General features: G+C 43.2%; 5 protein-coding genes across 5 annotated transcripts; 1 reads left to right on the plus strand and 4 right to left on the minus strand.

Moving 5' to 3' along the window:
- Window positions 1-22878: 22878 nt before the first annotated feature.
- Rragc (Ras related GTP binding C) lies at window positions 22879-47337 on the minus strand. Its single transcript, XM_048350944.1, has 7 exons — window positions 47027-47337; window positions 44361-44564; window positions 43104-43303; window positions 38720-38834; window positions 36681-36823; window positions 31124-31272; window positions 22879-24383 (listed from the first exon to the last, which is right to left on the minus strand). The coding sequence occupies exons 1-7, from the start codon at window positions 47261-47263 to the stop codon at window positions 24232-24234; spliced, it is 1200 nt and encodes a 399-aa protein (XP_048206901.1). The 5' UTR covers window positions 47264-47337; the 3' UTR covers window positions 22879-24231.
- Window positions 47338-52452: 5115 nt separating this feature from the next.
- LOC125354952 (MYC binding protein) lies at window positions 52453-60645 on the minus strand. The gene is made up of 5 exons (XM_048350945.1): window positions 60439-60645; window positions 60163-60235; window positions 54636-54684; window positions 54043-54172; window positions 52453-52673 (listed from the first exon to the last, which is right to left on the minus strand). Exons 1-5 carry the CDS (start codon window positions 60586-60588, stop codon window positions 52629-52631), a joined length of 447 nt encoding a protein of 148 aa, XP_048206902.1. The 5' UTR covers window positions 60589-60645; the 3' UTR covers window positions 52453-52628.
- Window positions 60646-60742: 97 nt separating this feature from the next.
- Window positions 60743-67741, plus strand: LOC125354955 (zinc finger protein 709-like). The gene is made up of 3 exons (XM_048350947.1): window positions 60743-60758; window positions 63482-63705; window positions 64836-67741. The coding sequence occupies exon 3, from the start codon at window positions 64933-64935 to the stop codon at window positions 66436-66438; it is 1506 nt and encodes a 501-aa protein (XP_048206904.1). The 5' UTR covers window positions 60743-60758; window positions 63482-63705; window positions 64836-64932; the 3' UTR covers window positions 66439-67741.
- On the minus strand, window positions 62146-63787 carry Gja9 (gap junction protein alpha 9). The gene has a single exon (XM_048350946.1). It carries the CDS (start codon window positions 63785-63787, stop codon window positions 62279-62281), a length of 1509 nt encoding a protein of 502 aa, XP_048206903.1. The 3' UTR covers window positions 62146-62278.
- A 5861-nt stretch (window positions 67742-73602) lies between the features above and the next one.
- Window positions 73603-118727, minus strand: Rhbdl2 (rhomboid like 2). Its single transcript, XM_048350948.1, has 8 exons — window positions 118471-118727; window positions 96492-96755; window positions 94806-94954; window positions 90791-90903; window positions 86017-86117; window positions 80828-80888; window positions 74965-75026; window positions 73603-74103 (listed from the first exon to the last, which is right to left on the minus strand). Exons 2-8 carry the CDS (start codon window positions 96732-96734, stop codon window positions 73924-73926), a joined length of 909 nt encoding a protein of 302 aa, XP_048206905.1. The 5' UTR covers window positions 96735-96755; window positions 118471-118727; the 3' UTR covers window positions 73603-73923.
- Window positions 118728-137984: the final 19257 nt, after the last annotated feature.

Raw genomic sequence — 137984 nt, forward strand, 5'->3', positions numbered from 1 at the left:
CAGATAGGGGGCCCTGCCTTCTCAGAGAGCAGGAGGGGCTCTCTGCACCCAAAGCTGCCTCTGAACAGTTCCCTGCTCTGCCCAGATCCCTCAACGCCCTCAATCTGCAGGGGAACCTGAAGGGTTGACCTTGGCTGTTCGGAGGGCCATGGGTGGACTCAATAATCCGATGGTGGGCCCAAGAAGTCCAGGTCCAAGTCCCCTTGGCCTTCTGCAGCCTCCCTGCAAAGCAAGGCCTCATTAATTCCTGGGATCCCACATTCCCCCCTCCCCCACCTTGCTCTGGGCCACGTGCTTTGAGCCATTGAGGCCTATGCTTTGAGCCATTGAGGCCTATGCTTTGAGCCATTGAGGCCTAAGCCGAGTTGACAGGCTCCATTAGAGAGCGGTTCTGTCATAGACATTGTGATCTTAACAGAGGGGCATGTGAGGGATAGCAATTCTGCATCCTTCCCTGGACTGGGTGGCAGAACAGACAGCTTTCCCTGAGGGCGACTGAGAAGATGGGGCCCATGGCCACCACACTCACTAGCTGCCCCCCACCCCCTCTGCCCTGACCTATGTGGCTCAAGGGGGGAGACATGACCTGGAGACCTTCCAGGGAGAACAGTGCCTGCTGGGTGCCCAACCCCACTTAAGGGCTTAACAGTTCATGTATGCACACGGGTGTAAGCACACATGAATACACACACACACATATTTAGGTGTTTCTCAAAATTACTCTGAAGCACAGAATCTTACAAGGACTTTGGGATCTAAAGTAGGAAACTTTTTTTTTTTTTTTGGTCAGTCATGGGTCTTGAACTCTCAGGGCCTAGGCACTGTCCCTGAACTCTTTCTTTTCAAGGCTAGCACTCTACCACTTTGAGCCACAATGCCACTTCCAACTTTCTGGTGGTTAATTGGAGATAAGAGCCTCACACACTCCCCTGCCCGGGTAGTCCTCAGATCTCAGCCTCCTGAGTAGCTAGGATTACAGGCATAAGCCACAAGCTCCAGGCAGGAAAGTCTTGCTCAGACCTGAAAGCATTCAGAACCCTGGGCAGGAAACCCAATACCTAGAGTTCCTTGGCAAAGAACTTTCCTCTCTAGGCCTGGACAGTGCCCAGTTTCTCAGAACCTGATGTGTAACTCCTCTCTGTCGCTGTCCAAGACAAAGTGTCAGATGTCCAGGTTCAGGCTGAGCCCTCATCCTTCTAGATAACAGAGTCCCCTCCTCAAAGGATCTGGGCTGGAGAAAGGAGGTAGAGGGATTTTGTGAACCTCTCCTGCCCAGAAGGCAGAGCTCAAGCACTGTAAGACCCTTTAAGTAGAGACCCTAAAATTTTTGAGCCTAAAAGAAAGAGACCAATGAAACAAAAGAGACAAGAGGACTGAGCCCAGTCCTTGAGTCCCCCTCTCTTCTCCTGTAGAAAAGTGGGTCTCATCTTCACCCCTACCTCTCTCTGGAGAGGTTAGGCCCAGGCCCTAGGGCACTCGCGCCTTGGAGATGTGCCCATCTCTGCTTGTGCCCCCAGGTGCTTCCGCTGGGCAGAGGCGGCTTCCCTGGCCGTGTGCGCCCTGCCTGGGTGTGAGGGGCATCTCCAAGGCACAGGGGAGGGCAGGGCCTCGCCCAGCTCCCATTCCGGGCCCCACAGAGAAGAGGGGAGGGCTGAACAGTTTTTATTGCCAAAGAAAATCCATCAGAATGCCGCCAGGCAGCGTCCGCCACCCCCCCCCTCCGCCCCCCATTCCACCCCACACCCGCACCCCGCACGGTCCAGGCCAGGCGGGGCTGGCGGGGAGGTCCCCACCCCCGCAGCACCCGGAGAGCCCCGCAGGAGACCGGGCTGCTCCCAGCCCCCCTCTTCTGGTGCCCCACCGGATCCACCGGGTCCGGGCTGGGGCGCCACGCGGCGCCCTCCCTCCCGCGGGGAGCCCGCCGCAGCTCGGGCCCGGCCGGCGGAGCGCAGCCGCCGCCCCGCGCCGCGGAGACCAAGGCTGCCATCTAGCGGGCGTGGCGGGCCGGCGGCGGGGAGCCGAGCTGGGCCGGCGGCGGGGAGCGAGCGGGGCCGGCGGCGGGGCAGCGGAGCCGGGAAGGGGGCTGCGGCTCCTCCGCTGGGGACGCGAAGCCAGGACGCCAGCTCCGAAGCCATCGCCGCCTCCACCTCGCCCGGCCTCTCTAGGAGTCACTACCCCCCTTTCGTGGGCAAAAGCCCCGAGGGCCGAGTAGCCGCCGGGTCGCAGGGAACCACGAGCCCCATGAAAGTCACCGGGAGCAACTCGCTGCGTCCGCCCCGCGCCCTCCCCGGGCTCCAGGCAGCCAGGAGCGAAGATGGCTCCGAACCGCCAGCGCCGGGCGCGGGCGCGGGTGCGGGCAGGAGGCGCCCGGGAAAGCCCTCCGCGAACAGCAGGATCCTTTTCTAGGAACTGTAAACCCAGAATTGTAAATAAAATGCTAATGATTTATTCCTGCTCAAACTCCGGGGGCTGCGTGGCAGCTTTGGAAGACAATTCCAAGTGTGGCTTTTCAGGAAGCGGGCCTCCCCGCCGCGCCCCTCCCGAGCGCCCGGGCTCTCCCGCCTGGCTGGGCTGGGCGCGCCGGCGGCTGGGGCTTTGGGCGGAGACCCCGGAACTGGGCCTTGGAGGCTGGGATGGGATCAGAAGAGGACCCCGGCCCTGGTCCTTCAATCCTCCCGTGCCACAGACACCATTGATTCACCCAGCAACCCTCTCCACCTCCCCAGGACCCTGGCTCCACAGAGGCAGACAAAACAGTCCTAAGAGTCACATCTGATAGGAAAGACCTGGAAGTCATTCTTATTTTTTTTCTTTTTTAGGTCCAAGACAGGAATTTGAACTCGGTACCTAGCACTTGGCTAGCGCTCTGCCCACTGAGCCACGCCTCCAAACCCTCTGAAGAAGCAACTCTACACACACATTCACACTTAAAAACCTCAGCCACGCGCTCACTTCAGCAGTAGTACTTCAGCCCCTGCACAAGGATGACACACAAATGTATGAAACAATCCATATTTAGAAAAAGAAAAGAGAGAGGAAGGAAGGAAGGAAGGAAGGAAGGAAGGAAGGAAGGAAGGAAGGAAGGAAGGAAACGATAGCCAGTGTCTTGAAGGAGAAAAATATATACAGGTCTGTAACTTCTGTAACAGTTCTAGGGACTCCAGGTGTGTGTGCCCCCCTCCCCGACCCCCCCCCCTTAACTTTCTCTGCAAGCTTTGATGGCCTAACTTCTGTTGAGGCATTTATCTGTGGTGAGCAGTAAATTGATTATTCATTATTTACTAATGACTTTGTTTGTTTTGCCACTCCTGGGGCTTGGGGCCTGAGCACTGTCCCTGGGTTCTTTTTTGCTCAAAGCTAGCACTCTACCACTTGAGCCACAGCACCACTTCCAGCTTTTTCTGTTTATGTGGTGCTGAGGAATGGAACCCAGGGCTTCATGCAAGCTAGGCAAGCACTCTACCACTAAGCCACATTCCCAGCCCTTATTAATGAATTTTTAAAAGGTAAAAATTACCAAGCAGCCTACAACCTGTCCCTGTGGCTGCAGTCACCAGACAGCTACCTAAGCAACCAGTTAAGGTAAACATCACCAAGAAAACAAGAGTCCAGCTGATTGCCTTCCAGCCTGCCCAGCTGACCAGGGCAGCAGAGATGGCCTCAATTCCTGCTTCCCCTCCCTCAGCACGAGGGGCTCAAGAGATGCTAGCACCTGGCTCAGAGCCATGTAGAGAGGCTCTAGCAGCTACCAGCCGTCCTCCGGAAGGCAAGCATTCCCTACCCAGCTCGCCACAACTCCCTGCAGAAGCAAGACTGCAGGCATTGCCTGTTTTAATAAGTTTCTCTTCTCCATACTCCATTGTTAAGATGTAGGGGAAATGGTGAGTATCCGTGACGACAGATCTTTCTAAGGTCCTTTTGAATATAAGAAAGTTCTGAGGATGATCAAGCTTGCTCTCCCCCTTCCCCCAAGCAAGATGAGTTTTGGCATTTGGAAATCCTCTATCTAACTACCAGGACAACTATACTATTGGAGAAATGAACTATACGACTGGAAATTACACAATTAACTACACGATTGCAAATACAAACTTGGGCATCTGACAGAGGCCTATGCTGAGTAACCTTATTTGGTTGGGTTTTTTGTTGTTTTGTTTTGTTGTCTGTCATGGGGCTTGAACTCTGGGCCTGGGTGCTGTCCCTGAACTCTTTAGCTCAAGGCTAGTGCTCTACCACTTGAGCCACAGGGCCACTTCCAGCTTTCTGATAGTTAATTGGAGATAAGAGTCTCATGGACTTTCCTGCCCGGACTGGCTTTGAACCCCAATCCTCAGATCTCAGCCTCTTGAGTGCCTAGAATTACAGGTGTGAGCCACCAGTGTCCAGGTATTTGTTTTTGTGCCAGTACTTGAATTTGGAGCCTCAAACTCTCATTCGGCTTTTAACTCTAAGCTACCTGAGCCACAGTTCTACTTCTACTTTGCTGGTGGCAGCGGTGGTGGTGATGGTTATTTGGGGATGAGTCTCTTGGATTTTTCTGCCGGGGCTAGCATCCAAGCTCAATTCTCAGATTTAACCTCCTGAATAGCTAGGATTATAGGCATGGGCCACCAGCACCCTGTCTGAATAACTTTTACTCCTTTGTCTATTGGACAAACTTAACTTACTGCCTATGAACTCCCTGGATACTGGGATTCTGGATTATCAGGCAGATGAAACAACACCTGCCACCAGGGAGCTCTTGGTCTAGCTCAGGCCTTCATTGCAAAAACAAAGAATTCTTATATTCCCTCTCCCTGTCCTCCAGCATGGGATACCAAAACCCAGCATAGTCCTGTGTCCCTGAAGTTGACATATTAAAAATAAATTTATGTAAGGGCTGGGGTGTAGCTCAGTGGCAAAGCGCTTGCCCAGCAAGTGCAACGTCCTAGGTTCAACCCCTAATACCAAAAAAAGAAAGGACAAAATAAACAATAATAAGTTTATGCACTAGGTACCAATAGCTTGTGCCTGTAATCTTAACTAATCAGGAGGCTAAGATGTGAGGATTGTGGTTCAAAGCCATCCCAGGGAGGAATGTCCATGAGACTCTTATCTCCAACTAACCACCAGAAAACTGAAAGGGCTGTTGTGGCTCAAAGTGGTAGAGTGCTAGCCTTGAGCAAAAAGAGCTTACAAACAGCGCCCAGGCCCTAAGTTCAAGCCCCATGACTGACCAAAAAAAAAAAACAAATTAGGAGAATTATACCTGCTACGACATGAATGGATCTCACAATGTTAGATCAAAGAAACAAAGACACACAATCAAGCATATACACATAATGTGATTCTATATATGTCAAGTTTTAAATTAAGCAACAATAAGCTATTTGGGTGTAAAATTCTGAAGACAACAAAGAGATCACCATGGCGGTGTGTGGCATAGTAACACAGCACTTGCCTTGAGTGCCAGGATTAGATTCCCTCCTTCCAGGAAGAAGGGAATTAAATAGGGAGAGAGAGACTTATCTCACATTGGAGGTTTTGTGAGGCTGTTCAATTTTTGAGCTAGGTGGTGATTACAAAGGTATGCTCCTACAAATTATTTGTCAGATTATATATGTGTTGTCACAAACATTTCTATAAAGGTGTCAGAAGCATGCTAAAGGAAAAGAAGAAAAAAAGAATATCCAACTTATTTTAAACTGGATTGTAATTTCTCCAGTTGAACTCTTCAGCTGGTGTCTGTCCTCTACCTGAATTCTCTGAAGTTGCTTGTGTCAACCTTTTGATGGCTACAAGCAGTTTCTGACCCTGACTCAGACTTACAAGTACAGGGAAGGGCAAGAACCACAGTTCTACAACACTGCTTATTTACTACATGATCTTTGGCTATAAAAAGCTAAACATCACCCTCGCTGGGCCTCCATGGCCCTTTACTGAACAGTCAGAGGGGATCAGGGAGATGATTTCCCAGGCCTCTAGTTCTGTGAGAGTTGCCTGGCATGTGGAGTGAGGTGTTTCCTGTCCTACACACCCACCCTGGAAACTAGAAATGTCTGCAGTGATATTCCAGCACAAGTGAACACCCCAAAGCAAGGCCCTCTGGTAACTCAGGGGATTCTCTGAAACTGCCACAAAAACTTCCTGGGGAGCAGCTACCCTGCCCCTCTTCTCTGCCTAGAACCTGCAGAAAGAGACTCACTCCCTCCATGCTCATACTCCTCTCATCTGTAGGGACAAGAGCTGACTTTGGGCCTCACGTCCCTTGGGGACATGAACACTGCTAAAACCCCATTGATTAATTGGGTCCCACCCTCAGATCAATGGCTGGCATTAGTCGAGCTTAGCGCAGTTTTATTAGTCTGGCTGCCCTCTTGCAGATGTTATAGATGAAGAAATAAAATGAGGAGGAGAGGGAAAAAGGACAAAATCATTAGTCTGAAAGGAGCAAAAGAGCATTTTCTCTGTTTTGTATTCAGATTAAGAGCTGTGCTGTCCAAGCCAGGAGCACACACAACAATCCATTTGTTTGCTCTTTCCAGAAGAGCCTCCTGATTTCCCATTTTGCCTGATATCTAAGATCCCTGGAGCATTTGGTCTGCAGCCACGGCCACCTTGGTCTCCGAAGCCATTTGACAAGCCTACGAAAACACCTGAGTCCCAGCCATTCGTTCACTCATTTCTCACAAGGGCAGGAGGCTTTTCGCCTGATGCCTGAAAGCAGGCCTACTCTCTGGTAGATTATCCATCTTGAAAGTGTCATGTCTGCTCTGAAGGGACAAGTCCCTTCCACACGACTGGAAGAAGAGCCTGCCATATGGTCCCCACCTTGCCCCAGCTTTGGTTCCAGCAGAGGCAACCCACAGGCTCTGCTCGCTGAAGCTCTCCAGAGAGGCGCTTTGAATTAAGACCAGAAATGCTTTTAAAAGACTTCAGTCCCTGGGCTTCTGACGGTGACCTCTTCCTTAATTTTGTGATGGCTTCATCTGCCTTTTTCCATCATCGAGGTAGCTATAAAAAGCTAAACACCTCCTACTAACCCCATTAGGATGAAAGTGGAGGATTTTATTATTCATTTTTAATAGGAAGAAGCTCAAACTCCCCCAGGAAGTGTAAAAGGTAGAGTTTTGATGTATCTGGTTATGAAGAGAGGTTGCCCCAAAGCAGACCCTCCAAGAGTGGGAATGTGGGGAACACCCAGGAAAAGCTGAGGTGACCAGTCTATGCGTGAAAGGAGAGTCCGTCACCTCAGGCAGTCTCCTTCCACCTCCAAGGTGTGGGCTGACTTCAAGAGCTGCCTGAGAATCCAGAAATAACCCAAGCTCCCTTAGAACACTGTCTCCTGATAATTGTCTATTAAACATTTGCAACACACACACACGCACACTGAGGTAACTAAACGGAATAGTTCCCCCTAGGACAGTGCTGTTCATAACAGTAATAAAGCCCCTGCTACCGACAGTGTCATTATCCAAACGCCATTAACATCAATATTCGTATCAAATACCATCTGGCAAAGGAACCTGCACACAGAAACGTCTCTTACTCCGGGACTTCCCAGGCCAGGGGGGCGGGACAACCCACAGGCTCCGCCCTCTTTCTTCTCCGCCTTCTGCCCTGAGCGCCCAGCGCCAGACCTGCTGGTGAACAACCCTCCTCCCAGCCAGGCCGACAGGTGCATCCTGGGAGAGGACCACGGGATGCAGGGAAAAGAAGAACAAGGAGGATGAAACACATCTAATTTATTCACTGTCATTGACTTCTCAAGTCTTAATTATGAAGACACAACCAACTGCTCCTTCACATTGTCATAATAGGAAACTGATTGAGTATTTATATAAACCTCAGAGGAGTCATTGTTTTGCAGAGAAACAGAACTTAACCTCCCCACAGTCCCCAGGCTGCCTGGCAGACAGCGTCACAGACGGAACCCTATACTTAAGTCGGAAGAGCTTTCTGCGGAGAGTAATTATGTGACCCCCCAGAGCACTAGTTCTTCCTAGAGAGGCAGGCTGGGTGTGAGGGGCACAGCTGAGCTCCTCCTCGAAACTGGATCCTGCTTCCCAGGCCACTGCATGAGTGCCATGCCTGAGAAGCAGAGGTTCCCCCGTTCAGCCTGAGGCCCAGCGTTCCTGAGCCTGAGCAGGAGTTCCAGGTTTGACAAAACACTGCTGGGCACAGGAAAGCAGTGATTCAGGACAGGCTTCAAGAAGATCCTACCAAATCCATACCCATCTCATCTTCCCCTCCCACCAATTCCAGCTGTTACAATTATAAGTATCTATCAAGGAGTGAATAGCACTTGCATCATAAGGTTCAAACGAATGAGTAGCAATGATAATAATAATCATAAATATAATAATAGCTACCATTTGAGCTTAATACATAGCAGGCATGAGGCTGAATGACTCGCACTTTATCTTCTTTGTCCTCAACCTAATCACATGAGGCTCACAAATACTGACCTTCATTTTCTACAAGAGAAGTAACTAATATGTGAAAGAGCTAGAGGTTGGGTCCAAATCTCCCTGCCTCAGAGTAAGACCTGAGCTCATAGCCAATTTCCTGTCCCATCACCAGACGCCTTTTGTTAGGTCTGACAGAATTATGAGTGCAAGACCTCGAATCCTGGTTCCTGCCACTTCCTGGAGATAAGTCACTTGGCCTCTCTGGGTCATGTGCTTCCCTGTCAGCCACCATGATGCTCTTATAAAATGAAGGCTGACATGGCAGCTCTTTCTTACGGGTCAAGACTGCACAAATGGAAGTAGCAACCACACTCAGTTTCCTAGGAACAAGAAGCAGCAGCAGCAGCAATTACAAGGAAGACTGCCTTTGGAGAAATGCCATTGAAGGAGGCTCTGCTTGAGCCAAAGCTCTAGGATAGGCAAAGGGCAGACTATCTATGCCAGCCTGTGGGCTCGATGGAGAACAAACAAGGGTTAGAGAGATGCTGGGACCACTGCAGCATTTTCCTACAGAGAGACCTAACTAGCTGATCCCAACCATGAGAACCACTCCAACGTGTCCTCTCTCAGTGGAAGGAAAATGTGTGCCAAGAAGTACAAGTGCTTGTCTACTCCTACTCTGATTCCTCCCTGGAAAGATACAGGGCTCAACACATTCAAAATTAAAGCCAAGCATCAGTGGCTCATGCGTGTAATCCTAGCTACATAGGAGGCTAAGATCTAAGGATCACAGTTCAAAGTCAGCCTAGGCAGCAAAAGTCCATGAGACCCTGATCTCTAAGAAACCACTTAAAAAGCCAGAAGTGAAACTGTGTGGCTCAAATGATAGACTGCTAGCCTTGAGTACTAAAGCTCAGGGACAGTATCCAGGCCCTGAGTTCAAGCCCCAGGACTAGCAATAATAACAAATAAAAAAACAAAAACAAACAAAAGAACTGAGCTTCCCCAGATGGGAAGCATTGTGTTCATGCAAAATTTTCCAGAGATATCCTAGAGAGGAATTCTCACCATGAGAAGGCTGACTTTGTATTCTCTAGGTTTTTGGTCTAGGACAGCCCTTTTTTGTTGTTTCCTTTATTGTCAAAGTGACATACAGAAGGGTTACAGTTTCATATGTAAGGTGAGTACATTTCTTGTTCAACTTGTTACCTCCTCCTTCATTTCCCCCCTCCCCCCTCCCCCTTACCCTCTTCCCCCAATGAGTTGTACAGTTGGTTTACACCAAATGATTTTGCTATTGGAATCATTTGTCTTTTTATCCTTTGTCTCTTGATTTTGATATTCCCTTTCCCTTCCTTAGTTCTAATACACGTATATACAGTATCCAGGGTACTCAGATGAGATACAGTGATAGCAGGGGTACGACCACAGGAAGGGAATACAAGAGAAATAAAAAAAAAAAAAGCTACTGTTTCACATGGCATGTTTGTCATCACCCAGTACAAAGTCTTTCAGAAGGAGAAAGGGACAGGCTTAGAGAAGGACACAGTACTTCCTGGGAAATTTAAGTCTTTGACTCTTATACTAGTCACACCATACCTGTCTTCTATGACAAAGTTTAACTATCCCTTACTTAACAGACTAGAACAGATAAATTTTTTCCCCCTCACACACCCTCTAACATATACATAGACACTAGGAAAGAGCTAGGGATGGTGCTCAGGGCCTGAGTCCCATGCCCCAGGACTGGTTAAAAAGAAAAGAAAAAAGAACACAGCTAGGAGCATGGAGTGAGGAGAAACAGCAAGGCAGGTCAGGATCTGAGGGGCAGCACAAGCATATCCAATGCTAACCAGCATTCAGAGCTCACCTTTCCAGCCAGGGAGGACATGACTCATGGTTGTTTCAGCGCTGTGCAAAAGAAGATCTGGGCGGGGTAAGTGCTTAGATGAATAAAGAGTAACAGCCCCGGCCATCAAGTGCATGCACCAACTCCTGCGCTTGACTGTCCACGGGACTCTCCGCAAGCCCTTGGCATGGCCTTCCATGACTCTGGCCTGCTAATAAGAAAAGGAACTTTCTCCTTTTCTACTTTTCCCTGACACATGCAGAAAGAAGGATCATTAATACTTCACAAGGAAGGAGAACATCAAAAGGGAAAGGCTTTCTTAACTATATTTTTTAAACATTTGGGTAAGAAAAGTCAGATGTCAAAAGAAAAAAATCTCCATTTACATCTTTTAAAACATGAGCAATTAATATTTCCACAGAGGGTTCATGCTCCTCTCTTCATTCAGTTTGCAGGGTATTGTTAAGGCTTGCTTTGTAATTTGTTGCATGCTTAAATATTCAGTCTGTATTTCATTGGGCTACACATTTAATTCAGCCAACATGTTCATTTTAAGATCAATACTGTCATAACTATGTTGAAAAATTAAATTATTGTAACTTTATTTACATTTCTTAAAAGTACTGTGAAAATTATTCTTAACCAGGATCTAATCAATGTTGGAGTCTAAAAATATGCCACTCTGCATGAAGCTATAAAAAGATTAATGTACATTTTTTTACAAGAAATTAGTAGCTTAATGAAGTGGATAAAAACGCTGTCACAATTTTTATTGGATCTAAATTGCATAGTAGTGGAGGTACAGTAAGTGCCTTCCACATAATGACATAATGAGTCATGACTACTGCTGGAAGGCTAATTTGCCCTTAACTGACACAAAATCAGAGAATTAACATCCCAGCCGCACTACGCCAATAGCAGATGCATTATTTCATTGCACAGCAGGGTTTTTAACTAAACTCTTAACTGTAGAAATATTGATCTATTCTTCTGTGAAATGATGAAATTGGAATTTTTTAAAAGGACGTCTTAAATTATGGCGGCGGCAGTGACATTTGCTTTCACATTCCCAGGCCTGCCTCCAGAGCAGATGTCGCCAGAGAAGTTTCAGCAGGCTCTTACCTGTATCTTAGGGACCTGATTCAGAGGAGAGAGGAAAGAAGACTTAACTGGGAGAGCAAAGGCTGGCATGAAACCAACCGTGTGGAAATGAGAACCTGTCTTCGTGGACCTAAGTTTTTTAAACATCCTTCCAGCCCACAGATCCATTTACTTTGCAGATGAGTTAGCATTCCCCAGTTGCTTTGAGCACAGCATTCCCCCAACCCGTGGTATTTTTAAGTTCCAAGTACGAAGTAAGCAGTGAGAGGTAGCATAGGAAGATGATGAAAGGCCCAGAGATCCTTACAAGAGACAAGTATAAAGTGAGAAATATAGTACAACTTGGTTTTTGTGTAATCACTTCATCTCGTCATTCATTCTATATTTATTTACTGGGTACCTGCAGAGTGGAATGAACCATACTGTGCTGTGGTGGCTAATTATTGCTCTGTCAAATAAGGTAATGTGGTATCTGATTTCTTTGTTTAACCATGCGAATCAAAATTCATCTTGCTCTGAAATTCTCCCAATACACCTGTGCTAACTGTAGATACTTTGATATGTCACAACCCAGGAATTAAGAAGAAAATGAAACAATGTAGTGACAGATACACAACAGACACCTCATGTGTATCTGTTTGACACTTTATGCTAACATTCTTGTGTGCTCATGCACACTCATGAATGTGCATGTGTGCACATGCACACACGCACACACACATACAGAGCAATAAAGTCAATTCTTTATGCCCGAGGAGGCCAAACCCACTTAACTCAATTCAACAAGCCTATATTCTGTCACCTGACCAAGGCCTGGTGTGGAAGGTAAGCAGATTCATTTTGATCAGCCCAGAGGCTAGTCGTTCTCAACCCTAACTGACAGACTGGTAGAGGGACACTTCTCCTTAACTGAATTGGGACAGTCTGTTTCTTTTTTTCTTTTTGTGTCAGTTCTACGGCTTGAACTCAGGACTTCCTAGTCTTGCTTGATTTTCACTCACAGCTGGCACTCTACCACTTAAGCCACACCTCCAGTTCTTGGTATCAGTATTTGTTTTTCTTTCTGTGTGTGTGTGTCTGTGTGTGTGTCTGTGTGTCTATGTGTGTACTAGGGCTTGAACTCAGGGCTTAGGCACTGTCCTTTAGCTTTTTCACTCAAGGCTAGTGTTCTACTACTTGAGCCACAGCTCCACATCCAGCTTTTTAGTAGTTAATTGGTGATAAGAGTCTCACAGACTTTCCTACCAGGGCTAGCCTTGAACTGCAATCCTCAGATCTCAGCCTTTTGAGCAGGTAGGATTACAGGAGTAAGACACTGGCTCCCAGCTTATTATCATTATATCTGGGGTTTTGTTTGCTTGTTTTGGTTGTGAGGCTTGAACCCAGGGCCGGGGTGCTATCCCTGAGCTCTTCAGTCAAGGCTAGCACTCTACCACTTTGAGCCATAGTGCCACTTTCATTTTCTGGTGGTTAATTAGAGATAAGAATCTCATAGACTTTCCTGCCCTGACTGGCTTTGAACCTCGATCCTCAGATCTCAGCCTCTGAGTAGCCAGGATGACAGGTGTGAGCCACCAGCACCCTGTTATCTTTCTGTGTGTGCGTGTGTGTGTGTGTGTGTGTGTGTGTTTTGTTTTTTTGCCAGTCCTGAGGCTTGGACTCAGGGCCTGAGCACTGTCCCTGGCTTCTTTTTGCTCAAGACTAGCACTCTGCCACTTGAGCCACAGAGCCACTTCTGGCTTTTTCCTTTTTATGTGGTGCTGAGGAATGGAACCCAGGGCTTCATGCATGCGAGGCGAGCACTCTACCACTAAGCCATATTCCCAGCCCCCTTTATTTCTTAAAGTCATTCCAAGTGACAAAGATTAAAGACCATTGCTGTGGACATGTACAACAAAGCAAGATTCACAGCCTAGGCTCTGAACTGGAGGCTCTGATGATGGCCTGCTGAAAGGAAGGCAGCACAGCAAGGAGGGGGTGGTCGGAGGGGGAGGGAGTCGTCACAAAAGGACAAGAAGTGGACACCTTGCAAAGTGCACACAACAAATTTCATCCTTGGCCCTAAGTGGAGAATCTTAATCCACCATATGTAAAGCCAATAAACATCTCATCTTCTCTTCAGTTTTTTATGGATTTTTTTAAAAAATGTATGTATATTGTTAATTATAAAAAGAATACATATTCATTTACTCAAGAAAAATTGGAAGACACTTAATATGGTTAAAAAATAAAAAGTAATGTGATTTTTCAAACTGATGTTATTTTAAAGGAATACAAGCATCAGTCTATTTCAGAACATCCTAAAATTGGTTGCTGAAGCATGTCTGAAGATCTTCTCTTCAACAGTAGAAAAAGAAGAGTTGAAAAAATCAGTTTAGTAAAGAGGAAGGGAAGCTTGTTATTTTAGTTTTCATTTCTGCTGTTACTAGTGAAGGTTTCTGGTGTGCCATGAGTTTGGCCTCTTCTACTTGGAATGTGTATACCACACACTAATATCTTTTCCTCATTTATTTTTGGAACGTATTTCTTACTGATTGGTAAAAGTGTATGAAAAATATTCACTTTGTCAATTACACAGAGCAAACATTTTTTTCCTCATTTCTGTTTTGTTTATAGTACATTTTGACAGAAAGAAGCTTCTCATTCTTATGTTTATCACACACACACAATTTTCAAATTGCCTCCCCTGTCAGTCTTCCCAATCCTTGAGGTAACTTACGGCTGGAGGTACCCCAAGTCAGATGACCCACACATACTCACAAGCTGTGGCATTTAGAGGAAAACCATTCCCGGTTTTTCCATCTATATTGCAACTTTGGTCAAGATTAAATTCAAACCACGCTATAATAGCAAGGACTTTGCTATCATACTCTCTGATGTGTCCCTAGACCCTACTACAGAGCTTGATATCCTCAGCAGGCAATAAATACCTGTTGAATGAGTGACTGAGCAGCTGGCCTGGACCTGTGCCTAAAGCAGAAAATCAGCATGTTGGCTGAACCTCACTCCCCTCCACAGCAAGCCCAGACTCGCAGTCCTCATGGGTCAGAAGTTCCACCTCCCAGACCTGTGGCTTACACTGCTCCCATCATTCCCCAAGTGTGTACTGAGTATGCTGAGAGAGCCCAGGCCTGTGTTCAACATTGTGATGAAGAAGAGAGCCAGTGCCCAGACCTTGCCCTTCAGCCTAGTAATGGCCTTTCATTAAACAGGCTTCATTACACATACAACACAATTAGAAAAAGAAATTAGCCAGGTGTTGTGGTACGTACTTGTAATGCTAGCAATTGGGAGGCAGAGGCTGGAGGATCACCCGTTCTAGGCCAGCCTGGATTATAAATTCCAAGCCAATCTGAGCTACTAAGTAAAAGATCCATCTCAAAAAAATAAAAATAAGCCGGGTGCCAGTGGCTCACACCTGTTATCCTAGCTACTCAGGAGGCTGAGATCTGAGGATTGCTATTCAAAGCCAGCTCAGGCAGAAAGACCATGAAACTCTTATCTCCAAGAAAATCGGAAGTGGAGCTGTGGCTCAAAGCAGAGCCCAAGACTTGAGCGTAAAAGCTCAGGGACAGCCCCCAGGCTCTGAGTTCAAGCCCCACAACCAACAATCAATCAGTCAATCAATCATCAATATGTCAGGGGCCAGTGGCTCACATCTATAATCCTAGCTACTCAGGAAGCTGAGATCTGAGGACTTGCCAAATCTCAGGTTGTCAGCCTGGGCAGACAGATACTCTTACCTCTAACTAACCAGCAAAATGCTAGACTAGAGAATGTCTCCAGTGGTAGAGAGCCAGCCTTGAACAAGAAAGCTGAAGGAGAGTGACAGGCCCTGAGTTCAAGCCCTGGTATCAGCACAAAACAAATGAGGGGCATCTTACTGAGAAGTGAGATCAGCAAGGGAAAAGTGTCAGAGGTCATAAAAGATTGACTCAAGCAATAGAATGCTGGAAACATGTCAGATACAAATAGGAGATTGGCAGGCCGCACAGGAAATGCATGCCGTATGTTTACTTTTCTCCTGCTAACAGTGGTTTCATATCTCACTTGACCACAAGGTAGTTATGTGGTATGATCATGGTTTCTTTCATCCAGACTATTTCACTTGCTCGTTCACTTGTGCCATATGCTAATGTATGGGTTTCAAGAAAAGCTCTCCTTTTATAGTTTTTACATACATAAGGGGCAGAATTGGAAACCCTGGGGAAAAGTGTGAGATCCAGCACACACAGCCAAGTCCAATTTTGAATTTCTGTTCTAAATAAGGCTCCTAAATGGCATGTGTTCAAATCCCCTGGTTCCTCACCTTTTTCAATGCAGAGAAAGTTCACATTCCCTCTGTCCAGCTGGCATGTATAATTTTGCTCACAAATTCAGGAGCTCTCAAAAACTCTGGACACCATCCATTGACTCATCAGCTTACTCAATGAGCTCCCTGCCTTAGAAGCTTGTTGCCCTGAAAAGCATCCAGAAAACCTCAAGACATCAAATTCAAGACTCGTCATCTCCTTGGCCTGAGAAACTGGTTTATGTGTTTGTGTTGTGTTTTACAACCTGTCACAAACACCATTATCATTCAGGCTCATTTCTCTGCAAAACTTTTTTTTTCCTTTCTCTCTCACTACCTGCCTGAGGTCCTAGTCAAGACTCATGACCCACAGTGTACAGAACATGGAGCAGTGGTGTGTGTGTGTGTGTGTGTGTGTGTGTGTGTGTGTGTGTGTGTGTGTTAGGCTAAGGCTCACTGTTTTAACAAATGGGGCCAATAAGTTCAAAGGCTCACCATCAGAGTCATCCCTGTACTGTAATTCATATCAGACCAAGGCAAGTGCTCCAGTCAGCAGATGAGATCTACAAAGTAATCCAAGAATCCAGGGACCTTCTATGTCAAGATCACTGATCTTTGCCAATACAACTGGCAATATGCTCTTCTAAGTTCCCTCTCCTTTGTACCTCGTTGTCTCACCTGTAAAATGAACAATAGAAGCTCCAACCTCACACCACTGAGTAGATGAGAAAGCATGAATAAAGCTCTTAGGGGAAAACTTGTGAGTTGTAAACATCAGTTCAAACATCAGTGCTACTTCATATAATAGTGTTGCCACCATCATAGGTTGGCTTCAGTTTGTGTGAGCACATGCATATGCATGCACACTCGTGTATGCACTGCTACTAAGTCTTGAACTCAGGACCTCATGCTCTAGCATGGCTTTTTTGATCAAGGATGTCTAATCGACCACTAAGCCAACACTTCTTCTTTTCTTCAGAACTAGAGATTGAACCCAGAAACTTTGACTTGCTAGGTGGGTGCTCTAACACGAGTTATTCCTCGCTCTTTTGTTTACATTTTGTTTTTGTGACAAGGTCTTGCTATGTTTCTCCCCTGGCTGGCCTCAAACTCCAGACCCTTCTGCCTCTATCTCTGGAGTAGCTGGGATTATAGGTGTGCACACCATGCCCAGATTGGATTTTTTGTTTAAAGAATCTAAGGTAAACAAGCATTAAGATTCCTACAAGAACTAAGAAAATGATAATGGCATAGACTGACGGGGGAAGTGAAAATAATACCAGTTAAACAAGCACTTATTCAACAATTATCTTAGTCTAAAAAAGAATCAAGAAGCTGGGTGCTGTAATCCTAGCTACTCAGGAGGCTGAGGATCATAGTTTGAAGTCAGTCCAAGCAGGAAAGTTCAGGAGACTCTTATCTCCAATAACCACCCCCCCCCCCCAGAACCAGAACTGGCACTATAGCTCGAATGGTAGAGTGCTACCATTGAGCTTCAAAAGAAGCTCAGGGACAGTGCCTAGACCCTGAGTTCAAGTACCAGGGGTGGCACAAAAGAAAAACAAATCAAGAATAATTCATTTGACTTAATGATACTATGAATGCAGAGAGTAAAGGTCCCACAGGTATGAAGTGGACCAGATCTTTAGTTTGAAGGTCCTTCAAGGTCATCAATATCCCTAGACAAAATTAAGGTCTATTATTCATTATCACATAGATGTCTGTACTGCATTTCAGAGGTAAGCATTTTATCCTATCTACATGGATTGCTTCTTCTCTGAGAAGATCATTCTAACCTCTCTGTCCTCCCTCCACTGCTTACCCACAGCCCTCCCTGAGCCTCACTTTTACCCTTCCAACTTCAAAGCTCAGTTTGCACAGTGTGTTTGCCTGGTCTCCAACTCAGCCTCCTTTCCTCCAACTAGCCTCGTCACTCCACTTGTCACAGGGCATTTTTGCTGAGATGAAGGGACCTGAGTTCCATTTTACAAAAAAGCCTGCCTTTTTCAATGATCACGTCCATGCTAAGGCTACCACAGAGAATGCAGTGTAGCAGAGAGAGCTACAAAAGCACAATGCAGTCACCATGCTTGGAAATGGCCAACCCCAGTTCCAAAGTCGAGACAAATGTCAGCGAGTATAGGCTTATTCCTCAATCCATCTTCCAAAACTGTAGTCAGTGCCTTTTCTGGAACCAAGCCTGAAAGCAAAGAATTTCAACACTGTTTTTTGAATAAGATAATCCAACAAATTAACATTCCCTTCTCAGCTGGCTCATAACCTGGAACACAAAGTTTGCATGGCAACTTGAATAGAGACAAGAAAGTAGATAGGAGAAGGACGAGATATGTGCAATTGACTTTGTGTGCCAGCAACTACTTGTTCTTGAAAGAAAAGCAAAAAGCATATTGTAGACTTAGAGCCAATTTTTGAAACCCTTCCTTCGTTTCTGCAGGTTAGGGTATAATAAACTAAGTTAATCATCCCCCGTGTGCCTTCTGATATGTGTTTCCTCTGGTTCAAAAGATGCTTTATAAAGTGTTAAGAATCTTTAGGCAGATATTGAGTGTACAGCTTGAGTGTAATGATGGGCACTTTGAAACGGGAAAAAGACCGGTTTCCCCCTATTCAATTCCTTGTACCAACAGCCGTTTGCCATTTCCCTAGTTATATTTTAAACAAGTCTGGAAATGCGTTGGTGTATCTATTTCCTTTGACATTAAAATTTGCCTTTACAGAGCAAAGGCAGCTAGGGATTTGGGAGTTATGATGTGGCTCTAGAAGAAAGGCCAAGGAAGGGACCAAGTGCCAAAGCCTTCTTCTGTGTAACCTACCTCTCAACCCAGAGTCAAATAATTGCACTTAACTGAATACAAAGGAAAGTGAAGAAAGCCACTATCCTCAATTAAATATGCAGTGTTTCCTTCCATAGCAGTCTTTAAGGCACACACACACACCTAAAAATAATGGCTTAGAGAAGAAGTTCTGCCTGCTATTGGGATATGGATGGAGCCTGTCTCCTTAAGGTCCCTTTGGAACACTATAAAGTAAACAGCGATGTGAACTTTGTCCTATAAATTCCTTGCTAAAAAGGGAAACCAACCAACTATTCCACTTCTATTTATTTAAATGTCTCAAATCACTCCTGAATACCATCCTACAGGAAGTAGCTTCAGAAATTCTCTGGATCTCTCAGGTGTGCACTTGATAGTACCTGCAATCCCAACTTTCAGAACTGAACAAATATGAAGCCACACCACCACAAATATTTACATAATACAACACTGCCACCTAGAGGCCAAAAGTTAAGAAACCGTTGTTTACATGAGCAAAGCTTTTCCTCAACCATGATACATTGAGGAAATAGATAAGCCTGTCCCATCACTACCTATAAGAACAAGTGCTAAGCAAACCAATCAAGAAGAGTTTGCCAAAGATTGTATTAGGATACTTAGAGTGGGACGGTGGTAGCTCATGCCTGTAATCCTAGCTATTCAAGAGACTGAGATCTGAGGATCTCGTTTGAAAGCCAGCCCAGGTAGAAAAGTCTATTAGGTTATCTCCACTAAACTACCAAAAAAAACTGGAAGTAGAGTTGTGGCTCAAGTAGTAGAGCCACTAGCCCTGAGCAAAAAAGCTCAGGGACAGATCCCTGACCCTGAGTTCAAGCCCAGAACCAGCACATACACACAAAAAAATTTGTATTTTAAATCATACTTCCAGGCTTTGAGTGCAACTCAATGGTAAAGTGTTCTAGCATGCATAAGTTTGATTCCCAGCACAAGAAAAAGTTACACTCCAATCCCACTGAAGAAGTTCCAACAAGACCTTCAGTATATTTGTTACACACAGCTTCGATAAGCATTTCCCAAAAGGTCAAATGAACTTAAAAGCATGAACTTTAAACCAAGATAAACAGGCTTCTTTACTGCAGGTCTTCTCAGACACTTCAATATATGACTATCTGTAGTAAAGCTCTGAAAGGAGGTGACAGAATTTTTTTGCTGTATTTTTTTGGTTGGATTTTGGATATTTTTTTGTTTTGCAGTACTGGAGTTTGAGTTCAGGGCCTCCCACTTACTAGATAGGTTCTCTACTGCTTGAGCAAACCCCAATGCCTTTTGTTCTTTAGCCATTCAGGGTCTTACATTTTTGCCCGGCCTTGAACTACAAACTTACACCTCTTAGGTAGCTAGATTACAGGCATGAGCCACCATACAGGCTTGTTAGGACAGGGTCTCACTTTTTACCTGGGTTAACCTTAACCTTCAATTGTGCCTCCCAAATAACTGATAATATAGACTACCATACCCTGCACTCACTACCAAAACAAAACTACATACTCACATGAGCAAACTCTTCCTCCTTACTAGGGGAGCAAGGTCAAGTGCTGGTTTAAGGCTACAGGCTCTGGAAATAAACTGCAAGGGTTCCAGTTTCATTTCCCAAATTGGTTTCTCAGTGCCTCCATTTCCCTTTATGTAATAATGTAATGTAGCACCTACTTCCAAGATACTGCAAAGATGAGAATACATGAGATGGATAAATGAAAATAATTCGATATATCACCTAAATTAACTGGTAGTAGTTGTAATCCACCTTTCTAGATGTTATTTATGTCCAGAGCATCCTAACTTTGACAAAGCAATTCAGTAAAATCACTACAAACAGAAATAAGCCTGCAGCTGTGCCCAACCACTGCCCACACTCCTTGGTCTGCTTTGCTCCTCTCTGGGCCTCTGAAGAATGAAACCTTTACTTATTTCAGTCTAGATGAACTCAATGATTACCTTTTTTGAATCACTGAAAAAAAAGCATCTAGCATTTGTAAAACAAGAAGACAAATAGAGCACCTTTCAAAATTCTCCCAAACCACACAGCCCCTTCCCTTTCCCCAAAAGTTTCTAAGTGTCATAATTTTATATTTTAAAGTATTTGTTTCTCTGTACAGGCATAGAGCTCAAATGTAGAGGATGAATTACTATCACTCACAAAGAGCTGCATCTTCTATACTGGGATACTGTGTATGTGTGGCCGTGCAAGCATGCGTGCAGACTGTTATGTGCACAACAAACATAGAAATAGTGACAAAGGGTTTTGCAGCTTTCAAGGAATCTTTCCAGCTCCCACTGCAGTAACTGGTCCAGATGAATGTCCAGAGGGACACAAAAGCATTCTGGGCAAACCCAGATTTTCTTATTTTTCCACTTCCTTTTTGCCTATTTAGCTCTGTTTCACCATTTCTTTTTTTTTGGGGGGGGGGGGGGCAGTCCTGGGGCTTGGACTCAGGGCCTGAGCACTATCCCTGGCTTTCTTTTTGCTCAAGGCTAGCACTCTGCCGCTTGAGCCACAGCGCCACTTCTGGCCATTTTCTGTATATGTGGTGCTGGGGAATTGAACCCAGGGCCTCATGTATACGAGGCAAGCGCTCTTGCCACTAGGCCATATCCCCAGCCCCTCACCATTTCTTTTCTCTTTGATCTCCTTAATCACTATAAATTTAGTTTTTAGTCATAATATGAGAGAGTAGCATTTATTGGGCCCTAGGTCCCAGGTGGGTTATTACTGATCTTTTTTGGAGAGATGAAGGGGCAGAGTAGGGGGATGTTGCCAAGGCTAGCCTTGAATTCTTGGGCTCTAGTGAGCATCTTGCCCTAGCCTCCCATGCAGCTGTGATTATAGGCTTGTAGCACAGTACCTATACTGTACATGACTGTAAGTAATATCTCCATTTAGCCAATGGAGGGCGGACGCAACATGTGAAGATAGGCAGCACAAAGATACCAGATCTGGAGCACAAAACTATTTTTTTAATTTTTTGTGCCAGTCTTAGGGCTTAGATTCAGGGTTTGAATGCTGTCCCTGGAAGTTCTTGCTCAAGGTTAGTGCTCTAGCACTTGAGCTCCACTTTTGGCTTTTTGGAAGGTAAGAGGAGATAGGAGTCTCACAGACTTAATTGCCCAGACTGGCTTCAAATCATGATCCTCAGATTTCAGCTTCTTGAGAAGCTAGGATTACAAGTGTGAGCCACCAGTGCTGGGCCAAATCCAATTTTGCCACTAGCCATACCCACAACTAGCTTGGCCACCCTTGGCTTACCTTGGATAGTGTCAGTTTTATTTGTTGTACAGGAGTAACAGCATCCCTTCCACTCTCTAGTATCCTGACTTGGAGTTCACATTGTATACCAGCCTATCTATAACCCTCAGAAAAGTTCTTTGTTCCTCTAGACTTGTTTCTATCACATTAAAAAGGATATAGGATCAAGAAGTTGAGATCTAATATTCACAGTTCAAATTCAGCCCAGGCAGGAAAAAATTCAAGACTTATCTCCAACTACCTAGCCCCATTGGGGGAAAAAAAAAAAAAAAGCTGCAAGTGGTATTAGAGCTGAAAAAGCTCAGGGGCAGTGCGCAGGCCCCAAGTTGAAGCTCCCGGAAAAGCACCAAAAAGAAAGGATTGTATTTTAAGAGATTTTTTTTCACATTGATTTTGTGATGTCCATTTCAAGAGTTTTAAAACTTAACTTTTAAAGCAGTCCCAAGGATGTAACTAAATTTCTTTCAACCTCTACCTCCTGGCTGATAAACTAGTAAACATATTTCACCTATCACCTTAGATGCCAACCACCTACTATTTCCATAAACATTTAAAGATTAATAATCACCTCAGAAACTGAAGGAACACACAAACTGGAATGAGTACTCTCTGCTTAGTCCTGTTCTGCTTATCTTTTTACTCCTTAGCTCAGACACAAGACATCAACCATGCCAGGCTCTGCACGCTCCCTACCAGGAATGAAGTTTTTTTGTTGTTTTGTTTTTTTTGGCCAGTCCTGGGCCTTGAACTCAGGGCCTGAGCACTGTGCCTGGCTTCCTTTTGCTCAAGGCTAGCACTCTGCCACTTGAGCCACAGCACCACGTCTGGCCATTTTCTATATATGTGGTGCTGGGGAATCGAACCCAGGGCTTCATGTATACGAGGCAAGCTCTCTTGCCACTAGGCCATATTCCCAGCCCCTGGAATGAAGATTCTTGATATCAAACACCCAAGCAAAACACACTTTCACCTGGGCAAGGGGGAGATGCCTGCACAGAAAACCATGGAATTCTCAGAACCTTAAAATCCTAAAACAGATTGTTACACAAATTGGCAAAGGAACAGGAGATGGGAGAGAAGGCAAAAGTGAGACAACCCAATATTCTATCATTTCACCCTCCCATACCATAGGCAAGGATGAAAACTGATTTTGGAGTAAATACATTTATTGATACCCATTTTATATATAGTTCAATGAAATAATCTATAAATATAAAAGCATTTTTCTTTTGGATATCACTATGGTCCATGTAAATACTCAACAGTCAGAGTCATCTGCAGGAAGCACTCCAAGTCACACTGTTAGGTTACTGACCTGGATATATAGATCTCATTCAACAGTGGCACTTATGTACTCAAGTGGTCCAGTGGCTTTGGAATATACATGACTGAGCAGGTGGCGTAAAAATAACGTGTTAAGTTGAAATCAATGGAGGGGGTATCAACCATCAACAAAAAGGAACAGTTATTGAATTCAAATTCTAGGCAAAGTACCACAGTTGACACGTGGTGTCAAAATACTGGAGACAAAGTGTAAAACAACACAAGTTGTGGCACCACACTCTCTCCAACCCCAGTGGATGGTCCACTAGTGCCGTGGGGCCATTCCTAGTCAACAAACAGCAGTTCTTAAAAGAATCTACATAGTTCACAAATGAAGGGATGCAGAAGTTGATATCAAGGTTAAAAGAAAAGTGGGCTGGATATTTCAGGGTCATGAGTTTCTCCCCTACAAGAGGACTGCAGGAGAACTACCTCATCTTAAATTCCCTTTGTTACATTGTGCATGGTCATTTATCAAGTGCAGAAGAACCCACACATCTGGTACCCAAAACGCAGGTGCAGAAATTTTGTTTAAAAAGTTTTTTCCTTAACATTCCCAGGGGAACCAATGCAGCCTGTACTGAGCCTTGCTCTCCACTCGACGCGGCACACAATCTCCTCTCATTCCTTCCTCACAAATACAGGAATGTCCTTTGCTTCAGTCAGACAACGCATCTTCTGAGTGAGCAAGTGAATGAATTTAAAAGGCCTTACGTATGCAATTTCCAAACTGAGATCTGAGAGGCAGTGTTAGAAGGTAAGCAAAGCAGGGTTTTTAGAAACCAATCAAATGAAAACTTAAGGGAAGCATATAAAACTCAGTTTCTGTATTATTTTCAGCTGGAATTGACAACAGTATTCCCTGGAAAGGCTAGGGAACTGATGTTACCTCCTGGTCCAAAATATCCAATTACTTGAAGTAGGACCAAAAAAGAGAAAAACATATTTGAGTTCTGAGGCCTCAAAGAACTAATTTTTTAAAAAGAAAGAAATAGTAGCTTTAGTTGAACACTGCCGGCTGAAAGGGTTTTCATCCAAATGAGACCCTCTATGCCTAGCCTCCAGTCAGACAGGCACCAGGCTCCCACAAGCAGCAGCTCCCATGTCCTGTAGCACGTGGCATCTGACCCTGGAGTGAGGAGTAAGCTGGCACCAAGCCTCAATTGCTGGGATTCAGACTAGATGGCATTCCGTGGCGTGCCATTGTGTGCCAATGCTTTCAGGCTGGGGACACTGCTCTGGTGAACACAGCTCCTGTGAGAAGTCACACCCACTTCAAAAACCTCATGAATAGCTTTTCGGAAGCAGTGGAAGTTGTAATCTATCAAACCTGCAAGAGAAAAAGAATAATCCCTCTTGAATGGAGACTGTGAACATATATACTAGGAAATAAATATTCAGTGACAGAAAAGACATACAACCACCTGAGGAATTCTCTATGCTGGGAAAATTATAAAGGACATAGGAAGTGTTAAAACTTGTTTCTTTGGGGCCTCAGGGTGTACATGGAGAGCAATTAATCTAACAAAGCTATTAAGAAGGTAAATGTGCTAAAAAGGTTTACAATAAACTCCAGAATCAAGGAAAAATACTTTTTGAATTATAAACTCTTCCTTTTACCACTCTTTGGGCAGCAGCCATTGAAGGGTTGAAGGAAACAGGCAATCAGCCTAGCAAACTGCTCAGCAGTGGGAAGTGGCAGAAAGGCCATCAGGCAGAGTTCCAAGTGGCCTGCAACGCCTCTTCAGGAAGGGCAGTTTCCTGGGCTTCCATGTAAGGTTTCAATGAACAAGTGCTAATTTGTGACAAAAATAGCTAGTTCTCTACTGACTCTAACCATATCTCCCTTCTTCCTTAGAAGCAGAACCCCAATTTTGAATAAACATACTGGTGGCTGAGCTAAAATATTGCCATTCCCAGCCTTCCCTGCAGTTAGATACAGTCAAATGGCCAATTATGGCCACTGCAGTAAGTAGAAATGTGTAGGTCATCTGTGAACTCTCTGTAAGAGAAAAAGGATGCATGCATTCTTTTCTCTACCTCTATTCTTACTTCTTAAAAGCCTAGAATACGGGTAATATGGCTGGAGCTCCTTTTTGTTTTGTTTTGTTTTTTTGCCAGTCCTGGGGCTTGAACTCAGGGCCTGAGCACTGTCCCTGGCTTCTTTTTGCTCTAGGTTAGCACTCTTACCACTTGAGCCACAGCGCCACTTCCGGCTTTTTTCCATATATGTGGTGCTGAGGAATCGAACCCAGGGCTTCTTGTATACAAGGCAAACACTTTACCACTAGGCCATATTCCCAGCCCTGGAGCTCCTTTCTGGAACAGGGTGACATTTCAATATGCTAAGAAGGGCAAGATAGGAAGAGAAGCACCTACTGGAGAATACCAAAAAGTTGCCTAGCTGCACTAGACTGTCAACCCTCAAGCTTCTTTAAATGTGGAAGCAACATAAACTTCCATCTTATTTAAGCCTCCATTACTTGGGCTTACAGCCAAGGCTAATAAAATCTTTTTTAAATTCTTAAACTCTGGAAGTAGAGCTGTGGCTCAAAGTGGTAGAGCACAAGCCTTGAGTGAAAAATCTCAGGGACAGTGCCCATGCCCTGAATTCAAGCCCCTCAACTGACAAAAAACAAACAAACAAAAATATAAATATTTTGCTGAGCAATGGTGGCTCACACCTGTAATTCTAGCTAGCTACTCGGGAGGCTGAGATCTAAGGATCAAGGTTTAAAGCCAGTCTGAAAAGAAAAGTCACCAGGAGAGTCTTACCTCCAGTTAAACCACTTAAAAATGAGAAGTGGTGCTGTGGCACAAGTGGTAGAGTGCTAGCCTTGAGCACAGAAAGGTTCAGGGACAGAGCCCAGGCCCTGAGTTCAAGCCCCACAACCGATCAAAAAAAAAGAAATTTTAAACTCCAACTAGACAACATCTGCAAGTATTAAGAGGTAGGTTGTCATATATAGCTGCCATCACAGCATCCTTCTGTGAGTACCACAATGTGCAATTTGACTGTCATCTTGACCAAACTAATTGCCTTGGCATCTAACTTCCAAATCACCCAATTCACATTCAGAATAAAATAAAATATAAAAATATATTGTGTGGGGGGCATGAGGGACAAGGCAACAAACAGTACAAGAAATGTATCCAATGCCCAACGTATGATACTGTAACCTCTCTGTACGTCAGTTTGATAATAAAAATTTGAGAAAAATAAATAAATAAATAAATAAATTAGAATACAAAAAAAATATATTGTGTGGTCTAAATACAATGTGAGCTTTCAAAAATTCACATTCAATTTGATGAACATCATTAAACACTGAACAGTATGACAGAGGGTACGATGTGTCAGAAGCAGCAAATACGGCCTAGCCTTCAAGGATATGCTAGTTGCAGCATAAGGCCAACCCACAAGAAACAAATCAAAACAATCTGGTGTCAATTAATCACAAATGTGAAAAACGTCCAACAAAGGGAAACAAGTACAGGGCAAAGTTGTCAATGAAAGCTTAACAGTTTCACAGATCCTAATTCTTAATTGGCACCAAAGATTCAAATCACTCAACTCACATTGAGAAAAACTAAAATATGAAAATACATTACGTGACAAAACTTTTAAGCATACCAGCAAGACTTAATTATGCAGGATAGGGAGAAAAACTACAAGAAAACCACAAGGAGCAGGCAATGAGAATACAGCACAGGTGGAAGATAAAAAAACAAAACCTAGGCTGGATAGAGGACACCACTGACCCTTGGTAGGAAGTGTTGGGAATCAGGACTGAATGAGTAGTTCAGTGGCAGAACACCTGGTTAGTATTTGCAAGGCCATGGATTTGATCCCAGCACCACCAAGAGGAGGGAGGAAAGTATAAAGACAAGTTTGAGCCTTTCAGCTACATTAAAGGTGACTTCTGTGAGCTCAGAATACTGATACACACCTGTTGGCCTGGCACGCAGGAAGCCAAGGCAGGATTCCTTGAGACCAGGAATTTAAAGCCAACTTGGCAATATAGTGAGACTCTGTCTCAAAATGGTATAGACCATATTGTCACCAATATGACAATTCCTCAAAAAACTCAAAATAGCCAGGCACCAGTGGCTCACTCCAATAATCTTAGCTCCTCCGGAGGCTGAGAGCTGAGATCACAGCTCAAAGCCAAGAGACAGGAAAGTCCATGAGACTCTTACCACCAGGAAACTGCAAGTGGCACTGTGGCTCAAAGTGGTAGAATGCTAGCCTTGAGTACAGATAGGGTCAGGGACAGAGCCCAGACCCTGAGTTCAAACCCCATGACAAGACAAAAAAAATCATCAAAATGAAACTACCATATGACCCTACTAAACCATGCTATCTGAAGGAATGTAAGCCAACATACAATAGATATAGCTACACTACCACTTATATATAGCAGCACTATTCATAATAGTTTGGCTATGGAATCAACCTAGATGCCCAATAACTGATGAATGGATAAAGAAAATGTAGTGCTATATACACTAGGGAGTATTATTCAGACATAAAGTTAAATGAAATTATATGCAAGAAAATGGTCATTACCATAACCAAAATAAGCTAAGGTCAGAACACCAAATATGGCATGTTTTTGCTCACATGTGTAATCTGTACCTCAAACTAAAGTAAAATTGGACATGTGTAGAAATCAAGAGGAACTATTTGGAGGTGGGAGCCAAAGGGAGGAAGAAGGGGACGAAACAGTGCTAGAAGGTAAACATGATCTAAGTACATTATATGTAAAAATGAAAATGAAACTCATTAGATATTGTTTAAAAGGGGGAAGAGTTAGGAGGGAGATAAACAGGGGGTGAGTCTGACTAAAGTACACTGTGTGTATGTATGGGCACTTGTATCAGTAATTAGTTAAAAATAAGAACTAAATGAAATGTCATTTCACACCTAACAGATTGACAATAATTAAGCAATCTGACCTTACCAAGCATCATCAAAGATGTAAAGTGTTAAGAACTCCCAAGTTGTACTGCCCGGGTGAAAAATGACAAACCACTTTGAGTGGTTTGGTATAGCCGATTAAAGTTGATCGACATATTGTATAAATTCCACTACTAAAAATATATCCTACAGAAACTCTCCATATATGAAAAAGCAAAATTATATATATAGATTTGTAATTTTGTAAATAATCTAAATAAATGCCCAGCAACAAAAACTGTTGCATATTCAATCTATAAATGATGGTGAAAATGAATGAACTAGAGCTATCAAACTAGATATATCTCAAAAACAACCTAGAATGAGGAGAAAAATGCAAGTTGCAGAAGCAACTTAAATACAGACATCACTTATACAAAGATAATACATATTACTCTCTAAATATAGGGATAGATAAGAAGTAAAAGAAATCATACATAGTAAAAAAACAAAACAGCACAAAGAATGGATGTCAACTAAGAGATATACACAAAAGACTTCAATTATAGTTGGGATAGTTCAGTCCTTAGATTCAAAAGCAAATACACTTTTTTTTTGTCAGATATGCAGCTGTAACTCAGGACCTGGGCACTATTGCTGAGTTCTTTTGCTCAAGACTACTGCTCTACCACTTTGAGTCACAACACCACTTCCAGTTGTCTGGTAGTTAATTGAAGATAAGAGTCTCATGGCCTTTCCTGCCTGAGCCAGCTTTGACCCAAAATCCTCAGATCCCAATCTCCTGAATAACTAGGATTACAGGTGTGAGCCACCAGTAGCACCAGCATAGCAAATACACTTTTGTTTTAAAAAAAAATTTTTTAAGATGAAGAATTGCATTTGTCTGAAATATTTTTGAAAGCTAGGCCTACCTCCTGTTTTTTCTTTACTTAGATTTTACACTTCTACCTTAGCTCTCAAAAAATATTTCAGACAAATGCAATTCTTCATATATAATCCTAGCTATTTAGGACATGGAAATCTGAGGATAGCAGTTCAAAGCCAGCCAGGGCAGGAAAGTCATGAGACTCTTATCTCCAATTCTCCACCAAAAAGACAGAAGTGGAGGTGTGGCTCAAGTGGTAGAGCACTAGACTTGAGTGAAAAAGCTAAGGGACAGTGCCCAGACCTTGCAGTTCAAGGCCCAGGATGAGAAGAGCAAGTACCCAACAGGGAAGGGGGGAGGGAAAAAAGAAGGAAAGAGAGGAGGGAGGGAGATGGGAGGGGAGGGAGGAAAAGAAAGAGAGAAATGGGGAGAGAGGGAAGTAAGAACTGACACAAGAAAAATGGCTTAACCTGTGACAGAAGTCAGATGGCCACAAGAGAGGCATGAAACAGGGGATATCATCTGTCCATGTTTGCCACAATGAACACCTCACCAAATATTTAAGTGAAGATGTTTTACTAATAGATCCAAACATGGGAATGGAACATGTGCTCAAGAGAGCTGTAGATATTTTTAGGAATAACCCAAGCCATGGGCTAGAAAGCTGACCTCAGAAAAAGTAACAATTGGGAAGATAACTGAAGAATGCAGAACTAAGAAAAATAAAGCAGCCAAAGAAAAAGGAAAGACAGTCAGAATTTCAAACACACAAAATAATCCAGACAGATTAGTTTTAAGGAAGCAAAGAGAAGAAAGCTTTGGAAAAGGAAGGACTGACAGGGCCACACTGTCAGAAGACTGACTGAATGCAGCAAAGAAAGGCACCACCTTTCAAGGAACAGCTTTAGTAGATTAGTTCAGATAGAAACACACTGCAGTCAATCAGCAGCTAATAAAAGGATTTGAAAAGCCAGGCACTGGTGGCTCATGCCTGTAATCCTACCTAGTCAGGAGGCTGTTATCTGAACCTGGAGGTTAAAAGCCAGCCTAGCATGAAAATCCTGGGACTCTTATCTCCAATAAACTACTCTGAAAAAGCCAGAAGTGGTGCTGTGGCTCAAGTGGTAAAGTGCTAGCCTTGACTACAAGAAGCTCAGAGATAGAGCCCAGGCCCACAGTTCAAGCTCCAGTACTAGTAAAAAAAAAAAAAAAGTTTTGGCTGGGAATGTAGCTTAGTGGTAGAGTGCTTGCCTAGCACACATGAAGGCCTGGGTTCCATTCCTCAGCATCACATAAACTCAAAAAGCCAAAGCAGTGCTGTGGCTCAAGTGGTAGCGTGGTAGCCTTGAGTAAAAAGAAACCAAGGACAGTGCTCTGGCCCTGAGTTCAAGCCCCAGGACTGGCAAAAAAAAAAAAAAAAAACTTTTGAAGAAAGAGGAGCTAGAATAAAAAACTTTTGTGGGTCAGATGGTGGGATGGGAGGGAAAAACTGGGAGAGGGCGAGGTAAGAGGTGACATTGTCCAAAAAGAAATGTACTCATTACCCTATTTATGTAACCGTAACCCCTCTGTACATCACCTTTATAATAGTAATAATTTTTAAAAACTTGGCTTAAAAATAAAATATCCAAGGAAGGAGAGTCTGGACTTCAGAGAAGGGAAGGGACAAAAGTATGAGCTAAGGCAAATACCAGTGGCCCATGCCTATAATCCCATATACTAAGGGACTGAGATCTGAGGGTGATGATTTGAAGCCAGCATGGGCAGAAAAACCAAAAAGACTCCTACCTCCAAGTAATCAGTAAAAGCTAGAAGTGGAGGTATGGCTCAAGTGGTAGAGTAGAAGATGTTAGCAGAAAAAGCTAAGCGAAAGTATAAAGTTCAAGACCTAGTACCGGCACACAAAAATCGATATGAGCTCGTTTATTTTTAAAGGTAACTATTTGTCAGCAGTGGAACATCTAGAATCACTTATACTCAGAGGGTTGAGATCTGAGGATCCCAATTTGAAGCCAGCCAGAGCAGACTCTTATATTCAATTAAGAATTCAGCAAAGAAAAAAAAAAAGAGAAGAAACTGGAGTGGTTCAGGTGCCAGCCACAAGCAGAAAAGGCTAAGCTAAGCAAGAGCTCAAGGTCCTGACTTTACACCCTAATATTGTCAAAAATAAATAAATAAATTCAATACTGCAACCTTGTAATATTGCTTTCTACTGTTTTCAAGGACCTGAGAAATAATGACAAAAACACTTAACATAAAAACAGCTTTTTGAAAATGCCATTACCTTTTCGTTCAAAGCTCTCTTCCCTAAGAATGCAGACCAGTGCCAAAAATTTAGTCACCTCCTTTAAATAAAGGACAGTTGTATTATTCAGCTTGATAATTGCCATGGATTCCTTGTCATAAGCACTTCCACTTCCATCTTCCTTTAGCCTATTTTAAAAAGAAAGTACTACTCATTAACGTTTCCCAACTTGTTATTGTGTCACATTTAATTTGCACTTGCAAATTTTTCCACCCAGGTTCCCAAATGTCTTTGAGAAATAATCATACTGGCTTAAATATATTAGAACCGAGCCGTCATTTCAATATAGGATTCCCAAGCAGAATCTTAGAATCACTAACTTTTGTTATAAACAGAAAAGTCTATACATATCCATTACTATTACTAAAATGAAACATTTGGAGAAAACAGTAAAACTGCATGCATGTAGATTTGACCAGAAAAATGACATTTCCAACACCAGCGAGATGGGGCTACTTACCTGCTCAGATCATAGTATACAGGTATAGTTTCAGCTGAGATACCATCTCTCCCTACTTCCCTCAGGCCACAGAGCCCCCTGGGCCTGCCACCATCTCAACAAGCTCCTTCAAGGCATACTCTACATGCCAAGCCAACCATGTCTTTTCTCAGAAATTTTTCCTCATTAAAAACAAGGAAATTCTTAGACTACACAGAAATACTCCTACCTAGAGACCTACAGGAATTACGCTAAAACCAACAACTTTTTTGCTTTGTTTTGTTCTGGTCAGTTATGGGGCCTGAACGAAGGGCCTAGGCGCTGTCCCTCAGCCTCTTTGTGTTCAAGGCTAGCACTCTACCACTTGAGCCACAGCTCCACTTCCAGTTTTTGAGTGATTAATTGGAGATAAGACTCTCCCCGGGGTCTTTTCTGCCCAGGCTGGCTTCAAACCTTGATCCTCTGATCTCAGCCTCCTTAGTAGCTAGGATTACAGGCATGAGGCACCAGCACCCAGGGCCAACAACTTTCTTCTGTATCTGCTCAGCAAAAGTCTAATGGTTGTCTAGTTTCCAACAGGAAGTAAGAGTTGTCAAAATTGCCTTTTTTTAAAGATGCACTGGCCACCACATTTTTTTTTTTTTAAAGTGTATGTGTAAGGGGAGAAGGTTAGTAACATGCACCTATAATTCCAGGATAAAGGAGGCTGAGGTAGAATGATGGGGAGTTCAAAGCCAGCTCTAGGCTACATAGCAAGACACTGTCTAAAAGAAGAGGGGAGAGTCACTTTTTACAGAAAAGGAAATATACTAAAAAGAAATGTTACCAGCAGTTGTCTTTGGTAGAACAATGCCTGTTGTTTTTTTCTCGTTTGCACTTGTCTCTATTTTGCACAAGCTAAATTTTACTGAACAGGGAAAGGGGCTAATTTTTAAAACTATACTGAAACTTAAGTTTATTTATTTTGGGGTGAGGAGGGAGGCAGTACTTAGATTTGAACACAGGGCCTTAGATTTGCTAAGCAAGCTTTCTACTACTTGGGTAATGCCTCAAACCCAGTTTACTTTTCGTAAGTTAGTTTATTTTAATTTACAATAACCTGAAGAACAGAATTACTACTACAGTTCTATTTAACCATTTTAAGTCCTTTCTGAAAAAATTCAAAATAAACCAAATTAAAACAAGAGGACTGTGCTCATTTTAAACCTGCAATAATGGAAGTTCATTAAAAGTGAAGTGACCTAGCAAAGTCAGAACTCAAACTTAATTTAAGTCAATCCCATAGTTTCTAATATCTTTCATAAAGTTGATTTGGGAGGGCAAAGTAAGGAAGGGAGTATCATCTGTTTTAACAATATAAAAGAAAACTTCCTTCTGACTAGGAAAGAGGAAGTTGTGTTACGTGTCCTTAGCTTAGAGTTAGATGCCAAGTAGATCCTTTTCTATGCCACATGGAAAATGTGAACAGGTACTCTGAATCAAACAGACACAAACACTCCTGGCAGAGAGTCCCTAAGCTACATGTATCCAGAGGAAGCAGCTTCAAGAAGCCGCAAAGCTTCTAAGGTTGAGCCAGAATATGATCCTGAATCACACTAACTTGCCTACCATGGGCCATGGGTCTGACTTGACGCCAAGCATACATGTGCAAGCATGTGCAGACACGCAGATACACACACAACACACACACACACAAACATACAATTAAAAAATTAAAAATTTTAGAGGATTTCTATTCAAAGTCTGAAGATTAATTTTATTTTATTTTAGTGATTAATGAAGTCAAACTTTTTTTTTTTTTTTTTTTTTTTTTTTGGCCAGTCCTGGGCCTTGGACTCAGGGCCTGAGCACTGTCCCTGGCTTCTTCCCGCTCAAGGCTAGCACTCTGCCACTTGAGCCACAGCGCCGCTTCTGGCCGTTTTCTGTATATGTGGTGCTGGGGAATCGAACCTAGGGCCTCGTGTATCCGAGGCAGGCACTCTTGCCACTAGGCTATATCCCCAGCCCGAAGTCAAACTTTTAAATATGCTAGTGACTTTTTTTTAAAGGCTTGCTCCATTGCTCCAAACTATTTTGGTACAGTCTTTTCTTCTTCCTTTTTTTTTTTTTTTAAACCTCATACCAGTCCTGGGGCTTGAATTCAAGGCCTGGTTACTATCTCTGAGCTTTTTTGCACAAGGCTAGCCCTCTACCACATAAGCCAAGATCCACTTCCAGATTTTTCTGGCAGTTAAAGAGCTGAAGAAAACAGTCTCACAGACTTTCCTGCCCAGAATGGCTTTGAACCATGATCCTCAGATCTCAAGCCTCCTGAATAGGATTACACCCATGAGCCACCAGCACCCAGCTCTTTCAGTATTTTATTTGTGCCTGTCCTGGGGCTTGAACTCAGGGCCTGTATACTATCTCTGAGCATTTTTTGCTCAAAGCTAGTGCTCTATCACCTGACCAAGAGCTCCATTTTGGCTTTTTCTGGCAGTTGAAAAGAGTTGGAGGGTTGGGAATATGGCCTAGTGGTAGAGTGCTCGCCTCTTATACATGAAGCTCTGGGTTCCATTCCTCAGCACCACGTATATAGAAAAAGCCAGAAGGGGCACTGTGGCTCAAGTGGTAGAGTGCTAGCCTTGAGCAAAAAGAAGCCAGGGACAGTGCTCAGGCCCTGACCCAGGACTGGCAAAAAAAGAGAAAGGAAGGGAGGAAGGGAAGGAGAGAGGGGAGGGGAGGGAGGGAAGGAGGGAAGGAGGGAGGGAGGGAGGGAGGGAGGGAGTGGAGGGAGGGAGGGAAGGAAAGTAAGGAAAGAGTTGAAGATAAGAGTTTCACAGACTTTCTTGCCTGGACTGGTCTGGAACCTCAATCCTCAGATCTCAGCTTCCTGAGTAGTTAAGATTACAGGCGTGAGCCACTGGCACCCAGCTGTTTTGGTAGTTTTTAAGACTTTCAAGCAGTATATTTATTTGAAACTTGTCTGAAAATATGTCCAGGCAGAAGCAGAAAAGATTTGGTCAAAGGGAAGCAGACTTTTAAGTAGGCTACATTACAGACAGCAAATGGAGAAGAAAGAACCTACTTAGTACTGAAACTATGAAGAGAAGAGCTTCTGGCAGACAGCATGGATAAAATGCCTATGAGTGTCAACAGACACTTCCTCTCTAGGAATACATTGTTCACTCATACTATCTTGCTTACATGGGCTGTATGGAATATAGCTGACTTCAAATCTTCCCTCAGATTAATCTGTACTGACAGTCTACAAATGAAAGATCTTAAATATGAAGATTGCTACTAGTAAAAAATATAAATATAAAAACTAGAAGAAATATAGCCTACTAAATATATTATAGAATCTTGATACAAAGTGCATTTTAGAAGCTAAAAACTAAAATAGTTAGAATTATATACAGTCTTCTCCAAAAAACATAAACCAATAGTCAAGTAAAAAGCAAATTATAAGAACCTTATCAAATTGCATATATAATGTTAGGAGTGGTGAAATAATGGTCTCATTTTTAAAGATACTCTACAATATATGTAATTTACCATCAATCTTATAGTAAAAAATAATTTTATAATTAAATTATTTTTAAATTATGAAAAAGGTTGCTTATGAAATTTTAATTGTTTTAAAGAAAACGCAAATGTTCTATTCACATATTTTTAGAAATGGGGAACATGAAACTTTCCTAAGTAACATAACAGTCTTGTCTCATTTTCATTATGGAAAAAAATAAGAGCATGTGATCATACAAGTTAAAAAGGAATAAACTGCAATGAGACAGGTCCAGAAATGGTTAAGACAAATGCATTCACCTTTTCAGAGGTAGCCAGAAAAAGACAATGATGAGTTGAGTATGGAGATCAAGCCAAGGGTAGGTCAGAGGTGAAGCAGAACAAAGACACAGGGGACTCGGGTATTAGAAAGCAAGAAAGGCTGAAAACACCTTGGGAGTTCTGACATTAACAACTAGATGAGTAAGGATTATCAGAGTACAAAGAATGTTATTGCCCAGTAAATTCTTCCAAATTTGTTTTGTTTTTTGGGTTTTGGGTTTTTTTGTGCTAGTCCCAGGGCTTGAATTCAGGGCCCAAGTACTGTCCTTGAGTTTTTTTTTGTTATTGCTGTTAGCTCAAGACTAGTGCTCTACCATTTGAGCCACAGCTTCACTTTCAGCTTTTTACAGGGAAGGGGGTAGTTTTATAGGCATGAGTCACTGGCCAGACCAAAAGTTGTTTTCTGTTTTGAGGTGTGTTTTCTTTTTCTTTTCTTTTCTTCTTTTTTTTTTTTTTTTTTTTTTTTTTTGCCAGTCCTGGGGCTTGAACTCTGGACCTGGGTGCTGTCCCTGGGCTCCTTTTTTGCTCAAGGCTAGCACTCTACCACTTGACCCACAGCTCCATTTATGGCCTTTTCTGATTAGTTTATTGGAGATAAAAGTCTCATCAACTTTCTTGCTCAGGCTGGCTTCCTCAGATCTCAGCCTCCTGAGTAGGAAGGATTACAGGCATGAGCTACCAGTGCCTGACCCAAAGTTTTATTTTCTACAAAATCACTTGTTTGCTTTCCTTTCTAAATTTCTATACAGAATACAGGAGACCTCACATTTTAGAGATTTATTCTAGAAAGTCAGATGTATGAGCTAAACATTTTCTGTATAAGTCTAACATCTAAAATTCTGATTACCTTGTTTTCTTGTACTCTGAAAGATTTAGAATCCCCATTCCACAAAGCCTGAGGTTAAATGAGGAACCAGCACTTACTTTCTTATTCAGACCATTTAAAATAAATTAACCTAGCCTTTTGATCTAGCTAAGTCACTTTGATGAGACTAACAGTACAAACTCTACAAATTGAGGCAAGAGAAACTTTCAATGATAAATAAATTCAATACCATTCACTTCCTAAGTGCTCTTTGCCGTCCTCTCTGAAATTAAGAACCAGCAATGTTTACAGAGAAATCAGACTCCAAGTTAAAACACTGTGGTCAAAATAATAGTACTTTATACAGTACTTACCAGGGGCTTCAGAAATTTAGTCCTCTGAAGAAATAATGCTGGTGGTTTTCTACTTGTCTGAGATCTTACAGAAATATGTATAGAACTTACCCGTATATACAAGACACATCAATTACAACATCAATCATGTCACAGCAAAGTTCATAAGACTGCATATCCACAGGAGAACTGTCGGTTGCGATGTAGATTTTGCTGACAACATCAAAGAGAAAGGCTTTTTCAATACCTGAATTCTTGGAAAAACAAAATTGGGGAAGCGTTCAGTTACTTTTTTCGGGGGAGGAGATTCAGTTACTTGTGTGTATGTGTTGTGTGCAAGTGCATGGCCACAAGTACTAGGGATTTAACTAAGGAGCTTCTACTTTCAGTTTTTTCTTTTTTGGTGGTTAACTGGGGATGAGAGTATCATGAACTTTCCTGCCCTGGCTGGCTTCAAAACACTATCCTCAGATCTCAACCTCCTGAGTTGCTAGGATTACAGGCATGAGTCATTTGCACCTAGCCTCTGTTGTTGTTTTTTGTCAGTCATGGGTCGGGGTCTGAGTACTGTCTCTAAGCTCTTTTCTCTAAGCTAGCTCAAAGCTAGCAGTCTACCACTTTGAGCCACAGCTCCACTTTCAGGTGGTTTTTTTTGTTTTGTTTTTTGGTTTTTGGTTTTTTTTGAGTAACTAATTGTAGAGAAGAATCTCACAGGGACACTTTAGCCAGGGCTGGCTTCAAACCTCAATCCTCACATCTTAGCCTCCTGAGTAGCTAGGAATACAGTGCCTGGCCCTAGTTACTTTTAAGAATCACAATTTGTAACTTATCAATGATATCGAATTATTGAAGGACATTTTTAATTGTACATTAAAGGTTATTTTTTATGACTTTTTTATGGTAATAAGGAGTAAACCAGGGACCTTTCACATACTAAGCAAATGCTGCTTTGCTACTGAGCTACCCCAGTTGTCACTTTTAATTATATAACCAATACCAAAAACTAAGTAATACTTGAGTATGAGACCTTTTTTTAAACAAAGCCTCATTACATAGTCCAGACTAGCCTCAAACTCTGATCCTCAATTTCCCAAGTGCTAAGATTATAATCATGTACCACCATGCTCAGAATGTAAGACAATTCCCTCTTAAAAAAGAAGTGGAATTATTTATCTGCTTCAATTTACTAACATACTGGCATCTTTTCCTTCTTTCTCTTATATGATTTTCTAAGACACCACCAAAATTTCAATAACAAAGAATTTCTCCAGCTGCCAGTACAGTTCTGTGATAGAGAGCTTGCCTAGCAGTGCCATACCCTCAACAAAACATAACCTCCTCAGACAGAACTATGCTATATTGTCAATAATCCTGTCAATCAATCTATTTTGAATAACTAACAAAGTCTTTATATAAGCAATTAGCCAAACATAAAATAATTAGTTTGATGCCAACATCTAGCATCACCAAAAAGCTAGAGTCACAGTGGGGATCACCACACACTGAGTCCTTTCAAAATAATGCTTAGAAAATAAGTGCTCAATTTATTAGTCTTTTTTTCTTAAGCTGAATGTTCAAAATAAGAATATAAAATATGATACTAAGATTATAATTATTAAGGAGAGAAAAGTATTGTTCTCAATGTCATCTCCAGTGAAGCAAAGATTAAAATTAAATTGAGTCACATTCCCAAGACCCAATCTTTTCTAGTCTTTACTCTTTCTTCAGAAACAGATATCATAAAGATGAAGGCTACAGTTTTGTTTTTCTTTTTGAGACAGTCTCACTCTACAGCCCAGGTTGGTCTGCAACTTGCTGTATAGCCCAGGTTGGCCTCAAATTTATGAGCCTCAACCTCCTGAGTGCTGGGGTAGCAGACGTGCACCAACATACCCAACAAAGAATTTTGTTGTTTTTGTGGTTCTGGGGATTGAGTGCAGGGTTTTGTGCATACTAGGCAAGTGCTCTATCACAAGGCAATATTTCCAGCTCCCAAACTCTATATTATAAAGATGTTTATAACTAAGAAAGCATGGGGGAAATTTTTAGTAGCTCATTTGAAAAAAACATTTCTGGAAAAACCTAAAAAGACAAAATATATTAAACAGAAACGAAACTGGCAATTAGACGGAGTTAAATAGCTCACTTACTGATATGAAGATATTTAATAGGTTTTCCAAGGTTGGCAGTTGTGGAATGAGCTTTTGCACCACCTTGCTGAAGGCTTCAAATATTGAGTGGTCATAGATACTAGTCAAATAAAAACTGAAAAACAGAATATAGGAAGATTAATTTGCAAATTACAACAGCAATAACTATCATAATACATAATATTTAATGTTTCTTAACATTTACTCCAAGTAATTAAAAATAAACTTTTTACCATCCCCATTATTCAAAACAAGATCATTTTTCCTACCTAGCTTATGGTAGGATCACTCACTCACTTTACTGCATTTACCAGAGAGCAACAAAAGGAACCCATACTGGAAAGCATTCTCAGATGCAGAAACTTAAACATTCTATGTCTTTACAACCTGATCCATAAAACTTGGTTTCTTAAGTACGTAACTAAGACAAAAACCAAGACCAAACTCGAAATCTAGATATATGATATTTACACTAAGTAACAATTCACATTTCTACTAAACTGCCACCTCCTGACCTACCTAAAACAGTAATCCTGAACCTGCTTTTTATCCCTTTGGCCTAACTGTTATCTTCACAGCATTGGTAAGTACTCAAAATTATACCATGCATTAATTTGTAAAGGCTTTTGAGCTGTAAGCTCTATGAACTGTAAGCTCATGAGGAGAGAGACTTCATCAGTCTTGCGCACTTAGTATTTGCTGAGTAAACAAGTCTACTGCCATTCCACCCTGGTCTCATCTGAATAAACACAAATATACAACTGGTATTTAGATTTAGATATACAGCATAAGGAAAATGGATATAGGGGCCCTGAAAACAAGAGTCTAAAGGCCTAATAAAAGGATGTATAATGAGGGGGAAAAAAAAGCAATAGATGTAAATATGAAACAATTTAAATACTGTGGGAAATTCTACATGATTTTTCACTTAAGAGTATACCTATCGTCACATGTTTCTATCGAAATATGAGCTACATGTACCACAAGGAACCTAATCCTATGAAAAAAGGGGCTTTGATTCTAGCTGTAAGAACACTAGGACATGTAATAACAAATGATCACATAAGCAGGAAGGAAAGGAAGATTTTCAGTCTTTCTTATAGGCACAGAGATTAGCAAAGTAAGGATCCTCCAGGATCTATAAGAGTTGGAGGTAACTGGAGACAGAGAAAACCTGCAAGCCAAAGTATATTCCTAAGTTGAGTCTCTAGAAACCAGAAATCAAATAGAGCCTTATCCACAGACCTCTCAATATTAAATATAAGCTCGATGCAAGCTAAGAGTATACTTCAGTGGTAGAGCTCTTGCTTAGCATGCACAATGTCCTGTTTGGTCCCTAGCACTACTAAACAAATAAAATTAAAAATAAAAGCTCACTGAAAATTCTACTGAAGTTAACAAGCCCTGCTTATTATAGCTCTACTGAATACAGGCAGAAGGGTAATGTATACCACTAGGATACAATGCCCTTGAAAGGGACACAATTAAGGAAAGAGAATCATATTTCCCAGAGCACTCACTACAAAACAGACAAACAAGCATAAAATCCAGGTAAAAATTAACAGTAGGTTCACAAAAATAAGAACAAGGGAACAGAGTATCACTGGCTTAAACCTAGAATACTAATGACACAGGAGGCTGAGATCTGAAGATCACAGTTCTGGGCCAGCCTGGGCAGGAAAGTCTGCAAGACTTTTATCTCCAATTAACCACCAGAAAACCCGCAAGTAGCACTGTGGCTCAAAGTGGTAGAGCACCAGATTTCATCAAGAGCTCAGAAACAGAGCCCAAGCCCTGAGTTCAAGCTCCAAGACCAACCAAAAACAAAACAAACAAAAACAAAGCCAGAACTAGAGGCCTGGCTCAAGTGATAAGAGTACCATCCTTGAGCAGAAAAAGCTAATCAAGTGCCCAAAATCCTGAGTTCAAGCACCAATACTGCAAAAGAAAGAAAAGACTGATTGATTCCAGGATCTTATGAAAAGGGACTTTTACTTTCTTTTATAAAAAGTGAATTTTACAAGCCAGGTGCCAGTGGCTCATGCCTGTAATCCTAGCTACTCAGGAGACTGAGATCTGAGGATCCTGGTTCAACGCCAGCACAGGCAGAAAAGTCCCCATGATAGCTCCAATAAACTACTCAAAAAAGCCCGAAGTGGTACTCTAGCTCAAGTGGTAGAGCGCTAGCCTTGAACACAAAGAGGCTCAGGGACAGCACCCAAGCCCTGAGTTCAAGCCCCAGGACCAGCAAAAAAAAAAAAATTTTACTTTTTGTTTTATTTTGTTTTTTGCCGGTCCTGGGGTTTGAACTCAGGGCCTGAGCACTCTACCACTTGAGCCACAGTGCCACTTCCAGCTTTTTCTATATATATGCTGCTGAGGAATGGAACCCAGGGCTTCATGTATACAAGGCAAGCACTTCACCACTAGGCCATATTCCCAGCCCCAGAATTTTACTTTTTAAGCAAGAATTTTAGCTGTGTTTTCAAATTTTAAGAGCTGAAGGAATGGCTCAAGTAGCAAAAAAATCTGCCTAGCAAGCACTAGACCATGAGTTCAAGCCCTAGTACCACCAAAAAAGAGAAAAGGAAAAAATTCACATAAACTAGAGGGTAAGACTTTTCTATAAAGTTTGCTAGAATAACTGAAAGATTTTGAAGCCTGAGGCCAGGTAGGGGTAGGAAGAGGTTTGGCTTAAGCCTATATGGAAGTCTTTATATTAGACCAAGGATAAGGAAATTACTGTACCTATGTCTCTCCTATGTTTTCCCCCTTTAGGCTGTTAATATCAAGAGAACATTTTCAACTGGATGCTAGTGGCTCATGCCACCTAGCTACTCAGGAGGCTCAGATGTGAGGATTGTGATTCAAATCCAGACTGAGTACAAAAATCAGTTGAGACTCTTATCTCTAATTAATCACCAAAAAGACAGAAGTGGAAGTGCAGCTCAAGTGGTAGAGCACTAACCTTGGGGGGAGGGAGGGAAGCTTGGATAGAGGGCAAGCCCTGAGTCAAAAGCTCCAGGATCAGCACAAAGCAAAGAAACATTTCACAGGTGTTTTTTAAAGTTATTTTTACCTTTATCACTAAAAACAGATGATGCACCAAAATATTCCTCATATACTTTCAAAATGCAAATGCACAATCCTATTTAAATGTTCGATTTATAGGATCAATTCACTTAACCCAAAGTGCAGAATTTTACAAAAGTACTGTTTTAAGTACTAGGATATACTCTGGGCACCAGTAGCTCACACCTGTAATCCTAGACACTCAGGAGGGTGAGATCTGAAGATAACAGTTCAATACCAACCCAAGCATGAAAGTCCATAAAGTTATTATCTCCAAATAACCACCAAAAAGCTACAAGTGAAACAGTGCCTCAAGTGGTAGAGCATCAGCCTTGAGTGAAAAAAAACTAAAGGATACGAGCCATGCCCCAACACTTGCAAAGAAAAGAACTTAAGATACATTAGAATCTATACTTAAAAATGTATTTCCTGGGGGCTGGAAATATGGCCTAATGGTAAAGTACTCGCCTTGTATACATGAAGCCCTGGGTTCGATTCCTCAGCACCACATATATAGAAAAAGCAGGAAGTGGCGCTGTGGCTCAAGTGGTAGAGTGCTAGCCTTAAGCAAAAAGAAGCCAGGGACAGTGCTAAGGCCCTGAGTTCAAGCCCTAGGATTGCAAAAAACAAACCAAAAAGAAAACAAAAATGTACTTCCTGGGCTGGGAATGTGGCTTAGTGTAGAGTATTTGCCTAGCCTACATGAAGCCATGGGTTCAATTCCTCAGTACCATGTAAACAAAAAAGGCCAGAAGTGGCACTGTGGCTCACGTGGTAGGGTGCTAACCTTGAATAAGAAAAGCTCAGAGATAGTATCCAAACCCTGAGTTTAAGCCACAGAACTGGCAAAAAAAAAAAAAGTACTTCCTATTGGGAAAGATGCTATCTGGATCCAAGTCCAATTCTGACAACAAATGTGAACAAGAGTTCTTAATTTTGGCAATGGAAGAAAAATGATGAAAACAAGGGGAAATGTCCTGAAGCAGATTTTTGCCATGAGGAAACAGCCTGACTCCATTCTCTTGAGATTCATTTGCAAAAGCACCAATGATTCACATGACTTTCAATCATCAGGAAAATTCAAAAATGGGGAAGAGCAACTTCTCAGTATTATCAGACTTCTAACACAGACTTCTAGAACTCAACAGTGATAAGATCTTAAAATCTTGCATAACTGGAAAAGGGAATACCAGCAACAGGAAGCTACAGAGTCTGTAATGATAGAGATGGGAATACATTTACAGGGCTCTCTTATCAAGCACACATACATTGTTTTTTTCATGGCTCTCATACCAAGCACACATAATGTTACCTAAGGTGAAGTTTTTCTAGCCCAGCATCAGCAAGGTCATCATTGGCCCTTTGATGAATGTCCCTCTGTGTTTCTATTTTGTGGTCATCAGACAGACCATCAACTTTGTGAATAAAAACCTCAAAATTCATATCTGGGTTAACTTTGTAGGCTTTTGAAACAGTAATGTGAAGTCTTGTTAAAGCTTCCATGTAGTCATCCTGTAAGTCAGAACAAAATATTTTTAAAGAAGAAATCATACAAAAAGCAAACCACCCCAATTACAGAAAATGTATTAACCTAATTACTAATAAATACTTAAATACAAATAAATAGCTCTGCAATTTTTTTTTTTTTTTTTTGCCAGTCCTGGGGCTTGGACTCAGGGCCTGAGCACTGTCCCTGGCTTCATTTGCTCAAGGCTAGCACTCTGTCACTTGAGCCACAGCGCCACTTCTGGCCGTTTTCTGTATATGTGGTACTGGGGAATTGAACTCAGGGCTTCATGTACACGAGGCAAGCGCTCTTGCCACTAGGCCATATCCCCAGCCCCAGCTCTGCAATTTCTTAAGATAGAAATTCAATAACCAAGCCTGTTATTTGAATATAGTACCATTATGGAAAAGGGAAACAAACATCTCTCCCATACAGAATTTTTAAAGTAATCCCAGCTCTGCCATTAATCAAACGTGTGGCTTTAAGCAAGTTGCTTAAATTCTGATTTCAGCTCACTCATCTGAAAAACTGCAATTATAAATACCTGCCTTCACAATATTGGGTAGATTGGCTCATGTACATGAAAGCACCTATCACTTTTAAAGCATTGCTATGGGACATATTTAAGCTCACATAAGTAAGCTCCTTAAGGACAGGGATTCATGTGACTATCGGACGCATGGTAGGCCCTTGGTAAGTGCTTGTTAAACTCAATTCAATTCAAACAAGTTAAGTAAATATATACTGACTCAGTTGTTATAGGATTCCTAATATTATAGGCACTGATGAAATCTTTTCAGTGAGTGATGTCACTATTGTAATAAAGTATAGAAATACCTACTATTACAATAAAAGTAGAAAACCAGTCATATAATTATTAGCTGGGACTCAAAGATATCAATCACTTCTCCTAACCACCTGATACTCTGAAACTGCACAAGGCCTGCTCCCCAAAAAGCACTCTGCAGCTATACCTCTTCTAATGTCAGGGAACCTAGCAACAAAGTAAATTGTTGTGAGTATATAACAAAGGGAGAAGTAAACATCATTATTCCTAACTACCTGTGCATCAATGACATATATTAATGCTCCTGTTCCCCTGAAGATCATTTCATAATCAAAAGTTGGGTCAAAAAAGTCCATTTGCCCAGGAAAATCCCAAATCTGGAAATTCACAAAGGAACTATTGGAAATGTCGTCTTTATAAATCTTGTTGGTACTTTCCAAGAAGAGAGTCTCATTGGGTGACATCTTATGAAACACCACCTATTAAAAGAGAAATAACAATTTTATGACTGTAAAAACTCAGAATTTAACCATCTACCCTAGATTAACATTAAAATTTTTAATCCTGTAGCAAAAGAAAGAGGGAGGGAGGAAGGGAAGGGGAGGGAGGGAGGAAATTAAGGTAAAAATTGGATGGTAAATCTATTGGTATTAATCTTTATCTTTGACAAAACAAAGTACATTAATTCCCAATCTATTTTGAAGTTGAAAGGTTTCTGCTATTTTAATGGCACCATATTAGTACTAGTAGTAGTCAGTTGCTTACATTGATTTCTTTTATGACATAGTCTCACTTTGTATGTCAAGTTGGCCTCAAGACATCTCCCCAGTACTGGGATTATAGGAGTGCAACACCACAAAAGACTCTTTTTTTGTAGTTTGGGGTTGATTTATGCTTGCTTTTGTTTTCGTGGGTTGTTTTTCTTTGTTTTGTCAGTCTTGGGGCCTGAACTCAGGGCCTGAAGCACTATCCTTGAGCTTCTTTTGCTCAAGGCTAGCACTCTACTGCTTGAGCCACAGTGCCACTTTCATTTTTTTCTATTTATGTGGTACTGGGGAATCAAACCCAGGGCCATATGTATGCTAGGCAAGCCCTCTACCACTAAGCCACATTCTCAGCCTTGTTTTTTGACCAAGATTTAAAGTTCTCAAAATCCATTTGGAAGATCATCCAAGTTTTGAGGGGTTTGTTGTTTTGTTTTGTCGTGGGTCTTGAACTCTGGACCTGGGCACTGTCTCGGAGCTCTTTTGCTGAAGGCTAGAGCTCTACCACATCACCATGTCTGGTTTTCTAGTACTTAATTGGAGAAAGTCTCAAGAGACTTTCCTGTCCCCACTGGCTTCAAACCTAATCCTCAAGTCTCAGCCTTCTGAGTAGCTAGGATTATAGGCATAAGCCACCAGCACCAGGCTTAGTTTAAGAAGTTTTGTTCATCCAAAAGTTACTCAATCTTAGTTATTCAGGAAGCTCAGATTAGAGGATCGAGGGGTTCAAAAGCCAGCCTGGGCAGACAAATCTCTAATTATCCAGCAAAAACGAAGTAAATGTGGCTCCACTGGTAGATGGCCACCTTTCAGAAAAAAGAAGAAGAGGAGGAGGAGGGAGGAGAGAGAGAGAGAGAGAGAGAGAGAGAGAGAGAGAGAGAGAGAGAGAGAGAGAGAGAGAGTTAAATGCCTAAATTCTGGAATATAAAAAAAAAAAACCATTGGATCTTGTCCTGGCTAAGTTCACAGTCTAAGTAGAAAGTGAAAATATCCAAAGGAGGAAGGCCTATGGGAGTAGGGAATAAGCAGTTCCCATAATACAAGAAATGGTAAAGTCAACTCATGACTAGGGATGTAACACTGGTAGAGGTTAGCCTACTAGTTCTGGGTTCCTTAAAAAAGAAAAACTGAGTCCTAAGTAATACTTTGGCTCTTTGTTACTTTGTAAAAGATAAAAAGTTACTTGCAAGGTTTTGTCAGTAACAAGTTGAATAAAAATCAGTTTGCTGAAAACATCAACAAAGGCAAGTCTTGCTGGAGATGAAAAACAAGATAAATAAAACACAGTAATCTAGAAAATTCGAAAGAAAGCTGCTTTATGAAAACAAACATCACGAGGTTTACTTTTAGATAGACCTCCCCAACAGAGTGGAAAACGGCAAAGCTAGGGACCTGTAATATGAATTATTAGAAGCCCACTGTGTGTCTAACTGGGATGGTAGGTGGAAGAAATAGAGGCAGAGTTCTGCTTCTATTTCCCCTTTTATTAAAGAATGTATGCCCCACCTTTCCTTCTTGACCCAAAGTTAAAATAAATGGAATGTAACATTCTTAGATGTCTCTGGCCTGGAGTAGTGGTGCAGAGCTGTAATCCCAGTACTCCCGAAGAGAAAGCAGCAGCAAGATTATGAGTTCAAGGGAGACCTGGGCTACACAGTGAGAGACTGTCTCAAAAGAAAAAGGCTAAGGTTTTTGTAACTACAGACCTACCAGGGAAGTATCACCTGTAACTACACTCAGATCACAGGTACTCAAATACGCACAGCAACAGCACCTACTCCAATGATGTCTCAGCGAAGTCCTGAAGACTTCAACACAAGTACTCAGATGGCTTACTACAGGGCAGGGAGTCCCAAGGCTCTCTCCACGTGAGACCGGTCGCGTCCAGGCGTCAGGGACCTGGTGCCAGGGGGCGGCGATCTGGGGCGGGGCCCGGGACACCTACCTCCCTCCAGTCAGTTTCGCCTCCCAAACTCTACTTAGCCTCGGCCGAATACGGGGTCCCCGCGCGGGTGGTGCCCGCGGCAGGCGAGGAGAAAGTGCCGCGCTGGAGCCCAGCGCCTGGCCGGCTCGGCCGCCGCCCTCCCTCCCTCCCCCGTCCCCCCCCCCCACCTGAGCCCTCGCCAGGAGAGAGCAGGGGAGGGAGCGGACGGAGGACCCCACGTCTCTCCACTCACCTTCTGGATGGAGGACTTGCCGCTGCGTCTCAGCCCCATGAGCAGAATTCTCGGCTTGGAGCTCTCAGCGCCCCCCGGGCCACAGCCACCGCCAGCCCCCGCCCCGCCGCCGCCGCCCGCCGCCGCCGCCTCCTCTTCCTCTTCTTCCACGCCGTAGCCGAAGTCCTTAGGGAACGAATCCGCCGCGCCGTAACTGCCGGCGAGGGGCGGCTCTTCTGCCCCGTACTGCAGGGACATGGTGCTGGACCGCCGCCGCCCGCGCCCTGACAGGCCAGGCCAGGCCAGGCCGCCGCCTCCCCAGCCGCTGCCGCTGCTGCCGCCGCCGCCCCCGGCCGCTTACCGCCGTCCGGCCCGCCCCCAAGCCTGGCTACGATAGGCTCCGAACTGGGACCCAGCCTCTCATTGGCTCCCTGAGATGCCACTCGGAAGCAGCAAGATAGGTGGTGTACATCACGTGCCCGGAATCACCTGACTCGCGGCCGCCGAGGGGAGGGGAGGAGTCACGAGGAGGGCGGCCCCGGCGTCTCTGGTCCAGCTTATAGGCTTCGGCCCTTCCCGGAGCGCTCGAGTTCCCCTCCTCGCCTTTGGGCACCGATAACACCACCAGAGACGTTCTGAAAATTTGAGGGAAGAGTCCGTGTTCCTCCTCCTCCATTTGTACTCAGTCAGCTAACTGATGTCTGCGATATCCTGGATGCCTAACGAGGGACTCGAAACTGAAACCGACTCGGGCCCTGCCTGTCCTCGAGTTGAAGACTAACCGAGACTGAACCTCTGTGTAAGTAGTCACGGTGCGAAATGTTAAGCAGGAAGGCTGCAGGAATTGCTCGGGAACTGGGTGAGAGACTAATAAGCACGTGTGCAGATGGAAGAATAGGTTGTGATAAGAAGTCAGCGAGCAAAACCTCAACCCAAGGTAGTTAGGGGTCAGTGTGATCACTTGTTCTAGCAGGTACCTGGGACAGACAGAAATGCAAATCCAACCAAGTTGGAACATCTTATTTTTCCAGTTGATCGCTGAGTGACCCGCTGCTACCACCTCAAACTCAGGATTCAGCTTCTTCTCCCTAAGACAGTCAAGCCTGCCCTTCTAGTAAGTGTTTCCATAGAATATAGTAACTTCCCTGCTCCCCTTCAGATTAGAGACAAAAGGAATGAATAACGTAAAACAAATGCATTACCAAATGTTTGAGAAAGCTAAAGGAAATTTCATGCTTCCATAGCTAGAGTTGGAATATTGAGGAAGACTCAAAGCATAGCCCTATACATTTAAAAAAGGCAGGTGGTGGACTTGGCCTCCCAAGGAGACTGTTGTAATACTGGAGAGGAAACGCTGGTCCTCTGTGCATTTTGAGCCAATGCTCTTCCACTGGATCCAACTCAGACTTACTTCTTGAAGGGGGAGTTTCCTCACCAGTTATGCATGAGCCCCAGAATTTAAAGGCAAGAAAAAACAGTAGACATCTATCCCAAACTTGCACCTAAAATCAACTCTAAAGTATCTTGACAGGCATGCAGAATGTACCTGGTCTCTTGGTATTTATGGGGGATTACACCTTGCAATTCCATTAACCAATTGAAGGATGCTCAAGTTCCTTATGTGGAGTGCTCTAGTATTTGCATACAACCCATACACATCTTCCTATATAATCTTTCCTTAAAAATAGCCTAATACGTCTGGGTACTGGTGGTTCACACCTGTAATCCTAGCTACTCAGGAGGTTAAATCTGAGGATCACTGTTCCCAGCCAGCCAGAGCAGGAAGTCTGAGTTATCTTCAATTAACCACAAGAAAACCCGAAGTGGTGCTCTGGCTCAAAGTTGTAGAGCATTAGCCTTGAGTGGAAAAGCTCACGGACAGCACCCAGGCCCTGTGTTCAAGCCCCACAACCAACCAAAAATTAATTAATAATACACTGTAAATTGTATGGAGTTACATTACTTGGCGATTAAAGAAAAAGGAGACTATTCTGTACAGAAATGTTTTTTCAAATATTCTCAACTCGAGACTTGTTGAATCCAGACACAAAATTCATGGATAGAGGACTATAGTTCAAATGATAGGGTTTTTTTTTAACCATCTAAGTTTTGTCTAAAAACTTAAGTGAATAGTCACACTTCCTAAGTTTAAGTGGAAGAATGAGAGGTCTCCATGTTTTTTATTAGCAGCTCCCCAAATACTAAGTTGTAATCATTTTTACCCCCAAGACAGTTGTCTCTGTCCTCCGTAAACATTCACAGCTCCTCCAAGCATTCCTTCTATGATGGTGTTTAATAAAACTTTCTGTGGTGACAGAAATATTTTATGTCTATTTTATTCAGTCTGCTGGCCACTAGCCACATGTGAAATGCCCACTAGAAATGTTGCTAGTATGAATTAGGAAATGAATTTTTATGCTTATTTGCTACATGTAGCAGGTAGTTACCATGTTGGAAAAACAGCCTTACATTTTCAAGTCTTCCAAATCAGGGGTGCGGAGCCTTTTTCCTGCCAAAGATATTTATAATGTCGCTCATGGGCCATACAAGGTTATGAATATAGGCTGCAGGCAGCTGACAATGTCCCATTTTGTAACAAATGATTCCTTGGGCCTTATTTGGCCTGACCAGTGGAGAACAAAATATATATTATATATTATGTACACATATATGTGTGTTATATATTATTTGTATAATATATTTGGTACAGTCTTCAGGATGACTACTTAGCACCTGGACAATATTTCTATTAATGTTTTTTTTTCAGTAATCATGGTATGCAAGTGGTTCACACTGGTAATCACTGAAACTAATACTTTTGTCAGTAACCCTACTGCCTAAACTTACATAACTGCATTTTAAATTTTAAATGTAAGACTTGATATCTTAACTTTTTCATTTAGGCCTGGCAGCTTGGGTATTCCAGATTACCATTTTAAAACTTGTTCCAATATAGTTTACCAGCAAGCCCTTCCAATTCATTGGCACTTACAATTAGATACTACCACCATCCGGTAGTAGTAGGCCTTCACAGTATGCAAGGCACTTTTGTATCCACTATATTTAGTTTGATCCTTACAACTTTATAAGGTAGGTAAGATGTGAGATTTATGTTTTATAGATAAGGTAGCTCAAGTGGAACTAATGTAATCCATTTTCACTGAACATCCTCTTGTAGACACTCTTCATTCAAATTCCTCACAGGAATGCTAAAAAGGATAGCCTGGCACCAGTGGCTCACATTTGTGATCCTAGCTACTCATGAGGCTGACATCTGAGGATCATGGTTCAAAACCAACCTTTGGCAGGAAAGTCCATGAGACTCTTATGTCCAGTTAAACACACACACACACACACACACGCGCACACACACGCGCACGGCCCAAAGACAGACAGAAGGACTATGGCTCAAGTGGCAGAGCTTCCCCCCTCCAAAAAAAAATCTCAGAGACACTGCCTAGGCCCTGAGTTCAAACCCCATGACTTGCACAGGAAAAGGATCTCTACACAAGGCTGACCCATACTACTGGCTGGTTTAGCAGTTTGAATATGGTAGTTCCACCTAAAACTCATTATCCATCCCATTCTGTACAAAAGGATGCTATAGAATGTCTTTAACTTACTGACATAAATAGCAATAGTAGCCCCATGAGAAAAGAGCAAACAATGCTTGTTGCTGGCTCACACCTATAATCCTAGCTACTCAAATCTGGAAAAGCTTCTTGTTTGAAGCCAGCTCCAGCTGAAAAGTCCTTGAGACTCCATCACCATTTAACCAGCACATTTACAAAAAAAAAAAAAAAAGTACTGGAAACATGGCTCAAGTGGTAGAATAGCAGCCATAAACAAGTAGGCCAAGCAAGCATGTGACTCAAGCCCCAGTATCAAAGAACCAAATGGAAAAAAAAAAATTTTAAACCCTCTTTCCACAAGGGAATGATCATAACAATTACTTGAAGAAGCCAAGACTTTTTTTCTCCTATCAAAACCATCAAAGGGTCATGTTTCTTAGCAAATCCTAAGCCATCTTTTATATCTCATAGCCAACTTATATTTACCACACCCAGCACTTAACCCACAACTGCTGTCCATGTAGGAACACTCACATTGGTAAAAGAAAAAGAAATCCAACCAAATGAATGTTCTTCCACTAGTATCTGGCATCATGCCCAAAACAAACTTGTAACAGGAGGAGACAATACACCATGGCCACATTTCTGCCAACTTGATTGATTACAATGCCCTTTAGTTTGCTCATTGTCCAGAAGGTGCCAGTGCCTTTGCTAATTAAACCAGCTTTCACTGGAAGTGTATTTTGACCAAAAACTAAAGGTGGGCTTCCTAATGGCAAGGATAGAATACATGAAACAGGAGTATTTCTTCAAAGTGTTAGTCTACCAGTGAAGAAAATAAGTGATTAACAAAATGTTTGATCCTTAAGTCTTCAAAAAGACAGGAAAAAAAGACTTAACAACAGGAATATAGTGCTTTACCATTTACAGATCTTGCACATACATTCTCATCCAACCCTCACAACAACCCTGTGAGGTAGGCAGCACAGATAGTCTTCTAACTTAACAGTTGAGGAAAGTGAATCTTCGAGTTGCTAACCAATGTGCCCAAGGTTAGAAACAAAATTGTATTAAATATCAGTCTTTGGCTTAAAATTCCAACACCCAACCTCCTTTCATTCTTGCCCTACCTACTTCACAGGGATAATGAAGATAAAATGAGTTGAAGGCTAGAAAAATATTTTGAGAGAGGAAAAAAGCACTACAGAATTAAACTCACAAACTATAATTTTCCACAATATATGGCTCATTCTTTTTCCCATCCCAGCTTGTGCCTGGACCCACAATTATATTAACTTGGTTTTGTGCTCAACTTAGCAGTTAAGTAAGGCAGCATATCAGGGTGATCCTATTTTAAAGTTATGTAAACTGCAGTCATGGTAACTGCATTATTAAGCAAACTGAACAAGGCTGGTGTAAAACTAGGACTCATTAAAGCACAGAGCAAAGGCAATATATGTGACAGGGCATGACTGCATAGAAGGGAAACGTGGTGTCAAAGTTCACGCTGACACACACAGTTCTCTAAGGCAAAGTGGTGGCCAAGAAGAGTTATTTGTTCTGCATTCTATAACAGCAGAAGACTCCTGGAAACTCATGAAAAAGCATCTTATGTCACACACCTCTCCAGCTGCCTAAAGGAATATAACCACTGTCATCGTCATTGTAAAGAATGATTGCACCTATGCTCATATCCTGAACCAAACCGAGAAATATAGCTCCATGCTAAAATTCCTGGGCTAAACCACAACCAGTGCCATCATTCTCAACCAGACTAAGAAACAGAATATCCTTTAAGGTAATTAATTGGTTGGCGGTTTAGGTTTCCTTGAGAATTTCCTTTGGATTCTCCTGCTTTTTAAGACCCAATGAATGTAATATTGACTTTTTATTAGTGATTCTAAATATATGTGTTTAATAACAAACTGTGATAAGTGAACTTAACATATTAAAAGAGTTTTATAGCATCTGTCCAGAAAAGATTATATACTATACAAACTATTCAAGTCATACAAAACCATTTTTCAGTGTCTTTTCAACTGAGAAGAATCCTATTCAGCACGCTTCTCCTCCTGAGGTGGTTCATACTGAGCAAGCTATGGGGCAAAGACAGAGGAATTTAAGTAAATTTTATTCTAAAGTAAAAAACTTAGTAACAAAACAATTTAAATAATTATATCCTAGTTATTGAATCATTAATCATGATCTACACCTACTCTAATGAAAGCCCTTTTCTGTAAACTTTTAATATTACTGGAAAACTGGAATTTAATTGCAGTTCATGACTGAACATTTGATACTTGCATATCAAATACTTTATATGCAATCAGCTACATCTTCCCAAAGATACTAGACCTCATAATAAGGATCTGTCTTCCTCGCTACCAAGTTTGCCAAAACTTCCCCTAGAGGAAAAGTGTTATTAATTTGGTCAGTCAATGAACAGTCGCTAAGGTCTTTGACTTAGAAGGTGTCAGTTAACTAGCTATTGCACTATGTAAAAACTTAAGGTAATTGAAGATACTGTGCTTTCTTTTATACTAAATTGTGGTGCCTTACAACAACACTAGGGTTCTTCCAACTAGATTTGAAAAGTTTATTATGCTTCACATGCCCCATATACCTATTTCACTACTTCATACTATGAGAAATACCTAGAGAAACATAAAATGCACTATATGATTTAGAATGTAGTAAAAACTCAAAGATTTTGAAGTGTATGAAAAGTTTCATGAGAGTGTGAACAAAGAAAACTTTAGAGCTAGGTAAAATTAAGGACAGTTCAGCTCTCTAAATTTGTTCATCCTGGGCCACTAGGCAGGATACTGCAAACTGTACTGCACAACTCTAGAAGGCACTGTTCACAAAGCAGTAGCCCTATTCTGACCTTAACTAAGAATCTTAGAATTATGCCTTTATGGGGCTGGGAATATGGCCTAGTGGCAAGAGTGCTTGCCTCCTACACATGAAGTTCTCGGTTCGATTCCCCAGCACCACATAGATGGAAAACGGCCAGAAGGGGCGCTGTGGCTCAGGTGGCAGTGCTAGCCTTGAGCGGGAAGAAGCCAGGGACAGTGCTTAGGCCCTGAGTCCAAGGCCCAGGACTGGCCAAAAATAAATAAATAAATAAGAATTATGCCTTTATTTAGACAGTGTTAGCCAGTATTCCCATCTTTTCGTTGAGCACGCTCCCAAGAACCTCTTCTTGACCACTTTGCTTGTCCAATTTAGTTTGTCTTGCGTGAAGCCAAAGTTTTCCTTGCATTGGATTCAGATTGATTTTCACCCTCCTCCTTCCCTAGCTGCCTCTTTTATTGGTTTTTGGAGTATTGAGGGTTGAACCCACCCCCTTGCTCATGCTAGGCCAACTCCCACTGAGCTACATCCCTAGCCCTAGTGAAGTTTTCATCAGATAAGCGAAATAAGTGAAAATAATTTCAACATAAATTCCTTTTAAAATTTTACCTTTGCTTTCAGCTTTTTATTTTCTTCTACAGTAGCTTCGTATTTTTCTTTCATTTCTGCCAATTCTAGGCGAAGCAGCTCTATTTCTGCATTTTCTGGAGTGGCAGCTCCTAAGTGATGCTTTAAAAAACTAACATCAATGTTAAAGAAATTACTTCTTAGTGTTGAATCAAACTAATTAAATGTTCAGAGTAGCATAAATGTCTCTGACCAGAAGTACCCACCAGACCACCAATATTTACCCAGAAACCATCATCTAAAAACTCAAATGTTTTCAAAAAGCAAAAAGATTATTTGAGGGCTGGGAATATGGCCTAGTGGTAGAGTGCTCGCCTCATATACATGAAGCCCTGGGCTCAATTCCTCAGCACCACATATATAGAAAAAGCCAGAAGTGGCGCTGTGGCTCAAGTGGTAGAGTGTTATTAGCCTTGAGCAAAAAGAAACCAGGGACAGTGCTCAGGCTCTGAGTTCAAGCCCCAGGACCGATAAAAAAAAAAAAAAAAGATTATTTGAAAAGTGTTTATCTAATGTGAAAAATAAGAATTTAAAAATAAGGCCTTTTTTCAAATCCAGAAAAATGAAAAGGATACTCCAAAGCACTATTAGGTTTCTCTGGTTCTTCATATAAGGCTACCAACACTGCAAATCAGAAAGCAAGAAAAAAAAAAAACAATTAAAGTCTTAAATATGAACAGCTGAAATGCTTTATAATTCATTAAGTATAAGAACAATTACATAGCCAAGACTGTCCACACAGTTGTGGACACATCAAACAAGGTCACTGCTCCCAAACTTAGAATCCAATGCAAAAGATAAGCAAGGAACCGAACAGAATATCAAGCAGCTGTACTAGACTGATTTACAAAGCACAAGGCTTCAGAAAGGGAGGAAAAGACAGACTGGGCAAGGAGTGTTTCAGATAAAGTAAGGGCCAGGAGATAAAAGAACATGCTGAAGAACTGACAATTCAAGTGTAGCTGGCTAGAGTTGCAGGTTATGCGAATGGCAAGATCTGGGTCCAAACTAAGGAGGGTCATACAAGTTTGGTTGGACTTTGAACCTAAGAACAACAAGCATATAATCAAACCTTTTTGAGCAAAGTAGTGACAGGGTCACTCCTGACTGCTTAGTGGCAGGCGCTGTCTTAAGTGCAAGGATAATGGCTGTAAGATCAACTAAGAAGCTAATGTAGCAACCCAGTTTAAAAGACAGTGATAGAGATGATAATGCTGTTTGACTTTAATGGTAGCAATTTCTGTATGCAGTAGGTCCAAAGATTTTGGTAAGCTGCTTAATTTTTACAATTTTTAAGTTGTATAATTTGTTTTCTTGCAAAATAAAAACGTAATATAAACACTTTCACCTAAAACAAAAATAGAAGTATGAGAGAAAAGAAAGTGGAGAAACAGGGCTGGGGATATGGCCTAGGCAAGAGTGCTTGTCTCATATACATGAGGCCCTGGGTTCAATTCCCCAGCACCACATATACAGAAAATGGCCAGAAGGGGCGCTGTGGCTCAAGGGGCAGAGTGCTAGCCTTGAGCAAAAAGAAGCCAGGGACAGTGCTCAGGCCCTGAGTCCAAGCCCCAGGACTGGCCCCCCCCCCCCAAAAAAAAAAAAAAAGAAAGTGGAGAAACATTTTATGAGAGAAGAAACAGGGCAGTGTTTCAATTCAAAATGTCCAAAGACTGAAGGAGATTTTTTTTTTCTTTTTTGTATCAGCAGTGGGGCTTGAACTCAAGGCCTGGGTGCTATCCCTGAGCTTTCCTTAAAAACTGAAAGCTAGTAATCTACCACTTGAGCCATAGCTCTACTTTTGGCCTTTTTGGTATTAATTGGAGATAAGAATCTCAGGGGCTTTCCTGCCTGGGCTGGCTTTGAACCTTGATCTTCACATCTCAGCCTCATGAAGAGTAAAGATTACAGGCAAGAGCCACAGGCACTAGGCTAAGATTGAAGTTTTGATACAGCATATTAACTAATCACCAACCAAAGATCAATTGATCAGTTTTAAAATACATACTACAGTGTTTCAAACCTAATAGCTCTTAGGAGCACAACCTTGTTTATCTATTGATAAGCAAATTCCTCCAGGAATTTAGTATTCAGATAAAGATTTGTCTAACACCATAGATAACCATTTAGTGCATGAAACTCTGAAGTCTGACAAAAAGCAAAAAAAAAAAAAATACATCTACAAAAAAGGCACATGTACAGCTCAAGAAGTCCTGTGCTAAACCGATTTATGAATGCCTTATATATTTTAACAATTTTAAATAATACAGTATGAAAAACTGAATTGGCAACTACTTTTACCTTTAGCTTCTAAGTCTGTCAGTGGAATTTAGAAGGTTGTTAATTGCAGAATGTAAATATTAAGATTCCTGTGCTGTCTAAGGATGAATATATCTCTTTTAATCAGATAAAGAAAGCTTCGTGGGCTGGGAACATGGCCCAGTGGTAAAGTGCTTGCTTCGTATACATAAAGCCCTGGATTCGATTCCTCAGCACCACATATATAGAAAAAGCCAGAAGTAGACCTGTGGCCCAAGTAGTAGAGTGCTAGCCTTGAGCAAAAAGAAGCCAGGGACAGTGTTCAGGCTATGAGTTCAAGCCCCAAGACTGGCAAAAAAAGAAAAAGCAAGCTTCATACCAAGTCACGTTCCCTTTTTTTGCCTTAGAAGCCACAATTCTTAGAAGTTGGCACTGTCCCTGGAAGACACTTGCTATTCACAATGTTCAAAGAATGAAGTTTTATATATACATGCTAAATAAGCACCAACTAAAAATTGCTAGTAGTATGCTCAGATCAGCACTAAAGTATATACTATCGTCGTTTCATATCTAATAACTCACATGAGCACTACTTCGTACATCCACTGAATAAACTCCTGAAAATTTTAGTACCCATATAAAAATAACGGTCTCTTCCAAATGATTTGTGTGTGCCAGTCCAGGGGCTTGAACTCAGGGCCTGGGGGCTATCTCTGAGCTTTTGTGCTCCAGTCTACTGCTCTACTACTTGAGAGACAGCTCTGCTTCTGGCCTTTTGGGCCATTAATTGGAGATCAGAGTCTCAAGGGCTTTCCTGCTCTAGCTGGCTTTGAGCCACAATCCTCACGTCTCAGCCTCCAGAATAGCTAGGATTACAGGTGTGAGTCGCTGACACCTGGTTGCCTCATCATTCTCCTACAGTGTTCTAATGTTATAAACAATTTCAAATCTTTTAAAAACAGCTGGTAAAAAAATAATATAAATAATATAAATATAATATAAATATAAATAATATAAATTATTATGTTTAGAGTTTAAAAACCAAATAAATCATACCAATAGATTCTGTTGTCTGGTGTTACTCAGCAGACTGCAAATCTAAGAGATTGAGGGCTTAGATTCTTGAGTACAAGTGTGCAAAGGAAAAGAAAACTCCAGGGGTTTCCGTCACTAATGAAGGAAATCCTTGAATAGCCACAGCCTGTGTACATTCTGTGCAGTTTTATCCTGCAACTGTCAGTTTTCTGCCTTTTACTAGTCTGTTTTTAATTAACTCCATCTACCACCTTGGCCTTCTTATCCTGGCTCAGTATCCCTTATCCAAAATGCTTGGAACCAGAAACATTTCCAACTTTTTTCAGATTTTGATATGCTTGCACATATATAAAATGAGATATCTTGGGGATAGAATCAAAGACTAGACATGAGATCCTTTTGTTTCAAATATACTTTATACACAGAGCCTGAATGTAATTTTTTTGTTTGTTTGTTTTTTGGCTTTGTTTTTTTGCCAGTCCTGTTCTTGAACTCAGAGCCTAGACACTGTCCTTGAGCTTCTTTTGCTCAAGGCTAGCACTCTACCACTTGAGCCACAGTGCCACTTTTGGCTTTTTCTGTTTGTGAAGACTGGAACCCAGGGCTTCATGCATGCAAGGCAAGCACTCTACCACTAAGCCACATTCCCATCCCCTGAATGTAATTTTATACAATACTTTTAGGCTATTGTATCTCGACTGACATGTCATATACAGTTAGGTCATGTAAACAGTGGCTCACACCTGTAATCCTAGCTATTCCAGAGGCTGAGATCTGAAGGTTGCCATTTGAAACCAGTCCAAGCAAACAAAGCAAAGACTCTTTACTCTAATTCACTAGCAAAAGTGGAGCTGTGGCCCAAGAGGGAGAATACCATCTTAAAGCAAAAAAGGCAAGCAAGAGTATGAGGCTGTACTACACACATTTAAAAAAAAATCGGAGGGACATTTTGTATTTCAGATTAGTTTAGGGATGCCTGACCTGTATTTCCAAGAGTTCTTGACATCATACATTGTTTCATTTAAATCTCTGCTCAGAAGTTATCTCATAAGCAAGGCCTTCCTCAGTACTCTGTGACTTTATTCCCTTAACTTTGTACTAAGACTTTAATCTGAACATTTACTACTAGCTGACACTCTACATTTCTTTGGTGTCTGTCTCCGCAGCTCCCATACAAACTCATGAGAACTAAGGCCTTATTTTACGACTGTATCTTTGCAAGAAAAAAATGGTTGATTTCAAGAGAATGTCATTTCAAGTACCTGTGACACTACCAGACAACACAACCCAATGCTTTTATGAAGTAGTTTCTTAGTATTTGCTGGTTTATTTGCAAAGACAGAGAAACCTACGTGAACCAAAGTTGGTGGCTACTCACAATTGCTAACCCATCCAGGCATGAGAACTAAAAGCCTTGCTTCCTACTAAAATTTGTCCATTCTCCCAATTTTCCCCTAACCTTTGTTTCCCCCAAAAGATAACCAAATTGTTTTACATTCTATTTTCCCTATTCTCATATGGATCATGGTCCTCATCCACCAAGCAATTCTCTCAACCCTTGAAAAATCCTACCCAGTGCACTGAAATGTTACAGTCCATCCAATAACTTACTGCTGAGCTGAGCTCATAAAGCTACCTTGGAATCCTCAGGTTTCAAGCACCTTACCTACTCAGGACAGACGAGATACAGGATAACAGAACACTTCTATTCAAAAAAAAAAAAAGGTGAGCTGGGAGTGTGGCTTAGTGGTAGTGCTTGCCTAGCATGCATGAAGCCCTGGTTCGATTCCTCAATAACACATACACAGAAAAAGCCAGAAGTGGAGCTATGGCTCAAGAGGTAGAGTGCTAGCCTTGAGCAAAAGAAGCTCAGGGGCAGTGCCCAGGCCCTGAGTTCAAGTCCCAGGACTGGTACCAAAAAAAAAAAAAAAGGAGTCAGCAATAGCCAGGCACCAGTGGCTCATGCCTGTAATCATAGCTACTCAGGAGGTTAAGATCTGTAGAGTGACTTTAGAAGCCAACCAGGGCAGGAAAGTCCATCAGATTCTTACTTTAATTAACTACCAAAAAAAAAAAAAAGCTGGAAGTGGAGCTCAAGTGGTAGAGTGCTAGCCTGGAAAAAGAAAAGGAAAAAAAAAAAAAAAACGGGTAACAGCACCCAGGCCCTGAGTTCAAGCTCCAGGATCTGGGCACTCGAGCGCGCGTGCAAACACACAATATAACACAGAATAGTATACCATCTTAAGAGTGCTCTCAAGTTCCTTAAACTATAATCCTATTTTAGTAATGAAATCTACACGGAAGAATTGCTGTAGACGTCTTAAGGAATGAAGGTTGAAAAGCCATAGCTAAGTTGTCTACGAGTTGCCCGTTTGGAGAATTTTAAGCTCCCTAAGTTACTTCATAGCCCACTTTCAAATCGTTTTTCCAGGAGCCCTTGGTTCGAGGGAAAATGTTAAGCTTCTGAAGACTCCGCCAAGTGTGCGAGGGCGGGAGGGATTGGGGTTTCAAGGCCTTCAGCAAACAGGTCCACAGTAGCTGCTAGAGGCAAAGCAACGGAAGTTGGAGAGACTTTGCAACAGCTGCAAGAGTTTCACTCCTCGCTCCGGAGCGGTGGCAGGAGCGAGGCTGCCGGCCAGGCGGCGTCCGACGGCGGGCGCCGGGCTCGTTGGGCCGCCGCGCCCCCAGGACCACCTCGCAGGACCCCAGGCCGCACGGGTCCCACCTGTTCCCCTCCGGTCCCCACGCCCAGCCCCGCAGGGAACCGCGCCGCGGAGCACCCGGAGCCCTCTCCTAGCCCACGCTCACCCTTGGTCAGTGTGTCCAGCACCCCTGACTTCTCCAAGTATCTCCGGAACTGCTCACGCTTCGAGTCGGCGGCCTGAGGAGACACCGCGGGGTAGTGACCCGAGCCCGGGGGCCGGAGCAGGAAGAAGGCGCTGGGAGTCCGGCCACCCCGCCTCGCCTCACCTCGCGACCTCAAGCCCCTAAAACCTGCACGCGCGCCCCAACTCCCACCCGGAGCCGACCAGCGGCTGGCAACCGCCCGCACGCACGCCCCCAGCCACGCCGCGCCCCCCTCACTTTGTAATGGGCCATAGTGACAGCGGCGTCGCTGGCGCCGAGACACGGGCTGGCGGGCTCGGAGGAGCACTGCTCATGCGCGGAGGGGGCTGTGCGCCTGCGCACTAGCCAGGCACGGGCCCGAGTGGCCGAGGCGGGGCCTGTTTTCATGGCGACCGGGACGCCGTGCCTCTGCCATGGCAATCCGAGTCCAGGGAGGCTGCGTACTCCCGCCTCTGCGAATGCTCTTTCCTTCCCCCAAGCCTTCCTCTTCCGGTCCCCCTGCGCGGCGGTGGCTGAGCGGAGAGGCCTGGGCTCGGGAACTCGGCGCAAGTGTCCAGGTGGGGCCCCAGGTGGGCGTGGTACCGGGGGCGGGGCCGGAGCGCGGGACCGCGGCCTGGGGAAGGTTGGCCCTTGGGGGGCGGGGGGGAGGGGGACACTGGGGCCTTGCGAGTCGTGGCGGCCTGTGTGTGCCGGGCTTCTTGGCTTTCGTCAGAGAAAGAGAATTAAATACATACATGCATACATACATACAATAAATGAAGGACGCGCCGGGGACCCGGGTTTTCCCTGACTTAAGCAGAGTGTTGCGTTAGAATCGAGTTGCAAGTCCAGCTTTTCCCCTTGAAAAGCCGTTTTTGTGGCCTCTGGAAGTAAGTCGTGTGCTAGCTAATACAAGCTGCGCTTTTGAGCTAGTATTGTGTGTTGGTCCCGTGTTCTAAAGGTAGTTTTCGTTTTAATCCTCTCACCACCCCTGTGGGGTAAGGTCAGTAAAGGGCGAGGGTACAGGACCCCAGAGGAGCGGAGCCCAAACTGTCTCCAATCCCGGAAGTGAGTCCCATGCTCCACAGCAAGGAACCCTGAAGCCAGCTTGGGCCCTTTTGAAGATGTTTATTTGCTAGAGAGCATTGTGATTATAAGTGACACCCGTCAGTTTGCAAGTCTCTAAGTTATCTAATACACGAGCAAATAAAATCAATTTAGTGCCCAAAGAAAAAAATATTAGTAACTAAAAAGAAAAACTGTACAGATCAAGAAAACTTAACAAGGCCATGTGAAAACTTGGTCCCAAACTAGCCTACTCTTCCAGTACATGTGATTTTATTTTTTCCTAAATAAGTTTTTCACATATTTTGAAGGGAAAAGAAAGATATCTTGATTTAGTTATCCTATGTTTCTTAACTTGGAATTATCAAAATTCAAAATCAAAATTAAAGCTGTTTCAGTTTCTGAAGGAAAATTGCAGTTGTCTGTCTTAATGGATGTCTACTTCCTTCTCTTCCTCCTCCCAGTAGGCAACTTCTATGGTGGGAATAATATGTAGAATTGTAATACGGAGGTCAGATCTGGCCAGCACCATCATCGGGCACATGACAAGTTGCACTATCTGGCATCTTGATGGGTGTCCCTGAATTCCTAGAGGAAGGGAAGTCCCATTCCCAGGTAATGGATGTTCTTGAATCCCTGGAAACAGGGGTGGGCATTGGGCCTATAGGTTACTGAACCTGTCAGTCAAGTGCTTGGGACTGAGAGCTTCCCGTGACCCTATCCCCTGACCTTTAGGGTCAGGCCAGCTCAGGCGCCATTATGCCATGCCACATGTCTCTGTCTTCACGCATCCCTCTTCAGCTCTCCATTGGAGCTGAATTGGTTTGTTGGTGTTGTTTTTGTTCTATCTTTCCTCTCTGGCCTGTTTCCTGACAGTGTTAAGGGTATTTGTGGGCTGCAGGCCTTTGTAACAACTGTTAAAACTGTTGCAGACTATTAATGCTCTAATAAAAACTCCCAAGATTCCATCCATCAAAATGTGGCTTCTGGGATAATTTACCATATAACAGAATGTCCAAAAGCCAGCAACTGTTCAGATCTGAAGATCTGTGGAAACCCGCCTACCAATGAAGTTGTTCCTCAGGGATACTAAATTACTGGGAGGACAAACAGTGGAATTGTTGGAGGTTCTAACAGACTTTGGCTCAAAGAACAACTGTCTTAAAGAATCAGGAGTGTCAACTGGTTGGGAATCTCCCCCTGAAGGGAAGAGAGTTCTGCTTCTCACCTCTCTGAATTGGCTCTTGAAGTTATCTTTAGGAGGTGCCCTTTGATTTTTACCTTCTGTAGAGGGACACCATGTAGCACCAAGCCCAGGGGGTTTCCAAATACAGGTAGCTGGCAGGGTGAAATCTGTGTGAGGTGGTGACTTACCCATATGGGTGTCTATATCCAGAACAGTACCTGCAACAGAGCAATATCTTCTAGGCCAGTACTGCTTTTTGATGTCTTTACCCTCCGTTCCTCTCTGTTTCCTTACATTCTGACCAGTAACTTCTTTTCCAAATATTTTATGAGTGCCTTTGTTGTTATTTAAGCTGGTAGGATAAAGGAAACTGCAGCTAGAGCACATCCCATTATGTTCCTCTTTACCCAAAATGTGACTGTTAGGAGCTGCCTGAAACTCAAATAATGAATTTAAACTCTGACATACTGCTGCGTGTGCTGGCTTTTCCTCAAACAGGTTGTAATAAGATACAGAAGGGAATCTCTTTGGTGAATTTGCAGGTGTGCCTTGATATTTGTCTTGGTTTAGTTTTGATTTCTTTGTGTGGTATTCATTATGTTTGTCCTTTGATTTATGTTGTCCCCAAAGCCCTCTTTTAATCTTTTTTAAACCAAGGTGGAAAATTTCTAGAATGTTTAAGAAAAGTGAAACGGTGGCTATGCACTGCATAAATAATAGGAATATTGTCTTTTCTGTTGGTCTTGAGATAAAACAATCAATTATATTTGGACATGGATGGCCATGGCATTTAAATAGAGGATCTAAGTGAAATCCGTATAGGAGGTACTGTCCAGTAATGAACCCAACTTCAACCACAGAGCGAGTGAAAATGTGTATCACATAGGTGCAAAGTAAGCTTCCTCTGAGTGGAGCTTTATCTGGTTTACTTTTCCCCTCTAGCTGGGAAAGCTCTTGCTCCAGTCTTCTCTGATCCATGGGCATTTCAAACTCTACTCCATCCAGTTCTCTTCTCAATTGAGCTTTTAACCTCTGCCTCTCTTTCTCTAGAACTCTGAGTCGGTACAAAGCATGGCCCATGTAGACCAGAGATGGTGAAGACACAAATATTACTTGCAGAACCCAGTATCTAATGAGGGAGATAGGAAAAGCCTGGTCATAGCACACATTTCTGCAACCTGGTTGTTCTGTATTGCAGATGAAACCAGACTGCTCATCATTCCAGACATCTTCAGCTGCTATGCCCAGAACAAGCATGCGAAATATGAACAAGATGGTGAGCCAGATCTTTCCAATCATGGTGGAGTGAATGTGGACTTCCTCCAGAACACCTCCAAGAAGGTTCCAGTCCCCCATGTGTTTGTTTAGTCAGCCATCGTAGCTCTGAACCGTATCACGGGAGGCAGATAAAATCTTCCATTATGAAGAAAGCAGTGTTTCTTAAAGCAAACCTATAGCCAAAATATGAATGAGGCATCATTTTTTTCATGTGTCAGTTGCTTCACATATACCATAGATAGTAGGAGTAATCTATAACAGAACATATTTCAGATTTTAGAGGTTTAAAATCACTTATGAGTGCAAAAAAATGTGATACATAGAAAAAAATGTGTATTTTCTCTATTGAGAATAGAATTGTTCATTGGGTACAGGTGACTCATGCCTATACTCCTAGCTATTCAGGAAGCTGAGATCTGAAAATCATGGTTTAAAGCCAATCCAAACAGGAAAGTGTGAGATTCTTATCTCTAATTAACCACCAAAAAAACAGAAGTGGAGCTGTGGCTAAAGTGGTAGAGCATTACCCTTGAGCAAAACATCTCAGGGATAGTGCCCAGGCCCTGAGTTCAAGACCGAGGAGCAATATAAAACAATAAGAATAGAATTGTTGTGCTGGGGTATAGTTCGTTGGTGGAATATATGTGTAGTCTGCATGAAGCACTGGGTTCAGTCCTCAGCAGTAAAAAAAAAAAATGAAAGTTACAGGATTCCCTATCAGAAGTAATTTTATTTAGCTGATGATTATGGTTGATTTATTTAAACTACAAACAGGTTCCTAAAATTACTGATTTGATCTTACAAACAAACCTAGTAAGCTTGTTTCCTAGAAAAGTTTTCACTGCTCCATAACTTTTTCTTTCTTTCTTTTTGTTTGCCAGTACTGGAGCTTGGACTCAGGGCCTGAGCACTGTCCCTGGCTCCTTTTTGCTCAAGGCTAGCACTCTACCACTTGAGCCACAGTGCTACTTCGGGCTTTTTTCTATATGTGTGGTACTGAGGAATCGAGCCCAGGGCTTCATGTGTACAAGGCGAGCACTCTACTACTAGGCCATATTCCCAGCCCTCCATACTTTTTGAGTCTTCCTTTCTGGCACTGCCCTATACACTGTCCTCTTTGGACTACTGAGAGGAGTCTCCAGTAGCCTATCCTCCATTGCTCTTGTAAACGCCCCTGACCTCTGGGTCCAAGAGGAAGATACTGGGTACCCCAGAAGCCAGAAATGGAGTCTGTGAGCTTTGAGGATGTTGCTGTGAACTTCACCTCTGAGGAGTGGGCTTTACTGGATCCTTCCCAGAAAAGACTCTACAGAGATGTGATGTGGGAAATCTTCAGGAACCTAACTGCTTTAGGAAAAATACAGGAAGACCAGAACATTGACTATGACTACAGAAATTCCAGGAGAAATATAAGAAGTCAGGTGCTCAGGAGACTCTGTGAACATAGCGAGGAAGGTGAAGAAGTCTTTAGCCAGATTCCAGATCCTGTTGTGAATGAGACTCCTCCTGGAGTAAAACTGTGTGGAAGCCATGTGTGTGGTGATGTCCTTATTGGTCATTCAACCCTAAGTGTGCCTATCACTGTTCAGACTGGACTTGAGTCTTATGAATATCAGGACTATGACAAGAATCTGTATAAACGTAGGGAATATGGGAAAGCTGTTAGTTATCCTAAATGCTTTGTGAAGCATGAACCAGCTCATTCTGAAGAGAGATCACCCAAACATATAGAATATGAGAAAGCCCTAAGGAGCCACAATTATAGTCAAATACATGAAAAAAATGACCATAAAGAGAAAACAAATGTGTGTAACCAGAGTGGTGGAGTCTTGTCTCGTCCCAGTGTCCCTCAGTACCAGGAAGGAATTCACGCTGGAGAGAAGCCCTATGTGTGTAAACAGTGTGGGAAAGCCTTTTCTTTTTTGAGTAGCATTCGAAGACACGAACGCGCGCACACGGGGGAGAAACCCTATGTGTGTAAGCAATGTGGGAAAGCCTTCAGTCACTTGACTAATTTTCAGCAACATGAACGTACTCACACAGGAGAGAAACCTTATGTGTGTAAGCAATGTGGGAAAGCTTTCACCTATTACAATTCCTTTCAAACACATAAAAGGAACCACACTGGAGAGAAACCCTATTTATGTAAGCTGTGTGATAAAGCCTTTACTAGTCGCACTTCCCTTCGATATCATGAGAGCATTCACAGTGGAGAGAAACCCTATGTGTGTGAGCAATGTGGGAAAGCCTTCCCTTGTACCAGTTCCATTCGAAGACATGAAAGGACTCACACGGGAGAGAAACCCTTTCTGTGTAAACAATGTGGCAAAGGTTTCAGCTCTTCCAGTTCCTTTCGAATACACGAACGAACTCACACTGGAGAAAAACCCTATAAATGCAAGGAATGCGGTAAGGCCTTCACAGGTCACAGTTCCCTTCGTTGCCATGAAAAAATCCACAGTGGAGAGAAACCTTATGAATGTAAGCAATGTGGAAAAGCTTTTTCTTCCTTGAGTAATTTTAGAAGACATGAACAAATACACACTGGTGAGAAACCCTATGTGTGTAAGCAGTGTGGGAAAGCCTTCACTTGTTCTGGTTCCCTTCAGAAACATGAAAGGACTCACAGAGTAGAGAGTTCTAAAATAGAATGTGAGAATGCCTCATTGTCACATGATCTTTCTAGCAAACATAGCAGTACAGAAGAAAGAGAATTACAATCGGTGTAAAGTGTTGAGCATGCCTCTGATCATCTTACAGAATTCACAAACTAAAAAGGGCCTACTGTGGTAAGAGGAGATGTGCAGAAGTCTTTGGTCAGGCCATACCTAAGAGTTCATCCAGGTTAAAAACCTTGTGACCATTAAAAACAACGTTCTGGAAAATTCCTCCTTTGATGGAATCCTACTGATAAGTTTTATGAAGAGCTTGATGCAAAATAATTTCTGTAGACTACTCTAGAAATTGTTCAAACTGAAAAATATGTTCTAAAAGTTAGAAGTATATTGTGTTTACTAGTGAGTCATTCTTAAAATAGACTCCTGAACTATAGATTGTTTTGTTTCATTGGGATTTGAATTTAGACTATATTTCTAATTTTCACCCTTTAAAAGAAGTGTTAAAGTAACCTTTAAGGCTTAAGTAATAGGACAAGAGGTAGCATCCTTTTTAGTCATTGGGTAGCAACTTTGTTCTTTTATTTTTAGCCATTTTGGCTCCATGCATAAATCAAAATGTATTTCTAATAAGCCAGGAGACTTAACTTTTTTAATATCTTTAAAATAATTGTGGTTAATGTGCCACTAAAAATTAATTTTTGTTGATTGGTAGGATTTTCCTATTAGGCATATGTGGCAGATTCCAATGTATTTATATAATTTCTTTGTTACCATTCTTTTTTCATCACTGTGACTGATTACATGAGAGAAACAACTTGGGAAAAAATTGTTTTGCTCATGGTTTCAGAGGTATCTATTCATCATGGTAGAACAAGCAGTTCATATGACAAATAGGAGCAAAGGAGTGCCTGTATAGGAAGCAGCCAAGGCAAGATAAAGCCCCAAAGGACATCCCTTTAGTGACCTACTCCCTCAACCGAGGTCCCCACCTCCTAGTAATGACACCATATCATAAACTCATTGAGGCGTGAGTTCATTCATTGGATCCAGAGCCCTAATTGGATCCAGATCTAATCATCTCTGGAAATGTTAATGCAAACACCAAGAAGTGTGCTTTACCAATCTTAGGTATCTTTAAATCCAGTCAAGTTTACAATGAAAATCATCACAGTCTTTTTTCAGATCCACTGATGTTTATTATGTAGATTTTGTATCTTTTACTGTTCGTGGTATATTTTCTTGAAGATTTTTGTACATGTTTTTAGGAAGTTTTTGAACTGTTTTAACCAATGTTGTCTTTTTCATTAACTGAGAAAGTATCTGCAAATACTCTCCCCCATGTTTATAAATTAGATCAAGTTTGCCAAATTTTTCCTTTCAGGCTAAGAGTGATTATTATACTGTGTGCTAACAAGTAACAATGTTTTCTTTATGCAAATATTACTTTATGCTTATATTGTTATAGCCTTCATTTTGATAACAGTTTGTGGTTCATCATAAGAAAAGTCATGCTGTTATTAGTATCCTCTTGCTAGAGACCATAAAACCCATAAATTTGTCAAGTAGTATGTAATAATTTCTACTAACAAATCTGTCCACAAACCATTAAAAAAAAGTATAACTCAAATCAATGTTTTTGTTGTTGTTGTTGTTCCAGTGGTGGGGTGTGAGCTTCACTTCTTGTGCTCTCAATTGGCTTTTTTACTCGCATTTAGCACTCTTCCACTTGAGTCACTCACTACTAGTCTGGTATTTTGCTGGTTTTCTGGAGATAAAAGTTTTTTAACTTTTCTGCCAGGGCTTTAAACTTTGATCGTCTCAGCCTCCTTTCACCAACAAGAGGGAGATACAAGGTGGCTCATGACTATAATCCTAACTACTCAGGAAACAAAGATCTGGAATGGCTGGAGTTTGAGCCCATTCTTGGCTAAAACTTCACATGACCCTATTACAACCAACAAAAGCTGAGCAAGGTGGTACACATTCTTCATCTCACACATCAAGTATAAATAGGAAGATTATGGTCCAATCCAACCTGATCATATATGCAAGACCCTTTGAAAGCAAAAAGGGCTAGAGCATAGCCCAAGTAGTAGTGTGTCTGACTACCACACATAACCCTAGTTCAAACCCTAGGGGCTGGGAATGTGGCTTAGTAGTAGAGTGCTTGCCTGGCATGCATGAAGCCCTGGGTTTGAGTCCTCAGCACCACATATACAGAAAAGGCCAGAGTGGTGCTGTGGCTTAAGTAGTAGAGTGCTAGCCTTGAGCAAAAAGAGCTCGGGGACAGGACCCAGCCCCTGAGTTCAAGTCCCACAACTAAAAAAAAAAAAAGTCTCATGGACTTTCCTGCCCAGGCTGGCTTTGAACCATGATCCTCAGCCTCCTGAGTAGCTAGGATTACAGGTATGAGCCACCAGCACCTGGCTTGGTTTGAAAATATGCATTCCATATTAAGCATCTAAACTCTGGTTTCTTTCTGGCAGTTGTTAATTTTTATCCTCTTAAAAGGAACTCCAGGGGCTGGGGATATGGCCTAGTGGCAAGAGTGCTTGCCTCGTATACATGAGGCCCTGGGTTCAATTCCCCAGCACCACATATACAGAAAATGGCCAGAAGTGGCGCTGTGACTCAAGTGGCAGAGTGCTAGCCTTGAGCAAAAAGAAGCCAGGGACAGTGCTCAGGCCCTGAGTCCAAGCCCCAGGACTGGCCCCCCACCCCCACCCCCAAAAAAAAGGAACTCCAGCTGGATGCCAGTGGCTTACACCTGTAATCCTAGCTACTCAGAAGGTTGATTTCTAGATATCAGCCAGGAAAATATATGAGACTCTTATCTCCAATTAGCCACTAGGAAACTGAAAGTGGTACTGTGGATCAAAATGGTAGAGATTGATATTAAGCCTTCAGCTCCCAGGCCCTGAGTTCAAGCCCCATGAACAAAACTTCCAGAAATTCTTAATTTTATGGGACTAGAATGTCAATTGATACAATTTGAAACAAATGGGTTCATTGATGTGGTAGTAGGATTTCAGAAATTTTCCTTATAGCAATGTTTGACCTATTTAAGATACTCAGTCTGCTTTGTAACATGGGACACTGGGCAAATTATAATTTCTCTGCTTAGGTCATGACCGAGGAAATTTCATATTAAGTTTAGTAAGTGGGGCTGGGAATGTGGCCTTGTGGTAGAGCGCTTGCCTCGTATACATGAAGCCCTGGGTTCAATTCCTCAGCACCACGTATACAGAAAAAGCCAAAAGGGGCACTATGGCTCAGGAGGTAGAGTGCTAGCCTTAAGCAAAAAGAAGACAGGGACAATGCTCAGGCCCTGACTCCAACCCCAGGACTGGCAAAAAAAAAAAAAAAAAAAAAAAAAAAAGTTTAGTAATTCCATTGACAGTGTCTCGTGCCTACAATCCTATCTACTCAGGAATCAGATCTGAGGTTTAAAGCCAGACCAGACAGAAAGCCCCAGAAGACTCCAATTAACAAAAAAAAAAAAAAACTGGACTAGAGGTATGGCTCAAGTGGTAGAGCACTAGAAAGAGGGAGTTGCCCAGAGTTCAAGCCCTGTACCAGCACCACCACACACACACACACAGTTGACACCCTAGGCTTAAATAATGCTTTCATTCATTTTCATTTAAAATGTATATCCTCTATCATTTACTTACAGGAAATGTTACACAAGGGAAAGAAATGCTGGCACACTAATTACAGGATATCTTCATTGGTTGTTCACCCAATTCACTGACGCTGAAACAGAGGCACAACTTATGGACCCACAGTCACACTTGAGTTGGAGCTGGTGTACAGACCCACTACTGTGGTCCAGAGTCAGCTCTGAACTGTATTAACTATACCCTTTTTTCCCCTCAAAACAAATGAAATTTTCATGAAAAATATCAAGAAGTCATTTATTTTCTCTTAAAAGTTTATTTAAATTTAGGAATGGCAGGACACCAATGGCTCATGCCTGTAATCCTAACTACTCAGGAGGCTCAGATCTGAGGATCACAGTTCCAACCCAGCCCAGGCAGGAAACTGTGGGGCTCTTTATCTCCAATAAACTCAAAAAAGCTGGAAGGGGCGCTGTGGCTAAAGTGGTAGATTACTGTGTTGAGCAAAAGAAGCTTGGGGACAGCGACCTGGCCCAGAGTTCAAGCCCCAGGACCAGCAAAAAAAAAAGTAGGAATCACCAATAGTGATGGTTTTGGCCTTTTAGAGTCTTTGGTTGTTCAAAGTTCTTGGATTTTTTTTTTTCACTTGTGGGGCTTGAACTCAGGGCCTGAGCACTGTCCCTGCACTTTTTCACTCAGGGCTATTGCTCTAATACTTGGAGCCACAGTTCCACTTCCAGTTTTCAGGTGGTTAATTGGAAATAACAGTCTCCTAGGTGATCCTCAGATCTGTCTCTGAGTAGCTAGGATTACAGGGGTAAGCCACCAGTGCCAGTGCTTAAGTTACTGGATTTTTGTTTTGTTTTATACAGTTAATGAGACTTCCAAAGTATCCTTCATCTAAGATTTAGTTGTATTCCTAGTCGAAAAAAATCTACTGGCTTTGACCCAAGAAACCAGGCACTTCAAAATGTAAGCAAGGATGTTACTCATGTTGTGATTTATAATAGTCATAAATTGAAAGCACCCATAATAATTGGCAACATGAAAAAGACTGGCTAAATAATTCTATATCCTCCACAGTGCAATTCTGTGCACCGGTTTCTATTAGTTATATGTTAAACATATACTAATATATAATGACAAGCAATGTCAATTAGGTTGCAAAACAGCAGAGTCTCATTGTAAATTTATTTGTAAAATGTATGCAAAAAATTCTGGAAGGATATTCATCAAAATTCAATCTCCTCTGGGTGGTAGCATTATAATTAACCTAATTTTTTATAATTATCTGGGTTTTATTTTTCCATCATCACTCATAACCACAAAAAGAAATAAAGGATTTTCTCCTACAAGACAAGAACATTAAAGTATTTCCTAAAAGAAGAAGCAATATATATTCATCACAAATTAAATCCTATCTAGCAAATGGCATAAAAAAACAGATTTTTTTTAAAGCAAAAGATACATGGATACAAAAGCAAAAGATAAAAATGATTTCTAATAATGCTTTCTTTAAAAAATAATGCTTTCTTAACTACATACCTGTTTAATTTAGGTGAACCTGAGAGGCAATTCATGCTTAGAAATTTCACCATAAGCCATCTTCAACTTCTCTGGATTTCTTCCTTTGAGATCTAGAGTAGGTCCAGTGTAGTTCAGCACAATGGACAGTTAGCCATCAACTAAATGTCATGTCTCTTCTGCTCATTTTCTTCTATAGCACTGTCCAATGGAACTGCTTCTGAAGCACCGGAAAGAGTCTCTGCTTGGTCCAATAAGGTAGTGAGCTAGCAACATGGGGCAATTGAACATTTGCAGTCTAGCTTGTGTGGGAGAGCATCTGAATCATTTAATTTTAACAGGCATCTAAAAAGCTTCTTGTGCTTGTGGCTACTTTATTGGACAGCACACAGAAAGATGCTTCCAGTACTCTTAAGAACACATTCACTCTAGAAGAATAAAGCAATGAGCCCCAAATAACACTAGTAAATGACCCCTCTAAGTCAGAGATGTCAATCAAGTTTAAGACAACAGAAGATATTTATGTGCTTTTTATTATAATTTTTGCCAGTAAACTATTACTGTGTGGGCTGGGAATGTGGCTTAGTGGTAGGTGCTTGCCTAGCATGCATGACGACGCACTGGGTTCGATTCCTCAGTACCACATAAATAGAGCTGACAGTGGAACTGTGGCTCACGTGGTAGAGCTCTAGTCTTGAGCAAAAAGGAGCCAGGGACAGTGCTCAGGCCTTGAGTTCAAGCCCAAGGACTCGAGAGATATATATATATTAGTTTTAGAGGACCCATGTTTCTTTTTTCTTGTTTCTTTTTATTTTTCTTTTTTCTGGTCCTGGGGCTTTAACTCAGGGCCTGGGCACTGTCTCTGAGCTTCTTTTTGTTGTTTGTGTTTTTGTTTTGTTTTGTTTTGTTTCCAGTCCTGGGGCTCAAACTCAGGGCCTGAGCACTGTCCCTGGCTTCTTTTTGCTCCAGGCTAGCACTCTGCCACTTGAGCCACAGCGCCACTTCTGGCTTTTTTTCTATATATGTGGTGCTGAGGAATTGAACACAGGGCTTCATTTATATGAAGCTAGCACTTTACCACTAGACCATATTCCTAGCCTCTGGGTTTCTTTTGCTCAAGACAAGCCCTCTACCATTTAAGCCACAGCACCCTGGCTTTTTTTAGAAGTTTATTTGTGATAAGAGCTCACAGAGTTTCCTGCTCAGGATGGCTTCAAACAGTGATCCTCAGACCTCAGTTTCCTGAGTAGCTATAGGATTACAGGCATGAGCCACCAGCAACCAGCCCATGTTTCTTTTTTTCATTTTTAAAAATAATTTTGGTTTGAGGCTCAGGCTAGACTTCAATCTCATCATCTTGCTTAAATTCCTAAACACTAGGATTACAGGTGTATACTACCATTTAAAATATTTTATATTAAATAACTTTGTACTCATCAGCCTTTCAAATCAATAGGTCATGCCCAATTTCACAGTTAAACTCTTTTCTCAATGAGTTTTCTATTTTTAACAACTACATTGTACTTCAGGCCATTAGCACTCTCTTCATGACTGGTGATCTGGTGGTCTGGCTATGTCAGATAAATATTTCTTTCTGAGTCTTTTCTAATTCATAGCCACTTTTAAACACAAAAATCTCACTAGAGAAAAATATGTGTACATATTCATGTTCATATATTATGTAGATTGCACATTGTGTATAATATAGTAATAGCTAATAAATTTGAAAAATGCCCTTAGTTGTTAGAAATATACATTTAAATAAGTTATATTTCAACTGTCAAAATGCAGAAGTTTCAAAATTTGTAATATCTTCTTTTGGCAAAGTAGGAAAAGTTGATCTTGTATACTGTAATAAATAATATGTAAAGAACCTATATGCTGGGCACTGGTGGCTCACACCTGTAATCCTAGCTACTCAGGAGGCTGAGATCTGAGGATCGTGGTTCAAAGCCAGCTAGGCAGGAAAGTCTGTGAGTCTATTATCTCCAATTAGCCACCAGAAAACCGGAAGTGGAGCTGTGGCTCAAGCACTAAAGTACTAGCCTTGAGCTGAAGAGCTCAGGGACAGTGCCCAGGCCCAGAGTTCAAGCCCCACGACCAACAAACAAAAGAAAACAAGAGTCTGACACAGATATTAAAAGGGTTTTATTATCAGCATAGTACAGTATCCATGGAATTCTATCAAGTAACCTCCAATATATACCCTCCAAGGAGAACAAGTCTTTGATAGGATACAAGCACACATACTATATGCCAGGAATGACCTTCCCTCACATTCAGAAGCCCCTTTCTCAATTCCCAAGGTCTTTCTGTAAACAGCCCTTAGGCTGATGAGTACTGTATTGTTATATTTATAAAACCTTAGTGTTTGCTGGGACATCTCTGTTTCATCACAGAGTTTCTCATTTTCCTCCCCAAATCCCCCCATCTGATTCATACTAGAGTCAGATCAATTTGCTGGAGATAGGAAAATATTGAAAAGCACAGCAAATAAGACACAAACTAAATAAGCAGCAATTGCTATCCAAAATCTGGGATCTTTCAGCAGTGCCTGATCAAAGCAACTAAACACAGTATAACCTATGGACATTCCAGCCAATCCTCCTGCAAAGTGAGCTGCAAAGGACACCTGTGCAGAAAAGGGAGGAAGATAGAAATAGGTCAACCAAGCACTAATTTCATATTCCATTTGCATCCCTCATACACAAACACAAATAACCATCACACTCAAGAGTCCCTAAAGTCTGAAGAAGTAGAGGCTAAAATGAGACACAAACTCCATCTGCAGAGAGGTTCCAAAAACATGCAAAGCTAAAAATGCCATTTACACATACTCTGAAACGATTGTTTCTCATTCTCCTCCATCACCCTTGCAATGAGAATGGATCTCAACCATCTCAACTGAGGATGAATGTCAACCAAGAGAACAGGAATTCAGTGATCATGGGGGACCCCTACTAGGGCAAACCTGATAGAAAAGGACTGAGAATTAAGACACAAATCATAACACTCAGCTGGGCACCAGTGGCTCACACCTGTAATCCTAGCTACTCAGGAGGCTGAGATCTGAGGACTGCAGTTCAAAGCCAGCCCAGGAAGAAAAGTCTGTGAGACTCTTATCTCCAATAAACCACCAGAAAACCAGAAGTGGCACTGTGGCTGAAGTGGTAGAATGCCAGCCTTGACAGTGCCAGGCACAGAGTTCAAGCTCCACAACCAACAACAAAAAAGGCTGAGCACAGGTGGCTTGCACCTGTAATCTTAGCTAGTCAAGGGGAGACTCTTATCTCCAATTAACCAGAAAAAAAGCTGGAAGTGGAGCTTTGGCTCAAATGGTAGAGCACCAGCCTTGAGCAAAAAAGCTAAGAGACCAGCACCCAGGCCCGAGTTCAAGCCACAGTGCATATGCGCGCGTGCGCACTCACACACACACACACACACACACACACACACACACACACACGCACGCACACACAGAAAGTCAACTCACCGGAGACCCATTTGCAGGGACAAAGAATCTTCTGTAGAGAGCAAATCCCACATCCGACACAACTAGAAGGGAAAACACCTTGATGAGGCCCCAGAATGTCTACACTAGTATACCAAATGCTTTTGAGTCCCCTCTAGGAAGAATCATATCAAGTCTTACTGGGTACCTGGTGCTATTCTTAGAGCTCTTCATACATTAACGTGTGATCCAACTGTATGAGGTAGATAGTATCAGCATCCCATTTTATGATTTATCCAACAGTTGCTTATTGATGGGCAGACACTATTAGAATAGTTGATATACACCTATCAGCAGACCACATCATCCCCACCTCCTGTGCTGATGATGTAGTGGTTAGCAAGGAGCAAACAAGTAAAACCCAGTATGTCAAATAGTGCTAAGTACTATGGAGGAAGTGCAGAGAAATGCTGAAAGTAGTGTGTGTTTTTAATAGGAGGCTCAGGGAAGATCTGTCTTTGAGAATTTGACGGTAGATGGAAATGAAGAACAAGGTATGATGATAATGTGATTTTGTGTCTTCCAGACAGATGGAGAATCAAGCAAAGCCCCTTAGGCAGGAGTAGGGCTGGAGTGTTTGAAAAGTACCCATCAGTTGATGTGGCTGGCTCAGTGATTTTCCAAGTGTGGTTCTCCCCAACACCAGAAACAGCAACATCGGGCTGGGAATATGGCCCAGTGGCAAGAGTGCTTGCCTCATATACATAAAGGCCTGGGTTCGATCCCTCAGCACCACATATATAGAAAAGGCCAGAGGTGGCACTGTGGCTCAAGTGGCAGAGTGCTAGCCTTGAGCAAAAAGAAGCCAGGGACAGTGCTCAGGCCTTGAGTTCAAACTCCCGGACTGGCAAAAAAAAAAAAAGAAAAGAAAAGAAACAGCAACATCACCGGGTACTTCTCACGACCCAGAACTAGGAACCAGAAGCTAGAGATGAGGCTCAACATTCTGTAGTTTAACAAGATCTCCAGGTGGTTCTAGACTAGAATTAACAATAAAGTTGTAGGCAATAAGATCAGACAGGTAGCAGGGGATGGATTACATGATGGGCTTCTGAGCCACCATAAGGAATAATAATAATTCAATGTTACAGAAAGCCTTTGGAAACCTTAGAGCACAAAACTGACCTCATCTGGTTTGTGCTTGCTTGCTTGGCTGGTTTCTGTGTGGCTGGGGGTGATATACATTTTTAAAAGGTCATTCTGGCAGCCAGGTGCTGGTGGTTCACACCTGTAACCCTAGCAACTCAGGAGGCTGAGATCTGAGGATCACAGTTCAAAGTCAACTTGGGCAGGAAAGTCCTTAAGACTTTTATTTCCAATTAATCACTAGAAAACCAGAATTAATGCTTTGGTTCAACATAGTATAGCACTAGCATGGAGCAAAAGAGCTCAGGGACAGTGCCGAAGCCTTGAGTTCAAGCCCCACGACAAAAAAAAAAAAAAAGTCATTCTGTCAACTCTATAGGAAATAGACTATCAGGTAACAAGAATAAAAGCAGGGAAGCCAACTCATGTCTGGCTTGGAGCAACTGAAGTGAGGGATGCTGGTGGCATTATATACATTAGGAAGCCAAGACATCAAGGCTTGCTCTCATCCACCTCACTAATTGCCTCTGTCTACCATCAGGCACACTGGAAACAGGCCATGAAATGAAACAAATCCACATTCTGCAATACAATGTGAGCCAGAATTTAGGGAAGTTAGGCTTGTTCCAGATGTGTGCTGCCAAAGGAACTTCAGGCTAGTTGGCCTCAAGGAAACCCTTCCCAGGATTCAGTATTCATTATACATCTGTGAAAATGAAAGTAGGTAAATTGAGGGGTTGGGAGAGATGAGGAGGAATGATCAAAAGGAGTGACATTGATCAAGATGCACTGTACTCATAAACTTGACATATTGACTTGAAACCCCTATGTGCAAGTTTAAAAATACAAAATTTTAAAAATAAGGAAACCTATTACAATAGCTTCTCAACTTCTTTAAAAGAACTCTGTCCATTGGGCTGGGACATTCCAGATTTTAGGTTCATTTTCCAGTGGCTGGGAAACTTGGAAACACATCTCCCAACAGTCAGGCTCCCTACCTATCCCCCAATTCCCTGCATTCTGTTTAGTGAGCCACTGTGTCCTAGAAGATGAGAAGACATAGTCCTTGCCTTTGGGAAAATAGCATCAGGACCGTGTATTCTGGCTAGTTTCCCATTCAATACTGTATTGATGCTGAAGTCACCAGACAGAAAATTGAGCTTGAAGTAGTAGCCAATGGGAATTTAAATGCCAATGACTGTTCCACAAAGTGCTATTAAATAGGACAGCTTCAGACTTTCATTCATCATTGCATTTCCTGATCCTGTGTAAACAACACAGATAGGAGTGTGAAAGAATTACAGAAACAGGGGTCAGAGAGCAAGGCAGCAGCTAGAAGATTTAAGTAGGCCAGTCTTCATGTAGGAGGCCTTCTTTCAGAAAGTCTTGTAATCAATAGCATTTGACTTCTCCATCCCATTTACCATTTTTCTTACCCCCTCCCCACATCTGTCTGTCCTTTCTGCTTCCCAGAGGAGTTTTCTTCTGAGTTGCTGTAGCCTTTAAGACATATCTTCCCGCCTGAAAGACAGTCCCTTATATCAATAAACGAAATCCTTGTACTCATGAAAATCTGTACCTGCAGTTGAAGAGAGTTGCATTTATGTGGATTATCTAAAAGGATGTACAAGTGAGATTTTCCCAAGTTTTCCCAAAAGGAAGCTCAGTTGCTTAGTTAGAAAACACATCCCACAAATAATGTTGGATGAAGAAAGGTCCTTAAGACCCAATTATCCTTCACAATTAAGAATAATGTGTAGCACTTTAAAAATCTGAGCAAAAAAAAAAAATCTAGAGGGTAAGGTTCTAGCCTAGGTTACATAGCAGGGCCCTGTCTAAATGAATATGTAAGGTAAGTAGTGCATACATATGGAAATGTATTTATATTAATTAGTATTTTATTAATTTGCTGTGAGGGAGTTGGGGGACCTGGGGGACACTAGAGTTTGAACTCAGGGTTTCATGATTGTTTGGCAGGAAGGGATTCGGCCACTTGGGCCATTCCCCCACCCCTGGTGTGTGTTTTAACTGTTCTTCTCAGGTCAAGGAATATTTGGAAATGACATTGCCAGGAATTGAAAAAGGTTAGCATTAGCATATGCTATGAATTCCCTGAGGTTTCTGTAGGGCATAATAAAAAAAAAAGCATCATTCAGTGATTTTAGTACTTGTCTCAATGACATCATAATATACAAACTGTTTTTGCCAATACTTTGTGCATGAGGCAAGGATTTTTACTCCAATCATATTCCCACTAAAGATGCAATGCTTGCTGGGTGCTAGTGGCTCACACCCAATCCTGGCTACTCAGTGTAAGTTTGTAGAATGTCCTCCAGCTCAGACATAAGATCTGCCTTTGGCAATGTGACTCCACCCTTGATGATGGTACCTGAGGGACAGGTGGGGCACCTCCCCCTCTAGCCCCGTGAGGGTATAAAGGTCCCCCTGGGAGACAGTCCAGCTCCATTTTCCTTACTCCTTTATGGGAACTTGGTCTTGTCAGCTCTGCCTTCAATAAACTCTTTTCCTCTACTGACTTTGTCTGCATGGTCTTCTGGGATAATTTCCTTTCACTCAGGAGGCTGAGATCTGAGGATCAGGGTTAGATACCAGCCTGGGGAGGAAAGTCCATGAGACTGTTATCTACAATTAACTACCAGAAAACCAGAAATGGGGCTATGACTCAAGTGGTAGAACACTAACCTGGAGCACAAAAGCTCAGGGACAGTGCCCAGGCCCTGAGTTCAAGACCCATGGCCTACTCAGGTAACTTATAAGACCATATTTTTTTGTGGTCTGGTTGTGGTTCCTACTTTGGTTTTGGGGGTCGCAGTGCTGAGGATCTTCACCCGGGCCTGAGCAATGACTGACCACATCCCCAGCCCTTTGTGACTCTCATGAACTCATGCTTTCCCTTCTCTGCTGACAATTTTCCCTTGCCATCTTGATTTCTTTGGGGGAAGGGATGTGAATGATCCACAGTATGGCACAAACTATAAATGAGTGAGTTGTTTTCTCTCAGATTAAACTTAGTGCCTTTACTGTTAATTGGCTCTTCCCACTTGGTTCTGTTTCAGTAATGTTGGATCATTAAACTCTAATACCAAGGATCTTAGGCTTTACCACATGTGATGGCTGCCTTGGCTCTCAAGTCTGACCCCAGGGTCTGTCTTCCTCTCCCAACTTCCCAGGCAACATAGTTACATTCTAAAACCCCAGATTGCGCACACCCAGGACCAACCATTGACCTGTGGCCTTAGATCCTATGAAGCATACTCCCAAAATCAAGGTTAAACCAGGAAGGGCCAGCCACAGCGGAGACATCAAACCATTTAGGGAGACCTCAGCTTGGCACCATCTAGTAACCTCACCCTACTGAATAAAATTCCCAACCCTGGCAGCTTCCACGCAGTCATGTAGCTGACCATCTTATCCAAATTTGGTGTCCAGGAACCAAAGAACATCTGGAACCCCAGGAACAGGTACAGCTCCACATGAAGCTGGCCCCTAGCCCCAAGTTACCACCCAAGTCTCTGCCCTTGTTTTCTTCCACATTGTATGGCCTGCTATTGCTCTGTCTCCTTTCAGACCTGGCAACAATTCTAGCTCCTCTCCAGATAGAACATTCTTACTGAACACCCCAAGCAGATAATTCTTGAATTCTTAGAGATCTTAAAAGCCATGTTAAGACCAGGTACTGGTGGCTCATAACTGGAATTTTGGCTACTCGGGAGCATGAGATCTAAGAATAATGGCTCAAAGCCAGCCCAGTCAAAAAAGCCCATGAGACTCTTTTTTGGTGTGTGTGGTCTGAGACTGGGACTTGAATTCAGTATCTGATGCTTTCAACTATTGGCTGGTGCTCTACCACCTGAGCCATACCTCCAACCTACCATAAGACTCTTTGTCTCCAACTAACCAGCAAAAAGCCAGAAGTAGAGGTGTAGCTCATGTGGTGGAATGCCAGTGTTGACCAAAAAGCTAAGCAAGAGCATAAGATATTTGAGTTCAAGCACAGCACTGGCAATCTCTCCCTCTCCCTCCCTCCCTCCCCCCCATGCACACGCGCGTGCATACACACATCACATTAGCCACCCTCTTTTGGGGGGGCCTTTGTGTTCTTTGACTTCTCCCCTTCAATCTGCAGCTACCACTCAATTCTTTTCATTTAAAATTCTTTTTCATTTAAAAATTCAGAAATGGAGAGATTATCTCAGCAGTTCCTAAGCTTTCCCTTTGCAGGTAAAATCATATACAGTTTCTAAAATCTGAAAGAGCAAGTCTAGTACATAAAACGTAAGTGAAGCTAAGGTTCAAGTGGAGAGCTCTGCTGTCCTGGCCTTCTCCATTCTAGAAACAAAAGGGACAAGAAACCATAGAAATGCAAGAATCATGGGGCTGGGAATATGGCCTAGTGGTAAAGTGCTCACCTTGTATACAAGAAGCCCTGGGTTGGATTCCTCAGCAACGCATATATGGAAAAAAGCCTGAAGCGGCGCTGTGGCTCAAGAGGTCGAGTACTAGCCTTGAGCAAAAAGAAGCCAGGGATGGTGCTCAGGCCCTGAGTCCACGCCCCAAAGCCCCAGGACTGGCAACAAAAACAAAACATTTTAAAAAAAAATTAAAAATGCAAGAACCACACCTGAGGGTCCATGAAACCCTTCCACCCAGTGGTTTCTGCCTAAGAGAAGCTGCCGTGGTAATGTTTTGGTTGAATGGATAAAATTGAAGATGTAAAGGATTCACAAAACTCACTTACTTATAAGGATGATGATGATAAGTCTGACAATCCCAAAGGCAGGAATCATTTCTCGAAAATTCTTGCAAAGAGATAAATGAGAATATAAACTATTAGTTAGCAAATGAGACCTCTACTTCTTCCTCATCTGTTTTGTTTTTTTTTTTAATTTAGCACAATGTTTGCAATGTCGACTGTTTGCAAAACAGTTGGGTTTAAACAGCTTCAAAGGTAGGTGGGAAGTACTGTGAACTGCATTTGGACAACAAAGTAAAACCTGATGTTTAGGTCTATAATAGGAATGACCCACTGCCGAGCACACTGACTCACACCTATAATCCTAGCTACTCAGAAAACAGAGGCCTGAGAATCACAGTTCAAAACCAGCACAGGCAGGAAAGTTCCTGAGACTCCTATCTCCAATTAACTTCCAAAACTTGTGGAGCTGTGACTCAAAGTGATACAGTGCTTGTCTTGAGCAAAAAATCTCAGGGACAGTGCCCAGGTCCTGAGTTCATGCCCCACAACCAACAGACAAAAGAACAACAACAACAACAAAAAAAACACATCATTTGGGGCTCCTGGATTTAAGTCCCAATACAACAAAAGCAAACAAAGAAACAAAACAAAAAAAAAAGTTTGGTTTTAGCTTTGAAAACTCTCGATCCAAACTAGCCTACTTATCATCAGGAAAAGGCTGAGTCAGAAATCTCCACTTTCATTTATTGATTTACCTCTCCCTCCCCTGTAAAGTTATTAACCTTCTTCCCAGAGACTAAAAATGCTGAATTGATTTACTCTGAATCAATTATTTTATCATGTATATGTGTGTATGTGTGCGCACATAACACACACCAATCCTAGGGCTTGAACTCAGGATTTGATCTGGATGCTTCTTTTGTTGTTGTTGTTGTTGTTCAAAGCTAGTATTCTACCAGTTGAGCCACAGCTCCACCCATACCTTTTTGTTGGTGAGTTGGAGATAAACGTCTAATAGACTTTATTGCCCAGGCTGGCTTTGAACCTTAATCCTCAGATCTTAGTCTCCTGAGTAGCTATGATTACAAGCATGAGACATTGTTACCCAGCGAACATCAATTATTTTAAAGCTGTTGCCAATATAATTTACAGTAAGAAATAATTTACAGGCCCTGGTAGCACACCTGTAATCCCAGCTACCTAGGAAGATAAGGTAGGAACATCAAAGTTTTAGGCCAACCACAGGCAAAAAGCCCAAGATCCTGTCTGAAAAATAACTAAAGCAAAAAAGAATTACAGTCATGACTTAAGGAGTGGAACACCTGCTAGACCCTGAGTTCAAACTCTGGTACTGTCAAATAAATAAGTAGATAATTTTACTTAACAACACAGTACATGTACAAATCAAACAGCACTTGCCTTTATTGCTTGTGATCAATTGATATTTTTTCTTTTTTCATTTGCTTTTATTTATAGCACATGCATATAAACCAGTTATAAAATATTATGCACATTGTAAAACACACACCCATAACTGACATTACAAAATGAATCATTCAATCTGTTAAACATTTTTAAACTATAATTGCTAATTGCTTATATTATTAAAGTAATATTTTCTTTTTCTTTTTCTTTTTTTTTTTTTTTTTTGGCCAGTCCTGGGTCTTGGACTCAGGGCCTGAGCACTGTCCCTGGCTTCTTTTTGCTCAAGACTAGCACTCTACCACTGAGCCACAGCGCCACTTCTGGCCATTTTCTGTATATGTAGTGCTTGGGAATTGAACCAAGGGCTTCATGTGTATGAGTTGAGCACTCTTGCCACTAGGCCATATCCCCAGCCCCTTCTTTTTTAATTTTTGGTCATAATGGGGCCAGGAGTTTGGCCTAGTGGTAGAGTGCTTGCCTAGTATGCACGAAGCCCTGAGTTCAATTCCTCCATACCACATATACAGAAAAGCCAGAAAATGGCACTCTGGCCCAAGTGACAGCGTGCTAGCCTTGAGCAAAAAGAGCTCAGGGACAGTGCCCAGGCCTTGAGTTCAAGCCCCAGGACTGGCAAAAAATAAAAAATTGGTCATAAGATCTTAAACTAAATCTACAACCACTAGTGGGTTTTAATCCAAAATTCAAGAGTCATTTTTCTAACCAACTTCTATATTTAGAAACACATATTTAGTTAGTTAACTTTTGTTTGTTTGTTTTAAGCAAGGTCTCACTATGTAGTCCAGGCTGGCCTCAACTCATTCTATAATCCAAGCTAGCCTTAAATTTATAATCCTCCTCTCTTAGCCTCCCTAGTGTTAAGATTACAAGTATGGGGCTGGGATGTAGCTCAGTGGCAAAGCACTTGCCTAGCAAGTGTAATGTCCTAGGTTCAATCCCCAGTACCAAAAAAGAAAAGACAAAAAAAAAATGTACAAGTATGCACCACCATGCCCATCTCTAGAACCGCCTTATACCTGCTTGAAATCTGTCCTCCAAATGTTTTATGTTTTTATTTTGCCAGTCGCAGAGTTCAAACTCTTATTTGGCTTGCTTCCTTGCACTCTACCAGTCCCTATTTTGTTTTTATCAAGCTCTTTGATTATTACTGTTACTGGTTAGGGGGGGGTTGAACTCAGGGCCTCCCATTTGGCAGGCATGTGTTCATTATTTTTTTAATAGGGGCTCTTTCTTTCCAGGGATAACCAGGACTGCTGTCTTCCCATTTATGCTTCCTACATAGCTGGCAGGACAGGCACATGCTACCATGACCAGCTTCACAAACTTTTTGCTCAAGCTAGTTTCAAACTGCAATTGTCCATATCTCCTCCTCCCAAGAAATTAGGATTACAGTCATGCATCACCTCATCAGGCTGAGTATTCTTAAACTATACCTAAGTATACTGAAGTGAGGATTGTGGCCTACTAAAAAGTGTGGTTGGCACTTCTACTATCATAGGAATATAAAAGGAGAATGCAAACTTAGGAGAACAATTTGTTAGATGCACAGTAAAATGTAAGGCCTTCACCCAGTAAATTCATCTGGGAATTTATCTTATTTTAAAAAAATTAAAATTGTGGGGAGAAGTAAATGGGGAGGTAGGAGACGGGTAAAAGGAGGGAGGAGGTAACAAGTTGGGTAAGAAATGTACTCACTGCCTTACATATGAAACTGTAACCCCTCTATACTTCACTTTGACAATAAAGAAAAAAAAATTTTTAATTTAAAAATTAGCCAGGTACCAATGACTCGTGCCTGTAATCCTAGCTACTCAGAAAGCAGAGATCCGAGAATGAAGGTTCAAAGCCAGCAGACTCTTATCTTCAATTAACCACCAGAAAACTGGGAATGGCGCTGTGGCTCAAAGTGAGAGAGCACCAGACTTGAGTGAAAAAGCTCAGGGACACTGCTTAGGCCCTGAGTTTAAGCCACACAATTGACAAAAATAAACAAAAAGTTAACAACCAATAAATAAATATACCTGTAGGAACATCTTATAGCATTGTTTATAAATATGAAAGGCTAGAATCACTCTAAACCTTTTTCAGTGAAAGATTCCTTAAATAAATCCAGATGTGGTCTGGGAATGTGGCTTAATGGTAGAGTGCTTGCCTAGCATGCATGAAGCACTGGGTTCAATTCTTCAACACCACATAAACAGAAAAAGCAGGAGGTGGCGTGTAGCTCAAAGGATAGAGAGCTAGCCTTGAGCACTGAGAGGCTCAGGGACAGTGCCTAGGCCCTGAGTTCAAGACCCAGGACCAGCAAAAATAAATAAATAAATCCAGATTAAGCTCTAGAGAGGTTGCTGCGAGGGACCTGCAAACAATGAGGGGGTCTCTGTGCCCCGGCAGGAGGGAAAGGCCAGGATGCTCTACGATAATGTACAGAACAACAGAAGGGAGAAACCCATTTTGTAATATCAATATTTTAGAGGCTGGGGTTGTTATTCTATGGTAGACTGCTTGCCTAGCATGCATAAGGCTCTAGCTCTGATCCCCAACATCCCTCCCCACAAAATTTGTTAGGAGTTTTGAATACTTACACAAAAATATAAAAAGGGGTATATATCATCAAACTTTTAACATACTGTACTGGACACCTTGAATTTTTCTTTTGTAATTTTAAGTTTTATTGATTGATTGTGTGTGTGTTTGTGTGTGTGTGTGTGTGTGTGTGTGTGTGTGTGTGTGTGTAGTACTTGGAACTCAGGGCCTTGAGCTTGCTAGTAGACAAGCATTCTACCGCTTAAGACACCATGCCAGCCCTTTTTCCATGGATCAATTTACAAAGAGTCTTACTTTATGGTCCAGACTCAGCCTGCACTGAGAGTTTCTTATTTGTGCTTCCCCACCTAGTTGCGATAACAGGCTCATTCCACATCTTCTACCCACTGGCTAAGAGGAAGTCCCATGAGTTCTTTTTTTCCTCTTCCAGGCTGGTCTTAAATCAAAATCCTCCCAATCGTCCCCTCCCAAGTAGCTAGGATTACAGGTATGAGCCACTAGACCAGACTTAGTTGTAGGACTTGAACTCAGGGCCTGGGCACCATCCCTGAGCTCTTTTGCTTAAGGCTTGAGCTCTACCACTTGGAACCACACCTCTACTTCTGCGTCTGAGTGGTTAATTGGAGATAAGAGTTTCATGGGGACTTTTCCCCTCAGGCACCCTCCTGAGTAGCTAGCTAGTATTACAGGCATAATGGGCTAGGAATATGGCCTAGTGGTGGAGTGTTTGCCTTGTATATAGACATAAGCCACTGGCACCCAACTAGTCTTTATTACTTTTGAGATTTTTTTTTAAAAAGATAAAATATGAATGGTGAGCTCTGGCTATACATTTCTCAGAAAGATGATGAATGGTGCCAGGTGCTGGTGACACACACCTGTAATCCTAGCTGCTCAGGAAGCTGAGAGCTGAGGTTTGAAGTCAGCCGGCAGACAACTTCAAAAGACTCATCTCCAATTAACCACCAAAAAGCTGGAAGTGGAACAAATAGCAAAGCACAAGTCTTGTGGAAAAAATGAAAAAAAAAAAAAAAAACAAACTAAGAAAGAATGTGAAGTCCAGAATTCAAGAACCAATACAAAAGAGAGAGGGAAAGAGGGAAGGAGGAAGGGAGGGAAAAGGGAGGAAAAAAGAAAAGAAGGAAGGATGGCCAATAAATATTGATAGGTTAAGAGTCACTGAATGAAATAGTAGTTACTGGTTGATAGAAGTTCACAGGATCCATTCCCAAAGTTCTTACCACTAGAACATTCATGAAATAGCCCCCCATCAGGGCATAGACTCCTCCTGAAGCACCCACAAGAGATTTAAGGGGATCAAAAATGGAGCTGGCAAGGGAACCTAAAGAAATAAAACACAAAGGGTCAGACAGGACTATATGAATCATGAGCAAGAAATATTTCCAATGTAGGGTACAAATTTGGGAAGTTCAGATCACTTTCATTGTGACAACAAATCCATTCTGTTCTTTGTGTACTATAGGGAAAAAATGTTTTGTTTTTTTTCTCTGTAACATAAGATGTTCCTTAAGAACGCAACACCACAGCCCGGTGGCTCACTGGTGGCTCACAAATGTAATCCTAGCTACTCAAGAGGCTGAGATTTGAGGCTCTTGGTTCAAAGCCAGCCCAGGCAGGAAAGACCTTGAGACTCATCTCCAGAAGTGGCACTGTGGCTCAAAGTGGTAGAGCGCTAGCCTTGATCTGAAGAGCTCAGGGACAGCACCCAGGCCCAGAGTTCAAGCTTCACAACCGATAAAAAAAAAGAAAGCAACGCCACAGAGACAAAAGCATAGACTCTGCATGTGACTTAAGGATGTTACTGACCTATCTGTGCCTTGGTTTTCCTGTCTACAGTGGGAGATATTAATAAAACTGTCATACATATATACATACAGCATTCCAAAACACTGACATGTGTATTACATCCTAGCCAGCTGTTATTTTAAAATATCCTGCACATTTAGAAAAACTATCCAAATGCCTAAGACACTCTGACAACTCATGCTTTGGCCCCTTTCTTGTGACACTGGGGATGTGGATTTCAAACACTTCCCACATACCACTGTTAGGTTCCCTCAGCAAGGGGAGACCTGCCCCTATATTGGGCTAGCCAACGCTAAAACAGCCTCTTTGTACTGTAAGTCCTGATACTTCGGTATCTTCTTTTCAAGGTCCTCTTTTATTCCTTGGGATATAATATAATTCCTATTTTGTTTCAGGAAACCTGAGCCAGCCACTGGTGGCTCACATCTATAAGCCTAGCTTACTCAGAAGTCTGAGACCTAAGGCTCCCAGTTCAAAGCCAGCCTGAGCAGAAAAGTCTGTGAGAGTCTTATCTCTATTTAACCAGCAAAAAGCCAGAAGTGGAATTGTGGCTCAAGAGGTAGAGGGCCAGCCCTGAACAAAAAGAAAAAAAAAGCTAAGAAACAGAATCCAAGCCCTGAGTACAAGCCTCAGTACCAACACAAATAAAATAGATGGAGGCTGTGGCAAGTGATTCCCATTCTCCTTGGGCCATTTGTTCTGTAACTGGGGTTCAGATCAAGCTGTGGGCAAAACGGGGCTGTGGATGGTGGGGCCAGGCAAGGCCTGACCACTGCAAAGGGCTTTTAAGGAAAAAGACAGGTGCATGCAGAATCAGAAGAGGAAGGCAGAAAAACAGGAGCCAGAAAGGGAGGAGGGAAGCAGGCTGGAGAGGGCCTCCGTTCCACTTCAGTCCTCTGGCTCACCATTGCTCCCTGCTGACCACCTATGAACTCTGCAAGATCCCAGGCCCTCAGCTCAACACAGCTCTGGAAGCTGGCACACTTTGCATTAGTGAAAAACATTATGAACCCTACGTGGGCTGAATGGTATTTCCCAAAAATATGTTGAAGTCCCAGTCTCTGCCACTTTATTAGGAAATAGGTGATCTTACTTGAAAATTTGGTTGGATACAGGTGATTGGCTACATGGGTCTCATTGAAATAGATGGATCCTTCAACCAATATAACTGCCATACTTTTTTTCTTGTTTTTTTTTTTTTTTTTTTTTTTTGGCCAGTCCTGGGGCTTGAACTCAGGGCCTGAGCACTGTCCCTGGCTCCATTTTGCTCAAGGCTAACATTCTACCACTTGAGCCAGAGTGCCATTTTCCGTTTTTTTCTATGTATGCGGTGCTGAGGAATCAAACCCAGGGCTTCGTGCATGCTAGGCAAGCACTCTACCACTAAGCCACATTCCCAGCCTGCTTTTTTATTTTCTTTCTTTAGTCCCAGTACCTGGGTTTGAATTTAGGGCCTCAAACTCAGCCTATTTGCTCAAAGCTGGTACTCTACCACTTGAGCCACATCTTTACTTCTAGCTTTTTGCTCATTAATTTGGAGATAAGAGTCTCCAGATTTGTCTGCCTGGGATGCCTTTGAACCAAAATCCTCAGATCTCAATCTCCCAAATTGCTGGGATTACAGATATGAGCCATCAACACCCAGCAAAACCAGTTTGGTGCTCTCAAAAGAAGAGGAACTGGGGCGAAGGGAGTGTGGTGAACATGTAGCATGCCCAGGGCCTTGGGTCCTATCCCCAGCACTCGCCACACAAAGGGAAATAGAAGATACACCACGGGAGGAAAAGATCCACACCCTGCAGCTGCCAGCCAAGGGGTACCATGGGTAGATAACTACCAAAAAAGGGGGTGGGTGTGGAAAGATCTTCCTCTACAGGCTTCAGAGGGGGCACAGCCCTTCTGACACCTTCATTTCACACTTGCAGTCTCCAGAACTGTAAGATAAAGCATTTCACATTTCTCTTGTTGTAAGCACCCAGTGCTTACAACAGGTAGGAAATTAATACACTGCTCAATGAAGTACAGGCCTACATATTTATAAATTATGCAACACTAAGGTTTTGTAAAACATAAGAAATGGAATTTTAAAAGAGAAGAACTGGGTGTTGGTGGCTCACAGGTGTAATCCCAGCTACTAAAAATGATTAAATCTGAGGGTAGGCATTCAGAGCCAGCCTAGGCAGGAAAGTCCATGAAACTCTTATCTCCTGTTAGTCACCAGAGAACCAGAAGTAGAGCTATGGCTCAATGTGTTAGAGTAATAGCCTTGAGACAAACAGCTCAGGGACAGTGCCCAGGCCCTGAGTTCAAGCCCCATGACTGAAAAAAAAAAGCTGAGAAATGTATTTATTTATTTTTGCCAGTCCTGGGCATATGTGGCATAGTGGTAGAGTGCTTGCCTAGCATGCATAAAGCCTTGGGTTTGATTCCTCAGCACCCATAAACAGAAAAAGCCGGAAGTGGTGCTATGGCTCAAGTAGTGATAGACTGCTAGCCAGCCTTGAGCAGGAAGAAGCTCAGGAACAGTGCTCATACCCTGAGTTCAAGCCCCAAGATTGGCAGAAAGAAAAACAAAACTGGGGAGTAAGAAACTGGAGGTATGGTATGGTTCAAGTGGTAAAGCACCAACCATAAGCAATCAAACTTACTCATATATATATATATATATATACATATATATATATGAAATAGTATCTTACTATATACCATAGATTGCCCAAGAACTTGTGATCTTTCCTACTGCTGGATTACAAGAATACCAACACACTTGGCTGTAATTACACTTTTACATCATTAATGGTATCCAAAATCTTTCAGTGAGCAGTGTTAAAATAAACTTCATTTTTTCTGAAAATCTTGGTTAAAAATCATGACTCATGGGCTGGGAATATGGCTTAGTGGTAGAGTGCTTGCCTAGCACGCTTGAAGCCCTAGGTTTGTTTCCTCAGCACCACATAAACAGAAAAGGCCAGAAGTGGCGCTGTGGCGCAAGTGGTAGAGTGCTACTCTTGAGCAAAAAAAAGCCAGGGACAACGCCTAGGCCCTGAGTTGAAGCCCCAGGACTGGTAAAAATAGAAAAAAAATCATGACCCAGAAGCTGGCACTGGTGGTTCACACCTATAATCCTAGCTACTTGGAAGGCTGGAATAGGGAAGACCACAGTTCCAGGCCAGCCCAGACTAAAATTCATAAGACTCTGCCTCCATGGAAGGGAAGCTGGACTTGGGGGCCCATGTCTGTGATCCCAGCAAGGAATAGAAACCTAACGTAGGTGGATCATGGCTCAAGTGCATGCCTGGGCAGGAAATGAGATGTTATCCTAAAAATAACCAGTGAAAAACAGGGATAGAGACAAAACTCAGCTGTACCATACCAACCTAACAAGCATGAGGCCCTGAGTTTAAACCCCATTACCACCTTTAAAAAAATTCAGCATCTAGAAATGCCAGAAGTATAAGCCTAACTTTACTTTTTGTCTATAGAAATTGTTGTCATTGGGCTGGGAATGTAGCTTAGTGGTAGAGTGCTTGCTTAGCATGCATGAAGCCCTGGGTTCAATTCCTCAGTGCCACATAAACAGAAAAGGCCAGAACTGGCACTGTGGCTCAAGTGGTAGAGTGCTAGCCTTGAGCAAAAGAAGCTCAAGGAAGAGGGAGGAGAAGAAGGAGAAGGAGGAGGAGAGGAAGACAGGAAGGAAAGAAGGAAGGAAGGGAGGGAGGGAGGAAGGGAGGGAGGGAGGAAGGGAGGGAGGGAGGAAGGAAGGAAGGAAGGAAGGAAGGAAGGAAGGAAGGGAGTTGTCATTGACAGGGCACTGTGGGTCATGCCTATAATCCTAGCCACTCAGGAGGCTATCTAAGGATGGAGGTTCAAAGCCAACACAGGCTCTTATCTCCAATTAACCACCAAAAAACAGAAAGTGAAGCTATGACTCATGGTAAAACACTATAACCTTGAGTTGAAGAAAAAAAAGTTCAGGGACAATACTCAGCCCCTGAGTTCAAGCCCCAGGACACAGACACAGATATTCACACACACACACACACACACACACACACACACACACACACATACTCATATGCACACCAAAGTGCAAAAAATGTTGACTTGAATAAAAAGTCCACAAAAAAAGCACCTATTCCCTTTGCTCTTAATTCTAAGAGCCCACAAGTGTACCTCCAGAACACTGACCTGCAAGCACTCCAGCCAGGTACACCAGCCCCACCCGGAGACCTTTGTGGACCATTTCCAAGGGGATCCCCAACACGAGCTGCATGAAAAGATTCCCCACGATGTGCTGCACTCTGCAGAGACAAACACAGTTACCAAATCTCTGAATTGTTTCATGGGAAATTCTGCTGTTTGTTTCTATGGAAGAACTTTCTACAATGCCTTTTTTTTTTTTGGCTGGGGGTGGAAAGTGGGGGCTGGTCTTGGGGCTTGAACTCAGGGCTTGGGCACTGTCCTTGAGCCTCTTTGTGCTCAAGGCTAGCCCTCTACCACTTGAGCCACAGCGCCACTTCCAGTTTTCTGATGGCTAATTGGAGATTAATTGGACTTTCCTGCCTGGGCTGACTTTGAACCATGATCCTCAGATCTCAGTAGCTAGGACTACAGGCGTAAGCCACCAGCACCAGGCTCTCCATGAGACTCTTATCTCCAATTAAACAGCAAAAAACCAGAAGTGCTGGAGCTGAGAATATGGCCTAGTGGTAGAGTGCTCGCCTTGTATACATGAAGCCCTGAGTTCAATTCCTCAGTACCACACATATAGAAAAAAGCACGAAGTAGCACTGTAGCTCAAGTGGTAGAGTGCTAACCTTGAGCAAAAAGAAGCCAGGGACAGTACTCAGGCCCTGAGTCCAAGCCCCAGGACTGGTGCAAAAAAACAAACAAAAAAAAAACAGAAGTGCAACCTGGGCAAAACAACTCAGGAACAGTGCTTAGGCCCTGAGTTCAAACCCCAAACCAGCCCAAAATACATAAATAAATAAAAATGAAAAATAAAAATGTAAGTAGAATGCTTGTCTATCATGCAGAAGGCCATGGATTTGATTCCCAGCAACACAAAAACCAAAACTAAAATATTACTTTTTACACTAGCTGGAGTTAGGATCTCTTCTCCTCTCACATATTGTAATTTAGCATATAATGTATTTGAATGTGTGGGGATATTTAATTACAATTTTTATGTAGGTAAATAAATATATATGAATGAGTGTGCACATATATGTGTGTGTGTGTTTGTGTGTACGTGTGTCTGTGGTGCTGGGGATGGAACCTAGACCATAAGCATGCTTGGCAAATGTTTTACCACTGAGCTACATCTCCAATCCAGAAAAACAAATAAATAAATAAATGAATAAAATGGTTTGCAGCTACAGGGCCTTGACATAGTACTATTTGGCTTTTGTACTCAAAGCTGGCACTTTAGCACTTGAGCTGCACCTCCAGTTCTTTTTCTTTTTTTTTCTGGTTAATTAGAGATAAGATTCTCTTAGATTTATCCAGGATAGCTTCAAAGCATAATTATCAGCTTCCCAGATAGCTAGGATAACAGGAATGAGCCACCAGCACCAAGATTCCAATAAAAACGTTATATAATAAAATTCCTTTTTTTTTTTTAATTTCTTCTTTTTGGTGCCTGTCCTGGGGCTTGAACTCAGGGCCTGGCTTTTATGCTCAAGGATAGAGCTCTATCACTTGAGCCACAGATCCACTGCCAGCTTTTGCCTGGTTAATGGGTGACAAGAGTATCACAGATTTACCTGCCCAGGCTGGCTTCAACCTGTAATCCTCAGATCTCACCCTCCTGAGAAGACAGAATTACAGGGGTAAGCTACCAGCACCTGCCTTAAATGAAGTGTTTATCATTTTGCTTATCAAACCCCATAAGACTCTTTGGAGAATCTCAGCATAATTTGAAATTTTTCCACATTATAGAATATTTCTTAATCTCCTTGCTATGTAGCATGATGGCGGCGGCAGCGGTGGTGTTTAAAGAATAAATAGCTCAAAGTCAAAATAGGTGTCAGAGGTTCTTCCACAGCAGCTTTCACCTCAGCTTTAGAGTTTGATTTTGCACCTCCATTTACTTAATAAGTATCGAGCAGGTGACTGCAGAGTTCTCAAGGCACATCCTGCGGGGTGGGTCACTCACCCCCTGTGCCCTTATCATGATATCAGCGTCCAAGACACCTAAGACAAGGCAGAGTAGAACTCACAACTGTAATCCTAGCAACTTGGGAGGCTGAGAATGGTAGGATCATTATTTGAGGCCAGGCATGACAGAAAAAATTTTTTTTCCAGTCCTGGGCCTTGAACTCAGGGCCTGAGCACTGTCCCTGACTTTTGTTTTTCTCAAGGCTAGCACTCTACCACTTGAGCCACAGTGCCACTTCTGGTTTTTTCTATAGACGTGGTGCTGAGGAATAGAACCCAGGGCTTCATGTATGTGAGGCAAGTACTCTACCACTAGGCCATATTCCCAGCCCCAGAGAAGTTCTTATGACTATTTCAACTAATAGTTGGGCAGCATGGTCTGTACCTATCATACTAAGTTATATGGGAGGCTGAGATTAGGAGGATATTGACACCTGGACAGTCTAGGTAGAAGAGTCTAACAGACTCTTCTCAACAAAAAAGATGCTGGGTGAAGTTGCATGTACCTCTTGTTACTATGATGGGAAGTCTAAAACAGATGAATTGAGGTGTAGGTGCAAGCCCAGCAGAAGGTCCTATCTCAAAAATGACCCACATACTGGCCTAGAAAGCATGAGTTCCTGAGTTCAATCCACAGTACAAAAAAAAAGGAAAAACAAAAAATAAATCATAGGCTGGGAATGTGGCTTAGCAGTAGAGTGCTTGCCTTGAATGCATGAAGCCCTGGGTTCAATTCCTCAGTACCACATAAACAGAAAAGGCCGGAAGTGGCACTATGGCTCAAGTGGTAGAGTGCTAGCCTTGAGCAAAAGAAGCCAGGGACAGTGCCCAGGCCCTGAGTTCAAGCACCAAGACTGGCAAGAACAAATAAACAAATCAATAAGTCAATAAATCATAATGCCAAACACAAAAAGGGCTAGAAGCATGACTCAGCAGTAGAACAACTGCCTAGCAAGTAGAAGGCCTTGAGTTCAAATCCCAATACCACACACAAAAAAAGACATCCCAGAAATAACACATAATTATGCAATTCAGTCTATCATGGAAAGATATACTAGTTTGTTGGAGGCCTAAAACATAAAGATTAGAAAAATCTCCTAGGGGCTGGGGATATAGCCTAGTGGTAAGAGTGCTTGCCTCATATACATGAAGCCCTGGGTTTGATTCCCCAGTGCCACATATACAGAAAACGGCCAGAAGGGGCGCTGTGGCTCAAGTGGTAGAGTCCTAGCCTTGAGCAAAAATAAGCCAGGAACAGTGCTCAGGCAGAGTCCAAGGCCCAGGACTGGCAAAAAAATAAAAATTTAAAAAAAGAAAAAGAAAGATCTCCTAGTATAGCACAAATGTCAAGCCTATAACCCTAGCTACTCAGGAGATACAATCTTGAAGACTCTGGCTCCAGGCCAGCATGGGCCCCAGCACTGCCACTAAATAAATGAAAGTGCTAGAACATGCTAGGGTGACAATGATTTAGAATCACCTGTTGTAGGAGACAGCTGGCTGCTAGCCAGTAGTCCCACCTCCTTTCGGGTTCTACCAGAAGAGATGCCAAACCAGTCCCGCCTCTCGTCTATGAGCACATGTGCTACCATGGCGCTGGCTGAGCCAGGAGGCCGAGCCAGGAGGCTGAGCCAAAAGGCCGGGCCTCTGTGGGAAGTTCCGTGACATCACCGTGATGGACTGTTCATTAGCCAATCGTTAATACCCAGTTAGTCCCTCCTCTTCTTGCCGCCATTACTGTTATATAAACCCCTCCCTTGAATAAAACCCTTTGGAAGCCGGTAGACCATCGGATGGCTCCCCCGAATTCTCCGTGTCCAGTGTCTGCTCTTAAACATAAGAGGGGCTGGGGACGCAGGGGGTCTCGGCAGCCCTATCCCAGCTCAGCTTAGCCCAACCGGCTCATGCTCTGCCCTCCCGCTGGCGGGAGCAGTGCACAGAGCCGAGTGTCCCCCGCAATTAGAGGCTTGGCGTCTCCCCAGGGGAGACGTGGAAATTAATCCCGACAACCTGTGACATCAGTAACTTAACTGCCCCTCCTTACCCAGCATGTACCAACATGTAGGAGATAAACCTCCAGGCTTCCTCCCTCTTCTCAGGCCGGTAGGTAAAGGGACTTTCCAGGATGCCAGTGTCCAAGGTGATCCACTGTTTCTGAGGCTTCCACACTGCATAGTAAATAAACACTGCCAGCTGCGAGGAAGGAGCAGACATGAACGTTAACCACACCTTCCCCATTAAAGCACACAGCAGTGGGGTGTTGGAGTGATTAGCCACAGCACAGACTGGGCTCACAAGATGAACACAATTAGACTGTCTTCACCCACTGTGACCACAGCCTCCTTTCTCCCCTGATTCTTGCCTTACCCTCTCTCCATGCCTGGCTGTAACCCATTTGGCTGGCAGCAGATCAAGGTTTGAACAGACATCTCCACCTTCCTCCTTCCATCTCTCCAGCTGTGACTCATTTTTCATGTTATCATTGTCCCACCATTGTTCCCTCCCTTCCTCCAGCAGTAACCCATTTCACAAGTTTCTTTGTCCCACCATTAGTTACTTTTGTACCAAGACCTACCAGAGCACTCCGGTAGTCCAAGATCCCACTACAAAATGCCATAGCCAGTACACAGGCATGAGGCTCTAGTTCCAGCTGGTCACACCCCTCCACAGATTCTTCTCCTGAAGAAACTTGTGCTGGGTATTGAACCATCTCATTATCTAGTCTCTGTGCCTTTTGAATCTAACATTACCCAAAGAAGACATCCTTGGAGAATCCCACTTCTTCCCTCTGAAATTCAAGACAGCCTGTGACTGTTCTAAACGTACACTCACACAGACCTTACCAGTCAATCTAAGTTAGTTCATAAGATAAACCAATTTGAAACTCCAAGATTCTTTGATTTCCTTCCTTCTTTCCTCCTTCTCTTTCTTTCTTTCTTTCTTTTTTCCTTCTTTCCTTCCTTCCCTTCCAATTCCTTCCTGTGTGTGTTCTGGGGTTTGAATTCAGGGCTTGGGTGCTGTCCCTGAGCATTTTTACTCAAGGCTAGTGGTCTCCCAATGCTCCACTTCTGGCTTCCTTTGGTGATTAATTGAATATTAAAGTCTCATGGACTTTACTGCCCAAGCTGGATTCCCACCATGACTCTCAGATCTCTGAGTGGCTAGGATTACAGGCATAGGCCACAGGCACCCATGGGTTCTTTGGTGTCTAAGGATCCTATCAGCTGAAATGAATCAAGGCTGCTGAAAGTATCATTACTACTGAGCAGGAGATTTATGTGAAGAATGAAGCCTAAGGCTTGGTAGAGCCAAGGAATCTGGGAAAGGATGCCCTGGCAGGGGTGGGGACGAGGGTAGGTGTGTTTTGAACTTATTCCTGCAGAGCCTTGTTTGTGAGCTATACTAGAGCTTTATTTAACATGGGGTCTTGAGTTTTTACTTGATTTTTTCTGCTCAAGGCTGGTGATCTACCTCCCACCTGAGCCACAGCTCCACTTCTGGCTTTTTGCTGATTAATTGGAAATAAGAGCCTCGGGGACTTTTCTGCTGGCTTCAAACTGGGATGCTCACATCTCAGCCTCTGGAGTAACTAGGATGACAGGCATGAGCCACCAGTGCCTGGGGGGAGGAGCTCTCACAGATAGTCTCTTCTCAACCTTGGCCCCTCTCGTCCTTCTGGGCCCATTGCTTCCTGTTGGAATGTAGGCTAATGCCCACTGCAAGTGTTTACCTCGGCCAGGCTGATGGAGATGATGAACAGTGGGGGTGGGAGGCAGTTGGCCCTCTCCAGGTATGTTCTTCGGGCATGCTCAGGAAGCATCCACTTGGAAACAATCCTGTGGACCTTTCTGCTCTTGGGGAGATCTTTACTTCTCAGACCCTCTCTCATTTTCTCTTCCTCCAGCTCTTCTTTCCTTTCTCTGTCCATATTCAGAGTCACACTCTCCATCTCCAAATCAGGAGTAGCAGCCATAGTGCTGGGTTCTCCCTCCACCTGAAAGGATGTAAGGGTGGCACTTTGGTCAGCAGGTAATGACTCTTATCCAGCTCTCTAGCACCAAGAGGCCACTGCTGGGGTCCCAATCTTTCCTGTGGGTGGACAGGAGGCAGATGAAGATGAGCAAAATCATATAAACCTCCTAATTGGACTCAAATAGAGTTTTCCCTGTACTGTTTTATGTTTGTGGGGGGTTTTTTCTTTGTTTTTTTTTTTTTTTTTTTTGCCAGTCCTGGGCCTTGGACTCAGGGCCTGAGCACTGTCCCTGGCTTCTCTTTGCTCAAGGCTAGCACTCTGCCACTTGAGCCACAGAGCCACTTCTGGCCATTTTCTGTATATGTGGTGCTGGGGAATCGAACCCAGGGCTTCAAGTATACGAGGCAAGCGCTCTTGCCACTAGGCCATATCCCCAGCCCCTGTTTGTGGGTTTTTTTTTTTTTAGCAGAGTCTGGAATTTTTTTTCCCCCAATCATGGGGCATGAACTCAGAGCCAGAGCACTGTCCCTGAGCTTTTTTGCTCAAGGCTAGTAACCTACCACTTTGAGGTACAGTACCACTCCCAGTTTTCTGGTGATTAATTGGAGATAAGAGTCTCATAGACTTTCTGGCACTGGCTGGCTTTGAACCTCAATCCTCAGATCTCAGCCTCCTGAATAGCTAGGATTACAGGCATGAGCCACCAGCATCTGACTCCGACCACTTCAATATTTAAAAATATTTTTTATTGGGCTGGGGATATGGCCTAGTGGCAAGAGTGCTTGCCTCGTATACATGAAGCCCTGGGTTCGATTCCCCAGCACCACATATACAGAAAATGGCCAGAAGTGGCACTGTGGCTCAAGTGGCAGAGTGTTAGCCTTGAGCAAAAGGAAGCCAGGGACAGTGCTCAGGCCCTGAGTCCAAGGCCCAGGACTGGCAAAAAAAAAAAAAAAAATTATTGGGCTGGAAATATGGCCTAGTGGCAAGAGTGCTTCACCCTCCATTCCATTCCCCCCCACCACATATATAGAAATGGCCAGAAGGGGCGCTGTAGCTCAAGTGGCAGAGTGCTAGCCTTAAGCAAAAAAGAAGGCAAGACAGTACTCACTCAGGCCCTGAGTTTAAGGCCCAGGACTGGCCAAAATATATATATATATTTTTAATTGACACAGATAAAGGGATTTCATCGTGACATTTCTGAACATGTATGCGATGTATCATCCTCATTCCCCCAGTCTCTTTTATCCTCCTCCTTCCTAACACAACAGGTCTCATTGTTCTATTTTTATACATGCATATAAATACTTCAATCATAGCCTTCATCACTCTTTCCCATCACTTGTAATTGTACTCCTATGCCTTAGGCATGGAATAAATTTTGTGTGTTCTTTTCCCTAAGAAATAAAGAAAAAAGGAAGAGTTAGGTATGGTAGTATACACCTATAATCCTAGAACTTGGGAGGAGAAGCAGGTGAATTGAGAGTTTAAGGCTAGCCTGACTCAAGTAAACAAAAATAAGTAATATTTTTAATTTAAAACTAAAAAGTGGAGCTGGGAATATGGCCTAGAGGTAAGTACTCGTCTCGTATACATGAAGCCCTGGGTTCGATTCCTCAGCACCACATATATAGAAAAAGCCGGAAGTGGCGCTGTGGTTCAAATGGCAAAGTGCTAGCCTTGAGCAAAAAGAAGCCAGGGACAGTGCTCAGGCCCTGAGTTCAAGCCCCACGACTGGCAAAAAAAAAAAATTCTAACGTAAAAAGTGTGCAGTAGGAAGCCAGGTAACTAGAATAAAAACACAGTACTAGCCAGGCATAAAGGTCCCACCTGTAGTTCTAGCACTTGAGAGGCTGAGGTGGGAAGCATTTGAGAACCTTCCCATTTCAAAGCAACAATAAAAAAAAATTTTAATCTGTCTGAGCCTCAAATTACCCCCTTCATATTAAGCATTAAACTCAGGGCTTCGCACTTGCTAGGCTTTTTGCTATTCTACCACATGAGCCATGCCTCCAGCCCCCTTTTCCCAGGCTTTAACCCTCCTAATCTCTTCCCCAAGTGGCTGGAGATGGCAGGTACACATATCATAGTGCACAACTATTGCTGGAAATGGATTCTCTCCAACTTTTATTCATGGCTGGCCTCAAATCTCAGTCCCCCAATCTCTAACTTCCAAGCTAGGATTACAGCTTTGAGCCATCGTGCTCAGTTTCAGATTACTTTTCCTTGAAAATTATGGTAAGAGCCAGGTGCTGGTGACACACGCCTGTGCAAATCCTAACTACTCAGGAGGCTGACCTGAAGATTGAGGCTAACCAAAATGCCAGAAGTGGGGCTACTGCTCAAGTGGTAGAGCACTAGTCTTGACAAAAAAAAAAAATGCTCAGAGACAGACAGCACTCAGGCCCTGAGTTCAAGCCCAGTACACATCCGCGTACACAGACACAGACACACATTATAGTAAAATACAAAGAACACGAAAGTTGCCATTTAAACAGATAAATTCAGTGGCACTGTGTATGTTTACTATGTTGTGCAACCACAATCTAGTTCCAGACCTTTATCATCACCCTCCACAAAACCCAGACCTATAAAACAGTCATCCCCCAAACCCTCCTCACCTTGCTTTAGCTGTCTCTGTGGATTTATCTGTTCTGGATATTCCATCTGAATGGAATTATACAATATGTGGCTTTTGTGTCTGATATCTCTCAGTTAATATAATGTATGCATGCACTGATAGCTCATGCCTATGATTCTAACTATGCCAGAGGTAGAAATCAGGAGATCACAGGTGGAGGCCAGCCTGGGCAGAAAAGTCCAGATCCTCTTCTCAGTCTGCAGCTAGGCATAGGCGCAAACACCTACAGATCCCTAGCAACATGAAAAGCTGAGACTGGAGGGATCACAGTACCAGACCAGCCCAAGCAGAAAAGTCCACAAGTCTCTGTGGGAGGAAAGCTGAACACAGTAATATTTGTCTCTAATCCCAGCAATAACAGAAAACCTAAAGGAGGAGAATCATAGCTCAGGCACATACCCAGAGAGGACGCAAGACCCTGTTTCAAAAGTAGCCAGTGGCCAGGCACCAGTGGCTCACACCTGTAATCCTAGCTACTCAGGAGGCTGAGATCTGAGGATCCTGGTTCGAGTCCAGCCCAGGCAGAAAAGTCCCCGTGAGACTCTTCAATAAACTACTCAAAAAGGCCAGAACTGGCACTGTGGCTCAAGTGATAGAGCACTAGCCTTGAGGACAAAAAGGCTTGGGGACAGCACCCAGGCCCTAGGATTGAGAAAATTTAAAAAGTAGCCAGTGATGGAGCAGGGGCACTCACTAGACAGTATATGGAAAATGAATTATACAATTTGTGGGTGAGGACGAAAGGAAAAACTGGAAGAGAGCAAGGGAAAGGTTGACATTGTCTAAAAAGAAATGTACTCATTACCTGACTTGTGAAACAGTAACCTCTCTCTGTATATCACCTTTATAATAACAATTTAAGTTTTTTTAAGTAGCTAGTGATGTAAGGCTGGAGATATGCCTAGACTAATGCAAGTAAGGCTCTGAGTTCAAACCCTGGTGCCACAAAAAAAAAAAAAAGAAAAAAACCATAATGTTTTCCAGGTTTATCTATGTGGTGGCATAAATCAGAATTTCCTTCCTGTTATAGATGAGTACTGTCCTATATCAACACACCACATATTTTGTTTATCCAGGAATATTAGGTTGTTTCCACCTTTGGCTAATGTAAATAAGCAGCTATGAACATCACCATACACGTTTTTCTTGTTTTTCTTTTTACTTTTTGTTTTTTGTCCACTGTGGGGCTTGAACTCAGGGCCTGGGCACCGTTCCTGGGCTTTTTTGCTTAAGGCTATCATTTTACCACTTTGAGCTACAGCACCACTTCCACTTCTCTGGTGGCTAATTGGAGATGATTGGAGATGAGTCTCACAGATTTTTTCCTGCCTGAGCTGGCTTTGAACCACAAACCTCAGATCTCAGCCCTCCTGAGTAGCTAGGATTACAGGTGTGAACCACCAGCACCTGGCTGCCATGCAAGTTTGTCTGAATGGCCGTTTTAAATCTGCATGGCACATCCCCCTTAAGTGGCATTGGCGTGTCACATGGCAATCCTGGGCTGATTGGGAAACCCTCGATTCCATTTGAAAGAGAAAATGATAGTACTCACTGCATGGCCTTGACAAGAAGGTTGTTTGAGATACTGTACAGAAGGAAAGTACTTGGAAGAGTATCTGGCTCACAGTAAACACAGTCATCATTGGCAATGAACAGATGGGTGGGTGTGATGATGAAAGGATAGAGCTGAGCCTGTAGCTCATTTTTACAGGCAAGTTATTGGGAGTTGGATCAAATCCAATTATATTCCAATTAAAATTCATTAGGCAAAGTTCCACATTATCATGTTATATTCAATGAATTCAGGAAGGAAGAGAATCCATTTATTTTTCTTGTTTGCAGAAAAATTTCCAAAAATAAACTCTTTTTCTCCACCCTTCCACTCACCCAAGCTTCACACTCAGACATTAAACAAGTTCACATACAAGCTATTTTATTAATTCTTTGAACATTAACAATTATTTCTCTCATTTTTTGCCACTTTTTTTTTGGGGGGGGGGCAGTGTCATGCAAGTGTTGCAAGTTGGCCAGGCTGGCCTTGAATTCACAATCCCTTTGCTTACAATTCCTTTTCTTACAACTAACAAAACGACAGTGTATATTTAACTACATATATTAAAGCATTTAATATGTTCAGACAGGGCTGGCGATATAGCCTAGTGGCAAGAGTGCCTGCCTCGGATACACGAGGCCCTAGGTTCGATTCCCCAGCACCACATATACAGAAAACGGCCAGAAGCGGCGCTGTGGCTCAAGTGGCAGAGTGCTAGCCTTGAGCGGGAAGAAGCCAGGGACAGTGCTCAGGCCCTGAGTCCAAGGCCCAGGACTGGCCAAAAAAAAAAAAATATATGTTCAGACAGTAGCTCAGGCCTATAATCCTAAAGACTAGGGAGGCTGAGATCTGAGGACTGCAATTCAGAGCTAGCCCTAGCAGAAAAATCTGAGAGACTCTTATCTCCAATGAATCACAAAAAGCCAGAAGTAGAGATGTGCTTCAAGTAGTAGTTTCCTTGAGCAGAAAAAGCCACATGAGAGGGGCTGGGGATATGGCCTAGTGGCAAGAGTGCTTGCCTCGTATACATGAGGCCCTGGGTTCAATTCCCCAGGACCACATATACAGAAAATGGCCAGAAGTGGTGCTGTGGCTCAAGTGGTAGAGCACTAGCCTTGAGCAAAAAGAAGCCAGGGACAGTGCTCAGGCCCTGAGTCCAAGCCCCAGGACTGGCAAAAAAAAAAAAAAAAAAAAAAAGCCACATGAGAGTATGAGGGAGAGTGTGAGGTCCTGAGTTCAAGCCCCAGTACTGGTGCAATACATACATACATATGAAGTTCAGGTTGGGAATGTAGCTCAGTACTAGAGTACTAGCACATGAGAGGCTGTCAATTCAATATCCAGCATTGTCCAAAAAAAAATTTAATTTAATTTAAAATAATTCAGCCAGGTGCCAGTGGCTCACACCTGTAATCCTAGCTACTCAGGAGGCTGAGATCTGAGATCCCCACGAGATTTTTTTTTTTTTAGCCAGTCCTGGGGCTTGAACTCACGGCCAGAGAACTGTCTCTGGCTTCTTTTGCTCAAGGCTAGCACTCTGCCACTTGAGCCACAGCGCCACTTCCGGCTTTTTCTTTTTTTTTTTTTTTTTTGCCAGTCCTGGGCCTTGGACTCAGAGCCTGAGCACCAACCCTGGCTTCTTCCCGCTCAAGGCTAGCACTCTGCCACCTGAGCCACAGCTCCCCTTCTGGCCATTTTCTATATATGTGGTGCTGGGGAATCGAACCAAGAGCTTCATGTGTAGGAGGCAAGCGCTCTTGCCACTAGGCCATATTCCCAGCCCGGCTTTTTCTATATATGTGGTACTGGGGAATCAACCCACGGCTTCATGTATGCGAGGTAAGCACTCTGCCACTAGACCATATCCCCAGTTCCCCCACCCTCCCTAAGATTCTTATGGCTAAAAAGCTACTCATAAAAAAACAAAACCCTAGAAACTGGCACTGTGTCTCAAGTGGTAGAGAGCTAGTTTTGAACATAAAGAGCCTCAGAGACAGTGCCCTGAGTTCAAGCCCCAGGACCAGGAAAAAAAAAGTTAAATCAGGAATGATTAACAGGGGCTGGGAATATGGCCTACTGGTAGAGTGCTTGCCTTGTATACATGAAGCCCTGGGTTCAATTCCTCAGCACCACATATGTAGAAAAGGCCAGAAGTGGCTCAAGTTGGCAAAGTGCTAGCCTTGAGCAAAAAAGAAGCCAGGGACAGTGCTCAGGCCTTGAGTTCAAGCCCCAGCACTGGCAAAAAAAAAAAAAAAAGGAATGACTAACACTATATGAATGAGCCTCACTGTAAATGTAGACACCATACATGATCATCTTAGGAAGAAATATAATTCCATATTGTTAGCAACATAAGCTTCTATTTATAACAGGAGCCAAACATAAATAAATAAGAATTAAATGTGCCTCAAGATTTTCTCTTCTTTCAGACTTCAAATTTCCCAGAATTCTTACAGTTTTAAGTTCAGCATTTTAGATAAGTGCCTAAACATATTCTTGTGCTGAAAAGATGTCTGCCTGGTTCCATATAGCCACAACACACTGTTGCCTACTTCACCTTCATATGGCTATAAAGAAGTCTTCTATGTAGTTATAGCTACACACCACACCTGGGTGTGGCAACAGGTAGGCTCATTGCTAGTGATTTCCTGCATTCCCTTTTCTTTTTTGTTCCAGTCCTGGGAACTCAGAGCCTGAGCACTGTCCCTTAAGCTTCCTCTTTAAGGTTAGTGCTCTACCACTTGAGCTGCAGTTCCACTTCTGGCTTTTTGGTGGTTAATTGGAGATAAAAGTCTCACAGACTTTAATGCCTAAGCTGGCTTCCATCCTTGATCCTCAGATCTCAGCCTCCTGAGTAGCTAGGATTACAAGCATGAGCCACTGGCCCCTGGCAATTTCCTGCATTTTGATTTTCTCTTTGGTAACTACACTCCAGCTTCCACACCTGTTCCCTGAGCACAAAGGCCTCTTTTTTAACACATCAACAGCTGGCCCAGGAGGGTGTTCCTTCCAATCTCCCACATTCCCCACCCCTCCCACTCCTGTTTATCTTGTGTCCCACACCTGAATTTCTGAGCTCAATTAACTTATCTTGGGAATTTAGCAATCAGATTGGAAATAGTGGGAGAGATTGATAATCTTCCCTATTTATTAGGTTGTGTAGAAATAGGGTACAGAATATGAGGTGCTTACTGATGCAGCCTTTTGGAAGGCAAATGGGTGGGGTTGGAATGTAGCTCAATAGTAAAGTGCCTGCCTCAGGAGTGCCAGCCCTTGGGTTCAATCCTAGTGGCAAGAGTGCTTGCCTTGTATACATGAAGCCCTGGGTTTGATTCCTCAGCACTACATACACAGAAAAAGCTAGAAGTGGCACTGTGACTCAACTGGCAGAGTGCTAGCCTTGAGCAAAAAGAAGCCAGGGACAGTGCTCAGGCCCTGAGTCCAAGCCCCAGGACTGGCAAAAAAAAAAAAAAAAAAAAAGACAGAAACACACACACAGTGAGAGAGAGAGAGAGAGAGAGAGAGAGAGAGAGAGAGAGAGAGAGAGAGAGAGAGAGAGAGAGAGGCATATGCCATTCAGGAGAATATCCTGCTTCTAAAATTCTACCTAGCAAATGTGTTTGAGCAATTACACAAAGCTATGTTCCAACCAGGTATGGTGGTGCATGTCTGTAATCCCAGCACTCAGAAGTGAGAGGTAGGGCTGGGAATGTGGCTTAGTGGTAGAGTGCTTGCCTAGCACGCATGAAGCCCTGGGTTCCATTTCTCATGACCACATAAACAGAAAAGGCCGAAAGTGGCGCTGTCGCTCAAGTGGTAGAGTGCTAGCCTTGAGCATAGAGAGGCTCAGGGACAGTGCCCAGGCCCTGCGTTCAAGCTCCAGGACTGGCAAAAAAACCAAAAAAGCAAAAACAGAAGTCAGTGTCTCAAGTTCCAGGCTATACAGTGAGACTGTGTCTCAAAAAAAAAAATGAAGGGCTGGGGATATGGCCTAGTGGCAAGAGTGCCTGCCTTGGATACACGAGGCCCTAGGTTCGATTCCCCAGCACCACATATACAGAAAACCGCCAGAAGCGGTGCTGTGGCTCAAGCCGCAGAGTGCTAGCCTTGAGCGGGAAGAAGCCAGGGACAGTGCTCAGGCCCTGAGTCCAAGGCCCAGGACTGGCAAAAAAAAAAAAAAAAAAATGAAAATAGCTGGGCACCAATAGCTAATGCCTATAATTCTAGCTACTCAGCCTTTTGTTTTGTTTTGTTTTTTGCCAGTCCTGGGGCTTGAACTCAGGGCCTGAGAACTGTGCCTGGCTTCTTTTTGCTCAAGGCTAGCACCCTACCACCTGAGCCATAGCACCACTTCCAGCTTTTTCTATATTTGTGGTACTGAGGAATTGAACCCAGGGCTTCATGCATGCTAGGCAAGCACTCTACCACTAAGCCATATTCCCAGCCTAATTCTAGCTATTCAGGAGGCTAAGATCTGAGGACTGCAGTTCAAAGCCAGCCCCAGCAGGGAAAGTTTGTGAGCTTTTTTTTTTCTCATTTTTTCTTTCTTTTTGTTGGTTGTAGGGCTTAAACTCTGGGCCTGGGCGCTGTACCTGAGCTCTTCGGCTCAACTCTAGTGCTCCACCACGTTGAGCCACGGCGCCACTTCCTGTGAGCTTCTAATCTCCAATTAACTACCAAATAACCAGTAATGGAGCTGTGGCCCAAGGTGGTAGAAAGCTAGCCTTGAGTAAAAGAACTCAGGGATAGCACCCAGGCCCTGAGTTCAAGCCCCATGACTGACAAAAACAAACAAATAAATAAATAAAAATAAACTGGGCTCCAGAAGCTCACACCAGCAATTCTAGGTACCCAGGAGGATGAGATTTGAGGATCCTGATTTGAAGTCAACCCAGACAGCTCAAGTGGTATAGCACTAACCACCCAAAAAAACAACAACAAAAACAAAACAAAACAAAAAAAACCACAGAACTAGCCAGGTGCTAGTAGCATACCTATAATACTAGATACTCAGAAGGCTGAGATCTGATGATCACAGTTTGAAGCCTAAGCAAGAAAGTCTGTGAGACTCTTATTAACAACCACACAAAAAAGGCCAGATGTGGAGCTGTAGCTTAAGTAGTAGAGTGCTAGCCTCGAGCACAAAAGCTCAGGGACAAAGCCCAGGACAGAGTTCAAGCCTTAGGACTGGGGGGAAAAAAAAAAAGGGTTGGGGATATGGCCTAGTGGCAAGAGCGCTTGCCTCGCATACATGAAGCCCTGGGTTCGATTCCCCAGTACCACATATACAGAAAATGGCCAGAAGTGGCGCTGTGACTCAAGTGGCAGAGTACTAGCCTTGAGCAAAAAGAAGCCAGGGACAGTGCTCAGGCCCTGAGTCCAAGGCCCAGGACTGGCAAAAAAAAAAAAAAAAAAAAAAAGCCAGAAGTAGAACTGGGGCTCCAAGTAGAAGAGCCAAAAAAAGCTAACCAGGAATAACCAGTTCAAGGTTCTGTACCAGCACAGAAAGGAAGACAAGGCCAGGGAAGGCAACGGAAAGGAAAGGAAGGGAGAAAAGGGATGGGGGGGGGGGGGGGCGGGCGGGTGAGAGAAGAAAATGCTGTATTCAATGGTGTAAACGCAGACCTTATTAGTGAAAAAATATAAATAGCCTAAATATACTTTGGTGAAGCTGCTGTATTTTCTGATCGTTCTCATTCTTAGGCAGATCCTCCTTATACTATAGTGAAATTTTCTCACCAATGTGCCCGCTCCTGGGTCCAAAGTGTGTTGTCCCCTAGGGCCTCACAAAGCAAGTCATTCATTTTGCCCTTGCTCGGGTGTGGCCTGCAAATAAACTGTAGGTCAAGGTTGGGATACTGTTTCTGGAAACATGTTATAGATTACATATATAGATTTTCAGAAGCCCAGCTGAACAAAGCCTAGTTGTCCAGACAAGACTAGTGGCTGTGATTCCAGCACAGGAGAGTCTCATGAGATACAAACGCACCCACACTCTTCTCAGTCACGAGGTCACTTGCTGGGTGGCTATTCACATCCCTGATTGTGCTTTCTTATTCATTAAAGCAAAGATGAGGCAGGTTCCTCAAGCTGCCTGCAACACTGGCTGGCCTAATGTCTTGGCTTACTGAGCTTTGAGCCAGCAAGTTGCTGCTGCCGACTCTTGTTTGAAAAGCCACACACATGCAGATCAAAGCTGGGTGGCACTGCTCTCAATGTTCTTGCCCTACTGGTAGAAACAGCTGAGATAAGTTGTTAGCCTTCGGGTTAAAAATGGAGCCGTTTCAGCTGGCACTGATGGCTTATGTCTGCAATCCTAGCTATTCAGGAGGCTGAGATCTAAGGATCACAGTTCAAAGCCAGCTCAGGCAGGAAAGTCTATGAAACTCTTATCTCCAATTAATCTACCAGAAAACGAAGTGGAACTGTAGCTCAAAGTGGAAGAATGCTAGCGCTGAGAAAAAGAAAATAAAAAAAGCCCAGGCCCCCATTTCAAGCCATATGACCAATAACAACAAAAATGGAGCTGTTTCTCAGCACACCAAGAAACCACACTGGGTGGACCCACTGATTCCAGAAAACCTAGGCATCACTCAACTATCAAGTGACCTGTTTCTAAATCTTTCCAACTCTCCAAACAAGAAACATGTTTATCATTGCTATTGCATAAAATGCATACTACAGAGAATCATAAAGTGAGGAAACATTCAGGTAGAGTAAGCGCTGGTTCAGGAAAAGCCAGTTGTTCAACTCATTCATTCCCAACCCCCCCCCCCCACACACACACACAAATACACAAGGCAGCCAGGAAAATATTAAAACAGAGAGAGCAAAGGAAGGGGTGACATGGTTCAAAAAAGAAATGTACTGGGGCTGGGAATATGGCCTAGTTACCGGTAGAGTGCTTGCCTCATATACATGAAGCCCTGGGTTCGATTCCTCAGCACCACATATATAGAAAAAGGCAGAAGGGGTGCTATGGTTCAAGTGGTAGAGTGCTAGCCTTGAGCAAAAAGAAGCCAGGGACAGGGGCTGGGGATATAGCCTAGTGGCAATAGTGCCTGCCTCGGATACACGAGGCCCTAGGTTCGATTCCCCAGCACCACATATACAGAAAACGGCCAGAAGGGGCGCTGTGGCTCAAGTGGCAGAGTGCTATCCTTGAGCATAAAGAAGCCAGGGACAGTGCTCAGGCCCTGAGTTCCAGCCTGAGGACTGGCAAAAAAAGAAAAAAAAAAAAAAAAACGAGTAGTTTGTCACGACTGCCCTGGCACAAGCACCATTGTCCACTACCCGTAGGCCACAATCTTCAATGAGTAACATATTCCTTAGTTCTGCCGTGTTCTTCGTCACGCATTTATGGAGCTTCTAAAGGACAGTGGAGATAGGTCACTGCCCAGCACAGTACCACCTCTATGGGAACTGCAAGGAATTCATTACCGCCCCACCTATAAGAGTGGGTTCACCTGAACACAGATAGGTTGAACTGCAGTTTAACTGCAGTTTGACACAGCATCTTCCAAGGGTTCTGAGCTGGACGGGTTAAAACTCTAGTGCATTTGCTTTCTATGGCCTTACTTAGTATGACTGGATGAAGAGCCATTCCTTCTTGTGAGAAGGTTCATTTCCTTTCCTGTTATTCCTAACCGCTTACCCAAAGCACTGGGTGTTTCAAGTGCAGGGTATTGAAGCAGACCTGAGTTTCTTAGCATCGTTTCTGTATTCAATTACTTCAAGTGTATAACTAAATTAATATGGCACAGATGAACCACTCTGCTCCCATGGAAGTCACATACAAGAACACAAGATTCTTTCTCACACATAATCCAACGCATGATACCTTAAAAAAAAAAAAAAAAAAAACCTATAGGGAGAAAGAATTTGGTAAGAGAATCTGAGCCAGGCCCTAGTGGCTCAGGCCTGTAATCCCACCAAGGATTGAAGTTCATAGCCAACCCAGGCAGATAAATCCAAGACTCTTTTTTTTTTGGCCAGTCCTGGGCCTTGGACTCAGGGCCTGAGCACTGTCCCTGGCTTCCTTTTGCTCAAGGCTAGCACTCTGCCACTTGAGCCACAGCGCCACTTCTGGCCATTTTCTGTATATGTGGTGCTGGGGAATCGAACCCAGGGCCTCATGTATATGAGAGGCAAGCTCTCTTGCCACTAGGCCATATCCCCAGCCCCAAGTCCAAGACTCTTATCTCAATCAACTAGCAAAACTGGAAGTAGAAGTGTGGCTCAAGTGGTAGAGTAACAACCTTGAACAAAAAGTCTTGAGTTCAAGCCTCAGTACTGGCTCAAAAAAGCAAAAGAGAGGGAGGAAAGTATAAAAGAGAGATTCCCATGGACTTTTCTACTCAGGCTGGCTTTGAACTACTATCCTCAAATCTGTCTCCTGAATAGGTAGGATTACAGGTGTGAGCCACTGGTGCCTGGCTGATGACTGTTTTAAATCTTGTAAAAATGCAGTTTCGCAAAGCACCTGGTTGTTGTCCTTGCTGTACATTGTGTTGTAGGCCTTGGGAGAGTCCCCATGCTGGTCGCTCCTGTGGTCATTAACCATTCACAAGACAAAAGCAACAAGGAACTTTAACAGCAAGCAACTTTTGTATCCCGAGAAGTGACATTCTAAAATTCAGCTGCACTACTAAGGTTCCAACGGATATAGAAATAAGTGTTGTAACCAATACAACTTGGGTGACCTGCTATTGGTTTGTAAGTAGAACTTGAGGCAAGGGGTGCTGGAAGAGGAGCCTGGCCAATCTGACTCCAAAGCCCCTGTGCTTCTGCTGCCCTGCTGGTTTCTCAGAACAAGTATTATACAAATATATGCCTTCAATCTAATCATTTTTATCCCATCCCTTTCCTTTACCCTTACCTACCCTTTATCTATCATCTATCTATTATACTATTTCTGGGGCTTACACTCAAGGCCTCTCCTTACTTGGCATTTTCATTCAAGGCTAGCACTCTACTATTTGGCTTTTTGCTAGTTTAGTGGATTTATCTGCCTGAGATGGCTTTGAACTGAAATCCTCAGATCTCGGCTTCCTGAGTAGCTAGGATTACAGACATGCACCATGAGTACTCAGCTCTTCTCTCTTCTTCCTCTGACTGCCCAAACAGATCCAGACCGAACGAACCCTGGGAACCCCCAGATAGAAGTGACAGAAGAAGTGGCAGATCCCTACCCCTGGGGTGAGGCTGGGAATCTCTAGACCTACCAGGTGGAATACAGATGGACAAAGGCCCAGAAGAGAAAAAGATTGCCTCTCTGAGAACCCAAAAGCCTAAATCAGACTCACCTTCCCTTCTTCACCCGGCCCAGAAGGTAAGTGACAAGACTAACACCCTCAGGACAACTCTTTGGTGGCCAAACACTTTTGGTCATTTGCTTGTGCTATTTCTGTTACAGGGTCTGAGGGAGGGGAATCCCTGTCCCTACAAGAGTCCACCACTCATAGACAGTCTCAAGCAAAAAGATGGGCTTCTTGGAGAAGCAAAAAGTGAACTGACCGGCCACGGACACAGCACAGACTTGGGAGCTGAAACTACGCCATTGAAAAGCGGGCTGACCAGCCAGGGACACAGTGCAGACTCTGGAGCTGCCACCATGACCCAAGCAGTCCTCAAATTGGGGTTTATAAAGGTAAAATTGTAGCACAGATGTAGGAGGTTGATGCAGGGGGTGGAGCAAGCAACAAACAAGTTAAAAAAGCCATTTACAGAAGCAGAATTTTAGGACCAGGTTGACCTAATAATCAAGATGGAGTCAGCTGTACTCCCTACAACAATTTCCTAGTTGCCCTTGAGCAAGCAGGTTTTAAATATCTACACTGTTCTCTGTGTGTGTGTGCGTGTGTGTGTGCGCGCGCGTGTGTGCTTTGTTCTGTTTTTTAAACAGCTGGCCCACCCACTCCTTGGTACCAGACAGGCCCTGCCAGAATTAAATCCAACCTTGATGTGGCCAGGGGCTCAGGAGAGGGGGGCTGCAGGCTGGGCTGGGTGTACCCCATTGCAGTCCAGCTAAGCCTGGCTGGAGGCTTTTGGGTGGTGTTGCTAGGCAACTTGGGTAATTGGCAAGGCAACAGATTAGGCTTCTGGGCCTCCTCATCACACTGCAGACTGTCATTATGCCTTGGTTCAGAGCCCACAGCAATCTCTCTGTGGTCATAGCCTGAAAGGATGCTTTTTTAGCTACAGAAATTTAAGAACTAGCTTTTCAATATTACAGGCTTGTGGTTTTGGTTGTTTTTCTTTTTGCTCCATTTCCGAAGACACGTTTGGAATAAATGGGCAGGATTTTTTTTTTTTAATGCCGTCACAAACCCCAGTTCCCAAAAGTTTTCCTTTCTTCTAAAGCAAAACTAAAGGCAACTGAGGTAGAAACACACTCCTTCCCTAGTGTTTTCTAGGCTCACTAGGAGTTAAAAGCTCCTTTCTAGCCAGGCACCAGTGGCTGACACCTGTATCCTGGTTACTCAAAAAGCTGAGATCCAAAGATCAAAGCCAGCCTGAGCAGAAAAGTCCATGAGACTCTTAGCTCCAATTAACCAACAAAAAGCCAGAAGTAGAGCTAGGGCTCAAGCCTTAAGAGCCAAAGCTAAGGGACAACCCCCAGGCTCTGAGGTCAAGCACAAGAAGATAAATGAAAGCTTCTTCCCTGAATTCCCACTGTTTTGCCATAGTTCCAAGTGGGAGAACCCAAGCTTCAGGTGTTGTGCAGAATAGTTTCTTTCGGGGCTGGGAATGTGGCTTAGTGGTACAGTGCTTGCCTAGCATACATGAAGAAAAAATCAGAAGTGGCGATGTGGTTCAAGTGGTAGAGCACTAGCCTTGAGCAAAAGAAGCTTAAGGACAGTGATCAGGTCCTGAGTTTAAGCCCCAGGACTGGCAAAAAAGAATAAAATAAATAAGAAGAATAGTTTCTTTCATGTATCTCCCATTCAAAGACCATCATAATTCCCACCTCCCAGTACAGAACCTCTTTTATGTATGGTATTAGTGTTATTCCCCATTTTCCAGATGAACAACTAAGACAAAAAGACACTATGGTTGCAAAGGTAGGGATAGGGGCTAGGAATGTGGCTTAGTGGTAGAGTGCTTGCCTAGCATGCATGGAGCCCTGGGTTTGATTCCTTACTACCACATAAACAGAAAAAGCCATAAGTGGCACTGTGGCTCAAGTGGCAGAGTGCTAGCCTTGAGCAAAAGAAGCTCAGGGACCATGCCCAGGCCCTGAATTCAAGCTCTAGAACCAGGAGGGAAAAACCAGCTAGGAACAACAAAGCAGGAACACAAGTCCAGTTATGTGAGACTAGATTCTAGGGCTAGAGATGTGGCTCTGTGGTAGAACATGTGCCTAACAAGTGCAAGGCTCTGAGTTCAAATCCCAATACTGCTAGAAGTGTGGCTCAAGTGGGAGAGCATGAGCTGTGAGCAAGCAACAAGCTGAGGCTCTAAGTTTGAGATCTGGTACCAGTACAAAAAATAAATAAAGGTATTTTTAAAAATCAGTCATGGGGCTTAAACTCAGAGCCTGGGCACTGTCCCTGAGCTTTTGTGCTCAACCACTTCTGGTTTTCTGGTGGTTAATTGAAGATGAGAGATTCACAGATTTTCCTGCCCGTACTTGCTTTGAACTGCAATGCTCAGACTAAAGCCTCCTGAGTAGATAGGATTACAGGTGGGAGCCACCAGCACCTGGCAAAGGCTATATTTTAAGCATGAAAAAAAAAAAAGAAATATATTCTAGAAGAATCACCCAAAAGCAGACTGTTTAAGAGTGCTAACTAATCTAACACAATAGAGAACAGAGCTAAGAAAAACGCAGAAGTGTTTTTCCTCCATGATTCAAGGAATTACCTCTGATTATATCATAATCCCTAATCCTACTTCTGTCCCGAAGTAGGGATATAAAATCATTGTTTGCATTGGAAACTTTTCTTTTTTTTTTCCAAAAAGGCTTTCATTGCCTCATCTACAACACTTCCAAAATAGGAGTCCTTCACTAATAACCCATGTACCGAGTTTGCCTAAATCTAGAAGTTTGTTAGGATATGTAATTTCCACTGCCCAGTACCATCCTGGAAAAATGAAAAATGCTTGGAAAATGCTTGAAAAATGCCTGGAAAAATGCTTGGTTACTCTGTCCTGGACCATCTGAGATGAAGGTGGATGTGTTTACCCCTACAGCCCCGTGGGGTAGATCTCTCAGTCATCTGATGATCTTGTTAGTCTTGGATCACCCCATATCACTGGTAAGGGCCTGAACACTGGGACTTTTTGTTGTTTTGGTTTGGTTTTTTGCCAGTCCTGGGGCTTGAACTCAGGGCCTGAGCACTGTCTCTGACTTCTTTTTTGCTCAAGCCTAGCACTCTACCACTTGAGCCACAGTGCCACTTCCAGCTTTTTCCATATATGTGGTGCTGAGGAATCGAACCCAGGGCTTCATGTATATGAGGGGAACACTATACCACTAGGCCATATTCCCAGCCACACTGGGACTTTTTTTTTTTTTTTTTTTTGCCAGTCCTGGGCCTTGGACTCAGGGCCTGAGCACTGTCCCTGGCTTCTTTTTTTTTTTTTGGCCAGTCCTGGGCCTTGGACTCAGGGCCTGAGCACTGTCCCTGGCTTCCTTTTGCTCAAGGCTAGCACTCTGCCACTTGAGCCACAGCGCCACTCCTGGCCGTTTTCTGTATATGTGGTGCTGGGGAATCAAACCCAGGGCCTCATGTATACAAGGCAAGCTCTCTTGCCACTAGGCCATATCCCCAGCCCTGTCCCTGGCTTCTTCCAGCTCAAGGTTAGCACTCTGCCACCTGAGCCACAGCGCCCCTTCTGGCTGTTGTCCATATATGTGGTGCTGGGGAATCGAACCCAGGGCTTCATGTATATGAGGCAAGCGCTCTCGCCACTAGGCTATATCCCCAGCCCCTGCACTGGGACTTTTTAATAGACAGCAAAGACCAAATATTTTTGCCCTAGAGATTCCTAGGATTTGGGCTTCCAGCCTGCCTAGAAATCAGCTCACATTTTTAAGAACTCTCCCCCAGGGAACTCTTATATGCAGCATGTTTTGATCAACCACCAAATGCTTATGTGATATGCACATCCATTGAGTAGGCATTCCTGAATGGTCGGTTTTGGTGGGGTTGTTTTTTTTTTTTGTTGGTTTGTTTGGTTTTTTGCCAGTCCTGGGGCTTGAACTCAGGGCCTGGGCACTATCCCTGAGCTGCTAGCACTCTACCACTTGAGCCACAGAGCCTCTTCTGGCTTTTTCTGTTTACATGGTACTGAGGAATTGAACCCAGGGCTTCATGCATGCTAGGCAAGCACTTTACCGCTAAGCCATGTTCCCAGCCTCCCTGAATGTTTTGTGTGTGTTAAAAAGAGATGGATTGGTGGAGGGGGAGGATGTACACAATTCTATTCTAGGAGGAATAGGATTCCTCAGTGAGGAATAATGACCTATAAGTTGTTCCAACATAGCACACTATGATCTAGAGTAAAAAGTGGGTTAGCAGCATCACAGTGGTCACGGCTCTTCAGTTTCCAGAAGCCATGTGGTAGGCTACAGATGGAGTATATTATTTTCTATTCCTCCCACTAAGACATGGGGTTGGTTTCTTCTCTCCTTAAATTACAGCACTAGCCCTGTGACTGGTGCTAACCAACAGGATTTGGCAGTCGTGCTGAGTACCTTCCAGGGCTAGGTTCTTTAGAAATACTCCCACTTTGAAGCCTGACATCAGACAAAAAGTTTGACTACCTGGGACCACTATAATGTGGGGAAACCCAACCTACCCACAGGGAGACAGAGGCTATGCAAAAGAGCACAAAACACCTGACAAATGAATGAAACCTTGGACCTCTCAACCAAGAGCATAGACAAGTGGTTGACCCCGGCTGAGAGCAAATGGAGCAGAAGAATTCAGCTGAACCCTACCCAAATTCTTCACACACTGGGTCATGACAAAATTACATGGTGGATGTTTTAGGTCACTAGATTTTGGAGTGATTTGTTATATAACAATAGCTACCAATATACCTCATCAGGACCACAGGACAGAATGTCATCTCATACCCTGCCTTGAGATTATCCTTGGTCATCCTTGGGAACCTTTATGGAATAGACTGCTAAGTCTCACCTGAAGCAGCCTCCCCAATTAGTCTCTACCTCCACTTGAAAGCCTCTAAGGCTTACATCTGTCATCCTAACTACTAAGGGGCCTGAGATCTGAGGACCACCGTTCAAAGAAAGCTCAAGTAGATAAATCCATGAGACTTATCTCCAAGTAACCAGCAAAAAGCCAGAAGTGGATCTATGGCTCAAGTAGTAGAGCACCAGCTTTGAGTGGCAAAAACTAAGGGACAGAGCCCAAGCATGGAATTCAAGTGGGAGTACCAAAAAAATAAAAAACAAAACAAAACCCCACAATTCTAAAGGAATTCAAAGTAGGGCTAGGAAGGTGGCTCAGTGGTAGTGTTCACCTAGCATGCATGAAGCCCTGGGTTTGATTCCTCAGTACCACACAAATAGAAAAAAAGCCAGAAGTGGCACTGTGGCTCAAGTGGTAGAGTGCTAGCCTTGAGCAAAAGAAGCTCAGGGACAGTGCTCAGGCCCTGAGTTCAAACCCCAGGACTGGCCCAAAAAAAGAAAAGGGGTGGGGGGAAGGAATTCAAAGAATCTGCATTAAACTCATTTGGTACCATAGAATGCTCATCTGTAAAACCAGGAGACAGTAAGAATCTACCTTGTGAATTTGTTTTTTGTGTGAATGTGGGGGGGGGGGGGGGTGTGCACGCACCAGTCCTGGGCCTTGAACTCAGGGCCTGAGCACCAACTGTCCCTGAGCTTTTTCACTCAAGGCTAGCACTCTACCACTTGAGCCATAGTGCCACTTCTGGCTTTTTCTGCCTATGTGTTACTGAGGAATTGAACCCAGGGCTTCATGCATGCTAGGCAAGCACTCTACCACTAAGCCACGTTCCCAGCCCTACTTTGTGAATTTGGTACTGGAACTGAGTTAATTTATTTTTCAGTAAAACCCTTAGAACAGTGTCTAGAACATAATTAGTATCAAATTTATTTATTTATTAATTTATTTTTCCAGTCTTGGGGCTTGAACTCAGGGCCTGCACACTGTCTCTGAGCTTTTTTGCTCAAGACTAGTGTTCTACCACTTGAGCCATAGCTCCACTTCCAGCTTTTTGTGGATAATTGAAGATAAGAGTCTCATGGCTTTTCCTGCCTGAGATGACTTTGAAGTGATCCTCAGATGTCAGCCTTCTGAGTAGCTAGGATTATAGAAGTAGGTCACTGGCACCTGGCGATAGATAGATAGATAGATAGATAGATAGATAGATAGATAGATAGATAGATAGATGGTAGAGCTATAGATATATTGATATTGGCAGTCCTAGGGCTTGGACTCAGGGCCTGAGCATTGTCTCTGGCTTCCTTTTGCTCAAGGCTAGCACTCTACCACTTGAGCCAAAGCAATACCACTTCTGGCTTTTTCTGTATATGTGGTGCTGAGGAATCGAACCCAGGGTTTCATGCACGCTAGGCAAGCACTCTACCACTAAGCCACATTCCCAGTCCCAAATAAATAGGAAAACTACCTAGAAATAGGTTTGTTCAAAGCTTCAGTTCCAGGACCACAGGCCTAACACACAAACCCTGCCTGGGCATCTACAAAAGTGGCTAGCTGTGATCACTGGCAGCCCATCCACAACTCCAGCTCTATCTCTCTTACAAAGTACATGGGACTACAAGTTAGCAAGCAGAACACAAATGTGAATTATTCCTTTCACTCACAGTTCTCTGGCCTCAGCCTCCCAAATGCTGGGATTATACCTCGCCAGGGCTGGGATTACAGGTGTGCATCACCATACCTGGCCCAAAATAATGTGTTTCTAAGCCTTTCATAGTTCCCAGTACTTGCTTGGTTTGAATGTGAGAAACACAACAGAAGTCTTAAGACCCGTGCTGGTCCAGTGCTTTTCCCTTTCATCTTATCACCACCTCCTGCCATCTCCCATAGTTTAGTCCTATGTTTATAAATCCATCTGGGTAGACTGAAAAGGATGCCTGAAAAAGCCCAAGTTTCTGGGTAATGGTGCCCATACCTGCTAGCTACTCAGGAGGCTGAGATCTGAGGATTGCAGTTCAAATTTCGAAGCCAGACATAGCAGGAAAATCTATGAGATTCTTATCTCCAATTAATCACCAAAAGAGAGGGATATTGAACTGTGGTTCAAGTGTAAAGTGCCAGCCTTAAGCCAAAAAGCTCAAGGACAACACCTAGGCCCTGAGTTCACACAAACCCACATGCGCGCACACGCGCGCGCGCACACACACACACACACACAGAGTTTTAAGGCAAGGCAAGGGCCAATTTAAAAAGGGCTTGGCAGTAAGATGTTTAGCATCTGTGCCTGGCACCAACTTGGTGCTTTGCATATTTTGTTTCCCATAATCTTCATAAAAGTATCATTTATTAGATGAAGAATCCAAGCCCCAGTAAGTACACAGGAGATGTTTATTTAAGAATCTGACTCTGTGGCTCCAAGATAATTTCCACCATGCCATGCTTGTTGCCCACCAACTTATAGATGATCACTAAATGTTTGTGGATAAATTTCAGATTTCTTATTTCTAAAGAGATTAGAAATGGTGGGATTCATCTTCCCACCCCAGCTTACTGAGCATATGTTCAAATAAGGAGAAAAAAAATTAAGCTGGGTGCCAGTGGCTTACACATGTAATCTTAGCTGTTCAAGAGGCTGAGATTTGAGGCTAGCGGTTCAAAGCCAGGCAAGGCAGGAAAGTCCACTAGACTCTTATCTCCAACTAACCACCAGAAAACCGGAAGTGGCACTGTGGCTCAAGTGGTAGAGTGCTAGCCTTGAGCTGAAGAGTTCAGGGACAGTGCATAGGCCCAGAGGTCAAGCCCCAGGAAATAATTAATTAATTAATTAATTAATTAATGGCCTGGACTGTCTGCACCAGGAAGAAGGAAGCAAAGAAGTAAGACTGGAAGAAAGCATTCTGTCTCAGAGCAGTGCCCAGGGCAGGGGACAGAGGTTGGCAGAGCACAGGTCTAAAAACTGACACAATGGGATGAAGAAAAAAGTGGGACCAGAGCTGGGGATGTACTCCCACCACTCATCTAACAGGATGAAGCCCTAAATTCTACCCCTAGCATTCCCTGCCTCTCAAAAAGTGGGAGTTAAAAGGATCCAGAATGTGACTGAGAGACAGAAAACGAATGAAGGGAAATGGAATTACCCAGTCATTCCCCCCAACCCCATTCCCCGAGTCTCTGGGGGAGACAGTCCCCAGACTCCAGGCACAGTACACCGGCAACTTTTAAAATGAAAGTTGCAGAAGACAAAGCAGCCGCCTCCAGGTTGCTCCGGAAGGGAGGGAGGTTACCCGGCAGGGGCCAGCTTTTCATACTCTGACATCACCTCCTCCCCCATGATCCCAGCCTCCTCTTACAACCCCCACCCCCCGCCCCCGATGGGCATCTCACCTCGGGAAGCCGAGGCAGGGACCGCCCCGGCTGCACCGACTGGTCCCCGTCTTCCAGTTGTCCTGGGCCAATGGATCTCCCAGCTGCTCCAAGCTCCCGCCCTGTTAGGCACCCCTCTGTCCCTCCCTGAACTAAAATCTTCCAGACTGGTTCCCAAAGTGACTGGGCTCAGGAGGAGAGAGCCTGAGGAAATCCCCTCCCTGCCTTGTGGCCAGGCCTGGGCTGGGCTGGGCTGGGCCAGCCTGCTCGGCAGTCTCACTCCTGGGCTGGCCCTGGATGAATGAGTCCTCCCCCTCTGCCTTGCTTGGGTCTGTGCCAGGGAGCCTGTGACGGCCTCCTTTGCTCTTTCTCCTGCACAGCTCTCCATGCCTCCTCTAAGCCCTGCCCTGCTTTCCTGGTTGGGTCTCTGCCTCCCCTGCCTTAGCACTCTGGGAAAGGCCTCAACAGAATGGTCTCTGTCACTGCATGGGGTTGTGCTTTGGTGTGGCGCCAACCCTAGTGTTGGGCACCAGGCACGGATGATTTCATAGCTCTGGGCAGAGGCTTAGTCACAAGCCCCCTGGGCTCTGTCCACCAAATTGGTTGTGCCTTGGCTCTTCCTTCAATACAATGGCCAGTTTTGGATTCTTCATTCAATGGGTCTGGGGAATGACCTTGCCTGTGCCAGGTCCTGAGAATGTAAGGTGGGTTGACAAGTGCTTCTCCTCCTGCTCCACTGGCAAGACTGAAGCATCTAGTAGAGCTTGCCCAAGCAGGCAGCACAGGCCAGGGAGGACTTCCTTGTGTGGGAGAGTTCTAGAAAAACTCTTAGAAGAGACAACTTGCAAGATAAACAACTCCAAGTTTAGAACATTGGGCCAGGAAGGCCTTGGGTGTGACTTGCTAAAGAAAATTTTTTAGCCAAGCACCAGTGGCTCACACCTGTCATCCCAGCTACTCAGAAGGCTGAGATCTGAGGATTGCAGTTCAAAGTAGTAAAGTACAAGCAAAAGCAAGAAGAAAGGCCAATCCTCGAGTCCACCTGATCAGGAAGGAAAAAAGCAGATGAGAACTGAGGGAGAGCTAAACACAGAGGTGCTTTCTTTTTTTTGGCCAGTCCTGGGCCTTGGACTCAGGGCCTGAGCACTGTCCCTGGCTTCTTTTTGCTCAAGGCTAGCACTCTGCCACTTGAGCCACAGGGCCACTTCTGGCCATTTTTTGTATATGTGATGCTGGGGAATCGAACCCAGGGCCTCATGTATACGAGGCAAGCTCTCTTGCCACTAGGCCATATCCCCAGCCCCCACAGAGGTGCTTTCTCAGAAGACTGAGGCAGGAGGACTGTGAGTTTGAAGCCAGCCTGGAGTATAAAGTGAGTTCCAGGACACCTACACTACATAGCAAGACCCTGCATCAATCAGAAGACTGAGGCAGGAGGACTGTGAGTTTGAAGCCAGCCTGGAGTATAAAGTGAGTTCCAGGACACTTATACTACATAGCAAGACCCTGCATCAAATCAGACAGACAAAAATAAATAAGAATTGAGGGAGGAAAAGGAGGCAGCTGCGTAGGGAGCCCAAAGAATTCCATGGAGCAAATAGAGATGGCAGACAAGGACTTTTCCAGGTGTCCTGGTCCCTTGCTGGAGTAAAAGAGACTGGATGAAGAGTAGAGGAAAATTGCTGAGTGGAGAGAAAAGTGAGCAACACAAAAAAGAGGCTTGCTGAGAAAGTTTGAGAACCTGATCATCGCAGCACAGATCAAGAAGGGGGCAGCAACGAGGGGCTCAGCAGTGAGGAACGAGCTGAGCTTCTGTGTCCCTAAAGATTAATACACATGGTGAGGCCTAAGTAAATGCCATCTCACTGCTGGGCTCCCAGACTGGGAAGTTACATAAGATGAAAAGTGTATATGGGTGTGGTGGTGTACACTTGTAATCCTAGCTACTCAGGAGGCTGAGGTAAGAGGATCTTTATTCAAGGTCAGCCTAGCAAAAGTGTGAGACACTTCCAGGAGCTGATGGCACAGGTCTATAATCCTAGCTACTCAGGAGGCAAACCCAGACAGACAAATCTTCTACACTTTTATCTCCAATTAATCATCAAAAAGCTGAAAGCAGAGGTGTGGCTCAAGTGGTAAAGCACCAGCTTTGAGTTAAAAATAAAAAGCCAAGCAAGAGCATGAAGCCCTGAGTTCAAGCCCAGCACTAGTACCAAAAAATAATAATAATAATAATAAATAAGCTGGGAATGTGGCCTAGTGGTAGAGTGCTTGCCTCCTACACATGAAGCCCTGGGTTTGATTCCCCAGCACCATATAATATAGAAAACGGCCAGAAGTGGCGCTGTGGCTCAAGTAGCAGAGTGCTAACCTTGAGCAAAAAGAAGCCAGGGGGGCTGGGGATATGGCCTAGTGACAAGAGTGCTTCCCTCGTGTACATGAGGCCCTGGATTCGATTCCCCAGCACCACATATATGGAAAATGTCCAGAAGGGGCGCTGTGGCTCAGGTGGCAGAGTGCTAGCCTTGAGCAGGAAGAAGCCAGGGACAGTGCTCAGACCCTGAGTCCAAGGCCCAGGACTGGTGAGTTTATCATTATTCAGTAAATTCTGGCATATGTAGAGACATAAATGTGTCCATCTACATTAGTGGCATTTACCTTACGCAAGGCATTACTGTTAGTAGTTACTTTTGTGAACTCATTAAGTTATAGTAATTAAGCTGGGAGTGGTAGTGCATCCATGTAATCACGGTGACAGTGCTCCAGCAGTGGAGGCAGGAGGATTATAATTCCCAACCAACCTGAGATACACAAGACAAGAGAGAGAATATTTAGGGATTTTGAGGTTGGCTTTAGGTTGGCTTCAAATTAAATCAAATTGGCTTCAAACTCTTGATCCTCCTGCTGCAGCCTCACAAGTGCAAGGACTACAATCCACCGTATCTAGTGTCTGTAACAGGCCATGTTTGCTAGCAGAATTAAACACAGCCACAGAACCAAGAGATGGAAGTTGGTAGCTGAAGAAGATGGAGTTGGAGAGCTTTTTTTCCCCTTTTACCTCAAATCTCTATCAAGTTCAGTGACTGTGTGTGTGTGTGTGTGTGTGTGTGTGTGTGTGTGTGTGCCAATATTAAGGCTTGAACTCAGGGTCTCAAGTTTTCCCTTGACTTCTCTACCCAAGGCTCCTCTCTTCCTCCCTCTATCCCTTCCTTCTTTCCTTCCTTCCTTCCTTTATTTCTTCCTTCCCTCCCTCTCTCTGTTCCCTTCCTTCCTTCCTTCCTTCCTTCCTTCCTTCCTTTCTTCCTTCCTTCCTTCCTTCTTTCCTTCCTTCCTTCTTCCTTTCCTTCTTTTGCATGGTGGGAATTAAATCATGGTCTTTAGGAACGCTAGATAAATATTCTCCCACTAAGCAATACCCCCAACCCCAAATTTTTGTAACCACAAAATAAAAGAAAGTCCCAAATCAATGCCTTTGATGAATACATTGATGAAGGAAGGCATTAGGTCGCAGAGCAACGGCAGCATGAAGAAGTCTTTTCTCTAGATATAAGAGGCTCTGTTACAGCCTTCTTAAGTTCTAGGTGGCTGGCTAGGATCAAGCATACATTCCAAGTGGCTTACCTAGTAGTCATGAGATGTTAGGTCAGATATAGAGGCTGAAAGTAAATGGCTATTAAAGGGACTGAGGGAGCCCAAAATGATTTTGGTTCTTAACCCACAGCATTACATCTCTCCACAGTCACATTCTTCCAGTAAGCCAAGGTCCTTAATATAGATGTGGCTTCAACAAGAACTTCATCTTTTGCATACTGTTGTCACGGGGTTAGAAATGTTAGGGGATTTGAGGGAGGGGATACCCTGTCCCTCCAAGAGTCCACCACACAGAGACAGTCTCAAGCAAAAAGATAGGTTTCTTTCTTTTTGGGGGGGGAGGGGGGAGCCAGTCCTGGGCCTTGGACTCAGGGCCTGAGCACCATCCCTGACTTCTTCTCACTCAAGGCTAGCACTCTGCCACCTGAGCCACAGCGCCCCTTCTGGCCGTTTTCCATATATGTGGTGCTGGGGAATGGAACTGAGAGCTTCATGTGTAGGAGGCAAGCACTCTTGCCACTAGGCCATATTCCCAGCCCCAAAGACAGGTTTCTTGGGGAAGCAAAAAGTGAACTGACCAGCCAGGGACACAGCACAGACTTGGGAGCTGAAACTGTGACAGTGAAAAGCAGGCTGACTGGCCAGGGACGCAGTGCAGACCCCGGAGTTGCCACCGTGATCCTGAACAGTCATCAAATTGGGGTTTATAAAGGTAAAATTGTAGCACAGATGTAGGAGGTTGACACAGTGGGTAGAGCACCCAACAAAGCAAGCGTGGCACAGCTGTAGGAAGTTGACACAGGGGGTGGAGCAAATAACAAACAAGTTAAGCAAGTCATTTACAGAAACAGAATTTTGGGGTCAGGTTGACCTAATAATCAAGATGGAGTCAGCTCTATTCCCCCCAACATTTCATACCATGTTTCCCTAATCAAGATGGAGTCAGCTCTACAACAGTGTTGAGAAACAGATTCCTACATTCAACCACATCAAAATTAACATCTTGGGGACTGGGCAGAGAAGGCCCAGGGCTAATCAGCACTCATTAAGCAAAAGCAAGAGAATCACTTCAGCTCAGAAGACTGAGACTATCCTGGGCAAGAGAGTGAGGCCCTAACACGAAGTAAAATAATAAAATAAACTATCTTTGGGGTGGTAGAGTGATTGCCTAGACCATGTGTCAGGCCCTGGGTTCAATCCTAAGCCAAGAAAAAAAAATCTTTTTATCAAAACATATTAAAGGAAAGAAAAGACAGTCATACAGAGAAATGAGCAAAAGGACATATCCTAACAAAGAAAACCTCAATGGCCATTAAGTACACGTAAAAAAAAAATCTAATTTCATCATTCCTCAGAAGGATCATAAATCTCTAAAGAGACACATTGTTTAATTTTATTTATTTAGTTTTGAGATGGAGTCTTACTGTTTTGCCCAGGCTGGGCTCCAAACTCCTAAGGTCAAGCAATTGTCCCAGCTCAGCCTCCCTAGTACCTTTTCCCAAATGATATAAATATTTTACAGATCTAGACGGTATCAGGTAACAGATAAACATGCACCAGTGCTTTGTTTGGATCCAGAAAACATTAAAAGTGGGGCTGGGAATATGGCCTAGTGGTAGAGTGCTTGCCTAGCATACATGAAGCCCTGGGTTCAATTCCTCAGCACCACATATATAGAAAAAGCCAGAAGTGGCGCTGTGGCTCAAGAGGTAGAGTGCTAGCCTTGAGCAAAAAGAAGCCAGGGACAGTGCTTAGGCCCTGAGTCCCAAACCCCAGCACTGGCAAAAAAAAAAAAGTTTGAACATATGAAGGGTTGAAAAGAGTGCAGGGCTGGGGATATGGCCTAGTGGCAAGAGTGCTTGCCTCATATACATGAGGCCCTGGGTTCGATTCCCCAGCACCACATATACAGAAAATGGCCAGAAGTGGCGCTGTGGCTCAAGTGGCAGAGTGCTAGCCTTGAGCGGGAAGAAGCCAGGGACAGTGCTCAGGCCCTGAGTCCAAGGCCTAGGACTGGCCAAAAAAAAAAAATTTTTTTTTTTTTTAAAGAGAAGAGTGCAGAATAAGTGACAGCTCTTCTACTGTGGTGAGAGTGTAAGCTAGTGTAACCACTTCAAAAAACAACTGGAATTCACCTCATAAAGTTAAGCCAATTATCCCTTAGATCTCAGCCACTTACTTCCAGGATTATGCCCTAAAGAAGCCCATCACCTACATCTACCTATAAGCCAGGACAGGCTCAAGAATTATATGATAACATCTGCAAGGCATGGGTGGCTCACACCTGTAATCCTAGCTACTAAGGAAGGGATCTAAAGATCGTGATTGAGGCCAAACTGAGCAGAAAAGTCTGTGAGATCCTTATATCCAACTAACCACCAATAAGCTCGAAGTAGATCTGTGGCTCAAGTGGTAGAGCTCTAGCCTTGAACAAAAAGGCTGAGGGACAGCACCAGGGACCTGAGTTCAACAATAATAGAAATGTTATGACTAAAAATGAATACATTGTCATATTCATACAATAGGATTCTAAACAATAATGAAATTAATCGAATTGAACTCTATAACAGGAATAATCTCCAAAATATACTGCTGGACAAAACAATATGACAAATGAATACATTCAGTATGAAATTCATAGTCATGTAAAGCTATATAATATAGTGCTCAGGGATTTCATATATTGTCCACATTTGCATATATCTATATACATAATACATACATATAACACAGATGTACCTATAGTCATAAAGAAAAGGGATGATCACACCAAAAAATCACAATGGCAGTCAGGGGTGAGATAAGACACAATAGCAGATACAAAGTGATCATTAAATATTATTCTCATGCTTGATGACTCTTTATAATATTTTACCATTACAGGAAAGTCCACCCCCACGAGAGCACCATGCAGATGCCCCCTGCCTGTTTTAAGTCTGCATCCAGTACCTGCATTACCCAGGTAACTGGCACACCTGCAGGCCATTGCCTCCTCCTTCTCTGAGGTCACATCCAATCTACCTGGCCATACCTCCTGCCCCTGCCCTTTCTCTTGGGCCATGCATCATCTTGGCCACAGGCCAGCAGTTCGGGAATAAACTTTTCTCTCCTGCCTGAATACCGCATAGTGTTCTCCTTTATTGGTTACCTAATTTAATAAACCTTACAGGAAGTTTATAGTAAATATTTCTCCAGATTACATTCTCCCCAAATCACAAGTTGAAACTGTAGATCCAGTATAACTGAATTTGGAGAAAAGATCTGTAAAAAGGTAATTAAAGGCTAGGAGCTAGTAGCTCCCACCAGTAATACTAGCTACTCAAGGGTCTGGGATCTGAGGATCACAGTTCAAAGCCAGCCCAGGCAGGAATGTCTCTGAAATTCTTACCCCTAATTTACTACCGAAAACCAGAAGTGGGGCTGTAGCTAAAGTTGTAGAGCACTAGCCCTGAGCAAAAAGTAGCTCAGGGACAGCATCCAGGCCTAGAGTTCAAATCTCAGGACCAACACAAAAACAAAAACAAAACTCGGCAATGGTGGCTCGTGCCTATAATTCTAGATACTCAAGAGGCTGAGATCTGAGGATCGGGGTTCAAAGCCAGCCTAGGCAGGAAAGTCCATGAGACTCTTATCTCCAAATAACCACTAGAAAACTGGAAGTGCCACTGTGGTTCCAATGGTAGAGTGCTAGCCTTGAGCTGAAGAGATCTGGGAATGCACCTACGCCAGAGTTCAAGCCCGAACAGGAAACAAAAAAGTTGTTAAAGGGAAATGAAGCCAAGAACAAGTGGCTCACACCTATAATCCCAGCAGTTGGAAAGTCTAGGAGAGACTCTTATCTTTAATAATCTATTCAGAAAAAAACTGGAAGTGGGGCTGCTGTGGCTCAAGTGATAGAGCCTTAGCCTTGAGCACATAGAGGCCTCAAGGACAGCAACCAGGCCCTGAGATCCAGCCCAGGACAGGCAAAAACAAACAAAAAAGAGGAAGAAGACCCAAGTGACATGTTTTGTGAGGGCTCAGCCTGCACCATGACCTTCTAGCACCTTCATGCCAGCCTCCAGCATGATGGGAAATAAACTTCTCTGAGCCATCCCATCTAAGGGATTTTGTTGGAGCAGCCCTAAAAAATAAATATACACCTTTCTATATTTGTCTTCATGTACGAATGATTTTGTCAAATAAATCTTTTATTCATGTGTAAAATTTAAAAGACCCAGATAGATTGTGTAATATGGAGGTCAGATCTGGCCAGCACCATCATTGGCTGTTGGGAGACTGGTTCCATCTCAGAGTCAGAGCAGAACCTGACCCCATCTTCACTAAGATCTCTCCCATCCCTGAGCTTCAGGGTTGAGGGCCCCACCCTGCCCAGGGAAGGTAACCTCAGCTGTGATAAGATTATGTAAACTGCTTGACCACCTGAGTGTGGAACGTTCAAGGTTAAACCTGTGCCCTCCCATCAAGGAGCAGCTTTACCCCCGTCCCCATAAGTAGGCGTATCTGCCTGCATCAAGTGGGGACCACCCAAATTCACCCACCAATTCTAAAATGATAGGCTCGTTCAAACAGATACTATGGTGGCAGGTTGTAACTCCATTGGCCACCTGTGTGGGGCAGACTTGACCATGTGGTATTTGCCTTTATAACCCCAACCTGGGCCGGCTTAGTGGTGGCGGTTCTAGCCCCCAAGTCTGGGCTGCGGCCCTGGCCAGTCAGTTCACTTTTTACTTCCCCAGTAAATCCATCTTTTTTTTTCTTCTTTTTGCTTGAGAGTGTCTCTGAGTGGTGGACTCTTGGAGGGATGGGGGATGCCCCCACCCTCGGACCCCATTATATTGTGGTCCCCTCCCTTGGGGGGTGTTATTCCAAGTCGCAAGACCACCACCAAGAAGGCCACCGAGACTCAGACATTCTGAAATGCAAAAGCAAGGCAAGGCTTTATTTAAGCGAGCTGCAACTCGGGCCTCGTCCTACCCACCACCGACACAGCAGAGGTTAGGAGGGAGCCTCCAGCTGTGATTACACAGGGCTTATAAAGGCAAAGAACAAAGTAACAACAATCAGGTGTTCAAGCAAGCAAGATTAGGATACAGGTACAAATCTGATTGGCTCAGGGTTTGATTCTAAAATGGGGTGCACGTGGTAAAATGGGGCCTGACTTCAAAGTCTGGCACTTCATTTCCCCCTTTTTCTTTTTGGTACCTTGGGAGCCAATCATGGCTCCATTCTGTCCATTTCAATGGCTTGCATGTCTAGGGGATGATATAGAGGTAAGGCATGGGCCAATAGGGCCCAAAGTAGTAACCAAAGGGCCTGTCACCATTTCTCACAAGTACAGTCTCTGTACCTCTGTTTGCATGCCTCTAGTTTATCCTGCCTCATCTTCCCAAAAACAACTCTGGTCCCTCGGCTTTAAAGGGGGGCTGATGGGTGAAGATCATCCATCTTCTGTAACTTCTTCAGGCTGACTCAGGGGCGTTGACCTTACCTAGCCAGGAACCTATAACCTTATCTACTTTACCAAGGGACTGCAGGATTACTGCAAACTGAAAATTAACTTTCAGCTATACAGACTTACCATTTGCTGTATAGTGTTTACTATCCAAATGTAAGCAACAAAATACATAAACTTCTCAGCTGTGCTCTAAGGGTCGGGTGGCTATACCCGTATTCCTGAGCAAGCCCAAAACTACCTAAAATAAGGGGGTCACCTCACTTTGGAGTGAGCTGCCAAAATAACATCAACACTAGCCAGGGTAGTAAGGAAAGAAGGCAAAAAGAAAATTATAACAATATTCAGTCTAACTTTCTTTTCTTGAGGTGAAGGCGAAGCGGCTGAGTTGGGTGGTGGAGACCTCCCATGTTCCACCATGGTGGTAGTCGTCCAGGGCAAAGGGGTCAGCTGGCCTGGCGTGGAAGCAATGAACCCAAGTAGCAATGCCGTCTAGGGTTCCTTCCACCGTGGTTCTAAGGATTTCAGTCCCCAGGTCTTAATAAATGGGGGGTAGGGACAGAAGCAGAATCATAATGCCTTAAGTTGGGGTCACATTCTTGTGCATGAGCTGCAAATAATCGAATTTACACAAAAATTCAGCATCATCCAAATCAGCAAGCAATTCAGTCTGAAGGCTAGGGATAATGGGCGGGGGGTACCCGTACATCATTTCAAAAGGAGTAAAGCCAAGCTGATAGGGAGAATTTCTTACTCTAAGCAGAGCAAAAGGAAGGAGTGACACCCAGTCTGCGCCAGTCTCTAAGGCCAGTTTAGTTAAGGTTTCTTTTCGAGTCTGATTCATTTTCTCTACCTGTCCTGAACTCTGGGGTCTATAAGCACAATGCAATTTCCAATCCATCCCCAGTGCAGTGGCTATTCCCTGACTTACTTTTGAGATGAAGGCCGGTCTGTTGTCTGACCCAATGGTGGATGGGAAGCCATACCTGGGTAGGATTTCTTCCAGGATCTTCTTAGCCACTACATTCGCAATCTCATGCTTTGTTGGATAGGCTTCAACCCATCCTGAAAAAGGTGTCTACAAAAACTAGCAAATATTTGTAATTTCTGTGAAATCTACTTCCCAATACACGCCTGGCCTATTCCCACAGAGGCGAGCTCCTTTAGTAACTGGTTGATTGGGGGTGTTGGTGAGCTGATAGGCCTTACAATTTTTAACAATATCTTCAATAAGTTGATCTCCTTGTCTAATTTTCACTTTGGAGTGTCAGAGCAAGTCCTTCATTTTTCGGGTTCCCATGTGAGAAGCTCAGATTCTCTTAAGGATCCCCTTACCCAGCACTTGTGGCAGGATAAGTTTCCCTTCACAAGTTTTCCACCAGTCATTGTTTCCTTCTCTGTCCAGGGGTTTTGTGGGCCATGGGAATTTTCTTTATCCACTCCAAGCCTTCTTGGGAATACTGGGGCACAGGAGGCAAAGCTCATGGCCCTGGGTCTACTAAAGTCTGTTCCCAGGAACTGTCACTTTTCTGGCTGATTTAGGCACAGGGATTTTCAGCACAGTCTACGTGCATCTGACAGCCAACGATTGCTCTTTTAATATGAAGCCCAGATGGGTGACTTCAGGTTTACAAATTTGTGCCTTTTAACATTCTAGTTTGTAAAAGCATTTTCTTGACTGGCTGGGGAACTGATCTCTGATGACCTAAAAAGTTACCTTTGCAGGCCTTTGACAGATCTAAATAAGGACACAATCTCAGGTCTACAAGCTTTCTTTCCTGAACAGATGTATCAGCTTAAAATTCTCACTGCCAGTCAGAGCTTTGAGTAAATGCAGGGGGTTGAGATTTCAATCTATCCTCTCATTTGACAAACTTACCCTTACTAACCACTACCACTGATGACTGGCAAGTTCCTGCCCAGTAGACAGACATGGGCATTGGAAAGGCATGCTTATGAACTATTCTTCTAGGACTTCCCGGCTTTGATTAACTTTTGAAAGGCCAAACAGGAGTGACTCTAGGATCTGAAACCATCTCTGCCATCCAAGCAGTGGCTTACTGCCTCTGGATGCTCCATCACTTTTGTCCCAAGAGGAGTAACTTTCCACTTGACTTGGACTCAGGGCCTGAGTGCTGTCCCCCAGCTCTCCAGCTCAAGACTAGCGCCCTACCACTTTGAGCTCCACACAACTCTGTTCCCAGCACTCTGCTGGCTGATTAGAGACAAGTCTCTCACAGGGACCTTTCTTTGCCCGGGCTGGCTTCGAACCGCAGATTCAGATCAGTGAGTCTTATAAGGGGCCACTTTACTCCAATTAGAAGCAACAAGGTGGTCCACACAGAAGTAGTTTTTAAGCATGCTCTTACCTGGAACTTATTAAGGGTCTGTATTAGATCTCGACAAACTTGTAGGAATCACCTGTGCTTCTCTGTGGGCCTGCTGGAAACGGTTACAAAAAACCTACAAAGAAGCTGGAATGGCAATTAAACATTTTGGTAGCCATAATTCTCCTTTTCTCACTTTGCAATAATTATTTAGGACAATTTTACTTCCAAATTTCTTATCTAGAAATGTATTCTTGATTTCCAAAACCTTTTTAACACTAACACAACACTTTAGCTTTTACCTGCATTGGAAAAACTGAAACTCATAGGCATTCTGAAACCAGGTGCCACCCTTTGTCTACAGGCTGCTTGTTTCAAAAGAGCCTCTTTTTTTTTTTCTTCAGTCCCAGTTACTGCATGGCATGAGACCTTTGAATTTTTCCTTAATGCAAGAATTACAATTAAAAATACTTATCCATTCAGCTTTCCAATATATTAGTGAGAAACATTGGCCCATTTTGCCATTTCTTCCTACATACATAGAGTTAATGAGAGTTTACTTATATCCCCATTAGTTTAATATATATATATATATATATATGTCCTTTTAAATCCAAATTTCTGACACTTAGCTCTGATTTTTTTTTAATTTTAATTAAAGAACCCTGAGAAATCCTTTAAAGCATTTGGTAATGCCCAAACTTGATGACCCTTTGACTTTAAACTTAAACTTAGTTTTGCATCATACTGCAGTCTTGAACATGTTCACACTCACACATGCACACACATACATTTTCAAAAACTCTTAAAGTGCGCTGAATAAGCATCGGCCATACATTTTAAGACAAAAACCTTTAACAAATGATTTTAGCATTCTCCAGCCTCATTTTCCAGGGCTTGATAGTTTTAGTAAAACATTTTTAGTCTTAGTAAAACATTTTAGCGCACCAAACAATTTTCTGCTTAAGAAGGCTGGGTGGGGGTCCCCCTAGAGTTCTTTTTTTGTGGACACTCTCACTGATTGACTGATTGTGGGCTGTCACCTGTACATCTTTCCAGTGAGCTAAAGTCAAGTCCAGGGGAGTGGAAGGAACGTTCCCCATCATCCGTTTGTCAGTCAGGCACAGCGCAATAAAGAAACACACAAAAATAATCACAGGCACAAAAACCAGACAACACTTACAGACAGACTTAGGGAGCCGTGGCTTACAGGTTCGACTGTGTCTCTCCTGCCCCTGTGAGGGGGCAGACCACACAGTCTCGAGGCTCTCTCTCTCCCGTTCCTGTGTAGGAGTGGACCAGACAACCCCGAATATAGAGTGGACTGGACGGGCGCCCGTTAGAAGGGCCTCCCAGTCCAGTCCTTCAGGTTCAGGGTGGTAGTGGGAAGCCTGAGCCCCCTGTGGAGGGCTTGAGGTGTTCCCCAAGTCCTCCAGGACTGCCCATATGAGCATGTCCACTCTGGCTGGTCCTTCACTACCTACAGGTTCAGATTCAGGCGGCTGGTCAAAACAGAAAACAAAACTACAAATCACACAGACACAGACACACAAAATGAACAGTGCTATTTTCTTACCTTCGGAGTCTGGGGTCTCAGGGGTCTCTGGGGCCATCCCGGACAAAACCCCAAATGTTGTGCCAAGTCGTGAGACCACCACCAAGAAGACCACGGAGACTCAGACATTTCGAAATGCAAAAGCAAGGCAAGGCTTTATTTAAGCGAGCTGCAACTCGGGCCTCGTCCTACCCACCGACACAGTGGAGGTTAGGAGGGAACCTCCAGCTGTGATTACACAGGGCTTATAAAGGAAAAGAACAAAGTAACAACAATCAGGTGTTCAAGCAAGCAAGATGAGGATACAGGTACAAATCTGATTGGCTCAGGGTTTGATTCTAAAATGGGGTACATGTGGTAAAATGGGGTACATGTGGTAAAATGGGATTCACGTGGTAAAATGGGGCCTGACTTCAAAGTCTGGCACTTCAGGGGGGACCCCATTACAATTTTTTAATTCACAATATAGTATATTGAATTATACTGTTGTATTATTATATTATATTTATCAGATCTTGATAGTCCAGTCTGGGTTCAAACTTTCAGACAAGATCGGGCACGTTCAGGGTGGTATGGCTGCAGACTGGGTTCAAACTTTCAATCCTTCCTTGCTTCTCCCTGTGCTCGGACTTTAGGTATATGTCACCATGTCTGGCCTCTAATTCCTTTTCTTTTTTTCTTTTGGTGGTATTAGGGTTTGAATGAAGTCCCTCATACTAACTAGACAAATGATCTACCACTTTATCACTTGATCCATGCCCTATCCCTTAATTTATTTATTTACTTCTCCTCCTCCTCTTCCTCCTCCACCTCCTTCTCATTTTTTTTTTCTTTTGCCAGTCCTGGGGCTTGAACTCAGGGCCTGGGTACTGTCCCTGGCTTCTTTTTTGCTCAAGGCTAGCACTCTACCCCTTGAGCCACAGTGCCACCTCTGGCTTTTTCTATATATGTAGTGCTGAGGAATCAGACTCAGGGCTTCATGTATGCTAGGCAAGCACTCTACTGCTAGGCCACATTCTCAGCCCCTATCCCTTCTTTTTTTGATACATACTAATTATACATATTTATGGACTACAATGTGATGATTTGATATATGTATGCCTTTTCTGTTTATAATCATACAAATGTGTCAATTATTAGTTAAATATATCTTTTGTTTTATTGTTTGAACCATTAGCTAAGAACCATTTTCTTACTCTTAGATTGTTCATAATACCTATTCTTTCTTTTTTTCTCTGCATCTTTTCCTCCTCCCTCCTTTCAAGATGAGGGTGGGGAGGTATGTGTGTCTGCACCAGTACCAGGACTTGAATCTAGAATCTTTTCTTTTTTCATTTTACTTTATTTTTTTAAATTTAATTTATTTATTAATTAAACACAAATTTTTTGACAAGGTGTTGTGCAAAAGGGTACAGTTACATAGTAGGGCAGTGTGTATATTTCTTGTGATATCTTACGCCCTGTTTTTCTATCCCTTCTCTAGGTCAGGTAGACATATATACAATATACAATGTATCAAGAACATATACAGGGGTTGGGGATATAGCCTAGTGGCAAGAGTGCCTGCCTCGGATACACGAGGCCCTAGGTTCAATTCCCCAGCACCACATATACAGAAAACGGCCAGAAGCGGTGCTGTGGCTCAAGTGGCGGAGTGCTAGCCTTGAGCGGGAAGAAGCCAGGGACAGTGCTCAGGCCCTGAGTCCAAGGCCCAGGACTGGCCAAAAAAAAAAAAAAAAAAAAGAACATATACAGGGGCTGGGAATATGGCCTAGTGGTAAGAGTGCTTGCCTCCCATACATGAAGCCCTGGGTTTGATTCCCCAGCACCACATATATATAGAAAATGGCCAGAAGTGGCGCTGTGGCTTTAGTGGCAGAGTGCTAGCCTTGAGCAAAAGGAAGCCAGGGACAGTGCTCAGGCCCTGAGTCCAAGGCCCAGGACTGGCAAAAAAAAAAAAAAAAATAGAACATATACAGTAGCCACATGGCCACGCCCAAGAAAGTTTGCCTAGGGCTTTAAATGTAATGTCGATATTAGACAATATGTCGACAGTAGTCTTATATGAACGTACATACATAGCTTTTGAGCTATTGTATTCCCCTGAGAGGTCAATTTTTGACCTTTATATGTTGAGTAATTGTTTGGTTTTAGTTACATACTGTTGGGTCGCTGACCCAATCCTGTGGGGAATACTATTTGACAAGCAGTATTTTGGTTTCACAGACTTGGTCTCTACTGTCTCTCCGTCTCCCTTTGTTAACAGTCATATATCAGGGAGATCATGCCCCTTTGTTTTCTGTGATCTAGGCTTGTCTCGCTCAACATTATTTGTTCAAGTTCTGACCATTTCCCTGCGAATAACAATATTTCACCATTCCTAATCGCTATGTAGTATTCTATTGTGTATAAGTACCATATTTTTTGGATCCATACATCTGTGGAGGGGCATCTGGGTTGTTCCCATATTTTGGCTATTGTGAATTGTGCCGCAATAAACATGGAAGTACAATGTCTTTTTGATATCTTGGGGTTTGCTGTTTAGGATAGATGCCTAGGAGTGGTATGGCTGGGTCATAGGGTAGGTCTATATTGAGCTTTTTGAGAAACCTCCATACTGTTCTCCAAAGTGGTTGTACTAATTTGCACTCCCACCAACAATGGAGAAGGGTTCCTCTTTCCCCGCACCCCCTCCAGCATTTGTTGTTGCCTGAGTTCAGAGTATAGGCCATTCTAACTGGGGTGAGGCGGTATCTCAGGGTTGTTTTTATTTGCATTTCCTTTACTACCAGGGATGTTGAGCATTTCCTCATGTGTTTCTTTGCCATTTTTATATCTTCTCTTGTGAAGTCTCTCTTTAGCTCCTTTGCCCATTTCCTAATAGGTTTATTGGGCTTGGGGGCGCTTAGTTTTTTGAGTTCTCTGTAGATGACAGATATCAGGCCTTTGTCTGTTGCTGTGCTGGTAAATATCCTTTCCCATATCGTTGGCTGTCTTTCTATTTTGGTGGCTATGTCCTTAGCTGTGCAGAAGCTTTTTAATTTGTAGTCGTCCCATTTGTCGAGTCTTTCCCCTATTTGTTGTGCCCCTGGGACTATATTCAGGAAGTTCCTTCCTGTGCCTATAAGTTCTAGTGTCTTTCCTACTCTGTCCTTCAGTAGTTTCAAGGATTCAGGTCTGATATTGAGGTCCTGGATCCATTTTGAGTTGATCTTGGTGCATGGTGATAGGCTTGGGTCTACTTTGAGTTTTCTGCATATGGCTGCCCAGTTCTCCCAGCACCAGTAGTTGAAGAGGCTATGTTTATTCCATTGTATGTCTTCAGCTCCTTTGTCGAATATCAGCTGGCTGTAAGAGTATAGTTTTATTTCTGGATCTTCAATTCTAATCCTTTGGTCTTCCAATCTGTTTTTATACCAATACCAGGCTGTTTTTGTTATGATGGCCCTGTAGTAGAGCTTGAAGTCTGGTATTGTGATACCTCCTGCACTGCTTTTTTTGCCTAGAATTGCTTTGGCAATTCTAGGTTTTTTGCTGTTCCATATGAATTTATGGATTGGTTTCTCTATTTCAGTGAAGAATGTGGCTGGGATTTTGATAGGGATTGCATTGAATTTGTATAACAATTTGGGCAATATGGCCATTTTCACTCTATTGCTTCTGCCTACCCTTGAGCATGGGAGGTCTTTCCATCTCCTTGTGTCTTCTTTGATTTCCCTTATTAGATTTTTATAGTTTTCATTAAATAGGTCCGTCACGTCCTTGGTTAAGTTGATCCCTAGGTACTTTATTCTTTTTTGGCTACTGTAAATGGAATTGTTTCCATATTTCCTTTTCTGTTTGTATATTGCTAGTGTACAGAAAAGCTGCTGACTTTTGTGGATTGATTTTGTATCCTGCCTCTTTGCCAAATTGGTTTATTAGGTGTAGGAGTTTGGGTACTGAGTTTTTTGGGTCCTTCAGATATAAGATCATGTCGTCTGCGAATAGGGATAACTTGATTTCTTCCTTGCCGATATGGATCCCTTTGATGTCCTCCTCTTCTTGCCTTATTGCTATGGCTAGGGATTCCAGCACTATGTTGAACAGAAGTGGGGAGAGTGGGCATCCTTGTCTTGTTCCTGAGTTTAGGGGGAATGATTTAAGTTTCTCTCCATTTAATATGATATTAGCAGTTGGTCTGTTGTATATGGCTTTTATTGTTTTGAGGAATGTTCCATCTATTCCTGTTCTCTCCAAAGCTTTTAATAGGTATGGATGTTGTATTTTGTCAAAGGCTTTTTGGGCATCGACTGAGATAACAATGTAATTCTTAATTTTAGATCTGTTTATGTGGTGAATTACGTTGATTGATTTACAGATGTTGAACCATCCTTGTGACTGTGGGATGAAGCCTACTTGGTCATGATATATGATTTTCTTGATCAGTTTCTGGATCCTGTTAGCTAATATTTTATTAAGGAGCTTTGCGTCTGTGTTCATTAGTGATATTGGTCTGTAGTTCTCTTTTTTTTGTTGGGTCTTTGCCTGGTTTGGGAATGAGTATGATATTAGCTTCATAGAATGAGTTTGGGATTTCTCCCTCTGTTTCTATTTCGCGGAAGAGTTTGAGGAGTATTGGTATTAGCTCATCACTAAAGGTTTTGTAGAATTCATTGGTGAATCCATCTGGGTCTGGGCTTTTCTTTGTTGGGACGTTCTTGATTACCTCCTGTATCTCACTGTAAGTTATTGGTTTATTTAGTTGATTTGTTTCTTCTTGGTTCAGTTTGGGCAGTTTGTACTTCTCTAAGAATTGATCCATTTCTGTAAAATTATTGTTTTTTGCTGAGTAGAGGTTTTGGAAATAGCTCCTTATGATTGTTTGAATATCGTGTGTACTTGTTGTAATTTTTTCGGTGGAGTCCTTGATTTTACGTATATGAGTCTCTTCTCTTCTTTTTTTTTGTAAGTTTTGTGAGGGGTCTGTCAATTTTATTTATTTTCTCAAAGAACCAGCTTTTAGTCTTATTTATTTGTTGAATGGTCTTTCTATTTTCTTTTTTTTTTTAACTGTTTTTTTTTGTGTTTTCTTTTTTGGTACTGGGGATCGAACCCAGGACATTGCACTTGCTAGGTAAGTGCTTTTGCCACTGAGCTACATCCCAGCCCAGTCTTTCTATTTTCAATCAGATTTATCTCTTCTTTAATCTTTGTGATCTCTCTCCTCCTAGCCGTTTTAGATTCTGTCATTTCTTGTTTCTCCAGTTGTTTTAGTTTCATCATGAGGTTATTCACCTGCTCTGCTTCCATTCTTTTTTTTTTTTTTTTTTTTTTTTTGCCAGTCTTGGGGCTTGGACTCAGGGCCTGAGCACTGTCCCTGGCTTCTTTTTGCTCAAGGCTAGTGCTCTGCCACTTGAGCCACAGCGCCGCTTCTGGCCGTTTTCTGTATATGTGGTGCTGGGGAATTGAACCCAGGGCCTCATGTATATGAGGCAAGCACTCTTGCCACTAGGCCATATCCCCAGCCCCTGCTTCCATTCTTTTAATGTGAGTGCTGAGGGCAATGATCTTGCCCCTCGGTACTGCCTTAGCTGTGTCCCATAGGTTTCTTTGTGATGTGTTTTCATTGTCATTGTGGCTTATGAATTCGTTGATTTCATCTTTAATTTGGTCTGTGGCCCACGTGTTGGATAGCAGTGTGGGGTTTAGCCTCCAAGAGTGTGTATAGCCTCTGTGGTATCCTTTGTTATTGAGGGTTACCTTTAATCCACTGTGATCAGATATAATACACGGGATGACGTCAATACTTTTATATTTGCTGAGGTTCTTTGTGTGGGCTATGACATGGTCTATTTCAGAGTATGATCCATGGGCTGCTAAGAAGAAGGTGTATTGGGTCTCTGTAGGGTGGAAGATTCTGTATAGGTCTGTCAGATCCATTTAGGATATGGTGTTACTTAGGTCCTCAGCTCCCTTGCTGATCCTCTGGGTGTTGGATCTGTCTCTTGGAGAGAGTGGGGTATTAAGGTCACCCACTATGATTGTGTTTGCGTCTATCTTGTTCTGTAATTCTGTGAGAATTTGCTTGACATATGTAGGGCCTCTTTTGTTCGGTGAGTATACATTTATCACCATGATGTCTTGTAGAATCTAGAATCTTGATTAACTTTTTCCAGTCATGACTGGCATTCTACTGCTTGAACCATGCTTCCAGTTCCAGTAATTTTGCTGATTAATTAGATATAAGAGTCTTGCAGATTTGTCTGCCTGGATTCAAACCATGATCCTGAGATGTCAACCTCTTGAATATCGAGTTACAAGCATGAGCAAGCCACTAATACCTGACTCCTTTTTTTTTCTTTAATTTTTATTTTTTGATGATGCATGAACTCAGGGCCATAGCACTGAACCTGAAATTTCTTGTTTGTTGGTTGGTTGGTTGGTCGTGGGGCTTGAACTCTAGGCCTGGGTGCTATTCCTGAGCTAATGCTCTACCATTTGAGCTACATTACCACTTCCAGTTTTCTGGTGGTTAAATGGAGATAAGAGTTTCACGGACTTTCCTGCCAGGGCTGACTTTGAATCTGGATCCTCAGATCTCAGCCTCCTGAGTAGCAAGCATTAC

Source organism: Perognathus longimembris, chromosome 7 (assembly GCF_023159225.1).
Source record: "Perognathus longimembris pacificus isolate PPM17 chromosome 7, ASM2315922v1, whole genome shotgun sequence".
NCBI classification, from domain to species: Eukaryota; Metazoa; Chordata; class Mammalia; order Rodentia; family Heteromyidae; genus Perognathus; species Perognathus longimembris.

Bases quoted from the DNA above. Each gene is read 5' to 3' on its own strand.
- Rhbdl2 (XM_048350948.1), bottom strand. From the start codon at position 96,734: ATGGCTGCTACTCCTGATTTGGAGATGGAGAGTGTGACTCTGAATATG. The intron at 94,955-96,491 runs GTAAACACTTGC...CCTTCCTCGCAG, and splicing joins TCTCCATCAGCCTGGCCGAG to CTGGCAGTGTTTATTTACTA. The intron at 75,027-80,827 runs GTAAGTGAGTTT...TTTCCCTTCTAG, and splicing joins TATCATCATCATCCTTATAA to TTGTGTCGGATGTGGGATTT.
- Rragc (XM_048350944.1), bottom strand. From the start codon at position 47,263: ATGTCCCTGCAGTACGGGGCAGAAGAGCCGCCCCTCGCCGGCAGTTAC. The intron at 44,565-47,026 runs GTGAGTGGAGAG...CTCTTTTAATAG, and splicing joins GCAAGTCCTCCATCCAGAAG to GTGGTGTTTCATAAGATGTC. The intron at 36,824-38,719 runs GTAAGTGAGCTA...TGTTTTTCCAAG, and splicing joins TATTAAATATCTTCATATCA to AATTCAGGTATTGAAAAAGC.
- LOC125354955 (XM_048350947.1), top strand. From the start codon at position 64,933: ATGGAGTCTGTGAGCTTTGAGGATGTTGCTGTGAACTTCACCTCTGAG.
- Gja9 (XM_048350946.1), bottom strand. From the start codon at position 63,787: ATGGGGGACTGGAACCTTCTTGGAGGTGTTCTGGAGGAAGTCCACATT.
- LOC125354952 (XM_048350945.1), bottom strand. From the start codon at position 60,588: ATGAAAACAGGCCCCGCCTCGGCCACTCGGGCCCGTGCCTGGCTAGTG. The intron at 54,173-54,635 runs GTATCCTTTTCA...CATTGATGTTAG, and splicing joins AAACCTAATAGTGCTTTGGA to TTTTTTAAAGCATCACTTAG. The intron at 52,674-54,042 runs GTAAAATTTTAA...TTTGCCCCATAG, and splicing joins ATAAAAAGCTGAAAGCAAAG to CTTGCTCAGTATGAACCACC.